This window comes from Eulemur rufifrons, chromosome 3, assembly GCF_041146395.1.
Source record: "Eulemur rufifrons isolate Redbay chromosome 3, OSU_ERuf_1, whole genome shotgun sequence".
Classification (NCBI taxonomy): domain Eukaryota; kingdom Metazoa; phylum Chordata; class Mammalia; order Primates; family Lemuridae; genus Eulemur; species Eulemur rufifrons.
The window spans coordinates 63466818-63610996 of NC_090985.1; positions in this window are offsets into that span (position 1 = coordinate 63466818).

Here is a 144179-nt window from a genome sequence, read left to right on the forward strand (position 1 = left end):
GAGGAGTGCAAGCTGGAGCGTGGTGACACAGTGTCATGTCCACAGTGTATGTGTGCACATGTGTGTGCTGTGTAGGCTTACTTAGTCCTGCTCTTGGCTCTGCAGGCCCATCCACATCTGGAACATTTATTGCCTTCAGTTCTGGGTGCCAATTTTTAAGTGACAAACTGGAGCCCATCCAGAGGAGAGTGACCAGGACAAAGAAAGGGCTCACAGTCATGTTAGGCCAGGAAGTATTGAAGGAACCAGGGCTGTTTAGCCTGGGGGAGAGATGATTAAGTGGTGGATTTGATAGTTGTTTTCAAATCACGTGAAAGGAGAAACAGACTTGGTCTGTGTATTTCCAGAGGGGGGGGGCGGTGGAAGATCTAGAGGTGGAAGAGTTAAACAAAGGGGGGTGTGGGGGTGGCCTTCCACAAGAAAGACATATCCAACAGCCAGTGAAATCTGAAAAATCTATGGGTTGGACACATGGTGGGTGCCGGAGAAAGTGTTTTAGCACTTAGCACCCCCACCCCCGCTTCTGGAGAATCGCTTCACAGGAATACATTGCAGACTGCACCTGACCCAAGTCAGGCCAACGAGCCCTTTCTCTGGGACTTTGGGATTTGGGAGTGAGGAAGAGTTGAGTTGCCTGTGGCTCTAAGAGGCAAAACTAGGGAAAAATTTCTCACCAGGAGGAGAAGATGATACACAGCAAGAAAGAAAATGATACTAGCATTCAGACAAAAAGAGGAGAGGAGAGGAGAGGGGAGGGGAGGGGAGGAGAGATGGAAAACAGAGGGAGGGGTACTTGAGGTCTGAATTCCAGGTATTTCTGAGGCTCACTATCCTCTTATCTTCCCACAACTTGGTCAGTAAACTCTTTTATGGAGTTTGTGAAGTACCTTAGTAGCATTCCAAGGGGTAGTCTCTCTTTTTTAAATGAGTTGAGTTTTTGTTATTTTCAATTCAAAGGAGTCTAATACCAGCTGTCTCAGGAGGTGGTAAGGTCTCCATCTCTGGAGGTGTGTAAGAGAAACAGGGCTAGTATCAGCTGTTAAAGATTCTATGAAGTGAATGAGAATAAAAATGAAATAGGATTGGTCACGAGTTAATAATTGTTGATGCTAGATGATGGATTTATTATCTTATCCTCTCTGCTTTTTTGTATGTTTGATATGTTCGAAACCTAAGGGGAAAAAATGATGTGGAGAGGACACCAGCACTGAAGGAAGTTGAACTAAATCAATGGTTCTCAAACATGTCAGATTCATCTGGGTAGATTTAAACAATAACATCCTGGGGCCTGGCCCCTGGAAATTCTGCTTCAATTGATCTGGCATAAGGCTCAGGATTTTATACATTTTCAAGGCTCTCTAGATTGTTCTGTCATCTAGGTGAAATCACTGTCGGATTAGATGACATTTAAGGCATCTCAAAAATCTAAGATCCATAGGATCAAGGGTATTAAAGGCTGGAAGTGACCGAGCAACACCTTCAATTTTACCATGTGGACACCGAGACCCAAAGAGGCCAAATTACAGTCACAGAGGTAGTAAGTGGCAGTGGAGTAGTTTACAACCCAGGCAACCCTATGTTCTCCATCCTGTTCTCACTTATTTCATGAAATTATGAACATCTTCTTGATTAATGAAGTGATATAAAGAAAGCTGACTTTGAATCCAGACTGCTTGGTTCAAATCCTGGTTCTGCCACTTACCAAATTCTCTGTGTCTCAGTTTCCTCATGTCTATCCACTTCACAGGGTGGTGGCTGTAAATTAAATGTTGATACATGTTCAATGCCTAAAACAGTGATTAACATTCGATAAACACGAGTTTGCTACTATTATCTTTATTATTAACACATGCATTACACCAGGGAGAAAACTGTCACTGAAGACCTTCAAGAAGACTTTGGATGGTTATTAACTGTTGACAGCTGAGAGCAGGGTGGAGTACTGCCAGCCCACACCCGGTCCTGGGCTTACTGCTTCCTGTCATCCTGTTCAGTTAAGAGCCTCTTGCTCAGGCCACAGAGCTTGAGCTGTAACTTCCACCCTGGCTGCAGTCCGAGAGGAACAAGAACCAGAATGCTAATAAGGGCTGCTTGGCAGCCAAAAACATAAATGGTTAACTCATATATTCCAGAAGGGTTCTTGTTTTGTTAATATTATTACTCCCTTTATACGAAATCATCAAACAAAATAACATCTGACTTTAATTAAAACAAACAACAACAAAACAGCTAAGAGAGCGATATGGTGGCTTCTAAGGCAACTGTGAGATACTGTGAATTAGACATTCCTAAGCGTCTGAAGAATAAGGGCAGGAAACTGAGAACATGGGCTCCAGGCGGGCAGGGTTTTGTCCGCTTTGGTCACTGTCATACTCCTGGCAGCTAGTGCGGTGTCTGGCACGTGGTGGGTGTTCAATAAATATGTGTTAACTAGATTATCTTTCAGGGAATGGCTTATAAATTTAATAGACAATTGAGAGAATTTATGGTTCAAAGTGTAAATCTACAACTTTAGTTATTCCTTTTAAAATATAAACCTTTCAAATTTCACAAAAAATATTTTAAAAACAAAATTTGAAATTAAGCATAAAAGAAGACTAAATCTTTCTTAAGATCTAAAAGGGCTATTTCTAAACAAAGAGAGAATAATTTTCAAGGGCAACCATAGAGAAAAGCAGTAATGTGAGAAAAGCTCCCCCACCATCACATAATTCTTGATTTCTCCTTTCTCTTTCTGAATTTTGTCCTCTTTATTTATCCTCTCCCCCAGACTCTCTTCCACACCTTGTTTTTAAAAGACTGTTCTCTTTCCTTTCTTTTTCCTTCTCTTTCTCCTCTTCCCATTCCTTCTCTAACCCAGTCTCTTTTCTTTTGGTGATAATATGAGGCTGAAATATTAGTTAATTAATTCCTTTAACCAATATTTAGGAAGTTCATTCTATTGCCAGGCACATTTTTACAGTAGACTCCCCAGCAAGGAATATGATCCAAGACCCTCAGTGGATACCTGAAAGCTTGGATAGTACCAAACCCTGTATCTACTATGTTTTTCCCCATACATCCATACCTATGGTAAAGTTCAATGTATAAATTGGGCACAGTAAGAGATTAACAGCAATAACTAATAATAAAATAGAACAAGTATAACAACACTGTAATAAAAGATGTGAATGTGGTCTCTCTCTTTCTCTTCCCAAATATCTTATTGCTCTGTACCCACTCTTCTCCTACTTGTAATCTATCTGATAACTGAGATGGCTACAAAGTGACTAAAGGCAGGTATCATCTACAGTGTGGATATGTTGGACAAAGGGATGATTCATGTCCCAGGGCAGAGAGAACAGGACAGCATGACATTTTATCACAACACTCAGAAAAGTGCACAATTTAAAACATATTAATTATTTATTTCTGGAATTTTCCATTTAATATTTCTGGACCACAGTTGACCATGGGTAACTGAAACAAACTGTGGAAAGGGAAACTGTGGACAAGGAGGGACTACAGTACTACTATAATTTTTTTGTTAAAGCATAATTTAAATACATCAAAGTGCACAAATCTTATGTGTACAGCTTGAAAAATTTTCACATATGCACATACCTGTTTGATTAACACCAGGTCAAGACAAAAGACATTTCCAGTCTTCCTACAAGCTCTCTCATGCCAACCCAGTCAATACTCCCCTTAAAGTTAATCACTATTCTGACTTCTATCATCAGAGATTAGTTTTGAACCTTGTATGATTAGAATCTTCCATGTATTTTCTGTATCTAACTCTTTTTGTTTAACATTGTTTGTGGGAATTATGCAGCAGGTACTATCCTTTCAAATGAAGTTTTTTGTCCCCTTAAGAAAAGAATATTTTTTTCTTTCTAAAATTATTGACCAAATTTCATTGCCTTGTATAAAGGTTGGTTTATGCTGAATTTTTTTTCCTCTCTATCCATCCCCAAATCCCATCGTCCAGTTCCATGTGGGTTAGTGCTACTCGATGAGAAATAAAGTTTTCCGTGCTAGGGTTATACCTCCACCTTCTCAGTGGAGCCAGGATTATAACATCTGAAGTCTCTTAGACTTAGGCTTCCACAGGTTATTCATTGCTGTGTGTTACTAGTTTCCCAGATTCTCTGCCTCTGTGACTGGGCCACACAGGACCCATGGAGCACAGGGAACCTCCCTTGGTTAGTTCAGATACCACCCTATTGTTCGTCTTGCTAATTCTTTCCCGCCACTAGAGGTCAGGGTTCAGTTATTACTACAGAGGGCTGAACAAGTGGGAAGGGCCAATTAGCAACCAAAAGGGCCCACGTGGGGCTGTCTGGAGACGCAGTGCATTGTGTGCTCAAGTTGAGACTCCGGATGAGAAGGCTGAGCTACTCAGGTAAACAGGTTGTCACATCACCGTATGCAAAACTGACCTCAAGCATCGAAAATGCTATTTTTTAAAATTTATTTATTTATTTATTTTTACTTGGCAGGGCATCTTGTCTAATACATAACTGACATTTCATTTTATTTTCTTTAGGTGGAAGAATGCTTCAAGCTCCAGAACAAATTTAAGTCCTCTCTCTCGGAAGTTGTTGAAATGCTTGGTTTCCGTGTTTGTCAACAACAGTAAGAAATGTTTACTAAGGAGGGTTTGGGGGACTTCTTGAGTAGCTGCAAGATTTTTTTTTTTTTTTTTTTGACAATTAAAAATATTTAGTAGTTAAGCATTACTCACATTTCATGGACCAGATTTATTTGAGGATTCTAAAGCCTTGCTGCTTAAAACCCAGTTCTCTAATGCTGCCCAGTTCTTTCCTCCATCGCCCTAATTCACTCTGACCTTACTGGGCTTATACCAGCAAGGTATAATGAAGACTATAATTTTAATGAGTCTCTTGCAAATTTAGGGCAAGAATGGCAACATTTAGAGATGATACGGGTGAGTGGTTTTCAAAAAAATAATTAAGCTATAAAGCACTTGGTTTTATTAAATCTTACCAAGAAACTACACGTCTGAAACAGGTGAAAAGTAGATTTCCTCTGGGTAAAGTAAGGGACTGGAACTGTGACTCTTGCCTTCTCAACTCCCCAGAGCCTCCTACCCCACTCTGTGGCCACTGAGGATATGCTTGTGAAGTCCTGTAACTCGAGAAACATCGTTCTAAAACCACTGATCTAGTCCAACCCCCTCATTTTATGAATGAAGAACTGAGATCCAGCACTTGCCTAGTTAGCATCACACACTAACAAAGGATATCTGGCAGGAAATATGGCTGGAGGCTAATTATTTTATTAAAATTTTAGGGTATTTTTGAAAACATACATATACATAAGGTATATAGTGTATGTATAAAACTAACGTAATTAGCTCAGTTTTGGCAGACATTTGGATTGGTAAAACAGCAACCCTGTCATGTTCAGATTTAATGGGTTCAAATCATGTTCTGATACATTTGAAATTGCACTAAAGAAGGGGATTTGATCCCTTCAAAGAACAAAACAGTTTTATATTTCAGTTGTGAAGTAGAACGTGTTGCTATGGAGACCGCTTGTTTATACAGGATGCTGGAGAGCAAAGGGCAAGTTGCCACAGTAAACGAGGTGGGGCCACACCTGTGTGGAAGGAAGGGACCAGGCCATTCCTGCTGCTTGTGGGAGAAAGTGCTGTGCAACTGGTATCAAAGGGAAAGTAAGAAAAAAGGGAAGAGGTGAGGATTCAGGAAGTACACGGAGCCCTTTAATTGCCTATAGCAGTCATGCAAGTGACTTAATCACATGCCGGTGACGAAGGAAAGCAACGAAAATTTGAGAGCAACTTCCAGTGAAGGCTTTTAGTATCAAATTGCTCGCCACACTTCCAGATCTATCTATATGATCTATATGGCCCAGTAATTATTTACCCTAACTTTAGAGGGTCTACTTGAGATGAACAATGTTGTACTCAAGTTTAGGAGAAACCAGGACAATTAATACCAGATAGGGATTAATGAGTAAAGAATTTGCTGATTCCTAGGTGTTTGAATTTCTTTAGGTCTTGTTTTAAAAAACTATGCTTCATCTTTAAATTAAGAAACATTAGTAATTATGTTTAGTTCTTTTAATAAATAGTTATATTTTGAATTTCAAAAAAATTATTGGAGTCCTATGATACCTAAAGCAAAAATATTTGCAATCATTTTCCTCTTATTTTATCAAATCTGGGGAGAGTCTACCTCTTCAGAGCATATGGGCAACAATGGAGCATTTTGTGGCAATATATATGAATATCAGCTATCGGGCCTGCATAGGAATAAATATATTCTTGCATACCGAAACAGTGGGCCAAGCCTAGCTTGTCCACTTGCACCTGACATCATACCCTCTCCGTTCTATGAGAGTGGAAGTGGGAGAAGACTTCAGAATTCGGACCCTTCTTGCAGACATTTAATATTTGTGTAAGCATAGGTTTGGAGTTGCTAAGTCATCCAAAGTGTGGTGTGTTGAGATGTGTGCATGAGATGAGGGATGGAAGCGTTCGTTGTGCAATGGAGGTATTAGAAACACGTGTTCACCTCCCAACATTTTGTTGGGGATGGGAAGCAGGAGAGAGTCTGACTGAAGATACATTGCACAATGTGTTCACTAAGCAAAGGATGTGAGGTTCTGCTTTCCCACTTTAGCTACCAGCTGTTTTACAAAGTTGGAAGCCAAGAAGCTGAGAGAACTAATCAAATAAAAGCCCGCAAAGCTGAAGTATGTGGTTCAAGGTGCTGCTCTGAACATGCCACATTGCCGGTGTTCTGATAATCACTGTCAGAGTTAGATGCTTTCCTCAACAGACAAAACTAAGGATCCTTCATCATCAGGCAGTCAGAATATGGAACCAAAGGTTAACACAAACTAAAGGACAGAGGGTTAATTAAAAGCTCATCTCTGCATCTAGGGCTTGTGATGAAAACATACATTTCTTCCTCTCTTCTTTGGAATCCCTATCTTTCAAATAGCTTTGACTGGGTGGGACCCCCTTCTAGGGGGTATATGAGTGTTCAATATATTTGTGATACTGAGACATTTATCTTCATTGCCTTAATAATTGAGCATCTAAGTCAAATCACTAGTCTGACTTCTGACCCCTCTATTTATTGACATTCCAAGACAAACCTTTAGTTTGATCTCCTCATTGTGGAAGGAGGAAAATCTAGCCTGCAGTGCTCTTGTAAATATTTGCTGAGGTCTTCAGAGGTGGCCTGCCACCAACTTTCCTTCTCCTGACATAGATTAAAAAAAGGGATGGATAGGACTGGGACCAGGATCAAAGAGATAAGAACCAAATTCTAGGTTTATAGACTAAGAGTATGAGCTGTTGACAAGAGCAGGGACTTCATACATACTCAAGGTGCTTCAGGGAGGCCAGGCATGACACATGCCTTCAGACTCTCAATGAACTCAACTAGCGAGGCTTGAGCCTCAGCTGCCCAATCTAGGATACCACACCAAACCTACGCATTGATGAGAAACAGCAGCTTAGATAGCCAAGCACGAGGGATGAGAGAGTTCCTGCCCCTGCTCTAGGAGTGAAGAGTAGGAACAGCTTGGGAAGAGCTTCGGCTCCAGCACGGGTCAGTATCAGACCCCTCTCCAGGAGGAGGAAGTGGGGGTGGCATCTGCAGAGCCCAGACTGGGAGAAGACCCCATGGGGATCAGCAGTATTCACCAGCGCATGCATGAAATAACAGACATGAATTAACCTTACCAAGTTTGCTCCACAATCGCATCTGAAGGCAAAGTTCCCTCTGTAAAGAATGGGAAGTTTATCCTAGAAATCACTTATTCACATATGCAGCTTTTATTCAGAGAGTATTCCGTCATTCAGAACATATTTATTGAGCACCTACTATGTATGTGCTAGGTCCTATTCTAGGCACAAGCAATACAATGATGAGCCAAACAGATTCTCTGCCCTCATGGAATTCATAATCTAGTGGAATAAACCAATATTAATCAAGTTAATCAATATTAATCAACATATAATTAAAAACTGTGAAAAGGTCTTGGTGAGCAGAAATCCTTTCAATTTGTTTTCTCGCAGAAGGGCTTTCTCTGTTTCCATACTAATGTCTTAAAATAGCCTCTTCTCATGAGCTATTTTTTCCCCTGCTAGTGCTTACTTAGGGGATGTTTTTCATCAGTCAGTGGCAAAAACCCTCCCCCTAAATATAGTGAAACAAAGTCTTTCGCCTCAGACGACCACAGGCCGAGAGCTCTCCACTTCCCTTTTATTAATAACCAGAGTACACAACAGCACCTACTTACAAAGGCACTGAAAAATTGCTCTGTCCTTACGGCAGGATGCAGACAGAGAGACTGAAATGGGAAGACATTAGAAGACTCATTGTATGAAGGCCTCAGATTTAGTCATTGGTACCAAATTCCAGAAAAATTGGACTAGAGCTTTAACCCAGCTGGGCCACAGGAAGAGTTAGTAAGAGGTTTCAAGCTTCTCCAGGGAAACAAGGATATGTGGATCAGTGTTAGAAACTGGGTTGTCTCCCAAACAGTAATCAGATTCCTGTCTTGCATCCCACAGTCTCACAGGTGTAAACCACATGAACAAATATGTGCTTGGGGGTGTGGGTAAGGGTGGTGGGGGAGGTGATGACAGTTCTGAATTCATAATGCATCATCTCAGGTGGCAGCTGTGCATCTGTTACGTATTTTGAAACCTCCCTCTCATACCAGTAGAGCTATTTCAGCAGATAATATCTAGGATTGACTAAAGAAAAGTCATATGTTACCCAATGTCCTGAAATGGCTCAAGAAGATGGATAAGGGGAAGGTGTTGGGGTTGAAACTTGTGTGTTTCACCTCCTGACTCTCCAAATCATTTGGATGACAGCTTTGATTCAGTCTTGGAAACTGGACTTAATTAGTGGGAACTAGCCCTCTATGTGGGAGCTCTTGGACAGGCTTTCTGGGTCCCTGCTTCCCCAAGCTCCCTCCCGAGGATGGGGACTTGAACAGTTGCAGCCCGTGGGGCTCCTACAAAGTACTTCCAGCACATATGCGGCTAAAAGCGATAATCCCAACACGTTTTGCAAGAAGAAAAATTATGCTGGGAACAGCAAGTCAAGCATTTGCTGAGTATTAGTAGGAGGTGTGAAAAGTATGTAACTCTACTTAGGGTCATTCCCCTCGGCCTCGCCGCTAGCCACAGTGTGTGAGGGGAGGCAGGGGCAGCGCCAAGCTTACATCCCTCTTTCTGTGGCCCCATTAATCTGTCCTCTTCTTGAAAACCAACTTATCTTGCAATTAGTTTAAAAACCTCCCAGGGCTGCATACAGGACTGCTGTTAGCAGGGAAGAGCCTCTCTGTGCTAATTAGAAAAAGATGGTCCCTCTGGGAGGGAGGCTTGCAGAAAGACACCCCTCTGGGCAGACCAATTAGTGAAGAGGCCCCTTCTTCCAGGCGGACTCGGGACTGGGCTGGGATGTGTGGCTCAGCAGCCAGGCCCCCAAGAGTTCCCTCTGCTAGACCTCTCTGTGCCCAGGGGATATGGCCCCAAGTCATCCCTTTGTGGCTCACAAAACTGACACTAGTCTCCATAGTTGGAATGCACTTTCTTCTAACCAAGTCCTTTTGCTGAAGTCTGTATTCTTAACCCTCTGTGTTTAACAAGCACCGCACACTCAGAATTCCTCGGAGATACTGATGAACATCAACATGGAACAGACGCACAAACAGGGAACAACACTGATTTCAGCTACGCTGTTCTGTTCAAGTAGGTGACTACCAGCTCTTTGGACACAAATCCTTGCCTAGGTTCTCTTTCCTCCATGACTTTTTTTTCCTAACAATTTCTGCCCCCCTGAGGAGTGGGCTACAGATTCAATTTCATACTTTCCTTAATATCGGAGCCAATTTTCTGTTTTGTTTTCCTTTGTCATTAGTTTGAGGTTGTTTCTGATTTTCATAAGCCATTTCATCAATTTTTTTTTTTTTTTTTTTTTTGGTTTTCAAGTATGCCTGCTGCCTTAAGACTTCAGCCATCAATAATAATAGCTATAATAACAATGATAGCAGAAATTGATTGAGGAATCCCCACATGCCATGTGCTATTCTCTGTGCTTTCTATGAATTAACTTGTTTTGATTGTCACAGAAGCGTTATGAGGTTGGTGTTATTATTATTCCTGTTTTAAGATGTGGTAACTGAGCCCCCGACAAAGTTATTTGCCAAGGGCACATATCTAGTGAGCAATGGAGCCGGGATTGGAGCCCAAGCAGTCTGGCTCCAGAGCTCACATTGCTTAGCCACTATCCTGCATTGTCTCCATCCATCCCTTCGTGAATACTCTGTCCACCTCACCACTCAGCTCCTCCGTCACTGCTTCATCTACTCATTTGTCCTACCGACGTGTACTGAATTTCCACATACAAGGCTCATGCTAGGTGCTGAGGGTGAAACAATGAGTAAGATACAGACTCTACAATAAAGGCATTTTTAGGACAATGAAGTTGACAGACAAGTATTCAGGCCATGGGGTTTTGTACAATTTCATACAATTTCATAATAGACTCATCTTGGATATCTACCTTGACAATGGTGTCCAACACTGGGAACTTTCCTTTCCCATTGCTCCTGTTAAAGGGACAAGCCCAGGTGCCATATTCATAGCACATTGCTACCTGCTGGCCACGGATGATTGGAACAGAGTGGATACCAAACCTGAGACCTACCAATGCAGTGAATATAAACCATCAATGAATTCTTCTAGGAAGTTCGAACTAAGAGAAACAGTGGAGGCAGGTCCTTGATCATGGAAGGGCTGGAGCTGGCACTTTGGCAGACCCACAGGTTGAGGAGGCTCTGGCTTGGAGCCAACCATGGGAGCCTGTGGACCTTTGAAGACCTGCCTTGCTCCCAGGGAAACAGCCTGAAGGTAATAAGATATAAGATGCTTAGATATATCCCAAAATATTAGAATATTAGAAGTCATTTCCATGAGCCGCAAAGGAACATCAGTCTTAGTACTGTGTGTCATAACTAATGACTGTGGGAAAAGGTCTGCTAAGGGAGGGCCTTGAGGGACAAATGAAGATGCCGGAACATGATGCCAGAGGCTATGGCCTTCAAACAATTCTTTTTGCAAACTAAATCTCACAGAGTACCCCAATATACAATGCAGGTAAAACAATAATGGGGCCATTATAAGCAAGGGCCAAGGTCACAGAACCCACTTCTCCTTCCATACAAGGTGAATGGGGTCCACTGGAGTTGGACACCATCCACCTTGTATGAAACCCTGGTGTTACTCAAAGGTTTTCCTTTGGGAGTTCTTGATCAGAAGAGCATAGGTTAAGAGGAAGGATTTCACCATGGACTGTCAGGGCCAGAGCTCCAGGGGCCTAGACTTGGGCAGGGCTCCCTCCAAGACTCCTGCACTGGCCCAGGGGTGAAGGGCTGAGGGTGGAGGGAAGGGCAGAGAGAGGACAAAGCTTCCAGCTACTTTGAAGGACGGGCTGGCAGCCAAGTTTGTTATCTGCATCCAGTTACTTTCAGAGGTTTGTGTGAACTTCTGGTCTTTATCACCCAGTTCAATGGTCATTTTAGCATTCTGGGTAGCACAGTTGGTCATAATATTTATTTAGCATGATTTGAGCTTTGCAATTTCAAATAATGGGTTCTAAGGCCATTCTGAGCCTCAGTTTAATTTTCAGAGTTTCCACACTGGAAATAGATGTCTAATGTTTACTGAAATATTGAACTGAAGTAATTATAATGAAGTAATTGGCTATATCAGATTTGTCATAAAATATTGCTAGCTAGTGGGAGAGAAGCCTATTCCTCTACTGCAGGAAATTTTAGGCATAATATTTATTTAAGTAAAGGAATGGGTAAAAAATTATAAAACTGTATTTCTTCCACCTCATATCTGTCCACATAAATAAACCATGGCCTTTAGAGTTAGGTAGACATGGGTTCCATGAATTCTGGAATTCTATCATTGTAGTTTGCTGTGATTGATAACTGTGGGCATGCTATTTATTAACAAATTCCTTCAGTGTCAGTTTCTAAACTACAGAGAATAAAGCCCACCTCCTAGGATAGTTCCTGTACATCAAAGGAGGTAACGTGGGCAGGCAGTGAGTTCAGTGCCTGGCATACAGTAGGCTCAGCTACATGTTCAATGAAGCAAATGAATACAAGCTATTTCACCTCTTGTCTCAGTTTTCTCATCTGAATAATATAAAATAATTGTACATCTTTGACAGGCTTTTGAGGAACTAAATGAGATAATGCATGTAAGAATACTTAGCACTCATAATATTGATATTAAGTAGAATAAATGGTTTGGAACTAGTGACCTGAAGTATAACAAAAGGGAAAAAATTGAAATCTGAGAAGTAGTTAAAAGGAGCATTTTCTACTTCTTTGTAAGTTTAACTTTAAAACACAACCAATTTTATGGCACAGTCAATGCAGAGGGGAGCTTGGGCAGTTAACCACAAAGCAGAGGGTGATCTGTGGGTTTAGGGCCACATCTCTGTCCTCCTGGCAAACAAGTTTGCATGGACACCGGAGCTCTGGCCCCAATCCATCCAGATGCCTGAGCGGCTATGTCAGTAGAAGCAACCCGGTCTGCGTGTGGCTGACTCAGAATTCTCTCTGTCTGCGTTGGTTCGTCTGCTGGGACAACACAGATTTTGCCTGTATCATTTGCGCGCTACAGTAAACATTATTTTGGTGCTGCCTACGGAAGCAAGTTCAAGGGGGGTTTCTTCCAATGTCCAATCTTAATGTTTCTCCTTGTTTTTAATGAGTCTGTGTATCATTTTATTTGTAGGTACATTTACTTATTTTGATTAGTGTGATATGGTTAGAGTTCGACTTTAAGTATTTGAAGTAGCCTATGACAAAAGATGCATATAGGAAAAGACCATTGAAATAAAGGTAAAAAAGAGTTGGTGAAGTTGGGGATAGGTAGAGAATGTAGAGAACATAATGAATGGTACTAAATGTTTTAAAGCATATGAAAGTGTTAAAGTCATAAATCACTGTGCAAAACTATTGTTCATCAATATCTACAGTTTTGTATTAATATTTTGGTTAGTGCATCATCACATCATTTTGCATACCTTCCTAATACCATCTAGTTTCCTAATACTACCTAATACCAAAAATAGTTTAAGGACTATTTTTGGTTTTCATACCACAGAGTTTATAGCTACTACAGCAGCTATAAACAAAGAAACAAGGAAATTCAAAACAGGGAAAAGACAGGTAAATCAGTATGAGAGAATGAAAAACCACACAGCAGGAGTAACTTGTTACGTACTATTGTCTGGTCTCAATTAGGTTATTGAAATAACAGTTGGGTTGGGGTGAACTTGTCCGTGGATTATAGCCAACAAATTCTAGACAGCAGAACATAATGAAGGTCTAGCAGTTTCAGTCTAGTCTAGATACCAGGCATGGTGATAAAGGACATTCTCTTGTTTTGTTCCTAGAGCCATGCTGGATAAGGTAGCCACTGTCCACATGTGGCTATTTAAATTAATTAACATTAAAAATTCAGTTCCTCAAATCAGCCATGTTAGGCACCTACTGTAAGCACAGAGCTGGGTGCTAGAGACAGAAAGAGGGTTGTGTTTTTTTAATTATGAGAGGCAATTTGGTAATGAATAAACCATGGACCTATATGGGAGATATCTGGATTTGAATCTTGGCTCTGTCACTAGCTATGTGACCTTGACTTATTCAAGTTATACCATCTGAGCCTCAGCTTCCTCATCTGTAAAATGGGACTAACAATACCTACATTATTAGTGACGGGTGCTGTGAGAATTATAAACTACATGTCTGTAAGTCACCTACCTGACTGATGCAAGGTAGATAATGATGACGGTGATGATGGTAGGTAGTGATGGGGATGATGATAGTGATGGTGATGATAGAGAAGTAGGAGGAGAGGATTCAAATTCTGTCCTCAAAAAGCTTCTCGTATGACTATTACAGCATTTTGTTCATCTCCCATGAAATAAATGTGGTTTCCACAGTCCAACCCTGATAGGAAACCTCTCCTTTTCAATACCTTTCTACCATTCCCATAATAAATATCATCTCTCCACGACACAAATCACTTCGATACCTCCACCTACTTAGGCTAGTGCCCCACTTCTCCCTATTTTTTAGGAAAAATCTGAAAACTTAGTAAATCACTTGTAAGGTTTGAAGGTACCACAGCCCAAGAATTAAAAATTGTAATTGGAATCAAATCTAACATCAGCTTACCTATGACAGGGCAACCTTAAACAAAAGAACCCAGTCTCTGGCTGGAACTTCAGGAACCAGTGAGTAGATACTGGAAATAATTTGGGGGCTGAAGCAAAGTTCCTCCTCCCAAAACTCTCTCTGATCACATATCTTCTCTTTTTCTTATTTCTTTCAGAAAAGACATTGCTTAAAATCCCCCTTGCTGTTAGAAGGCTGAAGCAGCCACTCCTTTAGAGACCAACACACCTGCAATTGTTCGGTTTCCTTCTGCCACACAAGCCATTGTGCAACATCTGGATAAGTAGCTACAACACAGCGCCTTTTCCTGTCTTGGGGCTCAGCCTCCCGTGGACCACAGGGTCAAGTGTTTTGCTCAATTCCATGGCCTCTGCTGTCTCTTCAATCAGTGCTGTCATTTCCCCAGTTGGAGGGTTGATGACTAGTCTGGACAATAGGTTTGCTATAAGTGAGTCTTTGCCTGGGGTATAGATTACTCGTAAATCATATCTTTATAACAGTAATAACATTCCCTGTCGTCTAGCAGGTGCGTGGCCTGGTGGTTTGTGATCTGTCTGGATAGTCAGGCTTCTGCCAAATGCATATTTATGGAACTCTCGTAGTGCATGTATCATTGCCAACTTTTTTTTTCTTTCTTGCTCAAACAGACTTTATTTTTTTCAGCCAAAGCCAGCATTAGAGAGGTGCACATGACTGCTGAACAATCCAATTGCTTGGTGAGAATCTCACTGTGGGTTCTCAATGGCCTTGTACCTTATCAGACAATTATTTCATAGTCTTAACTTTAAATGAAGGAGGAAAGGAACTCACATTTGTGAGGCACCTACAATGTGCCCAGCACTGTGCTAGCTCTCTCATCCAGGATATTTTAACACGTTAACTGCCATGAGAGTTGTATTTAACTCACTCTAGTTTTGACCCCGGGGCCATGTGAAGCATATATAAAATCTTACTTGTTGATGTTCTTATTTTTACAACTTAATATTGGCAATTTAATTCTAAAAACGTGGGCTAAATGAATAAAAGTCAGTAAATTTCATTTTTCTATATATGTTCACCTTTAAAGTACACTTGAAGTTTTTATTCTATTTTCGTGATAAAACACTGTGGCTCCAAGGAAAAGTTTTCCAGGTTTTTTTGTGTGTGGCAGTCAATGTGTTAATCTTCCCAACAACCTCACAAGGTAGTGCTATCTTAAACCCCATTTCACAGATGAGAAAACTGAGACTTTAAGAAGTTTAATATCAACACTAGCTAGTAGTTTTTGGGCTCTGATGCCAGGCATACTGATTAAAGGGTATTATCTCATTTAGTCCCTGAAGCTGTCCAATAAGGTAGCCACTAGTCACATGTGGCTATTTAAATTTAAATGAATTCAAATGAAATAAAAGTTAAAATTCAGTTTCTCAATCACATTAGCCATGTTTCAAGTACTCAGTATCCACATGTGGCTAGTGGCTAGTCCTGGACTATGCAGGTGTAGGACGTTACCATCATCACTGAAAGTTCTATTGACCAGTGCTACCCTAAAGCAATGCCGTAAGTAGGTACAGGTGTCATGGTATCCACGTTATGAATGGGAAAATGGAGGCATCCACTGGCTAGGTAACTTGCTGAATAAAGGTGACAGAGCTAGTGAATTAGATCTAGGCCTGAATCCAGTTCCAGAAGCTTTGCTATTGAGCGCAACCCTATTCTGTACACTCAGTGACTTACCTAAGGTCCCCCCACCTCCATAAATGATAATGCAGGGGTCCTAGGCAGGGGCCTCCTTGAGAATTCAGGACAGCTGCTATAGCCTCACAGCAGATGCTTTCTGCAAGCCTTCTCCCCAGCGCTAGGCAAGCAATCCGCATTCCTGGCACTGCCTTGATCTGGTTTCATTTCTGGGATCCCCAGACGCCCCGGGCTCCTTGTCTCCACTGGTATATGCATGTGCTTCTTCAAGGGTCTCCTGCCTCTGCGGGAGCCCATCTCCTGTTGGCTCCAACAGTGTCATCCTGTCCTCGTGGGGTTGTGTTTGGCTTCCCCATCTGCCCTGGTCCTGTCTGGGTGACTGGTGCACTTACCCCTGAGATTTTATTACTCTCTGATCTTGGAGGCTGACTCAATCCCAAATAGTAGTCTGAGTCTGTGACTCTAGCATGCCCCTGGGGTGCATGTAGGATGCAGAACAAAACGGTTTTTCGCCTGCGGGTATGTAAAGCTCTTTTGCTGGCTCAGAACTCCCTGGCCCAGAAGAGGGGTGTGGCAGGTGGCCAGGTTCTTCCTCTAATTCCAGCCTTGGCCTGTCTCCTGTTCTCGGGATCATTGAGCAGAGCCAAAACCTCCACTTACTCCTATACTCACCATGATATAAGAATTTTTCTGAGATGTCTAAGGGTTGCAGAGGTTGCACAACAGGAGCAATATAGTTTGGTGAGTGGCCCTGACTATCAAGGTTCTATATGAGCCAGTTTGGGGAAAATCACTAACACTTCTTCAGCCCTCACAGTGTGTCAGGGACTCTGACAAATACTTTGTGTTTCCTAGGACACAGGTAATAACAAGCAGCTAAACTAGAAATCACCATAATAACATGAACATATATTTTAGCTATTTTTAAAAGTCGTATTTTAAACAATTCAGCTTGAAAGTAAACATGCATTTTAAGGATAATATAAGAAGTGCTTTGTGAAATGTAAGTCACCCTACAAATTTAAGGTACTCTTTTTTATGTAACAAACTCATAATCAATTATTTTACATATTACTTCTTGATCATATTCTTTAAGTTGGTAGCATCAATGGCTTTTACTCTAATAAGAGCTCAACACCCAAAAAAATCCTTCAGTAAGGATTAAGTTAAGATGCATTAATAGAACAAACTATGTCCCTTTACCTTGATAGAAGTTTATTTCTCTCTCGTGTAAGAGAAGTTCAGAAGTGAGAAGTCCAGGACTGGTGTGGGAGCCTCCTTTGTGGCCTGCCCTTGCAAGGCCCAGGTGGCTACTGAAATTAGGGCCATTATGTTGATGCTGAAGGCAATTGGATGGAGAAAGAAGAAAAGAAGGATGGATATCTTTCCTGTTAATAACACTTTATTTCTAGGTGTACCCATTATACTATTCATAGCCTGGGAAATGAATTCTTCTGGCTGTGTGGGAATATATCCAGCTAAAAACCAGGGTTCTGTTTCTAAGGAGAAAAGGGAAAATAGATGTGGGGTAGGCAATTAGCCATCTCTACCATAAGAATAATTTCTAGAATAGAGTAGAAATAATGATGCTGACCTACTAGGTAATTTAGGCCATCACCTCTTTTTGGCCCACCTCTCAGCCTGATTTTTCTGGATAAAACAATAGGAAGATCTTTAATGCTACATGGAATAATCTCCTTTGATTCTTTGGATCTCAGAAGCAACACAAATCACATGTGCTTTTTCCTTTTCCTTATTCAATATCCCATCCTTTGCAGGGCCATTTTCCTCTAAGGATGATCCTGGGAAACCATATTATCCTCCTGTACTTCCTATTCTATTTCCCAATGTTGAGATATTTCCCAATTTTGACTTTAACGTGGATTTGTTTGGAGGCAGACCTCATTTTTCCCGTTCTTTGCTTCTGGTGTCCAATTGCCACCATTCAATTTGGCTTTCACAGGATGTGAGTCCTGGTGAGATGTTAACCCCAGAGGGGGCCTTCCCTTTAGGCCACCACCACAGAATAACTTGGAGGAGCAGCACTGCTGAGTAAAGATCCTTGGGAAAGCGCTTTATGTTCAGTTAAAATATCAATTGCTTGAACATCTTGCCTTTTCTGAGGCTGAGTTTTCTAACCTTTCATATTAAGGAGTTGGGAGTTCAGTTAGATGACCCTGAGGTCCCTTTCAGCTCTGAGTTCTGCAATCCTGTGGTCCTTTGTGGGACCTAGGAGAGCCCACTATTGGAGTATAGGGGCTAAAAGGGAGGTTGGAAGAAACCAAACCTCTTTATGATTTTTGCCAGGGTTCAGCCTTTCCCACTCTGAACTTGAATTAATCATGCCCAAAGGAATGCTTCCTTCCTCTAACAAGAGGCAAGTGCTTGGAGGGCCATCATGAGCAACCATCCCCTGGCATGCGCAGGTGAGGAACACACCTCAGAGCCACCCTTCCGGATCCCCCTCTACTGCTCTGCCTGCTTTCTCTTAATCCCTATGACACTTCTTGCTCCATCCTTACATTTCAGTGTTCTCCAAGATTCTATAATCCATTTTTAATCCTCATTCAATACATTCTCCCCTGTCCATCTTATCCACACACATCTTTATCTCCAGCCCAACTTTCTTCTGTTGAGCTCCAGAACCGTAAAGTAAGCTTCACAGATCATGCAAAATAACACATCAACAAATGAACTCATCTCTTCCTCCACAAAACATACTAATTTTCCAATATTCTCAATTTCAAAAAGGTTCTCCACCACCCTACTCAATTGCCTACTTCTGAAACCTGAGAGTCACTTGACAGTCCTCCCTTTTCGCCACCCCCCACCCCTCCCCTGGCCTGTCAGTTGGCAAATCCTGGTTTATGTCCCCTCCTCCCCACCACCAAGAGCTCATTATTTTTATCTACATTAATATAGTAATTTATGGTCTCAGCATTCTCTAATTATTCCTCTATAAAGGAAACTTTTAAAAAATTATGTCTACTAATAAATGTAACAATAATAGCAAAAATAATCACCACCACTTATTTTTTCTCCATTGAGTACAAGTGCTTTACATTTATTGTCTTCAATAGTCACAACAACCCCACCATGTATTTATTGTTTAACCCATTTAACAGATGTGGAAACTAAGACTCAGAGAGGTTAAGCAATATCTCTGATGTCACCACACTAGTAAGTAGTAGAGCCAAGATTTGAATTCTGTCCTCTCTAGCTTTAGATTCTGTTCTTTTCTAAAATCCTTCTGGTCCCACTATTTGTCCCTCTCCTGTTGCCTTCCACGTGGAGTTTCAACCTTGCCGGCGTGCTGTTCATGGGCCTTGGCGATGGAGATACTGCTACTCCTCAACTTCATCTCCTGCCATGTCCACTCCCTGCACCACATTCATTCATAACTACAGCCAACCTCAGGGGCTCTCCTGCTCTTTCGTGTCTCCCACTTTCATAAATGCTTTGCTTTGCCTGGAAAGGCTTTATCCATGGATCACACTGCTCTAGATCCACACATCCAATTCAAGTATTCAAATGTAACCTCCTTGTCAAAGCCTGTCTGGCCTGCTGAGTCTGTTGCCTCGACAGCCCCCTGTGTTAGCCACTATTGTAGCCTTTATTATTCCAACTTTTCACTGTCTTGTTCCCCCTGCTTCTTACAGTAGTGATTCTTTTTTCATCCCTATAGTTCTCTTGGGGCTAGAACAATTGTGCCTAGAATATTTTGTGCTCAGTAAATGATGATAGTGATCATGAGGATTTTCATAATAATAATGAAGACAGAATTGATGGTAATGTAGCCAATAAGAAGCTTGTGCCTGGACTTTCAATAACAGAATCAGGTCATATCATTGCTCTTGCTTAAAAGTCCCCAGTGACCTCCCATCATATTGGAAACTAAAGGGCACTACGTTCCCTACCAGAATCCACAGGACCCTGGTGCCCACTCCCTGCCCTCATCTGCACCACTGTCTCCTTTCTCCACCAGGCTCTGGCCACACTCACCTCCTTTCTCTCCCTTGAACCAGAAGAGCCTGTTTCCGCCTCGGGCCTGAGCACTTGCTATTTCTTGGCCTGGAATGCTCTTGCCACCAGATCACTGCATAGCAGCTCCTTCTCCCTATTCTCTGCTCAAATATCCCCTCCTCAGAGTGGTATCCCCTGAGCACCCCACCTAAAATAGCTCCAATCCCACCATTGCTCTTTTCCCCGTAACCTCTTTTGCTATTAGCTTCTTAGCACTGATCACTATCTGAAATGATTTTTATTCACTTACTTGCACATTCATTTCTTATTGTCTATTCCCCCCCAACTAGAATATAAGCTCCATGAGAATGGGGACCTTAAACTACCTCGTTTACTGGTGAGTCCATAGTGACTAGAATAATTCTTGGCCCACAGTAGAAGCTCAACAAATATTTATCAAATAGATATTATGTCTGAGGGATTAATGATTGAAAGAATTAATGGGAGCTCTTAGCCTGTGCCAATTTCTTAATTCCAATGGAACAGTGGTAAAAGAGTTTGCAACAGCCTTGCCCATAATAAATGTACCCAGAATAACTTCAAAATTCCATTCAGTATATGCTTCTTGGAAGACAGGGCAGCTTAAGTCCTAATGTTTAATCTTATCATCTTGATTAGGTCTGGGAGGGATTTTTTTTCCACATGTAGCCCTATAAAATCTGCTGATTAGTCCTGAATTTGAATTTAGTGGCAAATTACTTGTCTGTGGATGATATTTCATCGTAATGTGAGTATATTTTTGTATATGCATATATATACATGTATGTATATATGTAAATAAATCTACATTTGTATTTTAGATCTACACATGCATATACATGTATATGTAAAATCTCCCCAATCCCTTTCTGATATTACCACAGTAAGACCAACAACAAAGACTGGAGTATCATAAGTAAAATATTTTTTGCTCGTTAATTTGGTGTTGCCTCAAAAGCTCCTCTTCAGGAAATCTATTGCACTTCAACAATTATTTTCCAAAATAATATGAGATCCAAAAAGATAGTGGTATGATACATGTCACAATAGGGATAAAACTCAAAAGTAAAAACTCTAAGTAAAAGAAGCCAGTCGGAAAAGAATATGTATTATATGATTTCCTGGGCATAAAATTCAAAAATGGACAAAACTGACCTATGGTGATAGAAATTAGAAGCATGTTTACCTTTGAGGGCTTTGACTGACAGGCTGGAGAGAAACTTCTGGGCACTCAACTGTTCTTGTTCTGGGCAGTAGTAACATAGGTATGTGCATTTGTATATACACACATATAATACTTTGTCAACCCCTACCCTTAGGATTTGTGAAATTTACTCTTTGCAAGTTATATCTCAATCAACCAATCAAGCCAGTGATAATAGCCATTAAGCCACACTGAAATCAGAAACTTAAAGGGATTTGTTATAAAGTTTTAGGCAAAAAATTTTTAGGATGCAGTTCAGGCTTCACTCTAGGCAAAAATCCCTTGAAAATATAAGGAGATAACGGTTTCAGCACATCAAGTTGTACCCTTCCTGTGAAAAGGAAAAATCTACTTAAGCCTTTACATTTGCTTGCCTCGTTCCCTGTAGCTCTCAAGTACAATAGTGAATGTAAGCTACAATAAAAAGGTCATTTTCTTCTTTCAGCAACAGTAACACAAGTGGCTACATTTCCTGATTCTGGATTAAGTTCAAGATTTCAAATACAATTGGACTCGTTTCTGATTAGAAAGTTTGATATTTATCATGGACTTCCCTGTCTTCCATAACCAGTGTGAGAGAGATTGCAAAAAAGCAAAGTGAAAGGGACCATTCTTTTATTTAACAATTAACCCCATCTGGGTAAATAATACGGTGCGGTGCACTTGAGCCATTGCTGTTAGGCTCTGAGTTCAGAACTCAACACGGCTTCAAAGCGGCGTCCATGAAACGATGACAAGATGCTACAGAAATGGCTTTTTATGTGGAATATAATGCGCAGCTAGTGTTACATAGTACAGTAATGAGGAGAAGAGGGTTGTAAAGACAGAGAGGATACAGTGTCTGGAAGTACTTACCTGAGGGAAACACAATCTTGGTTTAGTTCAGGCCCTCAGGCCTAGAAGCACAGTATATGGTCTAGAAACTTGAATATTCGAAAACAATTTCCCCCAGGTTGTAAGGTTTCCATCACAGGCAAATAAAAACAAAATTCCCTGGCAGTCACCAAAGCAGCCAAGACCTGAGATGCTTCTGAAAACCTGAGCTTCATTCCCTCTTTTATCAGATAATTTCATTATACAAAGGGGCATATGTCTTTTAAAAGTATCAAACAGCACATTAGAACCGGGAAAGCCCGTCAGTCAACAAATCCTTTTGATAAAGATCGATCGCTCCCTGAATAAGGGAAAACATAGTCCAGGTCAATCTGTCAGCAAACGCATTCAAAAATCTATACTCTGAATTGAGACAAGAAACTCTAATAAACCGAGATTACTTTTCAAGAAAATATTTGGGTATCCCTACAAGACCAGGCCCCACACCTGACTGCGCCCGGCATGCCCGGGAAGAATGGGCTGAGAGACCCACGGAGCTGCGCGGGCATCTTTGGTTACGTCTGAGAAGCAGGCCTCACCTGCTTCCCACCCACCTGTATCACTTTTAGTAAATGGCACAGGGCTGGAAATCAGAGGGGAACCAGCTCGAGACTTGTCAGCTCCAATTTCTCCAGTGGCTTTTCCCTTGTAATATGGGTAGGCTGAAGACCACATGAGAATCCCAGGGTCTGGGGTCTGCTTCAACAGTAAACTGCTGGCAAAAGTCCCCTGGAACAAAAAGGACTTGTGCATCTCATTTGCGTCAGTCACAGATGTCTCCAGAGAGATCCATGAGGACAATGAAACATGGAGAAAATAGATTTGGATCATCTTTATGACCTAGGAAAAGCGATTATCTTTGTCAGTTACTTGAGGTACTGGCTTTGTCTCCCAAGGAGCACAAAGGGGGAGAAGCTGACACTTGTTGAGCTCCTACTGTGTGTGCTTTGCAGTTTGCAACCACTCTCTCACTCACTCCTGGGACAGCACTGGAAGGCAGGTATCATTATGCCCATGTGACAGGTGGCGTTGGAGGCATAGGGAGTTAGTGCTTCTTACTCAAAACATGGAACTAGCATCAACAGTGGTATTTGGACCCATGTGTCCTGTGCATCAGGCTTGTCTCCCCGGGTGACTGCTAACCTCTGGCTCTCCTCTAAACTTTATGGTCCAGGGTCACTCACCCACTATCCCTTCTGACCCTCTCCTTAGTGGTTGGGCTGACCTCTGGGTTTGTGTTTTTGTTTGTTTGTTTGTTTGTTTGTTTTTCTATACAGTAAAAGACATTGGCTAACATGTCAGCCAGGTAAGGAAGGACGGAGGACGAGAGAGGTCCATCTAAGCTGCACAGTTGGGAAAACCATCAACCAAAGCCCAGATACACAGTTCAGAAGCAGAGGAGCAGAATATTCTCAATGGAGGTAGCCCATGGGGTCCACAGGCTGGACGGGTGGTGAGAAGCCAGGGGTGAGGAGAAGTGTATAAGGCAGAGACTTCGTGCTGGGCTCAGATAGACCATGTATGCCAGCTTGCCATCCAACCTCCACCTGTCTTTACTGTCAGGAAAAGAGGTGCCTTTGATCTTGGAAGCACTGGCTTCCAATTAAAGTCCTGCCTCAGACACCACTGTGGGACTTGGGGCAAAGTAATTTATTTACCCCGCTGAGTGCCGGCTTCATCGTTTGTATATTCAGGATAACGGCACCACCTGATGGAAGAAAAGTGAAGATTAGAAGAAGTCATCCATAGGAATCCCCTAGCCAAGTGCCTGGAACACAGTAAGCCCACAGAAAGTTTAGGTTTCCCCATTTCTCTTTCTGTTCTCTTCAGCAAGAACCAAGTCTACAGTGGCATTGGCCCTAAGGCCTAGTATAAGGAAATACGTGTTGATCAGAGGAGTTGAGACACAAGGTGTGATGCAGCCCACAGTGCAGGAAGTTCTAAGCAGCAGTCGCTTGAGGAACTACCCACCACCCTGTCCCTGCAAAGCCCGGGACATCACTGCTCGGGAATACATTTGGAGCAACCAGTATTGATCATTCTGCTTCCCTACCACCACTCTGTGCAATAGCAGAGAGAAGTGTTCTGACAGTCATGTTGGGCAGGACCCTCACATGGCGTCCTCCTGGGCTCCAACCTTGAACCCAGCAGTCGCCATCACCTGCTAACATCTCATCCTGAACCACAGCCACCCTCTCTGCTCTCCACCCCCAAGTCCCTCATCCCCATGCTCCAGCCAGCTCCCCTTGGCTTCAGCCTGCATTCCCATCTGGCTTTTCAGTGGCTTGGTCATGTTTAAGTACGTGGCTTGAGCTCATGAGCCTAAGAATAAAGAATGAAGGGGCGGGTGGGAGGTGTATACACAGAAATAGAGGAGAGAACCACATCTTGTAAATGAAAAATGAGGTCGTTTTACCTTTTTCTCCTTACTTTTATCTTCATAATTTTGTAGAAAAGTAATTAAATTTGGAGTCTTGTCTGTACAGCCCTCCTTAAGTGGCTGTGGTCAGAGGCTTCAGTTTCCTATTAGTAAAACATGGGGATTTGAGATACCATCTCTGAGGTTCCTTCTATCCAAGCATTCCATGAGTCTTTTATTCTATTTCATGGGGCTAGTAGCCATTCTTAAAGAGGATGAAGGAGGAAAAAATAATAAGGGTTAGGAGGTTGCATAAGAAGTAGCACTAGACTTGGAGCCCTGGGTTCAAGACCACAGTCTGCCGCTCATGGGATACTTCCACTTTTATGAGCCTCCTTCTCCACAATTGTAAAAGAAGAATTGTTATCAGGTAACTATTAAGGATTCTTCAAACTCTAATATTATGCAATTGATTCAATAAACTCTCATTCTGGGGCATAACCCATATTTCAGACCCTTTGCCAGGTGCAGAAAAACCTTTGTGGACAAAGAAGTATTAATATAAACTCCAGCACGGATGGGCTTCCTGAAGCTCCTTAGTATTCCTGGTAGACAACAGAGGGCACTCTTGGCATGTGTGCATATACAGGGTCCCCAGAGACCCTTGGTGTGAGCTGCTACTGCATACAGATTTTTCAGAGCTAGAATTTTAATAGTATGTATCTATAAAGGTTCTACTTGTCTCACCTGCCTGCCTCTGGCTTACTGAACCATATCTACCCTGAGTTCTCCTTCCATGAATTTACTAAATTCTGACACTTATCAGGAATTAACATGGGGTCCAGTTCTTCTAAATGCAAATTCTCATGTAAATATCTACATAGAGCTGATGCCATCTCTCCTCTCCTCCCGCCACCTTCAACATACATTCACTCTCTTACTTTTACCAGGTTCTACACTATTTTACAAATTAAAAGAGACATTTTAAATCCACAAAACTGATAGGAAATTCTAAGGTTGGTCTTGTTGTAAATTTTTTTTCTCATGGGTTCCTTTGGAGAATAAAATGAGATAATGTATGTGAAATAGTTTTGGGAAGAGACAAGTATAGAAAGCTTTATAGACTCTACTTAAAGTCAAATGGATTACTACATGAATAACACATAAATCATCATTACCATGACCATATTTTTAAGGAGAACTTTACTATAGGTACGTTCTTCCCTCTCAAAAGCTCAATATTTAACTATGAAGCATTATGAAAATTCTTGTCGACTATAAATTATCAAATGCATTCATAAAGAAAAATCAATCCATACATATAAGAGGCATTTAGGAAATTTTGACAGCAACAAGATTCAGAAAGGTGTGGTTAAGTAAGCACATTTGAGGTTAGCAGGTACATTTCTTAAAACTGTTGTGTGTCCATAAGTGGAACTATCTGCTTAGGAACTATGCCAAGGCCAACTACGTCTGGTCTTAAATCTCAGGTGAGTCATTTAAACCTTGGCTACCTCAAGTCTAAAACGATGGGCTCCACTAGGTGTTATATAGGCCCCTCTTTTTGTGGAGGTCCGTGAACCTCTGGTTTAGGGGAAGGGTGTGTCTTTGAAGTGTGACAGAGCTGAATGCAAATTCTTGTTCTGCCACTAACAGGAGGACCGGGGAACGTTACTTTTCTTCTCCAATCTCAGTTTTCACATCTTCAAAGTGGGGATAAACACACCTACCTTTTCAGTTTTTTCCGAGAATATAATGAGAGCCAGTGAAGGGCCAAGCCCACATAGAAAATGTTCAGTAAATATTAGTTCTCTTCCCTTGCTCCTCTGTACAGTATATACCTAACCTGGGTTTTCACCCATCTAGATGTTCTAGCAGAGCTTACCAGTTCTCCTACAGGGTGTAGTCAGGGATGAGGGTACAAGTTAAGTAAGCATGAATTTTCAGCTGAGGGTCCAAAACAATGTCCTGGGATTCTCTAGAGTGGAATCATGTAGGGTTTTGAAGATTTAATTCAGAAGTTTGAGCCCTTGGTGAAACAGCCCACAGACAGCTGTGGGAATAATCATTTTGCAAACATCCTGCCCCATTCTACTAGCTCTTCAGCCATGGCAACTCAGGGCTACCGACCCATCTGTTTTGCTTGATGAATCCCTTTGGGTTTAAAGGGGGATAGAGATTCAGGGAGTGAAAACTTAAAGGTAGATTATAGGAGAGTTTTAGAGCATCCCAATTTGACATGCAAACAGCCATTATTTAGGACATTTCACTTCATCTTTACAATAATAGTATACTTAAATTGTGACCATAAAGCAGCAGAAGAAAAAACTAAGACGGTAAGATTTTTGAGTTGAGCAAGTGTACTGTGACTGACCTGCTGAGCCATTTGCATTGAACTAGTGCAAAAGACAAAAATGTACAGTGGAAATACTTATCTCTGAAGCAGCAACCATGCCCCTTTTAAGTACAGAGCATATGATCTAATGTACGTACCATGTGACTTTTGATGGTGCCTATAATTGCCCATGGGAATTTCATTTTCTATTGAATCTTGACATTTTCTTAGAATTAGAATCAATGGTCACTTACAGGTTGAAATGTACTTAACAAAAATAATAATAATAATGTTGCATTTTTGACAATTTCAGCTATGTTTCTACTAGTTTCACTTTAAGAAAAAACGTCTTGACAAATTCAGCACTACTTTTAGCAAAACAGGGTGGCAGCTTCAATCAGGGTCACAATGATGTTAAAATGCAGCAGCATTCAAAGGAAGTGTGGCTATAGACCCCAACCAGGTGCCTTAATATACCAGACAGAAATTCAGTGATCTTTGTTTTTTTGAGGTTGATATGTTCCCTATATTTTTTTCCTCTGATTCCAAGAGGAAATGCTTATAATTATTGGCTCTCCATGTAATGATTATCACATTTTTTATTTCAGAGCAAACACCCCTGGAAACACATTCCTTGTTGGTAACATGAAACCCTCCATTTGGGCAAGATTCTGATTGATTTCAGCAGAACAAAGGGACAATTGCATCTCATTTGAAACCCAGATGAGGCGCTCCATATTTCATTTTAAATTGGGAGTGATAATGGTTGGGTGGTCAATACTTCAAGGGAAGGGGGGAAAAACAACAATATTGAACAGTGCTAGTGTACAGTGGCTATTTTTCTGGGCTGGAACTGGTTAACTAAGAATTGAAAAGTCATCCTCTGGTAGCCTGAACAGGAACCTGCAGTCTGCAAACACTTATTCCCATCAACACTGCTCCAAGGAGGTGCCGAAATGCAGGGTCCCTCATTCTGATCTTGTGTCTGTCCTGGTCTGAATTAACAGAGGGGAACAGGAAATGGATCGACACTGTTCATAAGTAAAGAGGCCAAGCAGGAGGGGGGGTCCTTCTGCTTTCAATCAAGACAGAGGGTACAATCTGAGGCGTCATCAGTGCATCTCAACCATCGGTAAACCCAGGCTTCTGCAGGGAGCTGGGATTCTTTATGGATGGAATTACATACTTTGTGAGTGAGAATTATTCCTTTTATAGAATACTCTTAGCTTACAGCAAAAATGTGGGTAGAGGGAAACACATGAGACTCGTGAATTTGGCGTTGGACCTGACAGAGAAATCATCATCATCATCATCATTATCTTTATTCTTATTAATATTATTTAATAGCAATATTTTTCTCAATTTCTAATCTGGACTACCCAGAAAAAGATTTAAAAAATTATTGGCTTTCATGGAGATGTTTAGAATCCAGGAACTTAGAAGCAGTTTACCCTCTGCCACAATTTGTGTTGTAGTAAGCACTGCTAACTTTGCTTCTAATATTATTGACACTGACCCTTGCTTTGTTGACATCTTGGGTAGCTACTATTAAGAGTTAGGAACTAGTTTGCTTAATTTCAGTTTACTCATCCAATAAACTTTCCTGTTTACTTTGCTTGCAAAACAAGCCTTTGAAAGCAGACATTTAAGCCACTTCCTACTGCAGGAAAGATTTGTACGCGGGCACTCGGTCTGAATCAGAGAGAGGATGGACTTGTCCCAGGGTGGATGTGGTTGGACGTGCTGCTGAACGGGGGCAGGAGTAGGACACTGGCAAACATCCAGCCACCTCCCGAGTCACATCCTCATGTGTGCCCACGTGGTTCCATTTGAAACAAGCTCCCCCAAACCAAAAAATGTCCAGATACAAATGTGAGCACAAAAGCAGAAGACAATTTTACCTTTTGTTATTTTCCATTTTATTAGCCACTTCTCAGCTTCTCCCCTTTTGTGCAAATCAGTCAAAGTTGCCTTTATTTTAAAGAGCATGTTACAGATGAGCTGTGTTTTAAAACCTCATTTTTATTCAGCAGTTTGATGTTTTAGCAATAGAATCACCAAGATACCAGTCATTTCATTACTATAACTCAGGTATATTTGAAACTGTAGTACTATTGATTAAATTACTATAGCCTTTTATCAAAAAGACTTAGTTTTTTTCCTCTAAAAAACATAACACAGTAAGTTATTTAGAAACACCATGTAAGTGCCCATCAGAGTATACAGTGGTCTGACTTTATCACGGTATTCTCCAGGACCTAACATGATGTCCTTCTGATGTATACTAGGAGTTCAGTAGGTATTTTACAAATGAAGAATTTGTGCAGATTGCTGAGTTGACAATTGGCTCTAAGTAAATGCATCATGCACTCAGAAAATTTCTTGTGTCTTTATAGAGACATACCATAACTGTGTCTCTGTAAAGCCAAAACTACATTTAAAAATTATCCACACCAATTCTTTGGCAATATTTAAGCAAAACTGATGGACTACTTGTTCCTCAACCAGCCCTCAGCCTCAATCGTCAATGTTTGCCTTTGTGTCTATAAACATAGACCTGGAGCAGGATTCCCCGTTATTCCCTTACATTTTGTTTGTTTTCTTTCTTTCTTTCTTTCTTTTTTTTTTTTTTTTAAAGGGGAATGTTTCTCTTCTAGCCCAAATGAAGTGTGGTCCTTTCCATTTCAAACTAATCATAACAGTATGATTGGAGAAGAAGAGCCAGGCAAATTCTATTTTACTGGCCAAAAGATCAGTCCAATGTAAAGAGGAAATTTCTTGATTCTGGGACCACGGAGCTGTGGGGGAACTATTGGATGAAAGTCATAATCTAGTGGAGAAGGATGAAAGGAATTTAAAGGTGAATTTGGGGACTTTGGAAATTTAATACTGTGATTTGGTATCAGATTTAAATTCTTTCCAAAGCCACTGTGAAATCAAGGTGGGGGAGGGGGTACTTACAGAAAGTTGAACGTTATTAAAGCTATATATAAAAGTATTTACCAGTCCCTTTTGTTCCCCCAATCAACACAATTAAAAAGTTTTCCATTTAAGTTGCTGTCGTATTTTTTTGAGGTACGTGTTATAGCAAATGAAAGGGCTGCTGTGTCTGGTACTAAAGATAAAAGTTTATGTAAATGTGTAAACTGCAAAGTTAAAAAGAAATATCCTACAACAATTTTGTAAATTTGCAGATCTAGCACAGTTTGAGAAGATAAGATACCAATAAAGCTGGGAGTTGACTCAATTCTTCTGTAGCAGAGAAAAGCCAGATATACCAGGAACTAAATTCCTAAATGAGCAGCTGGATGGATGGCCTCAACATGAACATTCTTCCATGCTCTCGGGAGTTTTGAAGACATTCCTTTGTGTTCCCTATGGGAGAACCCAGGGACAGGGAAAATAAAGGAACTTGACTGCATTGCATACAAATACCTTCAACAAAATTGCAGATAAAGAGTGCTCAGTTTCCCAGAAGCTGAACACTATTGGTATTACGTTTTTCCCAGCACGCCCAATTGCACATGGTCATTTGTTCAGTGCTGGCAGCAGTGGTTGGTTTCAAAGAGGAGAGCCCTGAGGGTGAACTATGGTCCTATATGGTAACCACGCTGGTTTTCCTATAGTTCGTGCCACCAGGGGTCGTCCTTCTTAGCTTCAGTGACTCTCCAGTTGGAGAGGTAATAGTAGTCAACGGGGTTAAAGCTGCGCAGGCTTCAGATGGAACTGAGATTTGAACGCTGGCTGCCACTCTCTCAAGCCTTCATGCCTTCATCCTACAATGAAGATTGTAACACTCGCTTGGCTGGCTTACTGTTAGGGACAAATGAGGTAAGTGTGAAGACTTGTTAGTACAGAATTTGGTTTAAGTAAACTCGTAACACATAGCAGCCCGGGATCACCATCCTAAATTCTCAGGAATGGTAAGGATGTGACCTTAATAGCTCATTTTGATAATATCACAGTCAAATTGGCATCCAGTTTATAATAAATCATCGGTGGGAAAGTCAAAAATAATAAAACTTAAATGTTTAAGTTTGTTAAATTATTTTTATTTGACATTTACTATGAATTCTTCTTTCTTTTTGTAAAGATTTATTTATTTATTTATAGAGATTCACATGCTTCCTAAAATTCTTTAATAATTTTACTTTAATTTTTAAATAATTTATTGGGATATTTGCTTTCAGTGTATTGGCTCACCCTTTTAAAAATACACAGAGGATCATGATTTTGCACTAACCAACATTAAAATTAGTAATTTTTTCCAAAGCAATATCCTTTGACCTGGAGATTCTAATTCTTTTTTTTCCCTTTCAACTTAAGTTTCCCTGTTGGGAGATGTTTTACTATGATTCTCTCCAATTGTTCCAGTTTCTTCTCTAAGAACACCTGTTGATCTGAGTTTAACTCTGTTTTCTGTCTGCCATATCCAGTATGTTCTTTTGAATCATTTCAATCTTTATCCCATTTCCATTTCGGGTTTCTCATCGAATTACCAATTCATCTTTTCCTCTGGAATAACCATCTTTTATTCCTGCTTTGCCCCATTTGTGCATAGTTCAAATCTACTTGTAAATATACTTATATGTTTTTCTGAGTTAAATTAATTCTACATTGGAATGGAACACAGATTTAAAAGTATTTGCTGTTAAAGGGATAAGTCTGTACAAAAATAAATGCATGAATGAATGAATAAATAAAGTCTAACAATAGTTTAGGATAAGTAGATTCTTTTGTTTTATCTTAAACGTTACTCAAACTGGAAATGTCCCCAGGTGAGCACAATGTTCACTAGGAACGGCAACCGCAGAACACTCACACTGACACTCCCCGTGCCTGTGCCCTTCCATGCAAGTGACTGCTAATGGGTCAGAGCTTTCTTTACCACGGACCCAGTGTGAAACCTCATAGGCCTTCATCACAGCTTTCCCAGCAGCTACTAGCAATCAGTTGGAAATGACATATGTCAAGAAATCATTTGCCACTGCAAACATATTAAAGCGTTTTTTTTGTTCCGTGGTACCAAAAGATGTGATGCAAAACTTTTTTTTTCCAAGCTTCCAGTGAAATTTTTGAGGACCTCTGTTTTTAAGTGACTCTATTTGCCAGAACCTAACTCTTACTTTTAATGTCCATTGGACAGTTTTCCTGGGTTTTACTTCTGAGAGAAGGCAATGACCACAGTGTTCCCCAATTACTGTTCCTGATTGTGTCTCTGAAATTGGGATCAATTTAAATATGGCTGCTAATTCCATGCTTAGAGTGTTTTTCTAGTTTCATTTTGGGTCTTTTTTTCCCTGAATGATCGTTCTGTAGTCAACCTACAAGGCAATTTGGACACACATCATGAGTTTATTGAGCAACTGATAATACATAAATATGTGGAGAGGTATGAGCCACAGAGATATAAACACTGGAAGAAAACAATGCATTTTGGATTTGGCATCTGATAACTCACAAGAACTATTTATTGTTAATTATGCATCAAATGTTTCGTCTATGCCATTTTTTAAATATCTGTGACAACCCTATGAGTTAGATATAATCGAGGCTCAGAGAATCTAAGTAAATTGTCCAAGGCCATACAGCTGTTAGATGCCGGAGCCTATATTGAACCCATACCTGTCTGATTTCAGAATCCATCTCTTAACCACTGTGGTTTCCTGCCTAGGATACCAATAAAAATACTTTCTTTACAAAAAGCAAAAACTGAAGATGTTCTTGTAAGGCATCAAGCCAGTGCTAATGCTCTTTCATGTAAAAGGTCAACAACTTGTACGTGCAAATGGAGCATCAGAATGACGTACATGATAAGACTTTTTAAAAACCCACAGGAAAGGAAGCCCTGCCACTCACTGAACAGAAACATAAAAGAGAACAAAGAAAGCTTAGAGCAGGGTGGTTTCATATTTTACATTGAAAACAGACTACAAATATGTGTGTGGTCAGGTGACCTCGGTGGCCCCTACCCTCAACTCTTTTGTCTGCTCCACTAGCCCAGGAGGGAATGTGGGGAATTCCCCTCCCCCGCTCCCATGAATTATCAGCTCCAGGAAGGTCGAGCCTGTGTTTTTTCTAGGTGTCCTCAAGACCTAGCACAGTGGCTGGTACACAGCAGGCATTAAATAAATGTTTGCTGAAGGCATGAATGTTTAAATGCAAGGAATAAAAGGGGGAAGGGAAAAAGGGAGAGAAGAAAGAGAAGGACTGAAAAAGGAAAGGACGAAAGGAAGGAAGAGAAGGAGGGAAGAAGTAAAGAAATAAAGTGATGTCCTTTAACACCCTGGCCTAGTCCTGGCCCACGGTGAACCCTTGTCCTATGTCTCTGCTACTGCAGATTGACCTGCTCAGACTGCTGTCTATTATGGACTGCCAAGCTCCTGAGTGCAGCCTATTCTGGGCTTTTCTACTCCTTCTTGTTCACCTCATTTGCAGCCAAGACCATCTAGTGTTCGTTGCCATTTTTCTAGTGAGGGAGCAATAAGGCACATGGGGGAGGGGCAGATGGTAGACGTCAGGGCCTCCAGATTCCAGTCTTTGCCAAGCTGGTCTGTCTCACCCTTGATCAAGCTGCTATTAAAACAGCTAGAACCCCAGATACGAAGGACCCTACCCAGAGGCCCACCTTTGTCCAGACTCGACAGCCATTAGGGTCCAGTGGTCAGTATTGGCTACTTTGGCCAAAGAGAGGCATATGCCTCATCGTGACATCACCAATCCAAGAGGCACAGCCTGAAGGTGGTTTCCTCCCTCTAAAGTAGGCCATTTCAACTCTGGCCCACATGAGACATCCTTGACCCTTCATCCTCTATGAAGTAGCTATGCCTTGAAAAGCAAACACTCCATGACAGGCCCCTATAAGTTACATTTGAAACATAGTTTTGTATTTTCCCATCAGTCCCCAGGGCCCCCAAGCTAGCTGCCCTTTCATGGTCTTTCTTCCAGAATGTTCTTTCTCTGTAATGGCACCTACTTTCTCAACTATCATTCTTGACTTCTCTTTCTTATATCCTATATTCAAACCATCATCAATCCTTTAACTTCTGTACTTGAAATGCATTCCATGTCAGACCACTTTTCACCACGGTGGCATCACTTCCCTAGTCCACATCACTGTTAGCACTTACCTGTGACCACTACCACTGAGGTAGACACTAACTAGTCCCACAGTTCTACTCTGACCCTCTTTGATCCACTGTCTGCAGAGCATCAGCTTGTCCTTTTTCAGACAAAGTCAGATCACAGCACTTCTCTGATCAAAGCGGTCCATTGGTTTCCTCCATCACACTCAAAATTAAATCCAAAGTGATTGACTTGTCCCAAAGGCCTCACAGGCACTTGATCCTGGTTACCTCCCAACCTCATCCCCCACCACTGTCTTCTCACTCGCTCTGCTCCACCCCACAGGACCCCTTGCTGTCTGTGAACATTCCAGACACCTTCCACCTCAGGGCCTGTGTGCTCGCTCTTCCCTCTGCTTGGAATGCTCTTCCCCAGATATCTGCATGGTTCAGTCTTCCACCCAGTCCAAGTCTCTGCTCATTGTCACCTCATTAAAGTTGACAGACTTTCTCCCCTTTATCCTGCTAAACTTTCCTTCACAGCCCTTATCATCTGACACGCTGTATAGTTATTTATTCACTTATTGAACATGCATTATCTCTTCATTGAGCAGAAGGTTCACTAGAGTGAGGGTTTGGTATTGGGTCCTAGGGCACCTCAACACGGGCCCTGGAGCAGAGGAGGTGTTTGACAAATACATGTTGAATGAGTAAAGGAATAAGTGTCCAGAAAGCTTTCCAGAGGGGTTCCAGAGCATCGGGTACAGCTTTGACCTAGAAGGAAGTGAGGCCAGTGGCTCTCTTTACCAAACGTGTGTCTCCACACTGCTGTCCTGCACCAGGGAGCCCTGTGGTTACAATGAAGCCCTTTCTGGGCAAAACCAAGGTTTGGAAGTGGAAAGACATGGTCCATCTATACCACTGTCCCTTCACCCCATCATGGGCCCGTGATTCCTGCCTAACAACCTAACAGCTCTGAGTGACAGTGAATGAATGAGTTCAGTATCCCTAACAGCGAGGCAAGTAGGCCCTGGTGAAGTCAAACTGAGGTGTGGAGGCATAAGGATGAGCCCAAGGTCACACAGGCAGTTTGACAAGAAATTAGGATTAAGATCTAGACCTCATCCGTTCTTCTTTTGGGTGTTGGCTATCAAAAACATTGTGCTTGGACTTGGTCCATGTTTCATGGATGTTTCGTTCAAACACAAATCAAAGAGAGTCCCTGAAAAATAGACTGGTTTGTTAATTTCCAAAGCTGTGGTCATTGTGTGTGATGGGACCGAGAAGTTTAAGTGATCAGAGCATTAGCAAGCCCCCCTTTGGGCTTCTCTGACTGCTTCCCTCTGTTTGCAGACATAATATTCAGTTTCTCCAAAACATCTCTGGTTACCGAAAGTAAATTTTGTGGGAAAATTGTGACGACGGTCAAACAAAGAGTTAACGCAACCAAAACAAAAAATCCAGTTTGAAATATTTTTACAACGTTCTTTACACTAGAGAGTGGGGGAGAAAAAACAGCATTTTAAGTGCTGCTCTTTTTCCCATTAGGTTGTCTGCTTTTACAGGTGGCAAGTTTCAGCAAGATCTAAAGGCGAGAGGCTCATGCAGAGATGGTCTGGAGCAGAAAGGCTTGACCCTCCTGACCTCCTGCCCATGCATACAACATAATCACTCACAAAATAGATACTAAAATAATGTTAGCAGCCGCCTGGCCTAAACTAATAAAACCGAGCACGTCGAGAGTTAAGGCAGAAAGCCTGTCCTCAACTCACCCCCTCAGGCCTCTGTGTTACCTCTTCCCTGGCCTGAATTAAGGGAGCTCAGACCAAATGGCTTTTTGCACCTCCTTCTTTTCCTTGTGTCATTCTGTCACTGTTTTTTTTTTTTTTTCTTTTTCTAACAGGACCTGACTCAGTGAGTTTAAATGCCCTTCTCTTTCTCACTCACCACATGCAAACTTTAATTAAGTCTGTCTCTACGTAACACCAACATAACTTGTTGAGAAGTGAAACATTTAGTCAAATAACTGAGTTTGGGGCCCTAAGAGCAGGGAGAAAGGCAGGTCAGAGAGGGTCACCCAGAACAGCAAAAAAATACACCCAGTGTTTAGACAGGTTCCTTTTCCTTACGTTCCCTCCTCCTTGGGGCTGTAAGCACCAAACTGCTTCTTTTCATTCTAGAGAACATTTTTTTCACTAAAGTAGATCTACATTTCTTCGAGGCCATCCCCTTCCCCGAGTTGCAGATAAGCTTCCTACATTATATGATCTCTCTGCTATCCATGCTAGCAGGAGAATGGTTGATCTTATTATCTTCTTTCATAAAAGCGAAATCTGAATTGCAAAAGGTTAACATCAAGTCCACAGTCTCAATAAAAGATTAATTTTTAAAAAATTAAATTATAATTTTCAAAATTAAATTAAAAGTGTTTTTAAAGATTATTAAATACATAAAAGACCAAGCAGGGCACTCAACTTACATTTCTCAACTTCAAAGTTTCAAAGGAATGAGTGTATTGGCTGAGATGCCATCTAGGTGCTAATAACACACTTGGTTACATACATGTTATAAAAGAAACCCAAGACCTCATTTTTTCTTCTAAGAGTTTATGTAGCTTATCAAACAGGGATCATGGAATGGGTAAACAGGTGGTGATCCCTTAGCTTTGCAGACTTAAGGGATGCCTGTTAGCATTACATGGGAAGTTTCACTGCCTCCATTACTGCTTTCCAATAACTCATTTCAAGTCAGAGCTGCAAAATTCCCTTCAGGTTGCAATAAGAAAGAAACAAAACCCAGAGGCAGCAATCAGAGAGGAAGAAAGCTTCACTTCTTTGAGAAGGGCAAGATAAATCTAGATTTCCAGCTAATCTATACTTGGACCAATCATTTTGCTAAATGTATTGGAGCAAGCAACCCTCTTTAGGAATATGACTGATGAGCATTCCATTTAAAATCTGAACTTCTGAAATATTTCAAATGGGAAGATTGATAATAGACAATAGAACTGACCCTAACAGTTATAATCCAAACTTGCTAGGCTTTGCCTGCAATGTGTCCAGCCCTTGAACTATAAGGAATATAATGAGAACAACAGCTTTTGATTTAGTAAGTGCTTTTGTCATTTTACATGCATTGCTCATTAATACTACTTGCCACATTCTAAATAAACATATATTGCCTAAAACTTATTTAGAAATGTTCAGGAATTGTTGCTTTGAGAAAAGCAGTTGGCAATATAAACTCTCATGGACTGTTGTTTTGAGAAGGATGATTTGACAAAATGTATAAAAATTATACATATTTCCTTTAAATCAAAAATTCTAACTTTAGTCATTTTAGTATAGAAATATAACTATGAGTTTACACAATAATTTGTACATAGATATTCATTGCACCATTATTTACAAATGGGAAAATTAGAAATAGCCAAAGTATTTATCAGTGAGCTTTCTATGAACAAATTATAGAATATTTATAGCAAAAAAGTTAAAACTACAGGCTTTGGAGTCAGAAGACCCAGTTTGGATTTTAGCTCTACAAAGCTGTGATAATTTGATCATGAACCTTCACCGGCATAAACCTACTTTTTTCACCTGTAAAACAGGGAAAATAATGTAACCTATTTATTGGTGGCTGTGAGTAACACTTTAGTAAGGTAAAGCACTTAGCCCAGCATCAGGCATGCGTAAGCACTCTGTAAGTGTTACTATTCTCTTTTTATTAGATATGATTATTCTAACTATACTATGGACTACTATGCAGCTATTAAAAATGATAAAATACCTCAACTGTCCTGGGTTAGAGAGATGTGCCCATAACCACACAGCACATCACCAACTAATGTTATCTTACGAATGCTCATCTTCACTTCCTCCAACTCAGCCCCTCTGGAATGCAAATTCTGTGAGGGCACCAACCACCCCCATCTTGTTTCCCATGGTGTACCTGGGGCCTAGAAAAATACCTAGCCACTCCATAAGATTTTATGGAATGAACAAATGAATAAACGAGTAAAAACCAAAGCAGAACATTGAGTGTTTCTATGTATATTAAAGAGTCAGAAGAAATTATAACAGAAGAAATTATATATGCTTTTCTCTAGAGAGTAAAATTATTGGAGGAAAGTAGATTTTTACCCACTTTTATATTTCTCTGTTATTCGGAATTCTTACACAAAGTAAGAATTATGAGAATTCTTACACGAAGTAAGAATTAATGAGAAAAGGTATTACCATGCTTAGATGATAAAAATATCATTGAAGCCATGAGCATAACCATGTAAAGGCACATAGGCCTACAGACAAGAACTAGGGAGGAATGTGCAACGTAAAAATGGACAATGTTTTAGGGTAGTATTATTGTATTTTATTTTTTTCTACTTCTTTGTTTTTACTCTAATGCTATTGTTTTAAAATATTTTAAATATATTATATTTAAACATTCTAAGAAATGAACCCTCAAAAAGAGAGAAACTGCATTTTCTATCATTTTACTGTAGGCATATTCACTATTCATTTTATAATCAGAAAATAACTATATTATGAAATTCATAAATTTTGGAAAATACAGAAAATGAATTTTAAAAATGTAGCAAATCTATTAAATTTAGAATTTCGTACCATTTAAAAATAATCTCTCAATCATAATTCTAATATAATGTTATCCAGACAAAGTTCAAACTGAAATGCAGAAAGGATGGAATCATAGAATTTACAGTTAGAAGATGGGAGAAATCTTTAAAAGTTAATTAAAATCATGCCAAATCTACCACAGAGAAATACAGAGCATCGATCTCCTTTCAAATTGATATTCTTATTAACTGGCTTGTTGCTACACTGGGCTAAATTAGAAGATCCCTGACGACAAACTATATCCTGCTCTTTTTGCTCCATTTTTAAAAATCCCAGCATTAACTACAGAGCCTGGCACATTGTAAGCACTCAATTTATTTTTTAAGTGAATGAATCATTACATTCTTACAATGAATGTAAGAAAGAAAATTAAAAGGAGGAACAGAAAGAGATTGGAGCAAAAGAGAAGAAAGAAAGAAAAAAGAAAGAGAGAGAGAGAGAAGGAGAGAAAAAGAAAGGAGGGAAATATTATAGAGTCAGAAAGAAAGGAGATCGGATGAGTCAGAAATTGCCCTTTCTATCTTTTTTCTATTTCTCCCCTCTGTGATTACACATGAGAACTCATGCACACCAAGTCTTTTTTCAGAGGCTGACTTCAGTAGCAGCTATGGCAACACTTTCAGAATTTATTAGCTTCTGGAAAAAAAGGATGAGACTTGAAGAGAGAGCCTATGACAACATTTATTCTGGACCTCAGTCTAATCTGAAGCTACACAACTGGGAAGGTAGGAAGTCAAAAGGCCCAATTCAGCCTTTCAGTTGTGGCAAAGGGCAGACGGCTTCTTTATAAATAGCATGAGCAAAAAAAAAAAAGACAATAGCTAGTTGAAACTGACACCCTATTTCTTCACAGCTAAGTAAAACACAGAGATAAATCAGGCCCAGAGTGAATAAGAATAAGCAGCAGGTTACTTGACATAAACCTACATGCATTCTATAAAGATTCTTCCTTTTTTTTTTTTTTTTTTTTTTTTCTGTTTGGAAGACAGGAGCAGGGAAGTGAAAGAGAAGGGGAAGGGGAAAGGAAAATAAGAAACTATACTGTTCTGAGGCTTTTGGTTCTTTGTCCACTTTGATCTCACCTGAGATCTTGGCAAATCCATTTTCGATGGGCAATAGCAAAATTATAAAGCTTGGCTCTTAAGTCCAGCAGGGCAAAAAGAATACATGCTCTCTTGTCAAGCTGCACACTCATACTAGAGAGGAGAGACATGAAAGAACCTAAGAGTGTGTGTGTGTGAGAAAGAGAGAGAGAGAGAGATGGATGAAGGGTACAGGGGTTACTCAAGGGATTAGAATAAAATCAAGCTGTAGATTAGGGGTTATCATGATAATCCTTCAGGATGAATTCAAACTCCATCACAGTCTGTCTCCTGCTTGCTTACACAGCCTCATCCCCTGTTTTCCATCTCCATGCATTTATGCTGACCTTGCTTCCCTCCTAGGCAGCCATGTCCATTCCTGCTTTATACCTTTGAACGTGCTCTTCCATCTGTGTGAAATGCTCTTCCCAGACTATTTCCATGCCCCAAGACTCCTTTTATAAAACACCTTTGTTATTGTCACCTTTCCCAAATTCCCCAAGTAGGGTGAATTACAGAATTAGTTGCTTCCTCTCTGTGATCTCACAGCTCTTTGCTTAAGTGTCCACCAGAGTTTTATCATCTGTCTCTCTATATTTACATATATCTGTTTCCCCCTAGACCTTGAAATTCTCAAGGCCAACAGCAATCTTATTTTAGCCCCAATATCTAGGTCATGCTGGCATAAAGGAGACACTTAGTAGTGATGTGTTATGTAAATCACATGGAGAAGTGTTCACATTCTGACCACTCCAAGGAAAAAGATTTCGTGTCATCCATCTCAGCTCTTGAGATGAGGGAATGACCATGAAAGACAAGCTCTGGCATATCTGAAATATGGCAAAATGGCCGTGCAAACACTCAGGAAGAAAGTATAAAAATCAAAGAGATGATAGGCCTTGGCATGGACCATTTGCACTCTCTACAGATTACAAATGGAGGAAGGGCATTAGTAGGATTTGAGAGGCAGCAGAGTCTGGTAGATAAGAAAGAGCATAGACCATAATGTCAAGTCACAGTTGGTGCCTTGATCTCATGTGAAATAACATGCTTGGGTGTCATCACTTTTGGCTGTGATCTTGGGGAAATAACTGAATCTTTGTGCCCACTTTCTAAACTGGAAAATTGTGTCTGTTGTGAGGATAAAGTACATTAATAGGTATAAATACCTAACGATAGTTCCCAGCATAGAAATAGACAATTTCCTAACTTACTGTACCAGTGAAACTCTAAAATCCAAGGTGGCCAAGGTGGGAAGCAGAATCCAGCTGAGGCGTAAAGTTCAACAATCTCAGTCCCAAGTGGTATCTCCTCCGCTTGTTCCCTTTGGGATGGCATGGACTTAAGCTATGGGACAACTCAACTTCAAAAGGTGAATTCATTTTTTGGCCTAAAATAAAAAGCTATGTAGCAAATGGAACTTTCTGGGAAAGAACAGGTAACATGATCTGTCAGGGCTTTGTGGAATTTAATGAGTGCTGTAAGTGCAGAATAAACTGTGGACATGTGTTATGTGCCTAAGAGGCTTCCATGATCCCGATAATATTGCTGAGGAAAATGGTAGTGGAGACTTCCCAGCCAATGGCAGAATCGCTCCTATTTCCCCTGATACATAAACTGAACTCTGGGCTGCCAGGGCTGACATATTGAATGAGGTTCTGTATTACTTCAAAACGGGTTTGTGTTTACACTTCATTGTGAGATTTTTAATGGTTTGAAATGACTCAGAGGAAGTTATGTAATGTTTATGGAGACACGTGCTGGAAAGTAAAGCAGGAACCACAATTGTAGTGATAGAGGTAGCTCCTAAATAAGCCGCCTCATTTATTTACAAAGTGTATTTTAAATAACAACCAGGTAATTAGGAGAGTTCCAGGTCTGGTAATGGCAGAGTAGCTTATATTGAACTAACCCTCTTGCCAATGACAGCTATAAATTCTGAACAAAAAGAAAAAAAAAAAAAAAGTCCCTTGGAAGTCACTAGAGAGAACATAAAAGCAGGCAAACACTGGAGGAGACTAGAATTGTGAAAGACAGTGTGCAAATGTGATAGTCACATTTATCCAACTTTTTCCCTAAGGGTCTGCCCTAATTTGCATGAGAATAAGGATTAGAGCTCAGGCAGAAAGCAACAGTCTTACTGCTCCAAGGAGGAGGTAGAGCTTGGATAATTAATTAGGTTGAGGGGAGGTATCCTGGAGAGGAGGTAGTCATGTACAAAGGAGCACATATCTGCATAAAAATTTCTCTCAAATTCCTAATGACTGTAAAACTATGAATGTGCTAGGTGAGGTTCCAAGGAGAACCTGGTAGAATGCACAGCTCAAAGCTAAGGAGCTGAGTAGAGATGTCAGCAGGTGAAGTGCTAGGGAGACAGAGTTTGGAGTTCAAGTCCTACCAAGTTAGAGAGAATTAGTAAACAGCTTAGGCTTCGCATTAAAACCTCTGAAGGGCCGTGACTTAGAGATAAGAACCATAACCCAGGATTAAGGGCTATATCTGTATGACTAAAGACAGAACCAAAATAAACCTTCCCTAATAAAGCCCTAAAACCAGGCCTCTACAGAAATGAGATAATCTGTCAGTAATTTAGCATTTGCTAAAACAAAACTCAACACTGTAAAAGAAAATGACAAAATCCAGAGTCTCTATTATATCTTCTACAATAAAACATATTGTTCAATTTAAAATAAGAAATTAGACAAAGAAACAGAAAAAAGTGACTAATTATTTCAAGAGAAAATATAGTATACAGAAGGAGACCCACAGATGTTAGAATTAACAGATAAGAATTTTAAAATAATTCTGAAAAATATGTTAAGGAATTTATAGGAAAAGATGAATTTAATGAATTAAGAGATGGGGAATTTCAGGAGAGATATGAAAACTCTGAGAAGAACCAATTGGAAACCTCAGCACTGAAAAATAAAATATTAGCAAACAACTTTATTAATGGGATTAGTAGCAAATCAAAAATGGCACTAGAAAGGAACAGTGAACTTGAACAGATAAATAGATATTATTCAAATCAAAACACAGAGAGAAAAAACTTGAAAAGGAAAGGAAAAAAAACCTCAATGAGTTACACAACAATATCAAACAAACTTTTGTGTATCTGGAATCTCAGATAAAGGGCAGAAACAAAATGGGGCAGAAATATATTTGAAAATTCCCGAAATTTGACAAAAACAAAAATCCACTGATCTTAGGGGTTAAGCGAACCCCAAGGAGGAGAAATACACAGGAAACTGCAACTAGGCCTATCATGATAAAATGGCTGAAAACTCAAGATATAGAAAAAAAAAATCTTAAAAGCAGCCAAAGAAAAAAGACTAATTAAAAAGGAACAATGATGAGAACAATGCCTGACTTCTCATGAGAAATCATAGAGGTCAGAAGCAATGGTATAATATCTGGAAAATGCTGAAAGAAAAAAGAAATTATCAACTTAAAAATCTATAACCAGTAAAAATATATTTTAAAAATTAAAATAAAATAATGACAGTTTTAGATCAAAGGAAGCTGAGAAAATTCATTTCTAGTTCTGTACATAGAAGGGAATGATAATCAGATGGGAATTTGGATCTATAGGAGGAAATAAAAAGCACTGGAAATACTAAATACGAAAATATAAAATGATTTTTCTTTCTTATTTGTACTTTTAAAAATACGATTGTTTAAAGCAAAAATAATAACAGTGTATTATAGGGTTCATAGGACAACAATAGCACAAAGGATGAGAAGGTGGTAAATAAAATTATGTTGTTTATGATTCTTATATTACAAATGAAGTGGCTCAATATTAATTTAATATAGACTGCTAAATTAAGGATTCATATTGTAATCTCTATCTAAGGCAACTACACACACACACACACAAAAGTTCAGAGTTATCTCTAAAAGTTTAGCAAAGAAGTTTCAATGATACTAAAATACATTTGATTAACCCAAAGAAGACAAGACAAGAAAGGAAGAACCAAGAAAAAAAGAACAAGTGAGACAAATAGAAAGCAAATAGAAAGATGGTGTCATTAAATGCCATCATATTTAAAAATTAATAGAGAAGGACATATAATAATGATAAAAGGGTCTATTTAACAAATAGAAACAATAATCCCAAGTGCATATATACCTAATAACAAAGCTTCAATATGCATGAAGCAAAACTGACAGAACTAAATACACAAATCCATGATTATCACTGGACGTTTGAACATTTCTTTCTCAGTAAGTGATAAAACAAGTGGAAAAAATTTAGTGATGATATATAAGATTTACATAACACTGTCAACTAACTTTACCTATCTGATAATTATAGAAGCCTCAATTCAATAATAAAAGTATGCAAATACTTCCCAAGTTAACATAGAATGTTTACCAAAAACATTGTATTTAATATATTGTGCCATAAAATGAGAATACTTCCTCTGACCACAGTGGAAGTTAATCAGAGGTAAAACCACTTTGAAAACTCTTTGATATTAATATTTACTAAAAAAAAACCATGTTTACGCTATGACCTGGTGAGTTCATTCCTAAGTACGCAACCACAATAAATGCCCAAGCTTTTGCATCAAAAAAAAAAAAAAAAGATATGCAGGAAATCTCCAAATATTCAGCAAATAAGAAACACAAGCAAATGACCCATGTGTAAAAGAAGAAATCACAAAGGAAATTTGAAAATATATATTTTTTTTTTTTTTTTTTTTTTTTTTTTGAGACAGAGTCTCACTCTGTTGCCCAGGCTAGAGTGAGTGCCGTGGCATCAGCCTAGCTCACAGCAACCTCAAACTCCTGGGCTCAAGCGATCCTCCTGCCTCAGCCTCCCGAGTAGCTGGGACTACAGGCATGCGCCACCATGCCCGGCTAATTTTTTTGTATATATATTTTTTAGTTGTCCATATAATTTCTTTCTATTTTTAGTAGAGACGGGGTCTCACTCTTGCTCAGGCTGGTCTCGAACTCCTGACCTCGAGCGATCCACCCGCCTCGGCCTCCCAGAGTGCTAGGATTACAGGCGTGAGCCACCGCGCCCGGCCTAAAATTTGAAAATATTTTAAACTGAAAGATAATGAAAACACAGTAAATCACAATTTGTGACATGAAGTTAAGCAATGCTTGAAGAAAATTTGCAGCTTTAAATACATATATTAGAAAATAATGAAAACCTACACTTTATTAAGCTGGAGCAGGGGAGAGCAAATTAAACCCAGACTAAATATAAGAAACAAAATAATAAAGATGAGATTGGCAATCAATGAAGTAGAAAATCTCTCCCCTTCCAAATAAAGAAAATCTGGAGGCTAAAGTTACTTTCTTGAAAAGATTAAGTTTGATAAAATCTACCAAGAACAATCTAGAAACAGAGAGAGAGAAAACACAAGCTAGCAATATGAAGAATAAAAGTAGGGTACATCAATACTGATACTACAGAAACTAAAAAATAATACAGGGGTAATTATGGACAACTTTGTCAATACATTTGACAATAAGATGAAATGAACAAATTTCCTAGAAAAACACAACTAACACAAAAAGATATAGAAAATCTAAAGAGCCTTTTACTATTAAAAATTGATTTTATAATTTAAAAACTTGCCCAAAAGATAACTGCAGACCCAGATGGCTTCATTGGGGAATTCTACTAAAAAAATAATGAAAGAAATACTAGCAATTCTGCATCCAAAATAGAAAAGGAGAGAATACTACCTAACTTATTTATGAGTCCTGCTTAACTGTGATAACAAACACCTAAAAAGCACAATACAGAAAACAAAATTACAAGGCACTATTTTTCATGAACATACATACAAAAATCCTAAATAAGACATTAGCAAATCAAGCCCTGCAATATATAAATACTCTCTCTCTCTCAATATAATACTAGCAAATCAAATCCAATATAGCAAAAGGATAATAATACATTGACCTAAGAATGCAAATTGGCTTAACATTTGAAATCAAACAACTTGCCACATTATCAGAATAAAGTAGAAAATTATATGATCCGTTGCAGGAAAAATGGCAGACTAGAGGCAGCATGCCACTCCCAAGGAAAGAAGTGAAAGGTGCAGGCAGCTGCCTACATACCGATTTGCTCATCTCTGAAGCAGCACTGTGAAATCAGAGAAGCAACGCGGAACACTGTGTGGAGAAAAAGGTGACAGGGTGATACATATAACAAGATCAGAGAACAGCAGGGGAACAATAGGAGAATAGAGAGAGGGAGCACCGTGCTTCCAAGATGGCAAGATGGTTCCCACCACCCCCACAGACCTCCTAATTACTTAGATGGGGACCTGCCTGGAGTCTGTGCAGAGCCACTGTACTAGACAACAGGCAATGTGGGAATCGGGCATTGGTTAAAGCCATCCTGAACTCTTAGGTGCACCGCACCGGGTCTACACGAGGCTAGGGAGGGAGTGAACTGACTTGTGACTTCCCTGAGCCCTACTCTAGAACTTGAAGCCAGGCGCTTCACCCCTAGAGTGTAGTGGGACCTGGGCATGGGAATTGCCTGGAACACAGCAGGCCCTGACCTGAGAGGCTTTGGCTGAACATTTTGGTGGGTCCTGGCTGAGGTGTGGAGAGCTCTGTGTTCCCTCAGCTGCCAGAGCCAACCTCAGCCTGCCTGACTTGACATTTGTGGGACCCTGGTGCCTGTGGAGCAGGCTGCTGCTTGCTTGGCCAAGACTCCACCCTCAGGCCCCAAGTGCCTCCTACCTGCTTGGCCCTGACCCTGCCCTCCAGGTCAGATCTGCCTGCTCTCCAAATGGCCCCACTTTGGGCTGAGAGGCCCTGCTCAGAGGTTCTGCTTGCAGCTCCCCAGTCCAAACTCTGAGGCTTTCACACTGGAGCCTAAGTCTCCACCCCTGTACCTCCTGGACTCCTGCCAGGCCCAAGACACCATCTTCAAGTCTCCAGTGCTGCATCTGGATCCCAAGACCACACCCCAGAGCCTTCACCACCAAAGCAGGGCTGGAAGAGCTGCTCAAAGTCTGACGTCCCACCAGGGACCCCCCCAGCCTCAAGCCACCAGCACACTATGACCTGCTTTGAGCAAACACCCACCACCCAGGAAGCCATGACAACCTTACTCAGCTGCTATGGTTGCCTCTGTGGGGAGACCCTCAGTAGAGCAATCCCCACAACACCAGCCTCAGTGAAGAGAGTTTTGTCCAGCTCCCAATTTGAACATCCTACAACTATCTGGAGAGTTCCCAGCAAGGAACAGGAGTCCTGCAAGCCTATTAACCCGGAACTGAGAAAAGAGGTTTCAGATGAGAAGAAACCAGCAAAAGAACTCTGGCAACATGAAAAATCAAAACAGATCAACACCCCCAAGGGACCACAATGGAGCTCCAGCAGTGAACCCCAACTACAAGGAAATTATTGAAATGGCAGAAATGGAATTCAGAATATGGATGGCAAATAAGATGAATACAATTGAAGAGAGAGTTGAAAACCAACAAAAAGAACTATACACAAGATTAATGAAACAAAAGGTTGGTTCTTTGAAAAGATAAGCAACATTGACAGGCCTCTCACTAGATTAACCAGAGGCAGGAAAGAAAGCACTCTAATAAGCTCAATCAGGAACGAAGAAGGAGAAATCACAGTTCTTGGTATTTTCCCAAATGAGTTGAAAACTCATGTCCACACAGAATTTACACATGAATGTTTACCATATTACATTAAGAATGCTTTATTCTTAATTACAAAAACATGAAAGCAACCCGGATGCCCTTTACTAGGTGAATGGATAAACAAACTGTGCTATAACCAGATAATAGAATATTTTCAGCAATAAGAGGAGATGAGATATCAAGCTATGAAAAAACAGGGAGGAACTTTAAATGCATATTGCTAAGTGAAATAAGCCAGTCTGAAATGACTACAAACTGTATGATGTGAACTATACAACATTCTAGAAAAGACAAAACTATAGAGACAGTAAAAAGATCAGTGGTTGCCAGGCATTCAGGGTGAAGAGGAAAGGGATGAATAGGTGGAACACAGAGGATTTTTAGAACAATGAAACAACTTATTGGATACTGAAATGGTGGCTACATGACATTATACATTTGTCAAAACCCATAGAACTGTACAACACAAAGAGTGAACCGTAATGTAAACTACGGACTTTAATAATAATGTATCAATATTTGTTCACCAATTATAACAAATGCACCACAATAACTCAAGGTGATAATAATAAAAGAAACTGTGTATACCATGGGGAGGTGTTGGGTAGGAACTCTTTCTATTTTCTATGCAATATTTCTGTAAACCTATTCTAAAAATTAAAGTCTATTTTTTAAAAAGAGAAGGCTGCCTCTTAAATAATCAAGCTCGAAAGATGCTAACTGAAACAAACTAGCTTCTTTAATAAAGGTCTTTTCAGAGCCTTTTAAATATGCCAATACGCACTAGATTGTCTATGAGGTAGACTGTGAATTTAGCTTTTCCCACACTTACTTGACTAAGAAACTTGTTTTTTGAGAACATATAGGGACTACTGTTCTTTAGAACACATTTGGGGAAGTAATGTAATATCACAGTGAATTAATAATCTTTTTTAAATAAATTTCTGTGCATGCCTGGATAGAAAATGATACCACACATAGGCAATCTCTTCTTTTCCCAATGGCAAAATCTAAAAAATATTTATTTTGACCAACTCTAAAGCATCAATTTGAGAGAATATTATTGAAATAATCAGTGGTCAATTTATAATATTTAATTTCTTAATTTGCTTTCACATATGTACATGTGAAAATTGAGAAATGTATTGCTTTATTCCACTCCTGTATTTAATAAAACAATTTTATTTACATTTTTCACATGCATCTTCAACATTCACTTCTCTGACAGCAGGATTTCAATATGAAAGGTGACCCTCAAAATAACATGCTGAAGATGGCAGAGCCTCCCTCAACCTCAGTCCCTGAATGATGCCGTGGACAAGACCCAGTAACACACAAATACCTATCAGGGCTCTACAGAAGTGAGTTTCACCTCTTGTTATAGCATTATCTCAACGTCCAGATTCCCATAATCTAAATCATGTCTAGATGTAGTCAAGTCTCCTTGGTGTACTTCCTCAAATATAGCTCCTCATATATAGTTTCTCTCAATCTGAATATATGTGAACTAAAGAATTATCTGCTCCCTACACACAAAACAAACAATGGTACAAATACAATAATCAACACAGCCCCTTAGAAGTTGTCTAACAGTTTTCTAAAACAGAATAATCATCTTCATTTTCATCTAAGTTGTTTGAGATAGAGGACTAGCGCTTTTTGGATTTGTAGATGATATTGTCACTGGAAATTTTATCCCAAGCTACATTCTCCCAACCCATTCATATAATAGTATAACAGATATCCATCCTATTTATTCTGTAAATGCATTCTTTGATCTCCACAAAATAATGAATGTATAGATTTTTAGTGTTCTTTAAAAATCTTGTTTCAAATAAAATTTAACGTTTGTAATTGAGAGATCATATACTGTGAAATAATTTGTTTCCTTCTGTTATTGCAATTTGTTTTACTGGCTTTGTCAGGTGATTTCCATAAAACATCCCATACTAGCACTGATTATAGTCATTTCTAGCTAATATATTTTCCCCAAAACTATACTTCATTATCTGATATAAAATGCCTAACAGAATGCCCTGTAATATTCAAAGGATTTGACTATATATAAGGCAAGTTCTTCCTTTATGAGTACTAAATTTGAGAAAAAAAACTTGCCTCATACTTAGATATTGTATTAAGTTTGCTAGAAGTTCCATAACAAATACCACAGACTGAGTGGTTTAAACAACAGAAATTTATCCTCTCACAGTCCTGGAGGGTGGAAGTCCAAGATTAAAGCGTTGGCAGGTTTGGTTTCTTCTGAGGCCTTTCTCCTTGGCTTGCAGATAGATAGACCAGAATCCCAGGATCCCAGAATGTATTCATATTTGAGAAACGGGCCTTTGAAAATGTGATTAAATTAAGGGTCTTGAAACCAGATCACCCTGGATTAGGAGGGACCATAAATCTGATGATAAGTGTTCATATAAGAGAAAAGAATGGAAGAAGACACACAGGGGAGAATGTTATGTGAAGACAGAGGCAGAGGTTGCAGTGATGCCTCTGCAAGATAAGAAGCACCAAGCATTGCCAGCATCCACCAAAGGCTAGAAGAGAGGCACAGAACAGATTGTCCCTCAAGGCCTCCAGAAGGAACCAACCCTGCCAACACCTTGATTTTGAACTTCTGGACTCCAGAACTATGAGACAGTGCAATTCTATTGTGTTAAGCCTCCCAGTTTGTGGTAACTTGTTACGATAGCCGCAGGAAACTAGTATACCTGAACATCATGTTCTGGGGTTACCACACTTTTTTCCCTCTTTCTCACTTTCCATATAAATGTGGATGCTCAGGATGTTAACTTCGAGTCCCTACATGATCCTACATCATCCCAAAGAGATGTCACAAAATTATGTTTGCTGGGGCAGACAATTCAACCAATTCATTTCATTCTATGTTATTTTAATTGCAAAAGAAACATATGAACGATGTAGTAAGGTGGGGAAATGGAGAATCAGAATCGGACCTGTTATAATGCCACTACTCATCACAACTAGGTTACTTTGCATATTCCCTTCTATTCATACACATACATATGCATATATAATGCACGTATGTACTCATAGCTGTACTCATAGCTGCAATCATGTCATATGGGTTGCCCTTAAAGAGTTCTCTAAGATAGAATTACCACCACATAAAAAATGGTAAGTATATGAGGTAATGGGTTAATTAGCTTGATTTAATCATTCCACAATGTATGCATATATCAAAACATTCACATTGGTCCCTACAAAATATATATTTATTTATTGAAATATTATTATTTATTAATTTAAAAGAAAATTTTAAAAACTGAACAAAAAAGAATACTCCAAGATAAAGGCTTATCTGGGGTTGTTCCATACTTGTTGCATCTTTTGGATTGTAACTAGTGAAGAAAACTAATTTTACACATTTGATATAAACAACAGAGCCTGGTCTAGTATCAGAACTAGTATCTAGTATTTGAGCGTATCAGTTGTTGAATGTTATGTGGGCACAGTATGTATTTATAGGATGGCTGAGGATTATAAAACACTTACTAACAAATAGAACATGTCTAAGTTGTCAGGTCTTTTTGTAAAAATGCTCAATTCAAAACAAAATCAGCAGGAAGAGTTGATAACTAAGAAAAGATTATATAAAGGATTTGAGTTTTTCTCAACTTAGGAGTAATAAAATCATTCAACATTTTGTTTTTGTTGCTGTCAGCTAATTGTGATATATATGGAGAAAGTATCTATCATAAATTTTCCCGAGTGTGAAAAGAGATCACTACATAAAATTTATATTTTATTGTTTGTCTACCAAAACCAGAGATTCACGGGCTACCAATCAGCTGAGAGCCTGCTATTCATTGATTGTGTTTTCTGTTTTGATACCTGGAAGTAGATTATTAAATCCTCATATATACCCTTTCAATCTGCATAATGAAAAATATCAGCTGTCCTGCAGGGATGCACAGTCCATGTGGTCTGATGAGATTATTCTGTGACTCATCTCAGAACTTTTATTTCTGCTGCCATCACTATGGTCCTGTCATTACCCATAGCAATGAATCAAAGAAGCAACATAAACTATTTTGTAAGCCACACTCACAGCACTCGGTGTTAGCTCAGTTCTTGGCCTTAATAGTCCTTTCTCCTAGTTTATAGCTGGGAAGTCTGATGTCTGGGTCCTTCTGGCTCTTCTATTAGCCTTGAGAACATTGACACTGGTCCCTGAGACTTGTCAACACTCTCAGAAAACTCAAGTTGCACCCTGTGAACCAGACGACATAGAAGATCTCTATGTCACTAGTCACTAATTCCATAGTACAATAACTAATATTTTGAAATAATATTTGAATGCCAGGAAACATGCCAAAGGTTGAATTGTCATGATCCTGTTTAATCCTCACAATGACCCTGCAGATTGTCCCCATTTTACAGAATAGAAAAATAGAGTTTAGAGAAGTTAAAGCAGAGCTAACAAGGAGCAGAGACAGGCTTCCAACTTGAATGTTTCTTGCTATAAAGCATAATTTCTAGCCACTGCTCCATGTTGCTTCCCCAATGAGCCAACTAAAGGACAACCTGACACTAAGTATCTTCTCTCACTTTTCCAATTTCATCATCTAACTGTACTAACAATCATGCATATCTTGCTCTGTGAATGAACAGCAGATTAGAGGACTTGCCAGAATACACCTTTGGCCTGAAGGGAATGAAAAAGTGTCTCTGCTAAGCCTGATACTGGCAACCATCTTGAAATCATCAAGGAATAAATGTTTCCATGCAGCTTTCTAATTAATGTCTACACATTCTTAAAGCATTCTTTATGTTCCATTTGGGCAGGTGATGCATTTTTCTCCAAACTTCTTGGCCTGGATTGGCTTATTTATTTAGGATATTTTCCTTTTCATTATGGAAATCCTTTAGACAGCCCACACTGAATAATTATAGGTTGGCATTTGACACCATGTAAGATTCTGCCAACAGGGCTAATGATTTCTGGATTTTCTCATGTACAAGGGTATCTTAATCCTGAGCATTAGTCTTTCTTTGCACATTTGTGAAAACTGTCTGATAGTGAAAGCAAAAATGAAGCCTTCACTTCCTCTATAAATATTTGTGCAGTGACCTCTGACTGTTGGCCAGCCCGCCTGCCAACACCCCATTAGAAGTCATCCCTTTTACAATCAACTACTATCATTTGATAACCTCTTGGGGTTAAGAGTACAGATGTGAGATCTCGGAGATTCCTGATGGGAATACTTCATATCCCAAGTATGTTTTCCCTTGAAAATGACATCACCACAGGGACACATTTTTCAAATAATTTGGCCATCATGTTATGAAAGCTTCCTTAGAAATATAAAGAAAGAAGTATTCTGCAACTCAAACAAAATTTTTCAGAATCCAGGAATAAAAGAAAAAACAAAACATTGCCAGTTAATCAGGCTTCAATGATCTTGGTGTGGCAAGATGACAAGGACAGGCTAAGAATAGTGTCATTACAAAGACTGAATTATATGACTTTTTGTAGCCAATTCTAATGTTGTGAAAGCTCTTGGTGAATAGTTTTATTCTTGAAGACAGTTTTTATACTTCTGGATTCAAGCACAGAATTGATTGAGTTATGTGAAAACCTCCTAAACAGAGCATTCAACTGGTGGCCCGCGAGTTAAGATGTTCATCCCCAAATTTCCCCCTACCTGCTATTACTTTATGGATAAATGTCACTGAGGTCACTCTATAGCTACCTCTTTAATTTAAAGCACTGAATTCCTCCTACAATGCTTTGGCAGGAAGACTGTAGAATTAAGAGATTTGGCAATGAGGACAAATTTCACCTTTGAGGACCAGAAATGAATCACTATGTTAGAGGTAATATCTGTAGCAGGTAAATTTCTCAAATTCTAGTTTTCAGGGCTGTGTGTGTGTGTGTGTGCCTGTGTCTCAACTTACAGTTTTCTTGCAAAGTGTAGAGTTGGAAAAAATACATTAAATATTTGTTGAGGATCTACTATATACCATTTTCTGGGTTACTCACTCTCATGCACAGATAGTAGTAGTTCCAATAATAATAATAGATCATAGTTACTAAGGAATTACTATATTCCAGGCTCTGTTCTAAGCACTTTATAGGTAACTTCTCATTTTATCTTTTTGCAACAACACATGAGGTACGTACCATTGTCTCTACTGCACAGATGAAGAAACAGAGGCTCAAAGTGATAAAGAAACCAAAGATATGCGGCTAATGGGAATGGAGCCAGAATTCACACCCGAGGAGCCTGGCTCCCAAGTCTATGCCCCATCACTGTTATACAAAATTGTTCATGCTCCTCAGGAGCTCACAGCCTGGTAAGAAGAGAGGCAAAACCAGAAATTATTTTAGAGACCTACAGTGAATCCAGAAAGTTAATGCACAAAGGAAGAAGCTGTCCCTCTTCCAAGCATGGGGGTGAGGGAGGACTTATAGAATTGATGTTAAAGTTGATGCATGCACGGATGTGTGAGTAGCATTCTCAGATGGATGAGCTGAGGAGGGGTGTTTCAGATAATGGGAGCAGGGTGAACACAGAGGTGGATGTGTAAAACAGTGTGGAGACACAGAGTCACTGCAATGGCTCAGTGACTTTCAGAATGTGGGACGTGTACGAATGGGAAGCTGGTCTGAAATGAGCTGTATGAATGGGAAGGGCCTCACACCCAATGCCAGAGTGAGGGTTTTTCTAAACTCCAAGTGCCTTTAAAGGACTTTAAACAGGAAATTTACAGGACTGGATTTTATTTTAGAAAAGTAACCCTAAGGTCTGTGGGAGATCAGATTTGAGGCAGCCAGAGCTGGAGGCAGGAAAATAGTTAGGATATTATGGAACTATTCAGATGAGAAATATGGGAGCTTAAATTCAGCAGTGGTAGCAGAGATGAAGAAATATGTTTGAGAACTGTTTTGTGCTAGGATCAGTACACTTAAGAGGGTGATGGGTTTGGATGTGAGGGTGAGGGAGAGGCTGAGATCACAGTGGACTCTCAGGCTCTCAGCTTGAGTAACTGAGTAGATGGTGGTGGAGTTTGTTTCCTTGGAGAGTACAGGATGGGGAACAGGTTTGGGGGTGAGAAGACTCTTGAGTTCTGATTTCAAACTTACCTCCTCAGTTCCTTCTTCTCTTCCACCCCTCTTTCTCTGAGCCCCCAGCTCACTTCCTGATGTAATTATTTGAATCTTCACCTTGTTATATAATTGTTTATACCTGTTTTCCACACTAAACTATGAGCTCCTTGGCAGCAGAGACTATAATATATTCATCATTCAATAAATTTCTGTTAAATGAGTGAATGAATAACACAGTAATTTTGTTTTCATAAATGGATAATTGAGCATTTGAAGGAAACTCCCTGTCATGGCCAACCATTTATCCCCTGTTCTGCCTCCAAAATACTTAGAATAAAACAAATCCTTATTCTGCAAAATATATTATGGATTTAAAAGCAGTGACTGCACTACCTTCTGACACTAGTCTGTTATTTTCAGTTTGAAAATTCCCATTCACTTCAAATGTTTCCCATACAACATAATCCCCACATACTTCATCTTCCTCCTTGCCCGTCTCTGGACATGTTCCAGTCTGTGTACTTCTTAAATTGTGATATTCTGCTAATCTAACCCATAGAGTATACAACGTGGCCATTACTTCTGAAGAAGGGCAAAACCAAATTATTTTAATACTAATCTAGAATTATTTTTAAGAGAGAAACTGCATTTAGGAAATTAAATCAGTAAGTAGCTTGTGGTATAAGGTGAGCCTTTGAAGACATGGGTTAGTGTGAGTCAAGTAAGCAAAAGATAAAAACCGTTTTATCTTGGAAACTTATAGAAATTGTGGGTTGAGGAAGAGTCAGGGACGGTTAGCATAAGGAATTAATTTGGGGGGAAATTTAATTTAAATACACATACACTAAAATGCACATATTGAAAGTGTACACTCAATGAATTTTTACAAAATGAACACACCCAGAGCATGAAACAGAAATATTATCAGCACCTAACCCCTGTTTTATCCCTTTTTATTCAGGAGGTACTGATTGTTGGAGGTCTTGTTTCTCTATCCCCTAGCAATGAGCCTTCACTGATTTCCAAGTCTGGATTCTCCACTCAAGTCGCTTTAGGGTGAAAGGGTTTTGGATCATCAGTGCTAATCGACCATTAATCTAGGGCTCAGATTCCCACCAGATGTTTACAGGTTCCTATGCCATGGGAAGATTTGCTTTGTAAGGTTTTAGCTTAATCTTTAGCCTTCTGCCAACACACCTTTGGAATCCAGGGAAGAGGCCCCTCAAATCTTCAACATTGTCACTCCTGTTTCATGTGACCACCAACATCTCCACTGATTTCTTGGTCCTCCATCCATGACCCTCTACCCAAGCCAAACCTAGATTTTCAGACTCTAGCATTCACCAAGAATCAACAATCACTTCCAGGGACAGCTGCAATTCATCAACTTTTCTCTGACTATTTCTTCTCTTTCTGAAATTTTTACTCCTTTTAGTCTTTAACCCTTCTGAGCCTCTCTAGTGCCTTTAAACATATAAGGAGTCAGCAAACTTTCCTGTCAAGGCCAGCTAGTAAATATTTTTGGCTTTGAACTCCATCCAGTCTTTGTCACAACTGCCCAACTATGCTGTTAAAACACAAACTAGCCGTAAGACACACAAAGAGTAGTCATGGTTAGATTTGGCCCACAGGCCATAGTTTACTCTCACATATATAATTATTGTATTTTGTTTAATATTTCTAGTTTTTCTCCATGAGATTACTGGCCTACACGATCTATTCCATTCTAGCTGGAAGCAGAACACTGCTTTTAAGAACAAGACTTTTAAGAACAAGCATGTCTAATATGAAACTTGAAGTTCATATGTGGCTCTGATACAACCCCTTCCTCTTCATTTTCCCAAACTTCTAGTTAACTTTTCTGTACATGCAAAGACTTCTGTGAGTAGGATTTGGGGGTGGGGGCGGAGAAGTTAAACAAAGGGGCTGAGTTCAGTTTGTAGATTGATAAATTTTGGCGCTTTAGGAAGTCAGTATGTAATACTTCTTTTTTTCCTATGCAGTGTCAGAAATAATTGAGAGATGGATACAGGAGACATGAAAATGGGGCTCAAAATATCACTTTCTTTAGTGATAAGCCAGTTGTGTGAGTTTTGGGGAAGATTACATCACATGTGTTTTTTCTTCTTTTTCTGCCTTCTTTTGGAAGAACTAAGTGTTCTTTATGATTCCTACAACTTTATGATCTCTCCTATATCGGCTTATTAAGCGTGTGTGAGTGTGTGTGTGTGTGTGTGTGTGTGTTAGTGGTTGCTTTAGGGCAAAGGACAGAGAGCAAACTATAGCCTGCAGCCCAAATCCATGCACTGTATGTTTTTATAAAAAAAGTTTTAATGGAATATAGCCACTCCCAATTTATTTATTTATTGTCACTAGCTGCTTTTGCACAATAGCTCAGTTGAATAGTTGAGGCAATGACCACATGGCCTACAAAAACAAAAATGTTTGCTACCTGGTTCTCAACAGTAAAATTTTGCTAATTCCTGATCTAAGATTTACAATATATACCTTAATTCATCACAGTCCCCCATAACTGGATTTTTCGATCGATCCATTCATTTCTCTCGTATTTTGCTTTATGTATGCTGAAACATGCAACTGGGTATGCACAGACTTAAAAGTGAGATTTTTTTATTGTTTCCTTTGTTGTACAGGAGCTTTTTAGCTTGATGTAATCCCATTTGTCTATTTTTGCTTTGGGGTTGCTTGTGCTTTTGTGGTCTTACTCAAAAAGTCTTTGTGCCCAGACCAATGTCATGGAGCATTTCCCCAATGTTTTTGTCTAGTGGTTTCATAAGTTCAGATCTTAGATTTAACTTTTTAATCCATTTTTATTTAATTTTTGTGTATGGGGAGAGATAGGGGTCTAGTGTCACTCTTCCGTACATAATTAACCAGTTTTCCCAGCACCATTTATTGAAGAGATTGTCCTTTCCCCATTGTATGTTCTTGGTGCCTTTGTTGAAGATGAGTTGGCTGTAAATGTGTGGATTTACACTTATATCAAACTCCAGAGGTAATAATAGGAATCATTCCTGTCTTGAATCCCAAGAGCCCCCAACAAACTTTCTTTCAGTCAATGGTTGGCACTAATTGTCAGAATACAAATTGGCCAGATTAGTTTACATAATTAATGTCAATGATTGGCCTAAATCAACCATTTTGGAAAGGTAATGAGTTAACTATGATTAAGATTTGTCCCCAAGAATTGGGGAGAGACCCAGTTTTCTCACAAGATACATTTGCTATGGAAACAGTATATACATCTAGGGCTCTTAAGTAAGGAAGAATGGGAGAATAACTATTATATTCTGCAATGTTTGCTACAGAGAGCATGAGACACTCAGGAAATTCAAATAATTCAGTATGTTTGGAATATGAAAGTTGGAAGTGAAGTGAGTAGAAAAGCAGGGACAGCCAAATCATGACGGGCCTGTTAAGTCACCAGCCTGAGTTTAGACTTCCTCCTGAAGGCCATGGGGAGGGAGCCATTGCACCATTTTAAACAGGGAAATGATACACTTATATTTTCAGTGTGGAAATAACCGTTTAGCTGTATTATGGGGAATGTACACATGGGACAAGATTGAAGATAGGAGGGTATAAGGAAACACAAGGCATGGCTATAAAGTAAAGAGATGTTTTCCACATGATTTTCAAATAATAATAATAGCTAACATTTACCTAAATTAACTCATGAGATCTTCACAACAACCTGGTGGGGGCACTGAGACTCACAGATGTTAAGTAGCCTTCCCCAATTAAAAAGTAAGTGGCAGAGCTGGGGCTAGAACTCAGAAAGTCTGTTTTTAGACTCTAACCACTATGCTGTAATCCTTACTGTGTTAGCTTAGAAGTTAAGTTTCCAATGAGTCTTGCTTGCATGGTGTGACTTTAGGCCATGGACTAATTTGCCTGAGAAGATGAGATAAACTTGAGGAGGAAGCATAGTTGAAAGGGCTCTGGGTTCGGATCCTGGTTCTGATGCTCAGCAGCTGCAGCATTGGCTAAGCTTCCTGAGTCCTCTGAGGCTCAGTGTACTCACCTGTGTAATGGAGGAGGCCATTTCTACTTCGAAAAGTTGCACAGATTAAATGAAACAAGAAAATGTTTGTAAAGCTTCCAGCACATGGAAGACCTTGAAAATTGTTCAACGCTTTTCTTCTTCTTCAAATAGCAATGCCATGGTGAAGTAGACATTACAGATTACTTGATATTCTAGAAGTCAAGAAGTGATGTGTCATTGCTAGTAAGGAACACAGAAGGCCAGAGTGAGAGCAGGGGTTCTAAAGCAAGGAGTTCATGAGCTTGAGGAATAAAAAGATAATCACATCTTGGTTTTTATTACATCTAACTGAAATTTAGCATGTGCTTTGATCTTAAGCATAAGCAATGAACCTGAGTGGTACTAGGAATACCTGTGCCTCTGGCCACCAACAGAAATCAGATACAGTACCTTTATCACATTTCAGTTATTGCAGGTAACTTCAAAGGTTTTTCACACTCATCCCTACTTTGAAATGACATCAGTTGTTAGATCTGCCACTAAATTTTTTATTTAATGAATTGATAAAGCATATGCACACATACCTATGTTTCTCTCTCATAAATGCAAACATATTTTGATGACTCTTTTTCAATAAAATTGGTTTCCTTTATAATCCTATATGTTTTATTTTATGTATCTGAAAACATTATTTTGAGAAATCCATGGGCTTCACCAATGGCAAAAGAGCACCCATGACACAAAATGAACCCCTGTGCTAGAGGACCTCAGGCAGCAGTGGACGGCAGGTGGGGAGGCCGGCGTGAATCCGATCAGTCGAGTGCACTAGGAGTTTTGAGGAGAGAAGCCCAGTGCTCTCCTGCCTGTGACCCTTGGTAGAGCTCGGGCAGAATGCAATGACCCGGGGCTGGCAGCTTCTGAGACTTTTTCCTGAGCATTCTTGTAAAACAGCAACCACATTGCCACATGTGCCTGGAATTTGATTTCCAGGCCAAGTGTCAGCTTTTCCATGCTAAGACTCCCTCAGGTTTTGGCCCAAGTTCTCCTGCTGTCAAGACCCAGCCCTTTCAGTACCTCGACCACCTGCCAGAGAGAACAGATTCATGGAAATTTGGCCGCCACTTCTGAGTCACGTCCTCAGCCACAGGCTCCCACCTGCGGCCTCGGGAGGCCTGGCCCGCAAGGTGCCTGAGGATACAGCTGGTGCTGACCCGGGTCTGGTCAGGGCAGCGTGTCCTTCCCTGGTGGGTCAGAAGCCTTTATAAATCAGGCCAATTTCCTGCTCTCTCCTCCAAAGAGGCATTTGCTTCTCAGAGAATGAGACTTTTTTCGATCTTATCTAGAAATCTTAGTTTCTCCAAAGTTATTCTTTTTTCTATAACCCAGCAACAAATTTACCACAGGAAATGGTAGGGAGAAAGTCTTGTGCAATGGGAGGATATTGTTATAAATAGGAGTCCTTGCTGTGACTTTCTTAAATAAACAGGTTGCTAATGTTTTCAGGCAATGGTAGAGCTACTGTTCAGAGGCTGGTGAGAAATGTTCTCCTTGAAAAACGGAATACCTCTCCTTCCAAACTACTCCTTCTTCAAAAGTGAAGTGAACCTTGGTTCGGGAAAATAATCCTGCTTCATCCAACTGGATGAGAAAAGTAGGCCAACTTTCTAGAGATAATGGCATAAGAGACGTGTGTTGCACGGGTGAGAAGACAGCCCCCTGTCCCTTCCCTTAGCCTGGCAGCCAGGACCTGAAAATTTGCATATATTCTCATTACACACATTTACCTGTTATTAAAATTCTAATGCTTCCAAGAGAAGAATACATAAAATTGTTCAGTTAGGAACTCCTTTATATTATTTATCTGATCCTTTTCAACTAAGGACCAGCTGACTATGGATAGCCATTGTATGAAGGACAATATCATTAGGTCCATTAAGAAGGCTTAGGGAGTCCACATCTAATGAGAAAAAGAGAGATCAAAACAGAATTCAGGAGGAAATCAGCGATTTTTAAAGGGCTAGATCAAGGAGGAGGCAATAGAAATAACAATGTTAGGCATATAGTAGGCAGTCAATAAATATTTATGAAATGAACCAATGGAAAGCAGAAGAATGAAACCATTGCTCCATCTTGCCATTTTTGTGTCCATAACCCCATCCGACCTCCAATTGAGGAGGAGCTGGGTCTTGGTTAAAATTTGATAGACTCTCTAGAATTGGTCATTTCAAAGCTTTTCTGATCTTTGGGTGACTAAGGGAATATCCATTAATAGGTAACTGACTCAGCAAGGAGTCTACTTTAATAACTTCCAGGCCCAAAGGAGTACAATTTAAAAGTAGGAGAGGGCAGGAATAAAATTTAAAACTAGGAAGGGGAGAGACTGAAGCAAATGAAATTGCCTTGCCTTTCTTTCTTAACACGAAGTATTATTTCCATTGCAGACAAACAGACGTGTAAATTATAGGGCAGTTAGAAAACTATTTCTCTTCCTACCAGAGGTATACTTGTACAAGTTTTTAAACATGACAAGTGAAGATCTTTCAAATAATGTATGGATAGATAGATGAATGGAGGTAAATAGATGGGTGAATTGGAGTAAAATATGAACTAGAGAGCGAAGGTTAATTGTCTGCCAAGAACACTTTACAATATTAGCATTGATGGGTTTTTATGCATTCCAGATTAAATGCAGAATACAAATATGAGGAATTATCTTTGTATTTTAGTATTATCAGACAAAAATAAAATTTCAGTTTTTCCTCTCTAGACTAATCTTATCTTTGTCTTTTACTACCCCAATGTGTTTTGGTGGAAGATATGAAGTAATACAATATCAAGTGGATTCAACCAAACTTGACTTTATATTTTAGATATGTGTACCAAATATTTAAATCCTTATAATATAAATAAATAAAATTTTCACAGGGTATCTATGTCTAATCCCATAAAGAATGCCAAAAATAAAATATTTGAAGCTATTTTAATAAGTCCCACATTCTCACCTAAGTGGATTATTGACATCATGTATTCCAAGGAAAAAAACCTATAGTTTTAGCTAATGTGTGTCAATAGATCTAGACAATCAAACCAGATAATTACTTTGGGAACTAGAATTAATTATCCAGTTGGCCTAAATTGATTGAGTTAACCTTATAATTGCTGAATCTAATTTTTTTGGTCCTTTAGAATAATTGCTAATACAAATTTATATAAACAATGCAAAGGTCCAAAGGTCTAAAATATGCAATAGATATGTCACTTCATTAGCAATTCTTGGAAACCTATAGTTGTGAGCTAGACAGAAATGATCACTGTTAAACTTTTTGGGTTGCTCACAATTAGGAATTAAAGCTTTCATTTTCCATGCCTGATAGTTCTGCAAATTGAAAATGCAATTTCCCTTTCCATGGGTAAATTCTAACTTCTGTTTTTGAAAAGAATTTTAAAAAAGCAATAAAAATAGAGAACAAGTGTTTTCTGACTGTGGTGCTCAATGTCCTGCCAGTTATATTGCACATCATTCTTCAAAATGCATTTCCCAGTGTTTAATGCTAACTTAAAGTGATTTCACACGGTATTTTACTTGATCCTATGATTTTCAAAGATTTATGGATAATCTAATGTATTCTCAGTAGATAACTTAATTTAACAGATTTAAAGTGGGGGACTGTTTTTTGTAAATTCTTGTAAACCATTAACACCATTTACAATATTTTATCCCCCACTATTTGGGACTTTGGGAACATAGGATTATATACAGGGAAATTTACAAATTTAGCTTCTAATATCATATTTATTGTACAAAAGTGAAAGCATGTGACTCAAATCAGGGGCAGCTTCATCATGAAATTTATATAGCCTTAATGGAATTAGATTTAATGTATTAAAAAGTGGCTCATACCTCAATTTGTTATAATATGAGATTGCCTGTTACTTTAATATGGACAAAGATGTTCAGGGCTGTGAATTTGTCATTAACATCCAAGAGAGGAAAAGTCAGATCATATTTATCTTACTGATGAGGAAACTGAGTCATATCATGCTAGAAATATTTTGTTAAGTGCCCTACAACTGTTTAGTATCAAATAGATTTCTTAACTAACTGGAAGTGGACTCATTGAAAAATGACACTTTTGATTATGTGGTCTGAGTGTTCCAATGAGAAAGCTTTTGCAATTTGGTAAAAAAGTATTTGGCTACAGCATATGCATGAGGCTGAGGTTGATCCATGAGTCTTCTGCTATTTGACAGTCACTCCTCATTTGTTCTGGTGGCAGCCCAGATGCAAGTTATTGTTACAGGTTCCAGAGATGAGGGAAAAAAGAAATCAGTAATTTCATTCCAATAACATATCCATTTTTCTCATTCAATTCTTTAGAATTTGAAAGGCTTTAAGTAAAAATAATAATTTTACTCTTTTATTTTGGCATGAGAAGGAATGAAAAGAAATTCCAATTATTACTAGCCATTCAAAGAGAGCCATTCTGTTTGCAAATGTCATTGTATCTTTAATGGAGAGGTTTTAAGAAAAGCAAGTATAATTATGTCATCAATTAGGCACCTGGCTTAGTTATTCAAGGTACCTTTTGAGTAGAATGTGGAATGCAGAGGAAACTTCTACAGGAGTATCTGTATGCCATAACTTTATTATGTCTGTAGAGGCAGGGGAATAGAAATAGAAGTCATAACTTTCTTCCTTGTTTTCTCTCTCTCTCTCTCCTCCTGTAACCTTTCTTTTACCCTCCAATGGAAACTAGGAAATTATTATTATTCATATGATTATTTTTTTTTTTTTTTTTTTTTTTTTTTTTTTTTTTTTGAGACAGAGTCTCACTCTGTTGCCCCGGCTAGAGTGAGTGCCGTGGCGTCAGCCTAGCTCACAGCAACCTCAAACTCCTGAGCTCAAGCGATCCTCCTGTCTCAGCCTCCCGAGTAGCTGGAACTACAGGCATGCGCCACCATGCCCGGCTAATTTTTTCTATATATATTTTTAGCTGTCCATATAATTTCTTTCTATTTTTAGTAGAGATGGGGTCTCGCTCTTGCTCAGGCTGGTCTCGAACTCCTGAGCTCTAACGATCCGCCCACCTCGGCCTCCCAGAGTGCTAGGATTACAGGCGTGAGCCACCGCGCCCGGCCTCATATGATTATTGATAGTACTTTTGATAGACTTGTATGTTTCCTAATCTTAATTTTAAATGTAGAATACTCCAAGTTTTCTCTTAAAAAGAAATAAAACCCTGAAATCACATTGCTGTTTACATATGTGGTCCTTGGTTGCTCAGCACCAAAGTGGCTCCAAACAACCAGACTATGGCATCTTGTTTCTCTCAGAATTTAAGGAAAATGAATAAAACTGCATTACTGTTACGCTAAGCATGCTGTAGCTTTAAGTATGTCGTGATTCCGTTATGCCTGACAAAAGGCTAATACCTAACCGATTTCACTGGAAAATTCAGTATTTTAGCAAAACAGATTCATCTAAATGTGGCCTGAAACTACAAAGGAACCGAAAAACCAAGAAACAGTCCCTTTTAGTTGAGAAGTACAGATGCCTTTGCTTTTTCATTGGCAAGGGCAATAGTTTTTGCCGTTAGACATTTTATTTTCAAGAAACAGCTGTCCAGTTTGGACCTGTCATTTCTGTGACTATGATTAGTTAGAGATGTTAGAAACAGCAAAGTTACTCAAAGAAGTGGAGCCTACCAAGGCAGGAAGCCCATAACCCAACTGCAAGTATTTTGGTTGGGAGGGGGGTTTACTTAGTGGAAACTAAGATAATAATTTTCCTTCTGTGAGTGATTGTCTTGATATTTTCCTTTTCTGAATAAAAGCCTATTATAATTAGTGACTATTTTTAGACAAACCATTGATTGCCATGTAAGGGGGGGTTGGGAACACTTTAACTCCTTCTTGGTTCAGGAATTTAGGACGAATGTGAAACAAGCGATGGCCTTTGTGGCTTATAGACTGTAACAATAATTCCTTCATATTTGTTATATTTTGCAGTCTATAAAATCATTCTATGCCTTGTATGATGTTGATTTTATCCTATTGGTAGATAGTGAGCATATCTTTATGCTGACTTCACAGATCAGTGCTAGCCCAGGCGTGGGGCAAGTCCCACATCCTCAGCCATCCAGCTACCCACTGAGTGCCCCGTTCTCACAACTACCGTGAGACTTACCACCTGTACACACACAAAAGTACTATTTACTGCAGCAAATTGTTTCATCTGTTAGTCTTTGCTCCTCAAGGAAAGGGACCAAGTCTTTTATTTCTTATTTATATCTAGCTTTTAACTGAGAACACAGTAAATTCTCAATAACTTCTCATTGATCATTGATTCAATTGAGTTTAAGAAAGGTTGATGTAGAAGCAACCAATAGGGTGACTTCCCCAGGAAGTGCTAACCTGGTTTATAGCTTTATACTTCCTAATCTATAAGCCACTTGTTTTGCCCCTCCTATGATCTGAATGTCTCACAAACTCATGTGTTGAAACATACTCCTCATTGTGGTGATATTAAGTGGAGCCTTTGTGGGGCCTTTTGGGAAGTGATAAGGCATGAGGAGAGTGTCCCATGGATTAGTGGCTTATGAAAGGGCTGAGGGAACTAGTTAAGACCCTTTTTGCTCTTCCATACTTCGGCCATGTGAGGACACAGTGTTCATCCTCTTTCACCCTTTCCAGCCCTTCTACCACATGAGGACACCTAGATGGCACCACCCATGAGAAATAGGCCTTCATCAGACATGCAACTTGCCAGCACCTTGATCTTGGACTTCCCAGCCTCCAGAACTGTAAGAAATACATTTCTGCTCTTTATAAATTACCCAGTCTAAGATATTTTGTTACAGCAGCACAAATGGACTAAGACAGTTCCATTACTTATCTGCATTTATTATCATACTCTTTTTTTAGGTTTAATTAACTGTTACCCAGCATTTATCAGAAACATTGTATCTAAGATTAAAAAACACAGATATTCCAAAAAAGCAGAAATTCATAGGTAGACTTGGTCAAATAGTGAAGGTAAGAAAAGCATATTTTTAAAGAAAAAATTGGAAATACGCCCGAGATCAAAGTTTGTTCCAAAGTTAACATACACACAATACACACACACACACACACACACGAATATACACAAAAATTCACCCAGGCTGCTAATTGTCTTTTAATATCCATTCTCTCTTTCTCACTTAGTGAGAAAACTCCTAGTTTTTAGTTGAGTATAGGAGCCATGAGGAATAAAGATTACATTTCCAATCTCCTCTGTAGCTAAGTATGGCCATTTGATTAAGTTCTAGCTCATGGGATGTAAGCAGTCATGTCACATGTTTCCAAAAAGTGTTCTTAAAACGAGCACCTGCTTTTACCTCTTCTTGTTTTCTGCTGATTTGATTGCATGTGTAATGGCTGGAAGTTACCACTGTTTGGGACCATTATGTGGATTCTGCTTGCTAAGAGTAAACAAGGTATTATACAAGGAGTCTGGGTCCCTGACACCATGGACACCAGACCTGCCATGCACAACCTTTTATTGAGACAGAAATAAACTTCTATCTTCTTCAAGCTGCTGTTATTTCGGGTTTTGTGTCACCTGCAGCTGGACATAAACCTTATGGAATCACTGACATTAGATTAGAAAGAGAAATAAAAATTAAAGTGTATAGGGACTTTGAGTTTCAGTTCACACATAAAAATAGCTTGGAAGTTGTCATTCTCATTCTAACAACAAGAAAAATTCTGGAAAAGCAAAGATGACTTTTCTTAGACTCTTCAAAGGAGCTGAGGTCACAGGCAAATTACCTCCCCAAATCTAGAGAGAGATACCTCCAGGGAGACTGAGCATTTGCTTACCTGAAGCAGATGCCTCTGGAACATTAAACTAGAAATTTTGATGAATTGCTGGAGGCCAAGTGTAAGATAGCATCAGAGTGAGAAGTTCCTGAGGGCCTCCATACAAAAGCAGCCTTTTCTTCCAGGAACCTCCCCAGGCTCTCATAGAGCAGATCATGGAAAGAGCCCACAAAAAGTTTCCCTTGGGGCTCTGGCAGGTGGAGGTGAAGAGTAGCCATGGTGAAATCCACTAAATTGCTTCTCCCTCAGGTGTAATCTCCAGGGAGGACACCATTAGACAGAAACAGTGAAATTCCATTCCAGCTGGGGTTAGGTAACTCTGTCCCACTCCATCATAGTCCACCTGAGAAAACAGAAGCACAATCTAAAGGGGAGAAATTTTCACAGATGTAGACTGGGGAGACTAGAGAACACCCACTGCATCCTGGAAAGGGATTAGAGGCAGAAGAAAGAAAGCTCTATTCCTAAAAGAAGGACAGAAACACTTGTAAATGTCACAACCCTGAGACACAGGCCCATTGTGCACTCCAAAGATTAAGACTTCATGAAAAGATTGGAGATGGTGTTCCTGCCTATATATGCACACCCTACTACCACACTAATAAGCCTCAGTAACAATAGCAGTAGATTATAGCTGAGGGAGCTGTCTCAGACAGCACAAAGGGAAGCCCTAAAGCCAAGTCGGAAGACAAAATAAGGCCACTAGAGGAATCTGAACCCTGTGATATCCACAGCTACAACAAACATCAAACATAACCCAAATCAAGGTCAGATTGACATAAATCCTCACACTAAAGGTCTATTTACCCCATTATGAGCCTTATATAATATGTCCAGCTATGAACAAGACATGTCTCTGAAGAGACAAAGCAATCATCAAAACCAGACTCAGATATGACACTGATGTTGGGACTATCAGACCAGGAATTAAAAATAACTACAGATTAAAAAGTTAAAGGCTCCAATGTACAGGGTAGACAACAAGCAAGACTAGATGGCTACTGTCAGCAGAGATGGGGGAACTATAAGAAAGAATCAAAGGAAATGCTAAAAATCTAAAAGTGAATAACAAAAATTAAGAATCCCTTTGACAAGCTCGTCAGTATATTAAACACAGCTAAGGGAAGAATCAGTGACCTTGAAGATAGATCAATAGAGATCACCCAAACTGAAATACAAGGAGAAAAAAAAAATTAAAACAAAGAAACAGAGAATAGAACATCTGAAAATTATGAGGCAATATCAAACGGTATAACATATGTATAACTGAAATACCAGAGGAAAAGAAAGAAAACAGAACAGAAAAACTATTTGAAGAAATAATGGTAGAAAATTTTCCAAAACCAGTGACAGCTAACAAACAAACAATGGATCAAAAAACGCAGAGTACACCAAGCAGAATAAATGCCAAACACACACACACACACACACACACACACACACACGAGTCATGTCATATTCAAACTGCAGAATCCAAAGACAAAGAGAAAATCTTGAGGGAAACTGGAGTGTGGGGAGAATTTCTTACCCACAGAGGAACAAGGTTAATAATTACAAAAACAAAGGTGTGATCTAAGGTGAAAGAGGATGGGTGGTTTGTTCTCAAATATTTGAGATGACAAACAATGATAACTTTGGCACTCTTAAACCAAGAGTAGGCAACACCTCATAGTGGCTATTGATCTGAAACATGGTTGATATATTTAATTGGGCAGCAGGTCTCAGGCACTGGACTGCAAGTACAGGCTGCTGAATCCATTCTTCTGCAAGGTCAAAATGTTCATTTACATTTTAGCATTTTAGCTGATCCTCATCTGTTATGGCATTATCTATTTGCTTTATTTTTCAACTGCAATATTGTTCTTGAGTCATGGGAGTTGTCACATACTTCCTAAGTGAAGGTCTAAAAGGAACTCACATTGTATGATAGTACAGAGTTCTTTTTTACCTATTCCATGACTTTAGGAGGTCTTCAGAAATTCACTAATGACAGACTACACCCTCCCCTCTTAGAAAGAATAGAGTTGTGGTGGAATGTGTTTATCAGCAAGTAGGATAGAGCCCAGTTTTGATTGCTTTGTAACTATCTATTCCACATAAACCAGTTAGCTAATAATATGGTAGCAGCTTAGGACTAGTTTACATAAGCGTATTTCTGGGTCTTTTTGACCTCAGACCTTGCACACAGCTATTGTATCTCCACTCTGTGATCTGAAGATCTTCCCTTTTTGAGAGTGTTTCCATAAGTTATCTACAGAATAAGTGAGAGCAACAAGGCTTGTACTTAAGCAATACCTGTCCCAAGGAAAAGGTGCCATCCATGAACTCATCACCTGTCATTTAAGATGCTAGTGAGCAAAATGAAAGTCAAGTCTTCAGATCTTATACTTGAAAAGTCTCCTTCATTAATTTCAAAACTTGAAAAATAACTTCTTGGAAAAAATAATGGAAAAAGCAATTTCTGAACAATGATTTATGTACTAGTAAGAGTTCACATATTTGGACACAAAAAACAGATTAAGCAGTAAAGAAATTCTTCTGGCAGATTGATTTTCATCATAGAAATGAATGCTGTGCTCTGTCCCAGACTGAATTTATTCACAGAGGACATTCACCACTCTAGTTTATACAAGTTAGCTCACCTGACAGGCTCCAGAGAGACTTGGGACAAAATAAAGAGAGAAATCTCAATGCAACAGCATAACCAAGAGACTCCTGGAATTGATCAATGAATTCAGTAAAGTCTCAGGTTACAAAATCAATACACACAAATCAGAGGCATTCATATATGCCAATAACAGTCAATCAGAGAACCAAATTAAGGACTCAATACCCTTCAAAATAGCAACAAAGAAAATAAAATACCTAGGAATATATTTAACTAAAGAGGTAAAGGACCTATACAGGGAGAACTATGAAACACTGAGGAAGGAAATTGCAGAGCATGTAAATAGATGGAAAACCATACCATGCTCGTGGATCAGAAGAATCAACATTGTTAAAATGTCTATACTACCCAAAGTGATCTACAGATTCAATGCAATCCCCATTAAATTACCAACATCATTTTTCACAGATATAGAAAAAATAATTATACACTTTGTATGGAATCAGAGAAGACCCCGTATAGCAAAAGTAATTTTAAGCAATAAAAACAAAATGGGAGGTATTAATTTGCCAGACTTCAAACTATACTACAAGGCTGTGGTTCTTAAAACTGCTTGGTATTGGCACAAGTGCAGGGACACAGACCAGTGGAACAGAACAGAAAATCCAAATATAAAACCATCCTCATGTAGCCATCTAATCTTTGACAAAGCAGACAAAAACATACTCTGGGGACAAGAATCCTTATTCAATAAATGGTGCTGGGAAAACTGGATAGCCACATGTAGAAGACTGAAACGGGACCCACAGCTTTCACCTCTCACAAAAATCAAATCACGGTGGATAACAGACTTAAACCTTAGGTGTGAAACGATTAGAATTCTAGAAGAAAATGTAGGAAAGACTCTTATAGACATTGGCCTAGGCAAAGAATTTATGAAGAAGACCCCTAAGGCAATCACAGCAACAACAAAAATAAATGAATGGGACCTGATTAAATTAAAAAGCTTCTGCACAAAGAAACAGTCACGAGAACAAACAGACCACCTACAGAATGGGAAAAATTTTTTGCATACTATACATCAGATAAAGGACTGATAACAAAAATCTATTTAGAACTCAGGAAAATCAGCAAGAAAAAATCAAACAACCCTATCAAAAAGTGGGCAAATGACATGAATAGAAATTTCTCAAAAGAAGATATAAGAATGGCTAACAAACATATGAAAAAATGCTCAACATCCCTAATCATTAGGGAAATGCAAATCAAAACCACAATGAGATATCACTTAACTCCAGTGAGAATGGCCTTTATCAAAAAATCCCAAAACAACACATGTTGGCGTGGATGTGGAGAGACAGGAACACTTATACACTGCTGGTGGGACTGCAAACTAGTGCAACCCCTGTGAAAAGCATTATGGAGATATCTTAAACAGATTCAAGTAGACCTACCATTTGATCCAGCAATCCCATTATTGGGCATATACCCAAAGGAAAAAAAGTCATTCTATAACAAAGACACATGTACCCGAATGTTTATAGCAGCACAATTCACAATTGCAAAGATGTGGAAACAACCCAAATGCCCATCAATACATGAATGGATTAGTAAACTGTGGTATGTGTATACCATGGAATATTACTCAGCTATAAGAAATAACGAAGATACGACATCTCTATGGTTCTCCTGGAGAGAGTTGGAACCCATTATATTAAGTGAAGTATCCCAAGAATGGAAAAACAAGCATCATATGTACTCACCAGAAAATTGATTTCCCTGATCATCACCTAAATTCACATCTGGGAACAATACCAATCGGATATCAGACTGAGGTGGGGGGTGGGGGGAGGGGATGGGTGTATGCCTACATGATGAGTGCATCGTGCACTGTTTGGGGAATGGTGACACTTGAAGGTGCTGACTCGGGGAGGGGGGGCAGTGAGGAGGGGATGGGTATATACCTACATGATGAGTGCAACGCCCACTGTCTGGGGAACGGACACGCCTGGAGCTTTGACTTGGGGGGAAAGGCGGTACATGGGCAACATATGTAACCTGAAATTCTGTATCCCCCATAATAAGATGAAATAAAAAAAAATGTCCCAAAACAACACATGTTGGCGTGGATGTGGAGAGACAAGAACACTCATACACTGCTGGTGGGACTGCAAACTAGTGCAATCCCTGTGGAAGGCATTATGGAGATACCTTAAACAGATTTAAGTAGACCTACCATTCGATCCAGCAATCCCATTATTGGGCATCTACCCAAAGGAACAAAAGTCAATATATGACAAAGACACCTGTACCCGAATGTTTATAGCAGCACAATTCACAATTGCAAGATGTGGAAACAACCCAAATGCCCATCAATTCATGAATGGATTAGTAAATTGTGGTATATGTATACCATGGAGTACTACTCAGCTATAAGAAATAACGGTGATATAGAATCCCTTTTGTTCTCCTGGAGAGAGTTGGAACCCATTCTGTTAAGTGAAATATCCCAAGAATGGAAAAACAAGCACCACATGTACTCACCAGCAAATTGGTTTCCCTGATCATCACCTAAGTGCACATTTGGGAATGACACCAATTGGGTATTGGACTGAGGTGGCGGGTGGGGGGAGGGGATGGGCGTATACATGATGAGTGTGTTGCGCACCGTCTGGGGAATGGTCACGCTTGAATGTTCTGACTCGGGGGGATGGGAGTGCGGGGAGGGGATGGGTGTATACCTACATGATGAGTGCATTGCGCATTGTCTGGGGAACGGACACACTTGAAGCTTTGACTCGGGGGGATGGGCGGTACATGGGCAATATATATAACCTGAACTTTTGTACCCCTATAATAAGCTGAAATTAAAATATATATATATATATATATATATATATATATATATATAACACAGACTTTTACCTTTGTATAAGTAAGCACTCTCCTTTTCCAAAGAAAGAAGTTAATAAACTTGATTCTACAAAATGCAGGATAACATAACTGAAAGACCATAAAACTGACATTTAATGTTCCTACTATGTTGCAGACATTATGTTTATATTTTCTCACTTTTTCAACTCTGTCACCAGCTATATGTCAGGAGGGCATTTTCTTCCCCTCTGGTGGGCAAAGCTTCATCTGAAAGATGACAGATTTTGGCTAGATCTGGGAGGGCAAGTAGACATTCTCTTGCATGCCAAGGCTGATGGATTCATAGGGGCTGCCTGGAAAGCTGCAATGAATAGGATGTGAAGCCATGTTCAGACCCAAGGAAGATAAATAAGTAGATAAGTAATGTCAGTCAAGGCCCCGGGGTAACAGCAAATATTAATATAACATGTATTTCCAGACCCTGAATCAGATAATCTCTAAGGATAGGTGATATTCAAAGTCTATAACAACTGGTATGGCACAGGACTGGCTAATCAGAACAGGTCACCAATCAGGATGAACATCAACCATTTGAAAAATGGCATGACGGAAAGTAACATGGCTGTACTGCTGCACACAGGGTGAGGTGCAACCTGACTCTAAACCAACCTTCACCATCAACATTCTACAGTTACGTTAATTCTCAGTGGTCTACAAAAATGTTTAAGAAGGATAGTTGGGATGGTCAAAATCTATCTGTAAGAGGCTACAATTTCTAAAACTATGAGCAGTTTTTTTGTTTGTTTGTTTTTGTTTTTTCTAAACAAGAAACTAGAATTTCTCCCTAGGGTCACCTGTCTCTTAGGTCTGGGGATGGCCCCTTGGCTGAGCCTATTATCTTTATACAAAGATAAAGCAAGATTCTTATGCTGAGATGGAAAGATTGGAGAGACTAAGTAGCTAAGGCATTTGCATAATAAGTTTAAGTATTGTCATTGTTATAGACAGAGCTGCATCTTTGAAACTTACTGTCTTTTTACAAGAAAATTGGGGGTTTGCTCTCTTTGCGAATCTCAGAGTTGTGATAATTTAGATTCTGGAGAGGGGAAACCTGCTGAGGGAACTCTTGGAGAAAAGGAAGGTGGGTTGGCCCCTGCAACGCAGCAGTTGGCTAGAGCTAGTGAACCAAAAGAAAGACTTTTAGGGAAGAATTTGCCCAGTGCTTTGGGGGAGCAATAGTATCTGGTATCTGGTATCCATGTTATATCATGTTGTAGTCATTGATGTTGTTTCCTGCAATATAACTCCATCTGTTATCTGCAAGCTTTTAATAAAGTTTTCTTCAACAATACAGCTTGCTCACAGCTGTTTTGCTCTGGAGAATGAAAGGTTAGGTCTGCTTGCAAACTTGGGGCAAAGAATGAGAGAAGGGAACAGCAGCACATGAGGAAGGCTGGTTTCTGGGTAAGAAAGAAAACATCCAGTCAAGTGGAGTTGTGATCAATGGTCAAGGGTGAGAGGATCAAAGGCAACCAAGATGGGTTATGGACCTTAGAGAACTGGAAAAAACTGGGCTTCCTGTCCTAAAACAGATGAGAAATTACACTACTAATTGGACAATAAAAGATAGTGTGATTCCTTAAGACTGGAGATGCTAAAGAAGTTAATTATCTTAATATCCTCAGAATGCTATGTGCACAGGGCTGGAATATAGTAGACATTCAATGAAAGTATGAGAATGACTGACTGAACACAGAAAATGCTATTTTCTCTACTCTTTTGTTTATCCCCCTGACTAACTCGTGCTCATTCTTCAAAACTTGGTTCAAATAACATGCCCTTGATTCCAAGTGTTCCCTGACACCCCCAGGCTGAATGAGTCACGTCCTCCCCTGTGGTCCAGGAAAGGCTGTTCATGCCTCCATTTCATTGTATAGTATCATGGTCATGTTTATGTGTCTGTTTATTCCCTGGACTATGAGCTTCTCCAGGCTAATTCCTGTGCACTTTTCATCTGTGTATTTTCAGGACCTAGCACAAAGTAGTTGCTCAATAAATGTTAAAAGAAGGAAGAATGGAAGAAAGGATGGTTAATCAATAGCAATATTCCCGACTTCTTCTTACTTTCTGGGAAAATTATTTCCCTGGGAATGTACTCTGGCTCCCAAGTCTTATTTCTGCTCACCAATGGTTCAGAGGAAGAGCCAGCTTGATTCCTAGAGATTACCTTTTCAAGGTCTCAAAGGCTGTCACTGGTTCTTGCCAATCTTATAAATGAGAAACCTCCACACTTGTTTTTTCCTCATATTTATCTTACTCATTTTTGTCACACGAGCAAGCAGAAGTACTGATAGAGAAGACTCATAGCCTTACCTGGAATGAACCTATCTGGGTTCAAGACCCCACCAAGTGTCTTTACTCGCTCTGTGATTTCAGACAAGCTTCCTCATCTCTCCATGCCTATGCCTACAACTCTCCAAAGGACAATCCTACTATCTACCTTCAAAGTGTTTTGTGAGGCTCCAACAAAAAGCACCATATAAAGGGGATAGCTCAATTTCTAGAAATTAGTAAATATTCAATAAATATTAACTATGATCACATATATGATTGTAGTAGATATGATAAATATGCATATTTGTGTATATGTAGAATTTTGGGTACGTACATATATATGTGTCTGTGTGTGTATACATACACTTGAGTGTAATATATATGTGTCTGTGTGTGTATACATACACTTGAGTTCTCCCAATAACAAAATTTCCCACTTAAATTTTTGTCATACATAATCCTAATAACCCTAATCAAAATAACAATTCCATTTTGCAATGTCTTTTAGAATTGCACAGATAAAAAGTAGAACTTGCTACACTTTTCCATTTTAAAACGTATTAACCAATCACCTATTGAACATGTACTGCACTTGAAGAACTAGGGACACAGTGAAGTAGAAAACAGCTAAGGTCACTGCCCTCATGGAATTTACAGTCTACACACAGCAAATTCATTCTCACATTGAACTGGAGGAAATATCATTGCTGAAAATAGCAGAGACTGGTCTTATTTAACATTCCCCAAAATAAAAATGTAATTAAAAATGACATTTTTAATTAACACTTTACAATGTAGAAAATAAAAGAGCAGAAAGAAAAATCACATTGTGATCTTTTTTTTGGTGGTGTCATTTGGGTGTAGAGGGGTTAGTTAGGTCCCTTGGTTGGTGATTCCTTTGTTTTTTACACCACCTATAACTCTGTGCTTAATAAAAGTTATTAATAGTATCAACAGTGATAAAAATCAGCAATGGAGAGACACTGTTTTGTTCCACGAAAGCAGTGGGAAGGTCAATGCTGACTTCCAGAGGAAAAATATACAAATTACCCACAGAGTTCAAGCTCCAAGAGCCTGGATGGTCCCCATGTGCAACAGCCAGGACAGGTTAAGTGGGAACTGAAGAGGGAATGTGCCTTTGGCATCTTCCCCAGTGTGGCACAGACCTGCCACTGCTAGCTCAGAACAAGCTCAAGGCCAAACTTGGGAGCAATAATGATAATAGCTCTCATTATTGAGCAAGTACATATGTTAACTCAGTGAATCCTTACAACAACCCCAGGAGGTAGCTACTGTTATTCTCTCCATGTCACAGGCCACAAACAAACAAGGGGTGGAGCTGGCACGTATACAAATCGGCTGGGCAGAGAACGTGTGCGATTAACCACTCGTGGCCTCTCTTTCCTCCCTCCCTACTAACTGTTGCCTTTCCAGTGAAGTAACTGCTCTCAGCCCACTGCCAGTGGCAACCTGACCAAGTACAGAGAAGTCTCCACATCCTACCTAACATCCCTGCACTGCCAATCCAGATGGTCTACATCGACCATGACCTGGGGCTCACTTTCTGTTTCGGTGGTACCAATTTTCCTTTTTTACATAAGACTTCTTTAATTACAAAATAGTGTTTCTTCATGAAAAATTAAAAAAAGGAAAAAGTTTGCATAGGTCCATAACCCAGATATTATTCATATATATATATTTATTTATTTATTTGCAGTCTACACATAGCAATGGTTAAAAAGCATTAACCAATTTGATAGCTGTGTATGAATGGCCAGGGGATGTGACTTTGAGCCATTGAGCATTTTGAGATAGGTTAGAGCAGCGGCTGTCATCCTAACTAATATAGAAAACTAATCTGCACTTATAATCAGCTTACAAACAGGGTTAACCCTTCCAGGTACTTAAGCATTTAAGTCAATGAGGATGTACGCAGTTCTTTAGGAAAATCCTTCTAAGCACAATGGGGCAGGATTTAGGAAAGAAGTAGAACTTTCAGATATCCTAAAACTATGCCATGTAAGTGATTTCCTTGCCAGTTTACAGTAGAATCTAAACAAAGGTATCCTACCTCTGACCCAACTGAGCCACCCAGTTTCCAAGTTCATGTGGCTTATGCATACAGGTATAGTTATGTACCAGTCAGGACTCAATCAAAGAAGAAGCAGACTACTAGAGGGGTTTACATATATATATGCATATATATGTATATATAGAGAGAGAGAGAGCGCGCACAATTTTCTTCATATCTAACTAATGCTGGGGCAGTGCCAGGCACCAGCTCATGATGGGCGCCTCAGGTCACATGGCAACATGGTGGCCCAAGGTCAGTTTTAGTTTCTGCTAAAACCCAAGAATAATAAGCCAAACACTTTTCTCAAAATAAGAGTGGTTATCTGCAAAGAATGGCATGCTTTTGCTATAAAATCCAAAGGGTATGATTCAACTATAGAGAACCACAAGAGGCCCTAGACAGGATCCCTATCTGCCACTGACACTTAAAGCACCATCAGATTTGTTGAGTCATATAGCCCATGTGGCAGAGCAGCTTGCAAAACAGCCTGGAGCTGTTCCAATGCCTTTTCTATTCTTGTCTGTACTCAAAACAGGCTGCTTTGCAGGTAATGTGGGTAATGGGTTAAAGTAGCGTGCCCAAATAGATTATATGTTGCATCTAAAATCTAAAAATATCCACTAAACATTGTGCCTCTTTCTTAGTGGTAGGAGGGGCCAGATGCAGCAACTTGTCTTTCACCACAGAAGGAATAACTCCACATGCTCCAGACCACTAAAGTCCTAGAAATTTCACCAACATGGCAGACCCTTGAATTTTTGTGATATTTATTTCCCATTCTGTGACATACACATACCTTAACAATGGGTCTAGAGTAGTTTTTACTTCCTGCTCACCAGATCCAAGCAGTACAATACCATCAGTGTAATGGGCCTGCTTCATATCCTGTGAAACGGAAATGCAGTCAAGGTCCCTGCAGACAGTATTATGACATAGGGCTGGAGAGTCAATATAGCCTTGAAGTAGGATAGCGAAGGCCTTTCAGATGGCTCTGCTAGCTGAAAAAAAAAAAACTGCTTCCAATGGTCTTTACTAACAGGTACAGAAAAAAAAGCATTAGCCATATTAATAGCTGCACATGAATTGCCAGGGGATGTGTTGATTTGCTTAGAAATAAAACCACATCTGGAACACCAGCTGCAATTGCAGTCACTACCTGAGTATGTTTATAGCAGTGCACTTGTCTTAGTTTGGGCCGCTATAACAAAGTACCATAGTACAACAGAAATTCATTTCTCATAGTTCTGGAGGACATATGTCTGAGGGCAGGGTGCCACCATGGTCAGGTTCTGATGAAGGTCCTCTTCCGGGATGCAGTTGGCCAACATCTTGCTGTACGCTTGCAGGGTGGAAAGAAAGCTGGAGAGCTCTCCAGGTCCCTTTCATAAGCGCACTAATCCCATTCATAATGGCTCCATTCTCATGACCTAATTATCTCCCAAAGTCCCCATCTCCTAATATGATCAACTTGGGGGTTAGGATTTCAACATATGAATTTGGGTGGATAAAAACTTTCAGTCCATAATGGCCACTGTCATTCTCCAAGATCCATCTGTCTTCTTCACAGGCCAAACATATGAATTGCACAGAGATAAGGTAGGAATCACCACCCCTGAATCTTTCAAGTCCTTAATGGTGGCACTAATTTCTGAAATTATCCAAGGACTTTACTACCAATTTTGATTTACTATTTTGGCAGATAGAAGCCATTACAGTAGCTTCCACTTGGCCTTTCCTATCCTATCCCTCACTCCACAGGTCAGTTGTGGGGATCTGCCAGTTGCTGAGTGTGTCTACTCCAATTATTCAAGAACTAAGAAAACAATCACAAGGTGGATTCAGGGATCCAGTGAGCCTACTGTGAGATGTGCCTGACCAAAATCCCACTGATCACCTGATCTCCATAAACCCCTACTCTGAAGCCAGATCCTTCCTCAAAGGGACTCAGTTTCCCCTTTATTCAGGGGGTTCTTGGTCTACAAACTGGCTGAAATATAAGGATTGATTGAGGGGGATTGTGAAGTTAAAATAAATGTCCGTGGTATAGTGTAGAGGAAGTGTCCAAAGGCTTGAGAGACTGGAATGTCACAGTGGGTTTTTCATGTAAGATCTGCTCACCCACCTTCACTATTTCTTTGGGGAAGTTTAGAGGACACTTCCTTTACCAAGGCCTGAATCAAGGCACAGAAGAACGAAGCAGCTAGTACATTTTCTGTGGCTATCGAATCACATAAAAAGCTATGAACTCAGCTAGCTCGCAAAGGCACAGAGGCAGAGAGCAAAGCTGGGAAATAGCCAAGAGCCAGAGATGTGAACATTCACACACAGCATTTCCATATGCATGTCTGAAACCAGAATTTTCATACACTATCACGGGTGAGAGAAACACTTCCATGAAATATGATTAGTAGGCAGGCCTAATAAAAATTAGACCAATGGTACTCAAGCATCTCTACTGTGTTCAAGAATTGATTTCAGCCCATCAGATATCAGGCTTAAAGGAGAAAACATGGGATCTGCCTAGTAGTAAAGTTTTGATAAAACCGTTCTTTTGAGCCTTTATAATTAGGGGATGCACATAATCTTTGTTCAGTCACAGATAACTTCTCTAGCAGCAAAATGTGTGTCAATTTTGGTAGGTTCAAACCTGGCAGGCACGAAGTAACACTTCAACACAGTGATGAGGAGGAGGACATACCTGCATCCATCAGAAGCCTGGTGACAGTAAGAGCTGGAGACCTGGAAGATTTGGCAATCAGAACTGATTACAGGCGGGGCACGGTAGCTCACACCTGTAATCCTAGCACTCTGGGAGGCCAAGGCGGGTAAATTGAGCTCAGGAGTTTGAGACTCGCCTGAGCAAGAGCAAGACCCTGTCTCTACTAAAAATAGAAAGAAATTAGCTGGACAGCTAAAAATATATATAGAAAAAATTAGCCGGGCATGGTGGTGCATGCCTGTAGTCCCAGCTACTCTACTCGGGAGGCTGAGGCAGAAGGATTGCTTGAGCCCAGGAGTTTGAGGTTGCTGTGAGCTAAGCTGATGACACGGCACTCTAGCCTGGGCAACAGAGTGAGACTCTGTCTAAAAAAAAAAGAACTGATTACAAAAGGTTGGAAAAAAAAAGAACTGATTACAAAAGGTTGTATGCGTCTTACCTAGTCTATGTTTTTATTCCCTGTGATATCTTTGAATTGTTTTCATGATGCCTACACTACACTCTTTCTCCTCTCTCCCCTCTCTCTCTCCCCACCCCCACTCCATTCCTTAGCCCTCTTCCACAATAATCTTTCTTACATACTTAAAATTTCTCGGTTTAATACTATTTCCTGATATCTGCTTTGGATTTTCAAGTCTGTTTCTGAATACCTATTTGTCTTATTATCTATATCAGATAAAAATATTACTGGGGTTCACATTTTTCCCATGAAAGGAATTCATCATCTGAAGTTCAGTTTTCTCATTATTTTCCATCACCACCTCCCAATTCAAAAAAATGCTATTCACCAAAAAAAATGTGGGCTCAGAGTAACTCAGAAAGAGTTTGGACTCCAGTGGACTTTGGTGTCTTGCATGATATTATTTAAGGCAGAAACTGGCTTCTCATTGTTCAGTTATAAATATTCTCTACAGAATGATTTTTCCTTTTTGGGATTAACCTCAGTGTCATTCATTGAATGTTTTCCAGTTCAGCATTTTTCTCCTGGAGTCTGTGAAATATCACGCGATCTTTCACAATGTTCCAGGCAGGGAGCTGCTGCATGAACTCAAATCTCATGTTGTATGTAACCATTTAAAAACATAAAAATCACTCTGTTGTGATTAACAGTTTTTACATGAGTCACTAAGCCTTTAGCTTCATGTTGTCAACATAGCTAATGTTGGTTTTCCACAAATTAAAAATATCCTCAACCGTGTTGCTTATCTAGTGATATAAGATTATAATTATAACCAACTGTGCAGGCAGAATTCTTGATCCAGATCAAAGCCATAGCCTTCAGAAGAACAAGCTACTCATATATTTGGTCAATTTGGGGGTTAAACATAAGCTTGTTACCACACACTGCTTCAGTGTGAAGTTTGGGGATCTCAAAAACAAATCTGAAGTACCTTAATCACATGTCATGATTTGATTGATTCCGAAATAATATGTCTAGTCACCTGTCTGCACAGACACTACATTTTTATAAGCAATCAAATAGTATTCTCATTTCTAAAGCTTGTGACTTGATCCCTACATTCTGCAGGAAATACATTCTCAAACAGCCAACTTTCCCACCTCTTTATACCTCTTTCAGCAGCTCCTTAAAACATCTCCTTTCCTAGATTATCTCTTTCTTTTTTTTTTTTTTCCTAGATTATCTCTTTAGGCATTATTAAATTTTTCTGTTGGGAGCATATGACATTTATTGTAATGTTCTTGTCAGAGACCCAAGTGTTAAATGTCTGTAACAATGCAGGAGGGTCTTCAATTGCTCATGTTTCATTTTCTATAACTGGATTTAAAACATGATTATAATACTATTCTAAAATGTAAAAATGTGCAATTTTTTAAAGGATTGAAACCAATTAGGTAATCCTTCAACACTAGACAAAACATATTGTTACTTGACAATACACACACACACACACACACACAAACACACAAATCTGAGAGCATTTGTGCATCATAGTTATCAACTCAAAGGGTCAGTATCCCTTTACCAAATCCCTCCATACACCAAGCATACTTTGCTTAAGCTGGGAGATACAGATATAGGAAGATATAAAGTGCTTTCAAGGAAGTGGACTCATAACATGAACCATGGAAGTAGCTATTATCTGTCCCCTTGAATGACTCATGCCCAAGCTCCCCCCAAAATAAAATTTGTTTCCATCTACTTTGCCATAGGACAGACCATCTAACAACTCTTCAATTCTAGCTGCATATTGTAGTCATCTGAAGAAACTTTTTATTTTTAATTCCTCTCTTCACTATATTCTTTTCTTTTTTCTAATTTATTTTTATTTATTTCAGCATATTATGGGGGTACCAATGTTTAGGTTACATGTGTTGCCTTTGCCCCACCTGCGTCAGAGATTCAAGCATGTCCATCCCCTAGACGGTGCACACTGCACCCATTGGTGTGAATAAATCCATCTTCTCCTCTCCCCTCCCATCTTCCCAACACCTGATAAATGTTACTACTATATGTGCACATAAGTGTTGGTCAGCTAAGTCAGTTAATACCAATTTGATGGGGAGTACATGTGGTGGTTGTTTTTCCATTCTTGAGATACTTCACTTAGTAGAATGGGCTCCAGTTCTATCCAGGATAATACAAGAAATGCTAGATTATCATTGTGTTTTGTGGCTGAGTAGAACTCCATGGTACACATATATCAAATTTTATTAATCCACTCCTGTATTGATAGGCACTTGGGTTGTTTCCACATCTTCACAATTGTGAATCGTGCTGCTATAAACATTTGAGTGCAGGTGTCTATTTTTTAATTTTTATTTCAGGATATTATGAGGGTACAAACATTTTGGTTACATTTTATGTCTTTGCCTCACCCAAGCAAGGATTAGAGGCATGCCCTTCCCCTCTACAATGCTCACCACATCCATTAGTTGTGAATTTACCACCCTCCCAACCCCCTAATCCCTGGAGAATATTACTACCGTGTGAGCACCATAGTGTTGATCAGTCAGTGCCAATTTGATGGCTAGTACATGTGGAGCCTATTCTCCCAATCTTGTGATACCTCACTTTGGATAATGGGCTCAAGCTCTATCCAGGAAAATATAAGAGATGCTAGATCACTGTCGTTTCATATTATTGAGTAGTATCCCATTGTATACATATACCAAATTTTAATAATCCACTCATGAATTGAGAGGCACTTGGGTTGTTTCCACATTCTTGCAATAGTGAATTGTGCTGTCATAAACATTTGGGTGCAGATGTCTTTATTAGAGAGCGTTTTTTTGCTCTTTTGGGTAGATGCCTAATAGTGCTACTGCTGGATCGAATGATATTTCTATTTTCAACTCTTTGAGGTATCTCCAAATTCTTTTCCACAGAGGTTGCACTAATTTGCAGTCCCACCAGCAGTGTTAGAGTGTTCCTGTCTCTCCACATCCTTACCAGCATTTGATGTTTTAGGATTTTTTGTAGAGGCCAATCTCACTGGGGTTAGGTGATATCTCATTGTGGTTTTGATCTGAATTTCTCTAATGATTGGAGATGTTGAGCATTTTTTTATAGAATGACTTTTGTTCCTTTAGGTAGATGCCCAATAATGGCATTGCTGGATCAAATGGTAGTTCTACTTGTAGCTCTTTGCGGTATCTCCATATTACTTTCCACAGAGGTTGCACTAGTTTGCAGTCCCACCAGCAGTGTATGTGTGTTCCTATCTTATTTTTCTTTAACTCTTAGAGCATATTCATAGTATCTGTCTTAAAGTTCTTATCTGCTAATACAATCATTTCTGCCATTTCGGGGCATTTTTTTTCCTCCTTGTTACATGTCACATTTTTATGCTTTTTCATATGTCTAGTAATTTTTGATTGGATGCAGGCACTGTGTATTTTCCATGGTTGTGTAGTGAATCCAGTAGCCATCCTTTAAGTGCTGGGCTTTGTTCGTGCAAGCAGTTAATTGTGGATCAGCTTGATCTGTTTGAGGCTTGTTTTTAAGCTTTGTAAAGGTGTATGTAGACTATCTCTTGATTCGGGGGCTTGTTTAGCACTATTTCTAAAGCATGGCCCATCTGGAGTCTCTGTTGAATGCCCTGGGTATTCAATAAGGACCCTCCATCATGGCTGGTCAGAACTGTATGTCTCCAAGCCATGTGTGAACTCTAGAAATTGTCCAATATAAGGACACTTGGCAGGTCTTGCTTAGACTTGTAGAGTTTCTCCCTATATATACATGGTTTAATAGTCAGAAGCAGATGGAATTCAAGGGAAACCTTATGCAGATTTCTCTGTATAGTTTCCTCCTCTCTTGTACTTTGCCCCAGAAAATTGAATTGGTCTCTTGAGCAGCCTAAGATGTAGTAATTTTTATACCCTCACCAGGCGATGTGCAGCAAAGTATGAGAACCACTGTCCGGGTTGGTATTGGTAGAGAAAACTCATTGCAATTGATTGTCTTCCCACCTCAACCTTCCCCAGAGGATACTTCTGGAATACCTCTTATCTCTTCAGGGTCCCCAGTGTTGGAAAATCATGAAATACCTGATTATGGCTTTATTCTGGGGTTTCGTACACAATAAAGCCTCCAAGAATCCACTATTTTTAGGCTCCATGAATTAATATGTGAAATGTAGTCACATTACAGCTGCAACAATCCCTCTATTTGCTTTGTGTTAATAGAACTTTGTTTCATAGTTTTATGTGGCCAGGAAACAACTGCCAAATCATTCGCCTCTGTTTCCACTTGAGTGTTGTGTGTACTATTGATGTCCATTGGCTCGCACCCAGAGAGGCCTTGGCTCTTCAGCAGTTGTTATTTTTGGGAAGCCCTCCTTGACCCTGAGGTCCTGTCTGTGTCTGGGACTTCCAGCCCTTTTCCATTATGTCCCCCAACCCCATGCACCTGTGTGGGAACTGAGACCAACATTAACCTTGTAGGTTTAGGCAACTGAGATTCCACACCTCATCATGTTTGTATATTACTTCTAGGAAAGAGCTTTGCCAAGGATAAAAGGCTAACATGAGTCGTTATCATTTTTCTTTGATTAATAACTAACCATGGAGACTGATCATCCTAAAACACTTGGAGTAGCATTTCCTGTAGCAAAGATGTCCCAGAAGATGTTGGAAGGTAAAGGGGAAGCAGGCCAGATAGCTAACAAAGTGTTGTGCTTGTCAGGAAACATTTTACAATATTTACCTGCTTGTTTTTATATCTGTAGCATATTCTAGAATGCAATCAAATGTATGCTTCCAAAGGGACAAATCTTTAGATATGGCACAAAAACCGTAACTACAATGAAAACACTTCAACCTCAATTACTGCTTACTTCTGTTTGCGGCATCATTATTCCTCCTGCTACCCTGTCTTGAACTTCAACTATTTTTGTCTCTTCCATCTCCCTCTATTTCCACATTTCAACAAGTATTCAATTCAATTCAACATGCATTAGCTGAGCACCTACTGCATGCCAGGTATTTTCTAGTGCTAGGGTCACAATTTTATGTATAATATTTTAGATTCTTGTTAAAGAAGCAAATAATAGATTTATGATATCTTGGGTGGTTATATGTGCTAGGAAAAAAATACATTAAGGACAGGAATTAATTGGTAGGTGATACTTTATTTAGGCTGAACAAAAAAGGACTGTCTGATGTGGTGACATATGACCAGACATGTGAAGGAAGTGATGGAGGGAGCTTCATAGACATCTGGGGAAAGAGCATTCTAGGCAGAAACACAGCGATTGCAAAAGACCTCTTAAATCTCCTCAAAAGCAGACACAAAATCTGCTTATTCATTTGTGTTTCCTCAGTGCCAAATCTAGGCCCTTGATCATAGTACATGCTCAACATTTATTCATTTATTTGGATGGATAGGTAAAAATTAAAAAATAAGACTCATAAATCAATAGGCAAGTATTCAACTGTTACATATACTCTTAGCAGTATATTAGTTGTTTAAGATCAGCTTCAGATCTGATTGTTCAGTGCTTAAGCCAAAGCAGTCATCAAATATTTTGAACATCAATCTATTAATAAGTGAGCAGTAGTTACATTACACCTGCAGCAAATATGCTCTTGGCCTCACGCTAAAGATTGCAGATATTTTAAAACACCTGTTATATGAGAATAAAAGAAAGAAAGGACCAGATCCCTATGAAATATTTAAGGGTGAAAAGATGGCAGAAACAGACTTCTCAAAATGCAGGTATAAATATTTAAGAGTCATTAGAGGACTTAACACAGTTTCTGACATATAGTTTGCTGTCAGTATCTGTTGGTTGAATGAATAAGAGGAACTGAGGCTACGTTCTTCAAATCATTATGTAGATGCCATGTGAGGTAACCATGCCCACTCAACATCCTTTGACTTATTAAAAGATAGTGACCACTGGACAGACTAAATTTGCTACTGAGCAGATAGTATTTTCCAAAGATGGCCTCAACAATACATCCTAACCTACATGTTCTTCTAGACTCCTGATATCCTAATCAAAAGGTGGAGTCTATGTCTCCTTTCCTCGTACTTGGGTGAGTTTTTCTTACTGCCCTGACCAATAGAATACAGCAGAAGAGATGCAGTGTGAGTTCCAAGGCTAGATCATAAAAATTCCATGCATTTCTGCTTTCTTCTTGGGTCATGCTCAAAACCAAGACACCATGCTGCGTGGAAATCCAAGCAACTTGCAAAAAGGCCCAGAGGAACTGAGGACCCTTGGCTCAAGCCCTGGTTCAACTCCCAGCTGAGAGCTAGCATCAGTTTGCCAGCCATATGCGTGAACTAGTTTGAAATGACCTTCCAGCATCCCGTAGAGCTGCCCCAGCTAATGCTGCATGGAGCAGAGATGAGCCATCCCTGCAAGTCCTGCCCAAATTACAGAATCATAAGAAAAATAAATGATTAGGGTGGGGTTTGGACATAATTTTGGGGATGGTTTGCTATGCAGCAATAGATAACCAGAAGAACTACTGGGAACTTGAGAGTTACTATGAATATTCCAAGGCTTCCACGATGTTAGAGAATTTCCTCCTTAATTGAACCAGTCTGGGGAGAATATAAGGAGTAAGAAAGCATCTAAAGCATTTTATAAGTCGATTAACATGCCAATTAGCTAGTTAAAGGAGTCAACCTACCTGGATTATTAGCCTAATCTGCTCTGTTTCTTATGGATGTAGTTATTTTCTTGACATAGTAATAATACATTCATATCTCTTAAAAATGCTAAATCTAATTAATTTGGAGGAATATATTGTTGAAGTGGAAATAACAAGAACCTACCAATGTTGTAAGAATCAGATGCCCTAGAATAGGGATAGCAAATCAAGTGCCAATTCTGATCACCTGGTGGTAGACGTAGACACCCACCCCCACCCCACCCCGCACCCCCCTGTGTTGCATAGAACTCTGAGGAATAATGCAGATCACAGAAAGGGTACCTGATGGAGTAGTGATGTCAGCCACAGGCACAAAAGTGAGGCATGGAGCTGCCAAAATCATATGCCTGTTATCACAGCCGTAGGCCTTGGGGCCAGCAGACTTCATGAATTATCCAAGAAGAGATAACTCAGTTTTGTGAAATGGTGTAAAAGTAGTTCCAGGGGGTCAGGCTGTTCTCCAAACCGTAATTCTGACTAGGCAATTGCAAGTGACTCCAATGAGGAAGAAAAGGGTGAAGTGGTCTAAAACTTAATGGCTACACAGAGAACTTTCCAAGTTGCTTAAAGCTAAAAAGGAATGCACAAAGGATAGAAACAAAGGCATATAACCAAGGATCAACAAAAGAATGCAGCAAGAATGGTGCACCAAAGGTTAATGCTGGGAATAAGCTGAAACTCGCAAATATAAAAAGAACACCAAAAGGACTTTTTAAGTGTTGGGGGCAAGAATAATAAAGAAAGGATAGAACTATAATTTTATAGAGGACAGAAAGTTAGTAAAATTTGTAAGACATCCATCTTCTTTACCAAAAGAATTGGTCTTTCAACTGGAAAGGATGAAACAGATACTATTAATAGACAAAGAGAGTAGAATTGAAGCTGAGTGCAGGCCTGGTGTTCGTAAGAACAAAACTAAGTGCTCTAAATGACTCCAAGGATCCTCATTAGACACAATTGCATCCCAGAGACTGCAAGATCAGCTAACTTTTACCAGTTATCTCTGCGGCATCACTGACGGAGAATTCAAATATTTCAAAACGATAAATAATATTGATTGTGCAAAGCATAGATCAATGAATTTGATGTCAGTATAAGGCAAGATTGCATAAGATATAATGAAAAGAAGCTAGTATGAGTTTTCTTAGGGTAAATTTTGTCGGAAAACCCTCACTTTATTTTGACATAGAGTTTCTGGAGTAACAGGGCAACGGAACACATAGCACCCTGCAACTGGATTTTAGTGAACTTCTCAACAGTGTCTCCCAAAACAAGAAATGTGAATTATACGATGGATTCGTAACTTGTTTAATGACTGCTTTTGCTATCTCCCATTAGAGATGCTTCTCATGGCACACAGCAGGGCTCTTTCCTCAACCATGTCCCACTAAATATTTTATTAATGACATGCTGATCACAAGAGTGAATGATTAGAAGCTAAGAAAACATCTTAACATTGCATGGATTATGTAACACAAAAAACTAACACGATGAGAAAAATGTGGCACATGTGTACAGTTCTGTGTTCCAAAAGAGCCCACTGAACGAGAGAAGTGAGACTGTGGTTGATTGTAAACTCAGTGGTGAGAGTTGAGACTACAGTACCTACCTAGTTCTGTGTTCCTTGAAATCTAAAGAATATATAGCTCAAATTGGAAAATTAAGACTTGAGTCTTGTATCATTTAGAAGTCACCTACTTTCTGCCCTTTTTCTCAGGTATCCAGACAGCTTCTTTAGAGCCTTTTTCTCTGAATAGTGATTTTTAACAAAAGGAGAGATATGTGAATGAAGATAAAGCTTCAGATTGGTCCTGATTAATCAGGATTTGGATTAATTTTATCAGTGATTATTCTTTTACTCCCTTTTAATTAGTAGAGTGAATGTTTCAAAAATTAATTAAGAGGGCCAAGAGTAGCAGTAAATAAAGACCCAGATTCCAGAATAATTATCTTCCCCTGATACTTAAGGATCTCAGTAATTAAGCAATTATGACAGTTACTAAAATTCTCACAACTCTATTTAATGCCTCACTAAAAGCAGTGAGATAGGAGTTTGAGACCAGCCTGAGCAAGAGCAAGACCCCAACTCTACTAAAAATAGAAAAAATTAGCCAGGAGTGATGGTGCATGCCTGTAGTCCCAGCTACTAGGGAGGCTGAAGCAGGAGGATTACTTGAGCCCAAGAGTTTGAGGCTGCATTGAGGTACAATGATGCCACTGTATTCTATCCGGCGTGACAGAGCAAGACTCTGCCTCCAAAATAATAATAATAACAATAATAATTTAAAAAAGCAATGAGAGTCATTACATCATTACTAATGAGATTTTTTCTTAACTAATCAATTCATTGAAGTAATTATTACAGGCAGTATGTGTCCTGTAGAAAATTAGACAATATAGATCAATAAGAATAGAAAATAAAAACTCAAGACTTTTACAATAACACTAAGAATTGTATATGTTTCCAGATATTTGATGCATATTATATATATGCATATATACATATATGTGCATGTAAAAATGCGTGTGTATTTTTAATCCAAAATCAGATCCCACCACATATGCTATTTTATACTCTTCTTTTTCAGTTGCTAATCTCTACCTTTTGATATTAACAAATGTTTATCTATTCCTAATCCAGTTTTGAATTTGCCCAATTGTACCAAAACGTCCTGTGGAGGTGAATGGTTCAGACCACGCCCAATCCCGGATCACATGTTACCTCTGCTTATTCTGTCTGCTCCCTCTCTTCTCATCTAGCACATTGTCCTGTCCAATTGTGTTTTATGACATTGTCTCGTAGAACTGCTTTCCTGCCTCTAAAGGCTTAAAGGATTCAAGTTAAACATTTTTGGCTTGAACACATCATAGGTGATGTATTACATCACAACAGAGACACACACTCTCTGGTTGCCTAATAAGAATATTGAATTTTTTTTAAGTGGAGGAGGTTGGTAGGTAATAAAATGGTTTTACACCGAGAAAAGGAAAAATTGAAAGATTTGCGAACAAAATTTAGTGACGAAGACAGAAAAGAGCGTGGTTGGAGGATTACCAACTCGAAAGGGGGGGACAAACACAGCTCTTACATTTTTCCTATGTCTGTGTTTGCAGCAACATGTCAGACATCAAACAGAAGAAGCTTCTCAGATTTATCATTGGAAGCAGTGCTCCCTGAAGATGAAATAAGTCTGAGAAGGATTAGAGAGACAACGGCTGTGCAAGCCTGTCTACACAATTTATAAAGAAGGATCGTTGATTTTTTTTTATTAATAAATTTTCTTTGATAGTAAGAGTCAAGGATCTGGTTCGAATGTAAACTGCTTTCCCATGTAAACTTGGGACAGAGTGACCTCAGTAACAGAGAACCCACAGTGAGGTATTCTCTTTTACATGCATGCATTTGTTCTGTCAGGCAAAAAATACGTTCTCTGAAATACCAGATAAGTTCAGAGGAGGTTAGAAAAGATGGCTCTCTAATCCTTTCTCCAACCCGTGAGCTGCAGGAAGCTGCGGGGTTGCAGCAGTTCCCCAGTGGTCTAGGTCAGGCCTTCACGTGTACAGGGAAATGGGCCCCATGTGGCCTGACCCAAGCTGAGACCGTCCTCTCTGCTCAGACTTTTTGCTTACTAGAACCTCAGCTGCTGACAAGGGTTAACAGGAACAGATCCAGGAAGCCAAGAAGAAAAGAATGCTGATGTTTAATCTTAAAAATAATAATGAAGATGATAATAATAATAAGGTAATAGCTTCGGGGAGGAGGAGGCAAGAAAAGATAAGGTGGCTGGAGGCTCTTAGCTGGGAAGAGCAAGGCAAGTCTCCCCCAGCTGCGGCCAAGCGGCCATTCGTAATAACTCCGCAACGCACGCGCCAGAGACAGTGCCTCCCGCTCGGAGGAGAGGAGAAGAGCAATGCCCCTGGGGCTGGGAGATAGATGGCTCACGCCAGAATCAGGGAATAAGAAGCTGATTGTACAATCAGGCCGGGATAAGCAGATGAAATTGCAGCAGCAAAGAAGATTTTCTCTTCTTAGAAGTTGTGAGCCGAGAATCACTCATCTTTATTTCCTGCTGACTTTCTCACAGTCTGTTCCGAATGCCGTGGCTGGCCCCAAACCATTACTTATCTTTCATGAAAAGAGGAAACAGATCCCTGTCCCGACAAGGCTCGTAGGTCTGTGGACTCAGGCCCAGGGACTCCAGAGACACCAGGGAGCATTTTTAAGAACCCACGTGTGCCGAGTGTTGTCCCAGGTTAACGACAGATGCGGCTCCTGCCTCTGAAAAGGTCGCATCTAGAACCTCACCACAGTCTACAGGTCTTTAATCTATATAGTCTATAGGTCATTCAGACATCTATCTGGAAGGGTATTTCATGGGTCTGGAAACATTTGAAAATTGAGTTAATTGTAGAAGAGTCTTTAAAGTACTTTTAATGTGGTGGAGTGACAATTTTGAAAATTTAATGAATATTTTTTTCCCAGCAATTTTCCACTTTATCCTCTCCCCACATAAGCAGCTAGGCCATTCAGGACTCACGGACTCAGGGGAAGGAGGCAACAAGGAAGACAGCCAAAGAATTCTTCCCAGCACTCTTTGCAAAAACCTTAGCCCTTGGAGGAATAGAAATGTTTCTAAATATCTGAGAGAAATATCAAGGGCAAGAAAGAGAGTAGGATATTTTCTGCCTATCAAACAAAGGTGCCCCAATGAAACAAAAAGGTAGAGGAAGAAATAGTCACAGAGGTAAGGAGAATAGAGAGGTTGGTGGGCCGTTTGACAGAAACAAGGGTATTTTAGCAAAGACCTGTTGCAGGGGGCTTGCTTGAGCACCCAGGAGCCACGTAGGAGCTGAGTCAGCGTCCAGGTCAGCCCAGCCTTCACCGTGATGAGCACTTTCTCTGCTCTAGGGTCGTTAGCTGACCTTTGCGTAGGTGTCTGCAGAGCACACTGACACTTCTCTGGTAATCATCGAATGGAACGGATGCCAATCCATACCTGAACAAATCACTCCCTGTCATTTCCCAGGACACCAAATCTCGAAGAACCACTAGAGCAATGGTGTTAGGAAAAAAAAAAAGTTCCCAGGCCCCAATCAGATACTGAGCAAAGCCAGCTCAAGATCCCCTCTAAGCCGGGACAGTGAGGAACACAGCCTCACCACAGTGGAGCTCATTAGGTCAGGAATTTATAAATCTAGTGTGATGTAAATTATAACATGCACTTGGTAGCTCCTTGCTTGGTAGAGCCAAGCATTTCTCTTTTTAGCATTATTTAGGGTAGGCATTAGATTACTAGAAAAGTAATACAATAGGGTAGAAATCAACCCGTTCTAACAGAAAGGAGTCCTCCCAGGTTTGATGAGACTGGAAGGAAGACTTTATTAAAAGCAAATAAGAATGTGCAGTTCTGGGTGTGTTTTTGTTACAGCAAAGCTAATGAATTTTAACACTGGTATAAAATGTTTCCATTTCACAGAGTAGGCAATAGGGGTCAGCTCCTGAACAGGCATATGATAAACCACCTGGAAAGATAATTCAGCAGCTGAGTATAAACACAAAGCAGCTGAGTACAAACACATAGATGCCAGAAGCAGGGAGATGAGAGAAAAAGTCATTGAATTCCACTCATGTCCTCTTAATAGGCCATAATTCATTGAGATAATAACATGGAGCAAAGAAAGCTTTCCATTGTAGCACTCCTGTGTACCTGAGGGCTCTGCCCCATCCCAGCAACTCAGACTACAAAAGCTTCAACATGTGCTGAGGTGCTATGAGTCTCTGGGAAAGGTTTTATGTTGAAATTTTGGCCTTTAGCCACTTTAAGAGAAAGGCTAAGCTGGCATTGGCATTACCTATTGGCAGCCAAGCTAAGCTCTCAGGTTGAGGGAGTGGGCCACAGGCGGGGTGGAGGAGGAGGGGAAAGTAGAGGGTGCACAGGTAGATTCCTGGGAGCTGTGAACAAAGGCGCCAAGGCAGGGCGCCAGGGTATCACTCCTACCTGTAAGGGAATGACAGGGAGACAGTGACACAGCATGGCAGGCATTTTCCCTGCTGCAGCTTCTGAGCCAAAGTCGTCTTCTGTTTCACAGATGAAAATCAAAACAACCCTGAAAACAGTCCAGAAAAATAAAAAACCTGAACAAATAGGATGGCTCATAGCTGTTCCTATTATTCTGCCATTGTCTTCACTATAATCAGTTCTTCATGCCTGTAATAAACAGACTTACATGTGAACACACAAAACCAAGAATCCAGTCCAATACATTTGAAGGGCTGCTTGATTCCTCACTACAACTACCTTCTGTTAATTAATGCAACATCTTTGAAGAAACTACTTGAAACATTTGTAGAAGTCAGGCTCAGGAAGAAGAGTAAAGGAATGGGAGGGAAATTTGAGTTTGTATTCAAGTCACCAAGTAAAACAGGATGAGAAAACATTTTAATCATTAAGGAGGTATGGGAAGCAGTGGGTAGTTGGGATAAAATGCTACCATAGGTCAACTGTCAGCTATTGTCAGTTGAGAACCTCCATGCTGACCAGCCGATGGGAAGCTGCATGAGTTGCCCTTGTAAGTTTGTAAACTTGAGGGACTTGCAAACTGGCCATTTCCCAGGTCAATGAAATCTCTGAGGAAAATATTTAACAAATATTTATTGAATCTCTGTCCAGTGTATGGCATTGTGGAGGGAGATCTGGGATGATACAAAGATAGAAAAAAGACTTTCTTGTTCCTAGAACTCAAGGGACTTACAACTATTAGAGGTGATCTTTGTTTTCCTTAAGGAATTCACATGCTTTCTCTTTGTGGGCATATATATATGGGAATCAGGTAACTATTTTGCTCTGACCACTAGCAACATTTGGATTCACCTTTGATAAATGTCAGATCCTATGGCCCACAAATCTGTCTGAATTTCTCCACCTCACCCCCAGATCTTGATCCCTAGTCTATCCATGTTTCCAGAGTTAACTGTTCATCTGCAACCACAAGAATAGAAAAGTAGTTGTGAACAAGGAGGGCTGAGGCATGTTCTTAAAGGTAGAAAAGTATAAGTGCCATGATAGGGGTTCCTATCAGGGGAGGGGGAGAATTTAGACGAGAAAGAAACCAGGTTTATATGGATAGAACTAGGGACATCTTATAGGGGAGATGACCTTTAGAATAGGAGTTGCAAACTCACATGCCTAGAGGGGCTTAGCAAGCAATGTGAATAAAGTAAGTGTGCAGGGAAGAGACTGGGCTGAACAGTAGAGTTCATGGATGCCCTAAAGGTGATGGCCACACTGCAGCTCCAGCTATTAAGCATAAATTGCCTATAGATAAAATAATGTTTGAAAATCTCTTAAATCACAGAACCAGGTTCATAAATTACAGAACCAGGGTTTGAATCCCAAAAGAACAGTGCATATATTAATATGTGCATAGGTGCTATGACACCAAGTTCATTGGTTTTTACTATGTCACATCATTTTCCCAGTTTTGTGCTAAATGGTGGAACTGGGAGATTGATTCAAAGAAACAATTCCATAGTCATTGCTCTTGAGAACCAAGGGAGCTGGATCCCTGTGAACTAAAGTGTATTTTATGCTATTCTCTTGTATATTCCATCACCAGACTATAGCTAAGGCAGAGCATCACATGCAAAAAGACAACATATGGCACACTGAATCAGTGGATGTCCTCTGCCATTAGCAGATGACCACAAGGACTTCAGTTTTTTAACCATGATTGCTATGGTGGTGAGCCAGAAATGTATCAAGTCATCATTAGGCCATTTCTAATTTTTAAAAAAAGTCCAAAACTAGACACAAGAGTGAAGAAAGTAAGAAAAGCAAAGAGAGCCCCAAAAGGATATTGTTGGCTTGCAAACAATACCCTAGGATAAACTGAACCGACAATTGGGATATGGGCAGAAAATTCCATTTTGGCAGCCTGGTCAGGGTCTAAAATGTTGCTTCTAAATATCAAATTAGCAGCAAATCTTGGTCTCCAGTTTCTTCTGAACTTCACTCTCCAAAGTTTCACATCTGACTGTTTCACTACACCAAGGCGTTTAGGAAACAGAATCTTCTTGATGGCATTTCAAATCTTACATTTTACTCAAATGTGCACTGGACAATTCAGTCAATTGTTTAACAGAAACCAGGTACAGGGGTCAGCAAATCTGGCTCAGCTATGAGGCTACTGAAAGAGTCCAAGTTTACAGATTTAAAAAAAAAAAAAAAATGTAAAATAAACCACGATTGGATTTCGAAGGTTTAAATGAACTCCACAATGAAGCAATCCGATAAAACTACCTTGAGAAAGAAAAACAACAGAGGAATCAGAACGCTCTAGTGATAACTGAAGTCGTTTTGTGCCAGAAAGAATGATCCAGTGAAACTGTTAGAATCTAATCAGGATGAACATTTGCATGTTAAAGGGCTCAAATCTACAGTTCCCCTCTGTAAAATTTATATTTTCTGCCTTTTAAAGAGATTATTGGGTCTCAAATGGAATAATAATAAAATAACTGTTCTTTCTTTCCTGAAGTACCCCCAACACCCACTCCCCACATTGTTTTCATGACAGAGTCCTGTGCAGTGAGAAGGCAAACCGGGAAGGTTGTGAAAAGACTTTCCATGAAAGGAGAAATTTGCCTAGATCTGGTTGTTTAATTTTTTTGGCTTCTCTTCACCCCCTACAATGGCGTGGTCTGTTTTTAGAAAATAGAGAAGCCAAAAAGACTCCCTAAATTCAGGTGTCTGAGGGCTGGAGTCAGATTTCTATGGACAAGGGAAGGCAACTTATTGTCATATATGTGCTATTATCAAGCCATCTGTGAATAAAGTCTACACTGGACTATAAAGCAAACTGGTCCCAAATTCAGGGAAATTAATCTGTGGTGCTGGTGGATGTAGGGGAACTGCTCCATTCCACTACTGAGGAAACATCTGTGGCTCATACAAAGTGGTTTAGAAGATTGACTGGTAGTGGTATCCCTTAGGAACAGACTGATCTCACAAGCAGTATTATTTATTTTAAGAAGATGATGTTTACTGAAGTTTCAGACTTCTGCTACTTTACAAGGCACAGCTCGAAGGGGAGCAGGTACACATGGAACAGACACAAACTGAACAACCTACATAACTTCAAACAGGAGGATAGGCCAGACTCCAAAGGAACAAGGTGTATTGTGGTTTGGCTGCCTTTCTGAAATAATTATTCCCACTTTCCCACTTCCTTTCTGAACTAAACCACTTAAGAGAAAAATGAAATTTCTCGGTGAAAAAGTCCCCAGAGACTGACGGACTAGATGTGGCCAATACAATTATCCTGGGTGTTGATTCTGCAAGTTCTTAACTTGGCTTTCTCCTCTCCTGCCTACCCTTGGGCCATGTCATTGCTTCTCTGGTCACCACCAGAGAGAAGGTATGAAAAGGTAGGAAAACTGGAGTGAAACACACAACTCCTGGGGAGCAAACCTAAAGTTTAGGTCCTTGTGTAGCTCTTAAGTGTTTCACGAGACCACTGATAAAATATGAAGAGAAAATAATACTGTTACAAATTAGATTTATGGTAAATAAACAAATTGGAAAAAAAATCTAAGAAAAAATTGGATTTATGTAATCATAAAAAGCAATATTGCAATTTGAAAAATTTTAAATCAGAGTACAAATTTAGAAGTCTTTACCCAACCAAAAATAGGGAGAATCCACTAGGGATGAAATCCATAGTTAAAAATTTATTAAAATTTTAGGGAACAAAAAGTTCAGCCTTTTTATCAATGACATTGCTGTATTCTGGCTCCTAATTTTTTTTTTTTTTTTTTTTTGGTCAGGGAAAAAAATAAGAGTTAATGACATATTTGAAAGTGTTTTGCAAATTCTGAAATACTACTTGTATAAAATAGTTTTTAGAAATTATTTTTGGTTAGGTTGACCACTCTAAATTTAGTTTCTTGTTATTAACCTCATAAAATATTTCTGGAAGAGGTTGTTCTAACTTTCTATGATTCTGTGATATTTACTGAGTAGTGACTATATGCCAGCTATTGTTCTCAGTCCTGGGGATACAGCAATAAATAACAGACAAGGTTTTTGCTCTTGTGGAGCCTCCATTGAGTGTGTGGAAGAGGAGAGAGAAATAAACAAGAAAACCAACATGAATAAGTTGAATTAAAAGAGTGTAACTACCATATGACCCAGCAATCCCACTGCTGGGTATATATCCAAAGGATGAGAATTCAGTATATGGAAAAGATACCTACACTCTCATGTTTATTGCAGCACTATTCACAATAGCCAAGATATGGAATCAACCTAAGTGTCTACCAATGGATGAATGGATAAAGAAATTGTGGTACATATACACAATGGAATATTATATAGCCAGAAAAAGAATGAAATCCTGCCATTTGCAACAACATGGATGGAACTAGAGAACATTATGTTAAGTGAAATAAGCCAAGCACATAAAAATAAATCTAGTATGTTCTCACTTATATATGGGAGCTAAATATTAAGGACAATTGATCTCATGGAGACAGTAGAATGATGGTTACCAGAGGCTGGGAAGTATAGTGGGGAGGGGAGATAAAGTTGGGATGGTTAATGGATGCAAAAATATAGTTAGATAGTTAGATAGAATGAACAATATGTGATAGCACAACAAACAAAGTGACTATAATCAACAATAAGTTAGGGAGTACTTTAAAATAACTAAAAGACTATAACTGGAGTGTTCCTAACACAAAGAAATGATAAATATCTGAGGTGATGTATCCCCCAATTGCCCTGATTTGATTAATTCACCTTGTACGCCTGTATCAAAATATAACAGGTACCCTATAAATACATACAACTATTACATACCCATAAAAAAAATTTTAAAAATTTAAAAAGAGTGTTAAGTGTTAATAGGAACATCAAATAGGCTGATATAAGAAAGAATGAGTGGGATGAACTACTTTATCTTAGGTGGTCAGGGAAGGCCTCTCTGACAAGATATCACGTGAGCTGAGCATTTAATGTTAAAATGAGTCATGAATGGTAAGAATGAGATTAACATTTTGAAAGACAGACAGGCTAGTATGACTAGAATCTAGTTAACAAAAGGGAGAGTGGTATGAGAAGGACTCAGACAGCTACACAGTAGCCAGATGGGATGGGATCTGGTAAGCCAGAGTAAGGGGTCTGGATTATTAAAAGTGATGGAAAAGCCATTTAGGGTTTTAAGCATAGGATGATATAATTTGATTTATGTTTTTCAAATATCATTTTGCTTCCCCTTTTGACCATGATTGATTAGGTTACTTAGGATCAGTCTTCCCACTGAGAAGAACTAGAAAAGGAACAATAAGACTAACCCCTGACTTCTCAACAGACACACTAAAGCCAGAAGAAAAGGAAATAATACCTTTAAAACACCAATAGACAATAATTGTCGTCTTAAAATTCTATACTCGTTTTATTCCATTTGTAGGTATATACCCAAAGAAATACATACATCTGTGCACATGTGTATACGCCTTCATAATATCCCAAACTCGAAACAAGCCAAAGGTCCATTATCATTGGATTAAATAAATGAATCAAGATATACACATACGTGAAAAGACTACATAATGACGGAACTGAACAAACTCCTATATACTACAACATGGTTGAATTTCACACACATAAAATCCATCAAAAAGGAAGGAAAAGTAAAGGTATTTTCAAGCAAGTGAATACAGACATAATTTGTCACCAACCAAACAACATCAAAAGAAATACTAAAAGGGATTTCTGTAGGCAAAAAGAAAATAATTGCACAAGGAAGTTCAGAGATATAAGAAGTTATATAGTGCAATGGAAACAGTAAATATGTTAATAAATTCAAATGAATATTTGCAGTGTAAAACAATAATAGTAATGTCTCCTAATGTTTACATACTTACATAACTAAAATATATAACAATGATAGTACAAAAGTCTGGAGGGAATAGAGATAAGGTATTCTAAGTCTCTCACATTGTTCATGGCGAAAAATAGACAAGATGTTCTTGAAGAAGAAGGAAAGGAAGGGAAAAAATGAGGAGAAAGAGGAGGAAAGGAGACAAAGGGAAGAAAAAAGGAAAAAGGGAGAGAGCAGGACCACTCAATTTATTGGATCAAGACTCACTATATAGGGACAGTCATTGGTATAGTGTGGTATAGAGCAGAATAGAGCTTCCAGAAATAGACAGGTAGATATAAGACACTTGATTTATGACCAAGTGATGCTGCAGACTAGTGGGGAAAGGGTGATCTTCTACATAAGAATGTTGGTTCAATGGCGTATTTACATGGAAAAAATGAAACTTGACCTCTACTTCACACCACACATAAAAATGAATTCCCAGGTGGACTGTATATCTAGTTTTCAAATATAAAATAATGAATTTAGAAGATAAATAGGATGTCTTCATAAATTTGAGATAGGAAAAGATTTCTTAAATAGGATACAAAAAACTCTAACCATAAAGGCAATTACTGCCAAATTGGACCACATTAAAATACATAGGAACTTTGGTACATCTTTAAAGAGGTAAAAAGGAAAGGCACAGAATGGAAGAACATATCTGTGACACATGTAATTGATAAAGGGCACAAATCTAGAACATCTACTAATCAGTAAGAAGAAAGAGAACTCAATATAAAAAAATGCAAGCGACTTGAACAGATACTTCATGAAAGAAGATACCCAAATAGCCAAAAAGTACATGAAAAAGTCACCAACCTTATTAGTTATCAGGGTAAAGTAAATAAAAAGTACATTGCAGTGTCATTACAATCCTACCAGCATGAATAAAATGAAAATGATATACAGTACAAAGTACTGTCAAATATATGGAGCAAATGGAACTCTCATATGCTGATAGTAGAAATGTAAAGTGATATATACACAACCTATGACACAGAAATTCCACTGTTATATATCCAACCAAAATGCATACATATGTGCACAAGTATGTGTGCATGTGCACACACACACACACAGATGTTTATAGCAGCATCCTTCATAATAGCCCAAATTGGAAACAACTCAAAGGACCATTATCAGTGGATTAGATAAATAAATTGAGGTATATTCATACACTGGAACACTACAGAACAATGGAACTAAACAAATTTTTATTTTATTCTACAGAACATGGTTGTATTTCTCAAACATAATGTTGAACAAAGGAATCCAGATACAACAGTACATACATATGTGTATATGTATTATTTCATTTATGTAAGGATCAAAAAAGGCAAAACTAACTCATGGCATTAAAATTCAGGGTAATGTTTTCCTTTGGGGAGGAAGAAAAGGATAATTACAGGCAGCTAATAACAGTGGGGGGTTTCTGGAGTTCTGCTAATGTTTTACTTCTTGACTTAAGTGTTGGCTACATGAATTGTGTTCACTTTTTTTTCATTTACTGTACTATACACTTATGATTTATTCACTTCTGTACTGTACTATATCCTAATTTTAACAAAAAAAATTGCTTTTCTATGAAGAGAATCAATTGTAGAAGGGAATGGGGAAAAGTGGGAAGATCTGTTACAAAGCAATTTCAGGGGTCCAGGTGAAGAATGGTGGCTATTTGGATTCAGATTATAGTAGTAAAAATGGAGAGAATTAAAGGTGGTATAAACCTATCAGGGATACATTCGGAGACAGAACCAATAAGCCTCACTAACAGATTCAATGCAGAGGATGTGAGAATCAGAAGGATCATGGATGACTACCACCACATAGATGGATCATGGAACCATTTACTTCACAAAAAGACAGTTGAAGTGAGAGGGCTAGGTATTATCTTGGGAGTAAGATGGATAATTAATAATTCTTCCTTGAATATTAATGTTGGAATACTGTGAGATATTTCCATAAGAGGAGTAGGCCATTTGATGTATACATGTGGCATGCAGTAGTATGGTCAATGCTAGAAATTTCTACTTGGAGTCATCAGCAGAGAGATATCACCTCCATTAACTATGTCCTCTTCCTCATCCTATCTTTAAAGAATTGGGAATGATGAAGGAATGGAATGATAATAACACCTTACCCTAAGGCTTTACTATTGGTTAACCACTATTCTATATGTTCCATATGCATTGACTTGTTTAATACTTATATTACCTCCCCTTCTGAGATTAAAAAAATACTATCTTATCTTCATTTTTCCTTTTACAGATAAAGAAATGGAGATGCTGAGAGGTTAAGTAATTTTCACAAAGCCCCCTATTTAGAAAGTGTGCAAGCTGGGACTGAAACAAAGAAGACTGAATCTGAAGTCCTCACCTTTAACTACTATGGGACATCACCTCCCCAGGAAGAGAGGAAGGGAGGAGAGAGGTGTTCCAGTTGTATATTGCTGCATAACAACTTAGTGGATAAAGACAGCAATCATTTTATTACCTCACAGTTTCTGTGGGCCAGAAATTCAGGAAGGGCTTGCCTGGGCTCTTGGCTCTGGATCTCTCATGCCATTGCAGTCAGTGCCTAGAGCTAGCACATCTGGGGTGGGGTTGGGGGAATTTAAGTAGTTAGGGGATAGCCAAGGAGCTCTGTCTCTCCAGATAGTTTCAGGGCTTCTCCATGGGATCACTCCATGTGAGCTAGTTTAGTCTTTCTGACAGTATGGAAGCTTTGGGACAGTCAGCCTGTTTACATGGTAAAGGTTCCAAGAGAACCAGGTGAAAGCTGTATTGCCTTTTATGACTTAGCCTCCGAAGTCACATAACATCACTTCTGCTGTTGCCACAAGCCCACCCATATTCAAGGGAAGGGAACATAGGCTCCCAACTCTTGATGAGAGGAGTGTCAACATCACATTGTAAGAAGAGCATGCAGGACAGGAGTAATTGTTGTAGTCATCTTTGCACAATAAAATATGCTAAACAAGGAGAAGAGATTAGACAGAGAGGATGGAAGAAAAGATGCAAAAGGAGAGGGCAAGATGTGTGAAACTAATATGAAAAACCTTTACTCAACCAATAATTGTCAATCACCCTGTGTGTGCTAGACACTAAGTACATTGGTAAATCCAAAGTGATCCTAGCCCTAAAGAAGCCAAAACTGTCTAGGTGGGAGACCTACATATAAGAAACAAAGGGGGAGGATTTAGGAGTTCTTATACAAGGACAACAACAAAATTCATGGCATTTTATGGTGGAGAAAAAGAGTTGGCAAACTATAGCCCACAGATCAAATCCAGCCTACCACCTGTTTTTACAAATACAGTCTTATTGGAATGCAGCCACACCCACTCATTTACATATTTCCTATGGCTGCTTTAAGCTACAAAGGTAATGTTGAGTAGTTGGGACAGAGACCACATGGCCCTCGAAGTCTAAAATATTTACTATCTAGCTCTTTACAAAAAAACAAATGTTTTTCCCCTTCTGAAGTAGAATATTGTGCATCCACTCAGAAGAGAGAATGGAACTGAAGCCAACAGGGAAAGTCCCAGATTTCCGGCATGGTGCAGAGGAATGCACAAGGGTCTCTGATTCAGGAGAATGGCATTATTGGCCAACCACTCGCTGGCTTTGTGACCTTGAGGAAGTTGCTCCACCCTTCTAAGTCTTGGTTTCCTGTCCTAAAGAGAAATCTTTGTTGTCCTTTCATTGCCCAAAATTATTGCTCCATTTCCTCTCAAACAAAGCTTTGTGAATAGTCTTTATTTCATCTGTATTTTTACACTTGGGACATCATTTTCTTCTTTTATGACCTTCATTGAGCACATTTTTTTTTTTATTTTTGATGACCAAAATTGTCATTCTCTGATCTTTGGTGCTTTCTTGCTTTAAGACACTAGAAATGGTTCTTTAAAAATCCTGATTTCTCCAACTACTCTCACTTCTCTAAATTCCTCTCTAACAGAATCTTCACTCTTCTCTCTTTCACCTTGAAATTCTTTTCTTTACCCTATTGCACCCCCATTCCCACTTTTTCACATATTTCTTTTATTGATAAAGGCAGGTGCTGGTAGAAGGAAGCCCCCAAATACTCTGATTCCTTTTGACAAAGTTCCTTGACTGTCCCACAATTGCTAACATTCTAAAAGATACATTTCAAGAATTCCTAAGAAGATCCTTCTGTAAAGATCTTTGGGAATCTCTTTGAAGTCTATGTCCCCATGACCATATTGACCAGGATAATTCAACTCAACTCATCACATTCCTATGAGTCTAAACCAACTATCATTAATTGTACCTTCATTTTCTGCATCCTCTCATGTCACCATATTAGCTGTCAACCCACTCTAGTCTAGGGCAAATTGACACCAGTAATCTTCTCCTTCACCTTCCTGTCACTGAGCATCTTCTGTGCCATTTATAATCTCCAAAGGATTGGGCTTGTCAGGAAAATCTGACCACAGGGAATATGAGTAGCTATAAAACTTCCATATTGAAATTTCTCATTCAAAGGGGTAATAATTTCACCACTTCATTCAGTTAAGACTTTCATCTCTTGCACTTTCAAGCCAGCTGAACATTTAACACACATTCCATGCCCAGAAAATGTCCATGTACCAAAATCCTCACTAAATAACTATGACAATAAGCTCAAGAATGTTATGGCCAAGGACACAAAGAGAGCAGGAGGATTTCAGGAGTCCTTCCAGGGGGATCGACAATACGATTCCTGGTATTTCCTGGTGCAAAATAACTGGAAAAGTAACTGGAAGATAATACAACAGGAGAATGCCAAAATTTAGACAGCATTACTACCTAGTTGAGTAAGTGAATAATAATGAGACTCTTGTGGACAGTCTGTAACATCAGATTAGGGCTACTGGGAAATGAGTAACATTGTATTTGTGTGCACGGGTTACAGAAAAAGAATCTAGAAAGAGTTTAAAGGGAAGCTAGATCAGATGCAGTGTGTTTTTAAACACATTAAGCAGGAAAAAGTTTAACCTATGTAATAAACACATTGTATTGCAAATTTCTCATGAAATTCCTTTAGGTGAAACTGGTTCTGCCTCTGGCTACATTATAGGCTTCAGCAAAGCTTTTAACTTGAAGCAACTTCTATGAAATTGGACATCCAGTGGACCTTGAAAATGGTCAATTACATGCTTTGTTGAATGAATGAATTTGTGTCCTGGCAAAAATAAAAACCTAGGCCAAGAGGGAGATACACTGATAGAAAAATACAATTTCTTTACATGTTTTCTAATTTTCACTTTTGTGTGTCATGTTTAGGCATGACACAGTATTTTAGTTCTGTGTGTTATGACTCTCTTGCCTAAGGTATTCATGGGAGGGTGCAAGAAGGAGAGTGATATGATGTCAGTATTACTTAGGAAATTGTAGAATCTTAGATATCAAGCAGCCTTGGAAATTATCTGGCCTCCTGGTTTCAGAACAGTCATGTACTTACCAGTGTCATCCAAGATTAAACTCTAACAAGCCCATGGCAAGATGAGAAAAATAAAGATGATGTCTGTGCATGAGCATCCGTGTGTGTGTGTGCATGTGTGATATGTTTGCCAACTCGTGTTTCTTGTAAAAAGCTATCTATTTTATTATATTAAAATATTCTTTCTTTTATGAAATGCACATTGTAACAGATGTTAGTCGTGTGTGTGTGTGTGTGTGTGTGTGTGTTTGATGTCTTTACTGGCAAACTAAAATGACAGCAACGTTCTGTTTGCCCTACCCTACCCTCACCAAGTTTTTGAAATTTTACTGTTATAGTGCATGTAATCTGAAAATCCTACTTTCTTTGCTCCCAAAATTATCCTGTCTAACTAAAAGCCTGTTGTGCTAATAAAAAATCTAGAGAGACAGTTTGGGAAAGAGCCTCCTTTAAAAGTTAGCAGGAAAAATTATGTGGAATTTCCCCCACCCCACCCCCATTTCTGTTCTCTTCTCCCACAAAGATTCAGAATCCTTTCCTAAATCTTGAGTTTTCTCCTTTGGAGAAGGTCTGGGCATGACAGCCCCTCCTTCACATTCCTGGAATCAGCCGCAGTTTTTTGTGGGTGGGTAGGAGTCGGTGGCCTTTCCTGTTGAATCAGCGAAGAGGCAATTGTTAAATGGCACCCAGTCTCCTGGGAGGAGGAAAAGCGTAGCATAGCCAGAGCTATTCCAGGGATCGGGCTCAGCTGGCATCAAAAATTCAATCCTGGCTGCTCCTGTGGCCCAGGAGGACACTAATGTTGGAAACCAGGTTACTGTTTCTATCTCTTTCTTTACCTATACCAAGCATGTTTTCCAGAAGATTGCATTCAAGAGCACTCTCTTTATGCTAATAAAATACCATATCATTGCATGCTGAATGACGTGGGGCCAGAGGGCAAGGAAAGAAAATTAGAAGATATTTTTACTTTGGTTCAATATCTACCAAGAACCAGTTGACCAATATGCATATTTTAATTTTTACTTATTAAAAATATTTTCAAAGAAGACAGATTGCTAAGGACCCAAAGGAATACATTATAGATAAACTAGTAAAAGTAAATGGGAAGTTATCCCCTCTCTAGGAGTAAAGTATTAATTACTATCCTTACTATTCAAAGATGACCTTGTGCAAAGGTATTTACCACAAGGTGCAAGGGTGACCAATTAGAAGATCGTTCCACATGGTGCTCCAAAAAGGCAGTTTGTAGTTTTGTAGGTGCTGGCACTAAACATCCAAACTGTACAATGTGTTATCTTTGTTTTGGGGACAGCAGCCTTCCAGTGTGTCATTCATTTATTTAGTGATTATTACATATTTATTAAATAACTACTATGTGTCACGATACAGTAATGCAAAGATAATGAGGCACAGTCCGTGCCCTTGAAGATGTAAGTCTACCTGAAATGTACAGAATATCTACTGTATGTAAGATGTTATGGACTGAATTATGTCACCCAAAATTTATATGTTGAAGCCTCAACCTCAATGTGACTATATTTTGAAATAGAGCCTTTAAAAAGGAAATTAAGGTTAAATGAGATCATTAGGGTGGGGCCCTAATCTGATAGACTTAGTGTCCTTAGAAGAAGAGGAACAGACACCAGAGATCTCCCTTTCTCCCCGCACACTCACAGAAGAGGTCACGTGAACACACAGTGTGATGATGGTAGACACCCCTACGCCAAGAGAAGAGGCCTCAAGCGTGAAACCTACCTTGCTGATGCCTGCTCTTGGGCTTCCCAACCTCCAGAACTGTCAGAAAAAAATTTGTGTTGTTTAAGTTTTCCAGTCTGGGGAATTTTTTTATGGCAGCTATAGCAGACTAAGACGATCATCAATGTAATAGGCATTTTACACACCTATTTAGTACACCACAAGGTGCTGTCGCTTATCTTGTTTAGAACTGTGCTTAAATGTGTGTTCTCAGTTATAACCCTGACTGGTTCTGGTTTTGGTGGGGTCTTTTGTTATTGTTCTTGTTTGGTTTGTTTTGTTTTATGACAGGGCCCTTTTGTGTATCTCTTTTGATGCCTAGCTTCCCTCTGTAAACCCACCCTCGGAGAACCCAGCACTCTCAAGCTGCTGTCTGACTGCATTGAAGCGTTTCCTGAGATCCGTCTTCTGAGACAAAATGATCCTCTCTCTCTCTCTTTATTTCCCTCCCTTCCTTTCATCAAGACTTCCACTCAGATAGTGGCATGAACATCATACCCAGTTATACAACTGCATCCATGAACGAAAACTGTTGTCTGTCATCTGAAGATAAAGAGGACGGACACTATGACCTTGCTACCCAAAGTGTGGTCTGCAGACCAGCAGCATGGGCCTCACTTGGGAGCTTGTTAGAAATGCAGAATCTTGGGCCCTTCTCTAGTGCATTGTTCAGGCAGTAGAGTTTGAGAAGCTCTGCTTTACTAATAGTTAAAATAACTAGTCGGGCATATGTCTAAGAGCCAGGCGGCACCTCAATGGGACTCAAGTTTCATGATCCTTAAAATGGAAAGGACCATTCAAATAATCTTCCACTCCACTCTGCCCTTTCTAGTCATCTTGAAATGCTCCTGTGAAGTTCATTCTCCTTACTAGATGCTATCATGCTCTCACGTAGTGTCTTCTGCCTCTTTTCAGGAAAATTGCACCACAAACGACAATCTTCTAGCCCATCTGCCTAGGGCTCTCTCTCTCTCTATTCTGTGACCTGGTCTCCTCACTCTACTTAATGAGGCTCTCAACTCCTTACTCACTGGAGATCTAGGCCTGCTGCTATGCTGTCCCTTAGATCCCAAACCTTCCGGTCACCAATTTCTCCCTCTTTCCACGTTACTCTGGCCTTTTCTCAAATCAATTCCAGCAGAAACGCCTCCCAAAGCAAGAAGAGCTCAGGCTTTCATTCCTTTGAACTTTTTCTCTATTAGAGTTAAAATTTAAACATATTCATGTGTGCACACATACAACCAATTAAACAAAAAAACAGATACCAAAACCACAAAGAAAAAAAGAAAATAGAAAAACTTTATCAAGGGAATAATAGGTGCTCTGCAGAGCACTGAGTTTGAGAATGCTCTGAGGCAATGCAAACTAACGGTTAATTAATGTGAGATACTAGAGTAAGACTACTTGAGTTCAGTCCCTAATATACCACAGAATAAGAATGGAAAAATAGCTAACTCCTAAAATTCACTCTCTCTCCCTAAGACTGGGAGTATCTTGTGCAATATCTGGTCATTGGAACACTCAAAGATGCAATTGTTTTTCCTAGCTAACATCAAAGTGCTGTGGAAGTTGATTCTTCTCCAAGGAATATGAGAGTATTTCAGCTCAAAGAGTAGGACAGTACTATAGTACACATGTTCAAACATAGTGGCTTAGAGTGTGGACCCTGACTACCAGGGTTTGAATCCCAGCTCTGCCACTTACCAGCCATGTAGCTTTGAACAATTTACTTCGCTACTAAATTTTCTCACTAGCAAAAAAAGAGGTAATAATGATGTCTATATTACAAGGCTGTTACAATGATTAAATGAGTTATTCTACCCAAAAGTACTTAAAATAGAGCTATACACAATAATACCAAAATGCTAGTAATTTCTTTTAATATTATGGTCTATTCAATACAGGAGCCTTTTTCTATAAAGTCTTTTATTTCCTACAGCAATCGCTAAGCCCAGTGGAAAAAATGCAACCCTATATGCAGCCCCTATCTATGGCTCTGTATTGTTCATGAGGTCCCTGTATCTTACAGAAATAAAAAAACCATTGGGTAAATTGATGAATGTGATAGGTAAGTAAACTTATTTATTCATTCAATGAATTCAAATCATTTACTGGGTGCCTACTAGGTGCAATGGACTGTGTCTTCCTGGAGCTCTCGGTATAGCAGCAGAAACAAGCAAAAACAAGTAAACCCAAAAATAAACATATAACTTCACACTGTGGTAAGTACTCCGAAGGAAAAAAAAATTCTCTCTCTATTACAGAGAATAATAAGGGGGACCTATTTGTGAAACTCTTTTTCTTAATAATAGTGCATTTCCCAATGTGTTTCAAAAGAATACAAGTTCCCTGTGTCAAAATCCTCTTAGAGAAATTCTTTTAAATTCCTTTTGCAGCTTCACAATCCACATTGTCTTATTAAATTTAGGTCCTAGGAGAACCCGTAGTAAAGAAAACTGATTTAATTTACAAACCTGGTTGTTCTGTTATGTTCATTCCTTTATCCTCAGATATCTAGAATAATGCTAAGTATAGTAGAGGCATTTAATAAGCACATATGGAATAAATCAATGAGAGAATGAATAAATGAATGATCAAATCATGGAACCATTTGTACATGGCATCTATTAAAACCCTCTATCACCAGCACCCTGGGGAACACATGGGAGTTGGGGGAGTCACCGAGGAAACACTGTGATGCTGGGAAAGCAAAGGCCCAACACTTAGCACAATTTATGCACTTCTAGAATAGTCAAGTAGAAGAGAGGACATGGGGTCATAACGGGGTCTAGGGAAACTAGAGACTTCCTCCTCCTCCTGCTGTTTTGATTTTGTGCAGAGATATTATAGAATCTCTGTGCTCGGTATTTAGAAATGTTCTGTATGTGCCTCTCCCCAGTCTCCATCCAGTTTTTATGTTTTCCCTATGCTGTTCTGGCATCTTTTTCCATGCTGATGATTGGCTTCATTTAAAACATCCTTGACGGCTATTGTTAGGTCTTTGGTAAGGGTTGGGTGGAATTGAGAAACTTTTTTCTCACAATGTTGAAATTGTCATATGTTAAATATGGATTTCAAGAATTCTGGAGCACATCAGATCCAAGTCCAATCCATCATGCACTGAAGAGCACAATGTGCTAGTGCCATCCGGCTGCCAGATAGTTGTGGCTTTGAGACCTTCATCACTCAACTGTGGAACAAACCACATTCAGAAGTTTGTTTGCATAAGTAATATGGTTGACACTTCTCTCCAGAAAATATGGCCCTTCTGTAGACACAGAAGGCAGATCAGTGGGTGCCAGGGGCTAAGAGGAGAGGGACATGGGGAATGACTGCTTAATGGGCACAGAGTCTCCTTGGAGGGGGGGGGTGATGAAAATATTTTGGAGCCAGATAGAAGTGACAGTTGCACAACATTGTGAATGTACTAAATGCCACTGAACTGTACACTTTAAAATGGTTAACTTTATGTTATGTAAATTTCACTTAAATTAAAAAAAAAAAAAATACATGGCCCTAGATCTTCTGAAATTCCAAGCCTTAACATGACATAAAGGGGAGAATGTTTCATTAACAAAGCCTAAAATCTTAGGCACCTAAGATTCTGGAGATGCTCTGAACTATGGTGCTCACTCTGTTCCACTTAAGTGTCAAAAAGGAAGAGGAAAAATTGTCTTTGTTAGTGCAAAAATAGAGCTGTGGCCACTAGATCTTTGTCATCAGGACTTTGATACTCACTTGAGACAGGTGAGCATATTTATTCAAAGCAGATTCTGGATCTCGGGATGAAACCATAGTAGTGTAACTACGCTAGCCTAACATGAAGAGAGCCTAGTTACAAGATCCAGCATTTAAAAAATGTTTCTGTGAGTTTGGAACTAAAATCTGTATAAGTAATAGGGATAGAAAAGGAATTGCTAGGGTGGGAAACATACAGCTGTGAGGAAGGGACACAAAGGGAGAAATGACTATTTCTTTAAATCCATGTATTAACCACAGTTCAGATGTGATCCAAGGTGGAAAGCTGCAGCTGTGAGGGGAGGGCAGAGGGAGGACGTGATTATTATTTTAAATACACTTACATTAAATCATTACTGGAAATGGGGAACAAGACTAGGAATTTGCAGCTGGGAGGAGGGCAAAGGGAACTTAGTCCCTGCCCTTTGAAATGGATGTGTTAAGTGGGTCTCCAACTAGGTCAAAGGGGGCACCCTCTGCAGCTGGAAGTGGGAGGACCACTGGAGAATGCTAGTTTGTCTCCCTGTCACTTTAAAATATGCTCCTTCCCTCTCAGTGTAGGAGCATTTTGCAAAATAGAAAACATAGGAAAAGGGGAGAAAACTAGCCTCCTAGCTAGGCTACTTTGATTTCTCAGCTTTAAGAAACTCCATGAATTTTATAACATGATGCTTTTTTTTTTTTTTTTATCTCTCTAGTGGAAAAAGTACCAATGTCCTCACACTGTGGTTCCATCCCGAGATCCATTCTTGACATTCTTTGGATGTTAGGGAATTTCTTTAGGGCAGAGGCAATTAACCTTCCATATTAATTTATGTATACCAGAACCTTGCACAATGTCTGACACAATTATAAATAGATGGATGGATGGATGATGGATAGGTGGGTGATGGGCAAATGCTCTCACAAAAACAGGGCCAAATATCCATCCAAAAAGGGAAACAGGCCCCACCTAGGAAGAAAGTAGATTTAGGCTTAGAACCCTAGAGTAAGCTTAGGATGCTTCATATACAGAATGAGGAAGAGGAAACACGTATGTTAACTTGGGTACCCCTTCTTGGGTAGGCATCATAGGGCCAAGGGGAAACAAGCCAAAAGAAGGTAGTAAAAGAAAGTAGCTTATGAAATCACTTGGAAATAAAATCACTACTATGTCCCCAATTATTCTAACTTCTGTGGGGAACTTGGGCCCACCAAACCACTCGTGAAACAATGCTGCCTGAGCAGGAAAAGCACTGGCTTTGTCAGCCTCACAGACCTGATTTCAAATATTGGTTCCGCCACTTGCTGACTGTGACTTTGAGTGAGTTGCTTTATCTTTCTGCATTTCAAGTTTCTTATGTATAAATTTCGATTCTGTTAATAACAGCCTTGCCAATATTGTTGTAAAAATTAAACCAAAGCATCTGGCATGTAAGGATATTAAAAGAAATGCTAATTCTCTTTCAGCTGGGTATAGTGGTCTGCTGAAGCCAGGCTGTATCAGCTCATGAGAGTCAGTAGTGCACATTTCTTCCCAACTCTTGAGTTCAGCGACAAGTCAGTAGCTTGAAATTGGCCATGGTGGGAGTATTCACATCATAGAAATTGGCAAACACAAAACAATCCGGACTTTTCTTTCAGAAACCCAATTGTTAAGCATTTCACAGCACATCACTAACATCCTAAATGAAAGCATGTATGATGGAAAGAATTCAGTTTTGGGAGTCAGAAGAACTAAGTGCTATAATTTAAGTTTTGCAAAGTGTAATTTGTATGACTTTGAATAATTCACTTCACATTCTGAGTCTAAAATTTCATCATCTATAAAATGAGAGTGTTGAAATAGATTAGGTAGCAGTTTTTGATAATGGAGAGTTGTTATTTGGATTATGCTCCCGTTATAAACTAGAAATGCTAAATAAAATAAATGCAATATAAATACTTGCATTTATTTAAATACAAATATGTTATATACAAACAAATACATAAATATAAATAAAATATACACAAATGTATTTTTAAACATTAAAGATCTAACAAGAAAGTAAGGGATGACTAGGACGAATCTACAAGAAAACATGGAATGAATGTAATAAACAGGAAAGAAGTTATTTTGCCTTGAGGGCATTTGCCAATTCCAACAAATTTGAATTTTTATTTTGCTGGCCTCATTTGGCATGGGGATAGAAATTTAAAAGCCTAGACCCACATATTGTGAGAAATATAATAGGAGAATCCCTTGACAGCAAACTAGAACTTTAAAATAAACCTACTCTCTCACATTCATGAAGTCCACTTTCTGGGGTTCACAGGATCTGAAACTTTGATGTTGGGTGAAAGTGGACCCAGACTTTATGTGCCTGAGAGGAGAAAATAAAATCCTTTCATCTTAGGCCTCCTACAAATAAATTTTTCAAGTGTAATGAACATATTATATAGAGTCTAAGATAACCAAACATTTAAAAAAAGAAACATGGATGATAAGCAGCAGAAATAACAAGCTACAGAAAATATAAGATTTCACAAAAACTTAAGATAGTAGAATGAGATAAAATATCAGACTATGAAACAACCACACTTAAAAAATAAGCTTGAGGCCAGGTGTGGTGGCTCACACCTGTAATCCTAGCACTTTGGGAGAAAGTGGGAGGATTGTTTGAGGCCAGGAGTTTGAGACCAGCCTGAACAAGAGCAAGACCCCGTCTCTACAAAAAATAGAAAAATTAGCTGGGCATGGTGGTGTGCACCTGTAGTTCCAGCTACTCAAGAGGCTGAGACAGGAGGACAGCTTGAGAAGAGGAGTTTGAGGTTGCAGTGAGCTATGATGACACCACTGTACTTTAGCCCAGGTGACAGAGCAAGACCCTGTCTCAAAATAAATAAGTAAATAAATAAATAAATAAAATAAAACAGAAAACAAAAATTAAAAAAGGTAAGCTTGAAAATGTATGTAGGGAGTAAGGAAACTAGAAAATAACATAGCATATTTTTTTAAAAAAAGAACTCAGTAGAGCACCTAGAACTAAAAAACTGAATAACCAAAATTAAGAAAAAGATTTTAACTCATAAAATGGCAGTCTGAAGACCAAATCTAGCCTGACTACATATGGAGGATTCTGAGGGTATGGCCCACAGTGTCTACATAAAATTTGAACCAATGCTTAAAAATAGGAAGATTTCATATAATTGAAAATTTGAGCTTCTCTTATAATTTAAGATATGGCAACACTGTGCCAATTCAACAAGGCAACAATCCACTTGTGCTGACTAGTGGCTGGTTTATAAGATGGAGCTCACACACTGCAGTGTGCCATAGTCCCCACTGCTTTCTACCTCACTATCACTGAGGCTGGGTGAGTTACCATTTATCAGGGCGTTGGTAAACTTTTCCTGTAAAGGACCATATGTACGTTAGGCTTCGCAGGCCACACTGTGTCTGTCACAAGCACTCAACTCCATCACTGTAGCATGAAAGCAGCCACCGACAACAAGTAAATGAATGCGTTATTGTGTCCTGATAAAACTTCATTTACAAAAAAAAAAATGATAGTGGTCTGAATTTGGCATTGGACTATAGTTTGCTGACCTCTGCCATATGTCTTTTCACATGTACTACTGTTTTTCTCAGAGAAATATTTCTCCCTACTCATCACTGTCAACAGTGGAGAAAAAAATGTATTCACTAAGAGGAACCTGTATGTCAAGAAAAATGGACAAGATCATAAAATTGGCCTACTTTGTTCATTTGCATTACCTCTATGGCCTCCGGAGGCCTTTGCATTTGTGTCACCAAGTCTAAAATAATCTCTACAATTTCTTCCAACTCTATAGATTTATTATCTGATGATGGTTATCAGTGTAGCCAGAAGTCAGAACTCCCGGACACTGTGCCCTCCTCATTTCTTTTATCAACTACCAAGCCCTCCCTAAAGTCATGTGTTTTGTCTTACATACCTATTATAACATGTTGTTACATATCTCAAGAGATATGTAAGACAGGCTATTTACAAAATGTACGAAGCATTCTCCCTATACACAGAAGCAACTGATGAGGCTAAAAATGCTCATTTCTCACACTTTTGTTTCATTTTTGCTCTTTTCCTTGACTCAAATCACAGTGAAACCTTTACATTATCTTTTTAACAAAATCACAGTCTCAATAAAAATGAATACAGGAAAAATAAATAAACCGAATTATTTTTCCCTGACTTTATTTCCTAAGCTCATTCTAAAAGATGATTCCATGTATATACTACCTTTACAGGTAGAGATCTCTTATTTACTTCAGGCTTTGAGCCTCTTGGATAAAATGCAATAAAAATTATCTAATCCCAGATCCTTCTTTAGAGTAAACTGGATTATAATATTTTATCAATTATTACATTTTATCCATTTTAAGAGGTACATTCTCTTCAAATTTTATTATTTCCATAATTGGAATGCCTCTCACAATTACCATTATGTAGTTCATGGTTGTGATGAAACTAACATTGTAGGCATATGAACAAGCTTAGTTGTCAATCCTGATAGAATGATTAAACAATGACAACTCCTCAACAGTTTTGTTAACAAACCATTTAAGAACCATTTGAAGAAGGAATATGAGCACTGACGGTTGTCTGACCATCTTCTGTCGACACCCTAAGGTCAGATTAAAAAATTTTCACCATCAAAACTTGCAGAGCAAACATCAGTGACTGGAAAAAATCCTAGAGATGATATCAGAGCATTCTTTTAATAAATGCTGCATCATTAATGCTCCCAGTGGCACAGAGGATGATACTGTGTGAAAAAAAAACATAGATATCAATAATTGTGAATTAAAAACTGATTCAGGGCCAGGCGTGGTGGCTCACACCTGTAATCCTAGCACTCTGGGAGGCCGAGGTGGGAGGATCTCTGGAGGTCAGGAGTTGGAGACCAGCCTGAGCAAGAATGAGACCCCATCTCTACTAAAAAATAGAAATAAATTATCCGGACAACTAAAAATATATGTAGAAAAAATTAGCCAGGCATGGTGGCACATGCCTGTAGTCCCAGCTACTCGGGAGGCTGAGGCAGGAGGATTGTGTAAGCCCAGGAGTTTGAGGTTGCTGTGAGCTAGGCTGACGACACAGCACTCTAGCCAGGGCAAAAGAGTGAGACTCTGTCTCAAAAAAATAAAGAAAGAAATAACGAAATAAAAATAAAAACTGGTTCAGGTTGAGACTTCCAGTTACAGCAGAGTTAAGAGGCTGGGAAATCCTCTGCCCAGAAAACAGGTTTAAACTGACAAGATTGTCAAAAATATGCTCTGGATATTGACCAAAAATAAATAATATATTGAGAAGCATTAATTCATGACAAGCTACTATTAATAGAATTTTTGACAAGAACATTGGGAATCTGCAGATTTCTTGAGTGTAGCTGCTTTCTCTTACCAGGGTGGGACTGACTGAGTGAACCATCGGCTTCCTGCCAGCAGAGGCTGTTTTGGAGTGGAAGGCAGAAATTAATGCCCAGCAGTATATTGTCAGTGAAAGTAAGAATTGTAGGCAGCTCTATTACCCTGAGGTTGTGATTCCAGACAGAAACTTAGTTGGGAGAACCTGGATATGAAAGAGCTATAGAAGGGCCAGATAAGTTCATATTTATCCCTGGTTTGTTGGGAAACTATGGGCAGGCATAGGGGACATCCAAAAGGGGTCAGCGGAAAGTAAAAGCTAAGGCAGGATTGAAAATTGCCTGGACTTTCAATGTGCTCTTTAACACAAACACAGATTAACCGGCAGAGAGTGGGAGTGTTATGAGCTGAGGTGTTGAAGCACAGCCTCTGCCTGGTGATTGTCTGACCAGTAAGCTAGGCAGACCCAAGGGCAACTCCTTGAAATCTAGGCTAAAATATATACTTTAAAAAAAAAAAACTTAACCAAAACATCTGTGGCTATACATTGTGAGGGAGACAGGTCCTGCAGATTAAGCCCAGGCAAGTAGCTAAAAAATAGTAACAACAAACCATGGGGAAAAAAAAACACCTCAGAATCTATAGTTGCTACAGTACATCATATAAAATTTTTGATTTTCAACAAAAAATTATGAGACATGAAAAGATCCAAGAAAATGTGACCACACAAAGTGGGGTGGGGAACCACCAGTCAATAGTAACTGACTCTGATTAGGCCCAGATGTTGGATTTAACAGATGAAGACTTCAAAGCAGCTATTAAGAATATGTTCAAAAAACTAAACAAAAAACATGTTTAAAGAGTGAAAGGAAAATATAATGACAATGACTCAACAAATAGAGAATCACAGTAGACAAACAGAAACTATAAAAAGACCCAAATGGAAAGTCTGCAGTTGAAAAGTATGATAACCAATAAAACATTCATTAGATGGGCTCAACAGCAGAAATAAGGTGGCAGAAGAAAGAATTTCTACTGATCCAATCTGAAGACCAGAGAGGAAAAAGACTGAAGAGGAATGAAAAGAGCCTCAGATACCTGTGGTACAGCATCAGACATATCAATGTATGTGTAGTGGGAGTTCCAGAAGAGAGAGAAAAAGACTGGAAAGAAAATTGAAGAGATAATAGCAAAAAACTTCTCAAATTTTGTGTAAAACAAGAAAGCCCAATGAACATAACCTAGGAAAACTCAATGAGATCCACATCTAGACATATCATAGTCAAACCACTAAAAAAGAAAAAGAGAAAATCTTGAAATCATCAAAAGAAAAATGACTCATCTTACCCAGGTAAATAATATGATTAGTAAATGTCTTATAATGAGAAAGAATGGAAGTCAGAAAATAGAGTGACATATACAAAGAAATAAAACAATAAAAAAATCTGTCAAACAAAAATTCTGTATCCACTACAACTATTCTTCTAAAATGAAGGTGAAATGAAGACATTCCCATATAAACCAAAACTGAGAGAATTTGTTTTTAAGAGGCCTGTCCCAAGGAATACTAATTAAAGCCTTTCTAGCTGAAAGGAAATGACACTAGATGATACCACTAAAATATAGGAAGAAATGAAAAGCACCCAAAATGGTAAATATGTCAGTAAATATAAAAGACTATATAAATATATTTTTGTCTTTTCTCTTAATTTTTTAAAAACATGAGATTGTATAAAGCAACAATTATATCACAATATTGTTGGACTGATAACATTTGTAGTTGCAATATACACAACAATAGAATAGTAGCACAAAGGTGCAGTGGATATAATGCAATATCGGAGCAAAGTTCCCATAGTTTACCAGAATTAAGTCAGTATTAACCTGAAGTAGATTGTGATAAATCAAGATGAGTATTGCAATCCTTAAAGCAAACACTAAAAAGACAACTTTAAAAAAGTTTAAAAAGCAATAGAAAAAACGATATACTAAAAAATATTTGTTTGATACAAAAAAGGCAGTAAAGAAGGGTTGGGGGGAAATTGAATGAGACATATGGACAACAAAGAGGCAGATATAAATCCTACCATATCGATAATTACATTAAATGTGAATGGACTAAACATTCTAATCAAAGGGCGGAGTCTGTCAGACTGTATAAAAATAGAAGAGTAACTATACGTTCCCTAAAAGAAACATACTTTATCGTTGAAAGATACAAATAGGTTGATAGTAAAATGATGGGAAAAGGTACACCATGAAAACTGTAACCATAAAAAGGCTGGAGTGGCTATATTAACATCAGTCAAAATACACCTTAGTACAAAAAATATTTCTAGAGACAAAGAGCAACGTTTCAAAATGATAAAATGGTCTATACACCATGAAGAGATATTATAAATCTATACTCATGTATAATACATGAAGCAATAACCAGTATAATTGAAAGTAGAAATAAGAAATTCAAAATCTGTAGTTGGAAATTTCAATACTGCATTCTCAATAACTGAAACAATAACTAGAAAGAAAATCATTAAGGGCATAGAAGGCTACCAACCAACTTGATCTGACATTTATAGAACACTACATGCAACAGCAGAAACATATATATCTTATTCAGGTATATGCCACATGCTAGGACATAAAACATGTCTTGATTAATTTAAAATGGTTGAAATAATTCAAAATATGTTTTCCTGCCACAATTGAATTAAATTATAAATAACCTACAAAAAGAAATTTAAAAGTTCCCAAATTTTTACCTTTCTCAATAACCCATGGATTAAAGAGGAAATCACAAAGATATTTAGAAAATACTTTGAACTGAATAAAAATAAAAGCACATACTATCTTATTTTAAAATGTACTAGAAAGCTATAATAATAATTAAGACAGGAAGGTATTGGTATAAAGATAGATGTATAGATCAAAGGAACAAAATAGAAAGTCTGCATATAAACTCTTACATTTATAGTCAATTGATTTATTGACAAAGTTTCAAAGACAACTGAAGAGAGAAAGGATAGTATTTTCAAGGAATTGTGCATGGACAATTAGATATACATACAAAATGAAATTGAAATTGAAATGAGAAAAAATGAAATTAGAGCAGTACTTCACATCATGTACAATAATTAACTCAAACGGATTAGCCAAAGGTTTCTTTGTAGCAAGTGTAAGTAGTTTGTTTCTTTTTGTTGTTGACCAATAAAACAACAAAAGCATGATCCATAACAGAAAAAGTTGATAATGTAGACTTCATCAAAATTGAAAATATTTGCTCTTCAAAAAATACCATTAAGAAAATAAAAAGACAAGCCACAGAATAGGAGAAAATATTTATAAAGTATACATCTGAAAAAGACTTGCATTCAGAATATACAAAGAATTCTTACAACTTAATAAGAAGACAAATGCAATTAAAAATGAACAGAATATTTGAATATATATTTCACCAAAGAAGATATATAAGCAGCCATTAGGTGCCTAAAAATTCTCAGCATTGTTAGTCATCAGGGACATGCAAATTCAAACCACAATGAGATATCACTATGTAACCACCAGAATGGCTATAATTAAAAAGACTAACAATACCAAGAGTAGGTGAGGATATGGAGAAACTGGAACCCATCATACACTGATGATGAAATAGTAAAATGGTACCACATAGCAACAATGGAAAATGTTGGCAGTTTCTTTAAAACTATGTATATAATTCCCATATGGCCAAGCATCATCTACCTAGGAAAATAAAAACATGTGTTCACACAAAGCCTTGTACATGAATGTTTATAGCAGCATTATTCATAATAGCTCCAAACTGGAAACAATTTAAATATTTTTAAACAAAATGTGACATATCCATGTAATGGAATACTACTCAACAATGTAAAGTAACAAACTACTTATATGTGCCACATTATAGATGAACTTCAAAAACATTACACTAAGTGAAAGAACCAGACACAACAAAACTACATATTGTATGATTATATGAATATGAAATCTCTGGAAAAGACAAAAAGAAACAGAAATTAGACTACTGATTGGCTCAGGGTGGGGATAGAAGAGATTGAATACAAACAGGCAGGAGGGAATTTTGGAGATGATGAAAATGTTCTAAAACTGGATTGTGCTGATGAACAGAATTCTATATTTAGAACTCTATATTTTTTCTAAAACTTATTAAATTATGGTATGTAAATTGTGCCACAATAAAATTTTAAAAAAGTAATTCAGAAGAATTCAAGTCTGAATATAAAAAGGTTTTGGAACTTTTTCACTTATGTTTTCCTTTTTATGTATGCACAAGAAGCTGAAGACCAGGGAGATAAAGTAATTTGCTCAAGATCACAGAGTTAGTTTAATGTGAGTCAGAACCAGACATATGGATTCCCAATCAATGGACTTTTCACTATGAAGGTTCTTGAGTACCACATAGGCCAACTAGAAAAAAAAAATTTAATAGAGTAACTACTTTAAATCATTTTTGGAAAAAAATTTGAGAATCAATTGGTGATAAATGAATAGAAACATCAGTAGATAAATAGATATTTTAGATATTCAGTATCAATAAATTCTAGTCTCTTATATTCACATGTAAATTTTATTACAATACTTTTATATTATGCAATATCTACTTTCTTAATCAGTGTTGTTCATTCTTTCTGCATGCATAGGAATCCAATTTCCCAAGTATCACTGTAAGCTCTTTGTAGCTGTAGATCATGGTTTCCCTACTTGGTGTGCCTTCTTCTGCCTGTTTCTGAGGACAGAGTCCTCTCTCTATGAGAACTTGAGTTCTCCACAGCTTTCCATGAGGTCAGCTGACACAGCATCCTCTATTCAGCTGTTTATGGTTTACTGAAATTCCTAGTAGGTCAACCAACTTAGCCAGAAGCACTATCTTCATTCTCCTTACTCTTCCTGACTCCAGGGAGACCTCAAAATTTGTCAAGAAAATAAGAATCTCAACTTCACACACACAAAATGATAAGAGCCTACAAAATGTTTTAATTTTTTTTTCTTCATCTCCATAAAGGAAATAAAACTGTCCTAGAAACCTATAAGCAAAATTTTCTCTCTATATTTTTTAAACATCAGATAGATAAATGGAAATCTATGTTTTTGCCTGTAAGTTATGGTATATGGCTTGAACATGCGAATGAGAAAGATTTTTTTTTTTTTTTTATGCCAAGATTCATCTATTCTTTCTCTCTGGCTACATTCAAGAAAAAATATGGAGCCCTCTGGTGGTAGAATTACTATACTCACAATTCAGTTCCCTAATGTCGACATCTCTTAGTAATTTTGTGGCAAAAATGTACATTTCATATCCCAAAGTCTGGGAACTCTTAATCTTTAAAGGGCCTCTTATTAAAAATGAGTGCAGCTCTTTATATACATAGTCATTAGCTTTATATAGCACTTTGTGGTATATGGGGAGGGGGACATTTCCTGGCAAGGGGTTTGAAGCTAATAAATATTTAAATCCAAGAAATAGCACTTCCTAAGTTATGTCAATTAGGGGTTAGAAATGAGTTCTAGAATCACTCTGGTGATTAGAAGATCACTTTGATAGTCCCTAGGCCCCCCAAACATACAATAGTTTCAAATAGCAAAATATTTTGCAACTACTGTGGTTTATTTGAAAACTTTACTTCATCTTATATTTAACATTTAAATATTTTAATTGATAGATGAAACTGTTCTTTTGCAAAACACCATGAAAACAGGTGTCTTAAAAATCAATGAAATGATACTATCACTGTTATGAGATGCCTTCTATTTCCTAGGAATCTATCTTGTGGACCTTAAATCCAATTAGCTTTGGTGGCTGGTGAAAGGCAGGAAAAATTATCCTTTGGTTCCCACATTTTTTCCCTTCACTACAGAAAAACAAGAAACTACAGATGCCAGGAACAGAATGATAAGCAGGGAAAGTTCAACTGCCTGGTAGAATCAAGGAAGAAAAAAAGGCAACAATTGTTTAACTTGATCCTAAAAGGTTTTATTTTTAATCATCTAGGTTCAGTTTGAAATATGTTGACTCATCCGGTACCAGCTAAGAGGTACTCCTTTCTGAAGAAGCAGATTTGCTTTGAAGATTTTTCCAGGAAACATTATTTGGTGGTGTGAAAGTCAGAAGTGGGGTAGATATGTGCATTTTATACAACTTACCACATAGCAAACCTTACCTAACAATTACTTGGTTTATTTCCTCAGAACTCACACTGGATAGTTCTTAGACTCGTGTTTTAGTTTCAGAAAATCGAGTCTCCTCTCTTCCTGAGTCACACAAATTGCATCAGTTCTTAAAGAAAGCCATACCTCAAGACCTCACAAAGAGGTATCTATTACCAGGAGCTCTAAGCAAATGTTCTTTTAATTAGCTACATTTATCTTTAATCCCTGTTTTGACAGAAACTCTAACATAAACATACATTACCAATACATAAAACCCAGCTCAAAGTATGGTTAATTTTTATATTTGACAGAGCCAGTTGGAAAAAATAACTTTGACCTTTCTCCATCTTTGTGTGATGTCACTACGACCTAGTCTTAGAACCTAAAACAGAAACAGTGGCATCTGCTGCTAAAGTACAATAATGATTCTTAAACTGCTCCTTAAAAGTGGCAATAAAAATCCTAATAAGACCTCTGGGCCTTATGTCAAAGCAGCTGCAAAATCAAGTTAAATAATTTCTGCAAGGACTACAGTAATTATAAAACTGATTAAAGTTTACCTACACTTCATTCCTAGAGGGTTTTCACCAAGGACTTAGAAACCAGATGGTTCAAGACTATGCATGATGGATATATTCCATGAAGCATGTCCGTTGTCATGGAAACAACAGAAATAACATTATCTTTACTGTCTATTCCTTCACAAAACCGTGCATTTAAGGGTTGGCACTAATTTAAGCAAAATTCAAATGAAGTACTAGGTCAAAAACCAGTGCCTCTACCCACATTTAATACTAAGATCTGATTGTTGAATTTGTTTAAATGTCTTTAGTGAATTCATTTGCTTTATTCAAGAGTGTTCCAAGAGAGCCTTCATAATTTTTGGAATTTTAATACTTCAGAGAGAACTGGAAAAACTGCATATGCTGAGGAATGGGAACTGGGGCTCAGAGATTGCCCCTCTCCAAAAAGAGAGAGCGTTTAGGGAGAGGAGCAGCCATCCCTGATGGGCCTGTGGAAAAGCCAGTCCTGCTTGTCCCAAGACCGAACTCCTCCAGCTACACCCTAAACTTGTCCCTACTCTGCTGCTAAGGAACCATTTTTCCAAACTTGTTCTTTCCTTCTTCAACATCTGCAACCTCAGTCAGACAATAACAATAATCAAACATTTATTCAGTACTTACTATGTGCCTGACATGCATGATGCCATTTCATTCTCACAACTGCTCTGTGATATAGGCATCATCATCATCTCTATTTTGAAGATGAGGGTGCTCTGGCTTAGAGCCATGCTTGTGCAATTATAATGTACATATGAATCATCCTGGGATCTTTGCAAGACACACACACCTGGGGCAGGGACCAAGATTCTGCATTTCTAATAAGCTTTAGGTAACACAAGTGAATGTTGGCCCATTGATCCCACTTGGAGCAGCAAGGACTTTCATGATTAAGAAGCATGCCCCAAACACCCAACTCCTAAGGAGCAGAGCCTGGGATTCCAGCCCATTGTTTCCTGACTGCGGAGCTTCAGCTGTTAATCATGATGCTCTCCTGGCATCACTCACACTAGCCTCTACTTAAAAGTAAATAATAGCAACAACAGCTAAAAGACAAGTTCTCAACAACCCTGGCAATTACTACCCTATTCTTTCCCCTCAGCCACATTTTTCAAACCAATAATTTGTACCTGGTTCTGGTGTTTCCAGACCTTCTACTTCACTACCACTCTGAAATCTCACATCCAAACTCATGGCTTCCCCAAATATTCTGTCTCTATCATTGTTTGCTCCATGAAAAACAACTGTGGTCTTCCAAATCGCGTACACGCCTTGGAACTTTTATAAGTAGGGGGACCTGGGTAGACCTGGGGACTTCAGGCATATGAGATGTGATTCTCAATATTCAGGGGGTAGAAGTTGGAATCCACCAAGTATGGCCTGGAGATATAAGAAGACAATTTTAGGGGAGTTCCAGAAACATCTCCTAAACTAAGCAGGAAAGGCCTGCGTTAGAAAATTAAGTTTTTGGGGAATTAGACAAAGAAGATACACCACCAATATAACCCTTCTCTCAAATGGGACTAAGCATCCCTCTGTGACTCCACTATGTACCTGTAATTTGTTCATCTGTATTTAGAGTTTGCACCTTGAGAATTTTCAATCAGTGGTAAAATATTCAGGGCTCTGTTGGGCATACAAACCATGTAAGGATCTGCCTATAGGGGGTAATTTTGGGAAGTACCAGAAACATCTCCTAAATTCATCCTTGCCCCTCCAGATATCTCTCCCACATGCTCTTCTACTCTAAAAATTTTCTACAATTGAGTCAGGAAAATGAGGTCAAATCCCATCTCTACAACTCACAAGCTGCACGATCTTGGGCAGGGTACTTAATCTCTCTTAGCCTCAGTTTCACCAACCATACAATGTCAGTAACATCTTACATTGTAGGGATGCTGTAAGAATTAAGTAGGCTAATGTGTGTAAAAAATGCCTAGTACAACCTTGAACATATGGGATTGGGCTCAGACAGTGTGAGTTTTTTTCAAGTTCCTCTCTGATGTACCTACAACTCTTGTCCTTTGCTTCTGTAATACTGGAACTCTCTGTTTTGGCATAGCTCTCACTGCTAGTTTTCAGTCTCTTTCGCTGATTTTTTTCTTTTCACTTAAAAGTTCTGGTTCTCATTTTCTTATCTATGGTAGAGTGGTTTGGATCAAATTATCTCAAAATTCTAAGATTCTAATATGAAGATTCCCATGCAACTACTCTTCCTCTCTTGCACCTCACCTAATTCACACACTCTTAAAACAAGCAAGACAATGGCCTGGCAACACCCGAAGCCACAACTGCAAACTCAATATTTTAACTGATTTTAGCCCCAATTTCAAATTGCCTAAAGGAAGTCCAAAAGCAAACCAAAAGTTGCCCCAGACAGCTCCTTTTTCAAAGCCTCTATTTTAGCACCACCATTTTTTGAATGGTCTCTGGGCTTCAAACCTTGCCGCTGGTTTGGCTCTTTTCAAATCCATCACCCAATGACAAAATCAGTTACCAAGTCCCATGGATTCTTCCTTCACAGAATCTCAGAGGACTGGACATCACCGTAGGGTATTCTGCATCTCTCCTTCTGCCCAGATCCTCGTTTACTTCCTTATCCTCTACTAAAGCTCCACTGCCTCAACATTCCTATGGTTTGCACCTGAATATGTTTATCTTTCATAGGAAAACTACTAAAACAGTCAATTTCTGCAATCATCAAACTCATCGGTTGAGGGCCTAGTGTAGCTACCAATAGCAACGACAAAGAGACCACCACCTTGTTAGAGTGTATGATGTACCAGGCACTGTGCTATGTTCTTTATCATCCATATTTCTAATGTGGCCTTTCACAAATGAGGTTTTGAAGATGCTTCAAGAAAAAATAGAAAATAGAGGCTCTGCTACCTAATACAATTTGGGATACTCTTATGGGTACTAGCATTTGTCTTAGTGTAGTTGGGGTAAGCTACTGGCAGCAGAACCTGTTTCTTATGTTCTTATGAGTCTTGGTAATGGTAGAGGCCACTTCCCACGATAGAAACTGAAAACTCACACTTTTTTTTTCCTGTCTTCCCATTTAGGGCTTAGACACACAGCCTAAGGATCCTGTATTAGTTTTCCATGGCTGCTGTAACAAATTACCACTAACTTAATGTCTTAAGACAATTCGAGTTTATTTTCTTATCATTCAGGAGGTCAAAAGTCAAAAATGGGTCTAAGCTACTCCATCACATCCTCCCCATTAAGATACGTGTATCATAATAGTTAACATTACAAATGAAAAAACATATCACTAAATATGTTACCATGTTGCAACTCCATTTTTAGAGTCCAGTCCTCTGAGATTCTGTGAAGGAAGAATTCACAGGACTTGGCAACTGACTTTGTCATAGCTTATTACAATTATTTAGTCTTCTCATGTACTTATAAGTCACCAACTTTCCCAATATGCTAGCACTACCAAGGAGAATGATAAAAGAAAAAAGAGAGAGAGAGACATCTTTGGGGTGATTACCACACACTGTCAGTAAAGAAAGACAAATTCAGAGGGGTAATATTTCTTTTTTTTTTTTTTTTTTTTTTGAGACAGAGTCTCACCCTGTTGCCCAGGCTAGAGTGAGTGCCGTGGCGTCAGCCTAGCTCACAGCAACCTCAAACTCCTGAGCTCAAGCGATCCTCCTGTCTCAGCCTCCCGAGTAGCTGGGACTACAGGCATGCGCCACCATGCCCGGCTAATTTTTTCTATATATATTTTTAGCTGTCCATATAATTTCTTTCTATTTTTAGTAGAGATGGGGTCTCGCTCTTGCTCAGGCTGGTCTCGAACTCCTGAGCTCAAACGATCCGCCCACCTCGGCCTCCCAGAGTGCTAGGATTACAGGCGTGAGCCACCGCGCCCGGCCCCAGAGGGGTAATATTTCAATGTCAAACTACATGGGTGGTTCTATTCCCCACTCCCCCACCACCAACCCTCATTCCAGGGCAGCAAGGTCTTTCAATATGCACTTCCCTTAGAGAAGGGACTTGGGAGAGAGAATAAAACATTATGCTCCTAGCATTTTAGTTCTGAAATCTATTTTTGTAAAAAACTAGAGCAGAGACAACAGTCTTAAAAGCTATGGCTTTTCTGTTGCAAGAGTCAGTCAATTGAAAGAAAAAAGGATTTTTTTAAAATCAAGAGATTAGTTTCGGTGTCAAAGGCCAAATCCTGTGGGACCAAGAATACATAATTTATACCATGAAGTGGGGATGACTGCAGGGTGATGTAATGCCATCCACCCACCCAGAAGGAGAAGAGGGCTCCATCACCTTGTCGAAGAGAGGAAAGAGGGGAGCAGCACCATCACCCCCCAGCTTGACTCCAGGGGTGACATGGTAACAGAGAGATCAGAGAAGATCCCCAAGCACAGCAGGCCTTTGCCAGACTGCTTCCAGCAGCATAAACTGGAAGGCTGCAAGCCACATACGATTCTTTTAGAATCCTCATTTGGCCAATTACCACTTCCTCCCTACTAAAGGACTAAGTGTTAGACTAGGGGTTGGTGAATTTTCTGGAGCTGGCAAGTTTTCTATTACTATCCAGCTAAGGTGGGTTTTTAAATCTAGGTTGAGTCTAATTCTAGATAAATAAAGCCATTACATTTTGCAATGTAATTTTGAGTTTGTGACCATGTAAAAGTCATACAGGGTTCACAAGTCTTAAGGAAATTTGGACTTCCTATCGGTATGGTGTGACTTGGTAGGGTATTCTTTTTCATTATTCAAATTACTCTGATATGCTCCATTAATAATGTTATGAGTCATAAACTTGAAAGAAGGTTTATTTCCATGGTGGGTGGGGGAACTGTGGAGGAGGTGGGTATTGGCCCTACCATTGCTAGGAAGCATGAGAAGGCCTCATTGGTGACCCACTTTGCTTGTGAAGGCAGGAGCAGTGAGCTGACGGGCGGATTACGGGCCACCAGAAACAGCTTTGTGAGCCACTCATGGCTCATGAGGGAACAGGTGGGGAACCACTGGTGTGGGGAGGAAGCAATAAAAATGCATGAGCATAGAAGAGAGTTACAACTGCACAAAGAAGAAATAAGCTATAGTTTCACTGAAAAATAAAAAAAAAAATGCAAGCATCAAGAAATAGATTCTGTGGATTCATAGGGGACTCTTCAAAGATATAAAAGCAAAAATACCCAAGTTTTTTTTCATTAAATAGAAAAAGGAAAGGAAACCAACTGAGAAAATAGTGGAAGGGGATTTGCAGTAAAGAGGGCTGAAGATCATTCTATATAAATGAATGCTGTTCAAATTCTTAAGAGAAATAAAACCTCCAGAAAATAAAAAGGGGTAGAAAGCGGAAAGACATAAAATGGGCAGGAAAATAAACAAAGCAAAAGTTCCTGTAAGAAAATGTGCCTCATGTTATGTAATTTTCCCAAGTGAACACAATCATTAATGTAGCAGAAAGAGGCTAAGAAATGATTTAGCTCTTTGAGGTATCTCCATACTACATTCCATAGAGGTTGTACTAGTTTGCAGTCCCACTAGCAGTGTATGAGTGTTCCTATCTCTCTGCATCCACACCAGCACTTGTTGTTTTGGGACTTTTTGATAAAAGCCATTCTCACTGGAGCTAGGTGATATCTCATTGTGGTTTTGATTTGCATTTTCCTGATGATTAGAGATGAACATTTTTTCATATGTTTGTTGGCCGTAAATTAAACTTAACCAATCAGCCATCTTACTAGTCTATTATTCTCTCCACCGTAAACACATGAGACAGACAACAGTTAAATACCTCGTTCAAGGCCTGAGTGAGGTGGTTATAGACAGACACTTGTCCCTCAGTTTCTTATTTTAAAAGGGAATTGTATATGTAGACAATGTGATATGTGTTGTATCGACTCTGTGAAGATCTATATAGTAACAAAACAGAATAAAGAGTGCAGAAATAGACCTAAATACTGTATTCTTGATCTATGACAGAAGACACTACAGATCAGGGGAAAGGACAGATTTTTAAAGATGATACTGGAACAACTGGGCATCTCAATTTTTAAAAACTTAAATTGGAAGCCTACTTCATACCATACACAAAAATCAACTCCAAATTGGCTTAACATTTGAATATAAAATGAAAAACTATAAAGTTTTTAGAAAATTGTATAGGAGAATGTCATCTCAATCATGGGATATATGGCAGACAGTGCTTTGGGTTCACTGAACCCAGTGTCCTTTTTATTGTGGGCACTCTGAATGCATTTCCTAACCTCACTTATATTTCCCAGGGACCATATAACTGGTGTCTGGCCATTGAAACGTAGGCAGAAGTGACTGATGTACAGCTCTGATATATAGGCCTGACTTCTATAAAACTTCCCACATGATCCTCCTCCTTCCATGTTATGTCTCTCTTCCCTCATCTGCTGGCCAAATGTGGAGGATCTGGTGGAGGTCTCCAGGGTCCAGGAAGTGATGGAACTACTGGTTGGAAGGAGCCTGGCTCTCTGAATGACTTCACGGAACAGAGCCCTCCCCAATCCCAACACACTATCACATAAAGACCTCATCAAATAAATAAGAAAAAAGCAGACAACCCAAGGGGAAAAATTGACAAACAGCTAAACAAAAGAAGACCTACAAATGGAAAATAAACATATTAAAAAGACATGAAATCTATTTAGTTATCAAGGATATACAAATTAAAAGGGCAAAAATATAAAAGCCTAATTATATCAAACATTGGCAAAAATGCAGAGTAATGAGAACGCTTACATATTGCTGGTGGAAGTGTTCATTGGTTCAACTACTTTGAAAAAACAGTTTGTTATTATCCAGTAATATGATTGGATCATCTACCCCATGATTCAATAAAATTAAGCATAAATATCCAAGAGGAAACCATGCACATGTACATTGGGATATGTACCCAAAAATATGCATGTGAAAGCAGCCCAAATTTTATTCCATTAATAGTAGAATGGATAAATAAATTTTGGAAATGATCTACAAATACATGTAAAAACTGTAATATTGAATGAAAGAAGCCACAAGAAATACATATAGTATCATTTCATGTATGTAAATTTCAAGAATAAGCAAAACCAAATTATATCATTGAAGTATACATAATTAGATGGTAAAGAAAAGAAATCATTTTTAAAAAGTCAAGATAATGGTTACTTCAAGAAGTGGCTGGTGGTCACACAGATGTTAGTTCTATAAAGAGTTGTTAAAGTGGATCTGTAAATTTCATGCACTTTTTAGTATATATATTTGCAATGAAAATGTGAGAGGAAAAAATAATAGAGCTAAATGATAACCTATCAAGCAACTGAGATAAAATTATGAAAACTGAGGAAAAGTAAAATAGAAGAAATAATCACAATGGAAGGAGAAAAAATTAAATACCAGAGATAAAGAAGAGCCATTATTAAAATAGAAAAAAAAAACTATAACTCTTAAATATCATTCAGAAGCAGAGACATGATTTTTAAAAATCAATATTAATTAACATCTAACTTTTGAGTTTGGTCACAAGTGACAATAATTTCTCTCTGGTCCAACTTCAAAATTTCAATTTTTACAAACCTCTTTTGGAGGTAAATACATACACTATAAATCAAATCAAAGGACAAACACTTCCCGTGGTAAGGAAATATTTAAGCTGAAATATGAAGGCTAAGTAGAAATCAGCCTAGTGAAGAGTGTTTCCAGGCTGAGGGAAAAACAAAATGGGAAGGTACAGAGGTGCAAAAGGCCCTGACCCTCTCCAAAAACTCATGTAATGCTGGCCTGTACCTGGTCAGCATTACCAGGTACCTGGTGCCTGGTCAGCATTACCAGGTACCTGGTACCTGGTGCCTGAAGAGGAAGGGCAGAAGATTCCAGAAGGTTGGATGTTGCTAAAATGTTACTGGGTGTATCTCTATTCCATTGTCTCTGATAACTGTCTCCTCTCTGATTTCTGTATTTTTATAAACCTCATAAATAGTCAACCAATACTGAAAAGAAGGAAAGGATTGAAACAAGTCAGAGGCCATAACAAATTATTTCCCTTGATTCAGTTTACTGCTAAACACCTAAAAAACTATTGGTGGGTCTTGGGTGTTCCCAAAGACACAAATCCCAGGACTGCTGGGAGGGTAAGTGGGTTCCGTCAGAACTTAAGCTTCCCCTTTCCCACTGCAATGTCTGTAGTATTTCAAATAAAATGTTCAGGATTCAAGGCAGTGCTTTTCCAAATGGGAGCAGACAGATTTTCAAGGTGTGATCTACTTACCCTCCTTACTGCAAGAAAATGCCTGAGTCTTCATATTTACCTAAGTTAATAAATTTTATTCTTGTTGACAAGAAGAATAATAGCTTTGAAGCACACTGTGCTTAAAAAGTCCACTCTGTCTTCCTGTTCCATTTTCATACAACAATACACACATTATTCCAGATAGACATTTAAAAGGACAGATATGTACCTGGTACTTTAAGAGAAATTATACATTTTCTGGTGCCAGAGCACACAGATGGTCCATTTACCACTTCAGGGAAATTGCCACTGTTTTTGAAGCAGTAAAAGTTTCATTTTCTCACTTTTTTTTTACTTCCTATTCTCTTTCATGATATTCACTAATACTATGAAATTCTCCAGACATTTGGGAAGCCATTAAAAGTGGAGAAAATTTCTATTCTCTATAGAATGTGGATCTAATATTTGTTTTTTAACCAAACAGGTACGTTGAAAAGGGAGGCACAGGGATTTGCACTTCTATAGTATAATAACACGGCTCTTGGTTCAAAGGCAGGCACAACAACATGGAATCACGTTGACTAGGAACTTGTACCTATGAGGAAATCAAGACCTGTTAGTTAATTGATTCATTAGTTGGTAAATGTCACAAGTTCAGCTTGCCTCTTTTGTTCGGATCCCAAAAGTTCGATGGAAATTAGGGAAGGACACCAGAGACTCTTAGATAGTAGGGACACAATCATCTGATAAAAAATGTTGAATGTCACATTTTGTAAAAACTCTTTGCAAAGAAGTAGTTGAAGATGCCTTTTCAGAACCCCAGATATTCTTTCAAGTTGATTGTATAAAATACTTAACAATGCTTCATCAGGAATTTATATAATATATAAAATCTGAGTGTAGATACATTCATAAGCAGACATGAATCAATCACACTACTAAGCAATACAACCACTCCAAAAGGTTACAGAAGAATAGGAAGATATTTGTGCTTTAAAAACATTTAATAATTTATTTAGTAGGTATTATTTTTTAATCATGGTCTGAGGAGTAGGGACACTACACCAAATAAGGCAGACATAATACCTGCCTTTGTAGAATAAGAAATAGATAATAAAAATGTATGAAGAAGGTTCCAAACAGGGATTAAAGGGGACGCAGTTGCACCAGGGACAAAGTGGTAAAGTCAGAAAAACTTTTCTTATTTTCAATAACATTTTGTTTCACAAACTGACAGCAAGAATTGCAGTTGTATTAACAAATTGTGGATTCGTTCTTAGAGGAATTGAGGTTAAGTGGTTGATACTAAAGAAAATGGGGTCAAATGACTAATGAATCATTTTATCAAAATGGAAACTAGAATTTTCCTTACTGTTCCTGTGCTATAATCCTTGAATCTCTCATAGCCATTGTTGCTGAAAAAGAAAACAAAGAAAAGGACAGTGAAGAAATGGAGGAATGGATGGCTAACTGCTTGAATCGATTGGTTGGTTGATCTTGTCAAAGTAGAGTGAATTACAATGATGATGCGAAAAACCTTGCAAGTATCTAGTTACCAACTAGAAATAATTTTCACGTCCTAGTTCAGCATTTGATTGGGTTCCACACTGGATGGCAATTTAATCATTCCCTACGTCTCATCATATAACGTTTTGCCAATAATACTTAGAGATCATCCCCAGATGCTATTCAATACTTGCACCAAGGCTTTAGTCCAGATATATTTCTGCCTCATTCCTCTGTGGTCTTTTTACATACATTGTCCCTTTACTAACATTTCGCTTTACCAAGACATATTGACTTGTGAATATATTAATGTTTATTTGTATAGAAACACTGTGTTTCTTGGATTGTTCAGGGACCAAAGAGCAGACATTCTATCAACAACAACAAAAATAAATCCATGATGAAAATCAACCATAATAACATATTGTAACAGATTTTTAACAAATTCTCATGGCAAAAAAAAAAACTATATTTTTATATTCACCAAATCTTACTCTTTGTGAAAGCTGGGCAATTCAATAGTCATTCAAAGGCCAAGGTAGGTGGAAATTCAGAGATTCTATTTAATTCAGTTTAAGAAGCATGCCCTTTAATTCTCTCCTGGAACTTCTCCCTTTCTCTTCCTTTGGCCTATGCAGCCAGTCCATGCAAGGGTGAATTTGGTCTACCATCAATCCTGAGCACATACAGGGGGTGAACAAAGTATGAAATATTTACAATTAGGGAATATTTGCATTAGTGAAAATTGACTGGCTTGGTACAGTCACAGAGTTAGGACAAGAAGTTGTCCTTCCTCAGAGGAACCCTCAAATTTTCTCAAAACTATCCTTTCTTGTGTAGGGAGAGGTCCATCACTCATCCATGATGTACAGCCCTCTGAAGAGGTAAAGTCTAACTGTGCTGTCGAGTATGATAGTCACTAACCACATGTAGCTATTACAATTAAAATTAAATAAAATTCAGAGTTCAGTTACTCAGTCACACCATCCACGTTTCAAGCATTCAGTGGCCACATATAGCTAGCGGCCGCAGTCTTGGGCAGCATGGAAGATCATTTCCATCATCTCAGGACATTCTATTAGACAGAACTACAAAGCCTTTCTAGGAAGTTGTTCTCTTTACTTGGAAGAGAGAAATTGAGACTTCAACATATCCTGCTGGATTAAAAAACAATTGCATTTGCTTCTTTGTAATTGTTGCCAGGTCTCAGAATGCATATCCTCAAACTGGAAATTATTATGTTAATGTTAGTTCTTCCCTTCTTCTGTTTCTTTCTCCTTCATTTCAAATTTGTCTGCTTGGACTGCCCAGTCCCACTTCTTTAAGTTTTGCATCTCAAACACTTTACCACTGTCCTTGGTTCAGGCTCAGACCTTCCTCCCAGCTTTACCTACACTTTCCATCAGATCAGTCTGGGTTTTGTTATATTTTCTCACCATAAAAATATATTTGCGCATTTTGAAAGGTTCTTTTCATGGAACTCAGTACATTTCCATCCAGAGAAAGAGGAAGGAAGCAGACCCTTTAAATGATAGAATTCATTAAACCATTCCAGATCAAACATTTTGCAGAGTTCTCTCCTCTTCCCCAACCACATCTACCCGCAAATAATAAGTGAATACTTATTCACAATATATCAGCCTAATAAGAGATAAAGTCACAATTACATGAAAGTCAAACTTTTCCCTTAAGTTACTTGACCTTGACGTGAAGAAAATGTTATAACTAAATTTCAGATTGTGTTCTTTTGGGCAAAGGTTTCTCTTATCCAAATATACCTTTTGAAGCTGGTAGAAAGAACTTGCTGATAAACGTTTCAACACCACACTTTATTAAAACAAGTTATTTCTGTTGTTTACTATGTGGTTAGACCCTGATGAAAAGCAGATCTTCACCAGTGCATTTTTGTACAAATTCCTTACCTTTCTGTTTACAAAAGAAAGTGAAGACTTTTCAGGGCTATTTGTCACCATGCCCTAGTAGCCAACAATGCACATTGTCAACTGCTTCAGGTTTCACTTCCTAATTAACTTTCCTAGAAGCATAAGAACTGTCTGAAAACACAAAGCTCTCACATTTATCCTTCCCTCGTTCCACTCACCTCAGCTCCAGTTGGATGATGAGCGTGTATGTTGAACAACAAAGTCCTCACGTTGGATAGGAACAGTCCTGCATGCAGAGAGTAATCTGAGAAGGCTTTCTGCAGGACAAATTAGTTATCTACTTCAGTTAGAACCTTTTTAAAGGATTACAACATGAAGGCAGTCCTGCCCCAAATCCATACACAAATGTTGAAGTTATTCTCCAACACACTTATTTCCTTCATTCCCAAGGTGAGATTCATTTTCACTTAATCATTAATGATATTTCCCAGCCCTTGGTTGAGGGATTCCAGATCACACATGCACACAATATCTCAATGTATTAGTAATGGTGAACTTTAAATAGAATCATTATTATTAGAAAAAGTGGCATTTTCTTTTAAGTCTTTGTTTGATTTAGGCATTTGTAACAAAATCCACCCCACTAAAGAATTAAATAACTACTCAAGGATCCTACAATTATTATGTTACTGTCCATTTTAATTGAGGGAAATACTTTTGGCAAAATTTTGGACATGTTTGTAAGGAATGCAATACTGCAGTCATTTTACATACTTTCACATAGATGCATGGATTATTTTCTCCATTTTACAGGAAAAGGAAATAAGGAACAGGAAAATTAAATCACAAACCTCAAGTTGCACAATCTGTTAGCAATGAACCCAAGAGCACTCCTGACTCAAAATAAGGGATGTGTGTTTTAAAAGGAATCTCTTATCCTGATCCCTTTAGGATATTCTACCCATCTTAGGGAAGAAATAGGATAGTTCCTTAGGCAATAAGTTATTCATTTCAGAATATACTTACATCTTTGCACTACTTTTATAGCAACAAGAAATAGTGAATCAAGAGTAACCATGATAAACTTGGCATTCCTGAATGCATAATTCTGACTTCTTCCCAGTAAGACCATTTATTCCACAAGTCTCTCTTTTCCAGAAAACATAAATTCAGTAATGAAGAGCTCTGCCTTTTCTCTAGACCATATTTAGGCAACATTTTTGAGCAGATATTTGAGGATACATTTCCAATGCCACAATATCCCCGACTCAACTAGGCTACCCAGACCACCAATGATTACATAATCATCTGCTTTCCACTACTAAAATTCGCTTTGCATACAAGGTAAAAAAAATTTCATTTCACCCCACCAGTTCTTCCCAATAATCTCTTAATACCTACCAGAGAGAAAGGTCCAGTGGCAAAGGACACTGAGTTTGGAGAGGAAGGCAGCTGGAAGACTGAAGACAATATAGCATAGATTCGAGTAGGGAGTGATTGTCACTGGGTCTTATTGCCACTTGGTCAAAAGCAGAAGCCTAGCTGAAGTCCAGCAGTGCTTACCTCCCTCCTAGGACTCAAGTGTAGAGAAAGAATGTCCACCATGGTAAAAGCTCCTGGGGACCGGTGGCTGGGATTAGCACACAGAACCTTTCCGAGACAGGTCTTCTTTAGCAATTACTTATCTACTGAGTAGGGCAAAAGCAAAATTAGTTTGCTCAGAAAACCCAGAAAGGACATTCTGATCTGGAAAGCAAACATACATGGTCCTCTTCAAGTGATCCTCCCACCTTAATTAAAGGACATTTAGAAAGGCTGGTTGAGTGGTTACTATTCAAACATAGTAGCCATTTGTACAGTGGAAGAGGCAATGACACTAATAATTTGTAATCCTCGTGGAGGCAATCTGGTCACTTGCCAGTTCAGCCTAAATTGACTGTGACCAGAGGGAAAAAAAGAAAAAAAAAAAAAGAAACGTTTCAAGGACCCTCAAGAACAAACCAGCCTGCTGCATGTGAGAACCTTAATTATTTATCTAAACATTCTCATACAGAATAGTGGCGCTGCTTTCTCACTTGAAGTCTTGCCTAGCCAAATATAGAAGAAAACAGCAAATCCCACCTGAGTCACATTCTGTTCCAGCCTATACACATTGCCAAGATGTAAAGAGATAACTATGTGTAAAATTGTTGTGCAGAGCCTTGAACTAACCAAGAAGCAAAGGGAAAGGAAGATGAAAGATTTTAGAATTGTGTGGCTGTTGAAATAATGGCCAAAGTAAAGTTTCCTTTCCAATATCAACTAAGCGCAAACTCTGTCTTCCCCTGTGAAAGTGCAGCTTGGACTGTAAGCTTCACCCTGGGATGTTCTTTTCTGCAGATCTTAAGCAGGTAAAGGAAGTCATTAGGAGGGAGAGACGTTCACCTATGGTAAACCTGAGTGCGGCAGGCGAAGGGAGGCAATAAGAAAAGAGATGTCTTTTTTTGGTGATGGTGAGATTTGATGGAACTCGGTGTCAGAGACCAGGGATAGACTCAGTTGGCAAATGGGAGCCCTTACCAGGGCACAGGTGAGCTGAGGCATGGTTGGCAGCCATTGGCCCCAGAAGGGATGTGCCCCTGAGGAGACCTTGAGAACATTCCAAGGAAGGCAGGGATCCCAAATGTAAAAACAAGATTGAATTTGAAGCCAATGGAGTGATCTGACGAACAGGAAGGAATTGGGCACCAGGAAGTTTGATCTAAATGGTTTGCTGTTCTGTCAGTGGGCTTCTATGAACCCAATTCACAACCCATCACTCTTGGGTTGTGAATTGGGAACAAACTAATAACTGACAGTTTACATATAGAAACAATGTTTTCAACTACCAAGTAGGAGACAGAAAAGAGGTAGAATCAAACTCATAGCTTCTGAGGTCAAGCAAAAATTTCATGTGATAGTACACACTATTAAAGTACATAACTTGTTTTCCCCAGAGCAACATTTTTTTTCTTTGAGAGACAGGGTCTCTCTCTCTCTCTCTCTTTGTCTCTCTGTTGTCCAGGCTAGAGTGCAGTGGTGCAATCATAGCTCACTGTAACCTCAAACTCCTGAGCTCAAGCCATCCTTCTGCCTTAGCCTCCTGAGTGGCTGGGACTACAGGTGTGCACCACCATGCTGAGCTAATTTTTTGTTTTTTATAGAAATGGGGTCTTGCTATGCTGTCCAGGCTAGTATTGAACTCCTGGCCTCAAGAGATCTTCCCACCTTGGCCTCCCAAAGTGCTAGGATTACAGGTGTGAGACACTGAGCACAGGAGTCAGCTCACTTGAGTTAATAACCACATCTTCACTTGGGAACAAGAAGTCACATAAAAATCATGATAGAGAAAGAAAAAGCCAAGGATATTAGAATATGGGCTTTTAAAATTTTTCAAGATATAAATATCTGCCCTTCACTATAATTTATAATTGCTTTTTTGCAGGTTCTATGCAGGTAAACAATAGCACAGAATTTTGTTGATGGAGAGAGAAAGGCAGGGAGAACTAAAAGGATTACACAGAACATGATAATGGTGCCTGAAGTCAAATACAGGAAGAGAACATGTGAATATTAGTCACTGCTACTTCAGGCATTCTGCTAAAAATTACTTTGTAACTATTATATTTAAAATAATAACAAACTGCAATATCCCCACTGAAAAGTTTACCCATATTACTATTTCCTCCTAACATTGATCACCCTTTATTATATTTGCATGCTTAATGTCTCTCTTCTCTGAGATCAGGTTCCTTGTGACTACTGTATTCCACGTTTACCATTGTATTTCTGAACTCTGGAAATTTGCCTGACACTTTAAGTGCTAAATAAATATTTTGGGGAGGGGGAGAAAGGAAGAAAGGTAGGAAGGGAGGGAGAAAGAAAAGAAGGAAGGAAGGGAGGGAGGGAGGGAGGGAGGGAGAGAGGAGGGGAGAAGGGAAGGGAAGGGAAGGAAGGAGAAAAGGAAGAAATGACATGCAATTTTAAGTAATAATCAGGTTACCTAATGTCTAATTACTATAATTTGATCTAAATAGAGTTATTGGTAAATAATTTGAGGGAGCTTCAATAATTGATGCCCTAGGGTTATGGACACATACACAAGAGCACAACTTAGGTAGTAGCATGTAAAATGAATCAACTGAATAAATTAATTGAAATGGTGTGAGATTCAATAAAGATTATTTTGGTCATCACTTTTCCTTTTGTACTTCTGGAGAGTTCTTGTAAAAGAGTAAATTGATATTAAGAATATAGCAGCCGGCTGGGCACGGTGACTCACACCTATAATCCTAGCACTCTGAGAGGCAGAGGGAGGCGGATTGTTTGAGCTCAGGAGTTCGAGACCAGCCTGAGCAAGAGCGAGACCCTGTCTCTACTAAAAATAGAAAGAAATTATATGGACAGCTAAAAATATATATAGAAAAAAATTATCCAGGCATGGTGGTGCATGCCTGTAGTCCCAGCTACTCAGGAGACTGAGGCAGAAGGATCGCTTGAGCCCAGGAGTTTGAGGTTGCTGTGAGCTAGGCTGACGCCATGGCACTCTAGCCCGAGCAACAGAGTGAGACTCTGTCTCAAAAAAAAAAAAAAAAAAAAAAAAAAGAATACAGCAGCCCTTGGTAAACAATAACTAAAGCATCAAGTCTAGGGCAGTATATAGTGTTACAGTAAAATCACTGATTCAAGAATCTTAGCGGTTTAACTCTAATAATCCCATAAACCACCGATGAGGTTGCAGTTTCTTCACGTGTGAAATAAAAGTAGTGAATCAGATTATTTCTGATGCCATTTTGAGTTATAAATATTAACATCTTTGATTTTATAACTAAGTTGTATATTTTAGTGAGAATGTCAGAAAAATAGCAACAATAAATAGTATGTCTTAATATACAGAGATTTTTACAGTACTAATTCTCTGTGGCTGCTAAGGGAAACTATAAAGTTCAAGATTTAAACCATAAAGTGGTTAAACAAAGTTTTTAGCAATCTTTTTAGGTCTCAGTTTTATATAAATAGTATTACTTCATTTTTTCTCCATATGATTTAAATAATTGTTTTTTTCTGCTTAAAAAAAACTACTTAATTGAGCCAGAAGTATTAGGCTTGGACAATAGAATTAGGTATCTGATGTGTCACCTCAGATAGCAAAAGCCCTCAAGCAAGTTGGCCCCATGGATGCAGGTGGTCCTCCATGGTTGCCATAGATACCCGACAATGGACTAACACAGTTATACCTTATTTGATTCTCACTGAAATCCTTTAGAATATAAATTTTCATTCTCATTTTAAAGATTAAAAACTTGGGATTTAAAGAGCTTCAGAAACCTGATCATGGTTATATAGCCAATAAATGGTGGAACTGGGTTTTGAGCCTAGGTCCGAATGACCTCTCTACCTGTGTCTGTGCTGCCTCCTACCACTCTCACATGTACCACCTTAATGAAGAAAAAAACCAAATTGGTGGGATCCAAACTGTTACAGATTGACCTTGAATGACTTATGGGCATTACTACCAATAGCACTGAGTAACATATCAATGGGTGGTAGACATAAAGGCTCACAAAGCAACCCCAGTCAATTGCCCCTTCCCTAACCACTTTCTGGAATATAACCTACTCGCCACAGCAAAGAGGAATGAGGCTCTATTAAATGCTCTATCATGAAAGTGGTACATGGACTTTCACTCACAACTCATTGGTCAGAACTTGTGACGTCACCCCTAACCACAAAGGGCCAAGAAGTCAATCCTATTATGGAAGAGAAGAAACCAGAAGTATTTGGGAAATAACACTAATGGCTACTACAATAACTCTAGCAACAAGACATGAGCTGTAGAAGTGCTATGGAATCATAGAGAAGAGTCATACAGAAGAATATTGGAGGAGCAGAGAAGTTTCCATAAAGTGATGCTTAGGTTGGACCTTAAAATACTGGAAAGATTCACTTTGTAAGGAAAAGTGGGGAGAGGGTATTCGAGGATAGTGATTTGTACGAGATCATTCTAACTCTTTTCTTAACACTGTCAGATCCCAAATGCAGCTTAAGGAACAATACAAGCTATGACCATTTATAAGGATATCATATCTCTTCAATAGTAATAGGTAGACTCAAGGTTTTAATGATGATAGAAAAATAAACTTCTATATATCACTTTTCGGTCAATTCTACCTTTTACCTAGTACTCATTCAAAAAAAAAATGGCCATTCCTGAAGTCCTACAATACTTCCTTTTCTACCTTCTATATTAATATCTTATGAAAAGCACTGGCATTTCTCTATAAGGCTTGTTTCTTTTTCATATTCCAGGTAAATTTCATTTTTCTTATGAAAGAAATTGCAGAGAAAAATGAAGTGACACACACATAATTTTTTTATATTAGGAAGAGGTTTTCTAAGCAAGACTTGAACCAAACTGCTCCAGGGTGAGAAAAAGAGCAGAGCTGCAATTATACAGATGCAAATCAGCTAAGGACATTTACTTATCTGGTAACTAACTTAAGAATTTTAATTATTCATGGAATGAAGCTATCATTGTTGAAGAATCACTTCCTCAGTTGATGATGATTTAGTTCCAATGAGAAAACACACACATGTACACACAAACACATACTCCAATACAGACTCAGCTGATGTTACTAAGGTCTAGGTATAAGTTTGTAGAGTCCTGCATTTAAATATCCAGTGTGTGTGTGGGGGGGGATAAAATTATTAGAACTGATAATAAGCATAAAATAATTGGAATATTATTTAATAATAAGTAATATCCATAAGGAATGGGAATATTCACTTTATTTACAGCATAAATTCTGGTAACTCTTGTCTTTCTATTTGAATATACACCCTTTGTCCTACCTCTAAGTGGATATATATAATCTAAGCAATATAAAGATGATGGTGGAGTGGAGGTAACTTTAAAGTGTATCTAGTCCAATAACTTTGTTTTCCAAATTGAAGAAATTGAGGCCCATCAAGGCAATTTAGTCATTTATTCCAAGTCCCTCTTGTAGTTTGTGGCAAAGTTGGATCAAGAACCAATATCTTCACTACTCAGTTTACTGTGTTGTCATCCTTTGTCCCTGTGCATAGCTAAAAGACAGAACTTACACCTAGACCTTGGTAGTATCAGCTGAGTGTGTATTGGAGTATGTGTTTGTGTGTACATGTGTGTGTTTTCGCACTGGAAGAAAGCACAAAGATTGTAACGTAAAGATTTTTTTAAAGCATACCATATTTGTAAAACACTTAAGTAAATGTGATTTCTTAATGGCTTAGCAAAATGTAAGTAAGAGGTTCTAAAAAGAAAAGAACTATAGTTACTTCCAGATGGCATCAATTTATTCCTCCTTCAGTCTCCATGATAGAAAACTGAGGAAGTTGAGATGAAGTTTCCTCTCCTCAAAAATTACCTGCAAAAAAAATTCTATACTATCTCCAACTTTCTAACAGTGACTTCAATAAGAAAACCAATTTTTCTTTACAATCAAACATTACAAAGAAAGTATGGTGGTGTTCCTTGCATTCTAGGTGAACTCATAGGCCTTGGCCTTCTACATTCAAGAATACATGGGGGTAACGTCCTGCAAAGCCCTAGATCAATAAAGCAGATAATGGAAAAATTTCACTTGGGAGGGGTTCCCATGAATTTATATTTCTTAGACTGCCCCCACTTCACAGTTTTGGATCAAATGACTAATCCTGAATTAAATGATCTTCTCATGTCTCCTACCTGACATTCCATACAGCCTAGGTCCCTTCACAATTTGGCTCAAATTTCCTGGAAATTCAGCCGAAATTCAATCTCGGTTTGTGAACCTTGGCAAAGGATTCTGTTGGCCTGTTCCAGTATCCCCCCCGCCGGCAGCATGCACTCTCTTCCCTCTCTGGAGGACCCGGGGGGCCAGCTTTACTATGTGTTTGTGTTGGTTGGCCTCCCCAAGTCCAGGGTGAGGTCTCCTTTCCCAAAGTTCCATATCTACCATTCCCTGATGTTGATCATCACACTCCAGAGGGAAAAATATAAATCTTGGGGCCATACTAAAAGTGAAAAAATGTATAGCATCCCCCAAAATGGCCAGTTTAGTCTTGGACTCCCTCCGTTACCATCCTCCCCTCCCTTCTAACAACATTCTTGCACATAGCTCCACCGTCCCTTGACATTCATGTCCTAAAAAACCCTCTGGCTGCTCTTCCCCTTACCATGTGATTCACAGCACTATGTGGAAGTCTGTAAGTGTATACAGACTATGAGAAAGTCTATACAGTATATCACTGCTATTTTATCATTTGGTTTTTCTTATAATTAAGTTAAAATGGCTTTCTGTATAGTATCTCTCCATACATGAAGAATTCCAATCAAGGAAATCTCAAATCTAATTCTCTTTTCAAGGTATAATCTGCTATCTCCTCAAATTAGCAGGCATGTTCACAGCAATTGCAATTGTACTTCAGATTACATTAATTCCAGTAAGATATACAAATGGTTTTGTTATATACCTCTATTCACACTTCCTCTCTTTTTTTGTACTATTATTATGTTATTACACATTTTAAATCTAGGCATGATCTTTCCCACACTCTGTTTCAAATATTCAGTTCCTTTGGGAAGAGCTTGGAGCTCTCTGTTTTTGAGATCTTTTCTGTCTGTGGGCAATACCTCTGCACCACTGCTCTAAAACTAGGGGTTGGGAGAGTGAGCCACTTCCTTCAAATGATACCCTTGCCTCATTATCAGGGCATTAGGCTAGGGCAGCAGCCTCGGATCTTCTTAGCTTGCTTCTCCCAGTGTATAACCTCCACCCTACAAGCAAGACTGGATGAGGACAATGAGGGGCTCAGTATTCTTGGCCTGCCATGCCTGGGTAGAGATTTTACCCTATGAATGGAGGATGGCTAAGGAAAGTAAACCTCAGACCCATCAGCCACTCTTTCTGTGAATAGAGCCTCTGCAACATGGACCTGGGAGAGGAAATGAGAAATCCTGGTGACCTACATCTCCCAGGGAAATAGCATAGCCCTCAAGTGTGAGCTGGAAGAAAAGGGAACCCTGTGTTCTTGGCTGCAATCACTTGGAGTGTAGATTCCATCATGCTGAACTGGGAGTGGTAAAAGAGTAAGCAAGTTGGGGCTCAAATGCCACAGACTACTGCTGTTCATACTGAATATAGAGTTGATTTTCTTGAATAAATGTTTCTTCATTTATTCTTCTAGTATAAATGTATTTCATCTGAGCACATTTATAAAGGCATGCCCTTAGGACAATTTCAAAAGATTTTAACTTTTCTTTTTTAGTAATTTTCATCAGTTATGGTTGTTTCACTGGGCGGAAGGTCTACAAAGCTGTTGAGGTTAGGGTCAAGATATGAGAGCCCCAAGAGTGGGACAGGACTTTGCCAAAGAGCAATCTGTGGATATGTCAGTTCATTGAGCAAAAACAGCTCTACCTTGAGGGGGACATTCCACCAATCAGGGATGTCTTCAAATGGACCCCACCTTAAAGCCTGAGGGCTACAGTCTGGATGTCAGAAAGTGACCCGGGACTTGTAATCCGAGGGTGAGGGTGGAGAAAGTGATCAAAGGATGTCAGCCTAGCAGATAAGAGCAGTTTGCTATGCTAAGCCTGAGGCAATGTTTCTATCTCTTTCCTGAGTTCATGTCTCAGTAAATGAGGAACTAGATAAAGTAGAGAAAAGTACTGGTCTCTTTGTTCCCATTTGGATTATATGCCTTACTAATGACTCATGATTTTATCTTTAACTTGTGTGTGCTTAGCTAGTTTATTGTTACTTTGGGAGATCTTGAAACTTAAACTCATGACATGTACATGTAAATCGGTGACTGATGATAATTGGCTGCTGAAAGAATAAATGCCGATGTGGGACTCCACTCGTGGCCTCCTGGCTCACAGGAATGCTGAAGGACCCCTGATTTCCCCATCTATACTTTGTCTCTGTCTTCTTTATTGCTAGTCTCTTGCGACATTCCTGCCTGGGACCCGACCTATTGGGAGAGTCGCGAACTCCCAACACAAAGCTTGTCACTCTACCATTCCAGAAGTCATCTCTCATTCAACTTAAATAGTTGCAATTTATATTACAAAAGCTTCCCTAAAGTTAAGGCATGCTGTCTTCCCTGCCTCCTCCTTCAATTTCATGCTGTTCACTCTATCAAAAAATCAAGTTGAAAGAATTAGAAAAATCAATGATGTTGATTTTTATACAATACCTTAGGAACCATTGAGCACTGACCTACAGCAGTTTATGAATAACCTTTAGGATGCACACAGCCTATCTTGTTTTGTGTAAGACCAAAAATTCAGCTTAAGTTTTCTTCCAAATATTTTAAGTTTAATTTTAAGTATACTTGTAATGACATGATTTACTCTAAGCTTCTTCCTTACAAAGCATTGGGCATACAACATATTCTCCACACATATACCCAGAAATGTGATACTGTAATGATACACTAGTATAACATCAACCCTAATACACTGAGACACATCCATTGTGAAGCAGCCTTCAAGTCTTGGCCAATTATTTTATATCACCATGTACTTACTGAATATTTGGCAAAATCCAGTTTTGCCAACAGTTTAAAGACATTTGTAGTAATGCTTTTATTGTTTCCTACATTTTGCTTATATTAGAAACAGAACAGTGAGCATGTTTATAGCAACACAGTCTTTCTGATTATTAATGCAGTTTTATAAGGTCCTAGCCAACTAACCAATCTGCAAATTTAGTGAGTATATTCCATCCTATCTCATTAATCATGACTCAAACTGTAACAGTGTGCCAGCCAAGGCCTGGTCCCAGTAGAATTACACGTGATCTCCTCTGCCTTTTAGTTGATAGAAAAACTATTGATAAATCACTAGGTATAATATTTTAATCAGTAGTTCACTCTCTTGGCAGTTACTTGATCCAAACCTAATTTTCAGGGATTCTGAGTGACTCTATCTAACAACTTTCAGCCTTATCCAAAATTTAGGGATTCCAATAGGTAGCTGGTCTAAGGAAATGTCTTTTAAACATTTTAATATACACATGCCTTTGTGTTTAGAAATTATATTAATTAAGAACACCTGTTTCTCTTTGTGGAGCTCCACTCCCACCCCCAGGCCCAGATTAGAGTGAGATGGAAATCAATTTAATCTAAAGAAAAAGAGATGAAATCTATCTTGGATGATTCAGATAGACTATGGATTAAACACAGATTTAATTTGGGGCCAATCCCAAAAGATTATTATTAACTTATTAGAATATAATGTTGAGAAAGATTCTGGGGCTATATCTGGAGTTAGTGTGATAGAATGTTGCATAATTAGAAGGATAATTATGGATCAAATACAGATTTAATTTGGGGCCAATCCCAGAAGATTATTATTAACTTCCTAGAATATTATGTTGAGAAAGATTCTGGGGCCATATCTGCAGGTAGTGGGATTGAGTGCTGCATAATTAGAAGGATCCACTAGTGACCTAGGAAAAAAGAGAAGTAGTATTTACGCTATCTATGAGCTGTCAACAAGGGTCTCGGTCCAATGATGCTGAAGTTGCTTTCAGGTATAAGGCATTATACTTAGTAGCATTGCCATTAGCCATGCCATATTTCTCCATAGGGTGATAGTACTCATAAGGCTGAATTTTTTCCATAGTATAAAACATATATATTAACATGTTACAAACCATCCTGCTACTCTTATTTTCTCTTACTAGAATCATGTTTAAGCCATCTAACTTTATTTATA